Here is a 113050-nt window from a genome sequence, read left to right on the forward strand (position 1 = left end):
GATGTCATTCAGGGTGTGCACTAGGTTTGACTAGATCATTGCTTACATGTGTTTTTCTGTTGGTTGGGAAGGTACTTCACCTTGAGTCAATCTTATGTATAACTTTGAACAATTGTTTAAGAGTTAGATGTACCGATTGCAGAAGATAAAACAGTACTTCCAACCCCAGTTTTGTTTTTTAGGTCTTGAAATTGATTCAATTCTAATGCAAATTCGCATTCCGCAAAAAATATTGAGTTCCTTCAGGGAGATTTGCCCTGGTGTGCAAGCAACAGTCTACCGAAGGAACTCCGGAAGGTTGATTAATACAAGGCCTTTCACAGAATGTTGAACACAATGGTAGTCAGCTGTGCTCCGGTGTTCATAAATGTTCCTGCTCTCAGTACTATTTTATGCACCGCCTGTGAACAGGCTATTTTTATTTTTAAAAAGTTCTATATAATAGTGCTTACTGCTGATAATGTGTGCATTGTTTTTACCTCTGTATTCTTGTGTATGATGTTACAATAGAAAACTACCCGCAAGGGAGCTAAGTCTCTGTAATATACAAAGACGGAATTGCAGTTAGGGTTAGAACGTGAACTTTAGGGAATCAATAACATGTATGATAAACAGCCACAATAAGGTATCACGTGTATATAGTTCGCTTTCACATCATGTTATAGTATCATCCTAATGGAACTAACGTTAGTTTTGTATCAGTAACATACGCCAGGAAAAAATATTTCATTATCAGTTTTTATCCCCAAAGAATTAAACTTACGTTGATATAAAATAGAATATATACAGGCCATTGACCGTTTGTGGTCCAAATACACACACATTCATTACAACACACATTTTATTGCAAATAAGATACAAATGTTAGCCATCTCCAAACAAATCCGATATGGTACAATTATCAACAAAATATTTTAACATCTAATAATACATCTTGAATGGATAGTTTGGTAGTGTATCTCGCAACCTCTCGCTGTAGAAAAAATCCTATTTTTTGTCAAACGTTTATCAAAGTTTTCATCACAATAGTCACAGCCACGTAATAAGGTTTTTATGTTAAAATGCGAATGAGGAATATTAGGATTGCGTACTATGGTTCTGAGTATTAATCTTGAAGTGTTCAGCTTCTTTCATCACCAAGGCCACAAAGTGTTTAAACAACAAAGCAAAGAGACATATAAAACTTAAGTTTTTATTCCATTAAATTCATTTCAACAACAAAACAACAATTTAATATCAAATAGAATGGTTTCATTTTTTTTATTTCATCAATGTCCTTGGCGTACGCTTCACACTGAGATTTATTCTAAGATAGTATTTTTAACATTTTAATTTTTGTTTCAAAAACACTTTCTTACTACATATAAACGATATTTAATCAGATCCTGATAAGGTAATATTTACATCTACAAGTTGTAAACCATGGATACAATGGAATGTCTTTATAAAATTTGCCCCTATTATTCTTAACTTCTGATAATAAAATCGATACACAGTGCAAGTAACCCCGTTTACTCTTGTCTCAAGTGAATTGTAAATAGTCCGATTCGATACGACTGGCTCCAAGAAGATACGATTTGAAGAGAATATCAGATGATTTCAACCTTCCGAGATAGCCTTCCGTATCCAGTCATAGTATGACGTCACTCGTGTAAGAACGCTGGGGTATCCCTTCCGGTTGCACTCATCTGATCCCCAGGAAACCACACCGACCAAATAGAAGTGTCCATTGTATTTACATGACATTGGACTACCGGAATCGCCCTGAAATAATTACAAGCAAAAGAAAATTATTGTCATTCTCGGCTGTTATCAATGTGTTGGAAATAGTAACATCATAATAATATCAGGGAAATGCAAGTGTATTTTGAAATCATAACGTTATAATTAAATACAATATTGATAAAAAAAAGGTAAAATAAAAAAAAAAATAACATAATAAATAATTAACAAAATATAACAGGTCAATAGCAATATAACAGGTCAATGAAATATAACAGGTCAATGATGATATAAAGTCAATGAAATAACAGGTCAAGAATATAACAGTCATGGAATAACAGTCAATGAAATATAACAGGTCAATAAATATAACAGTCAATGAATATAACAGGTCAATGAGAATATAAATCAAGAATAAAAAAAATATAACAGGTAATAAATATAACAGGTCAATGAAAATATAACAGGTCAATGAGATATAACAGTCATGAGAAATATAACAGGTCAATGAAAATATAACAGGTCAATGAAAATATAACAGGTCAATGAAAATATAACAGGTCAATGAAAATATAACAGGTCAATGAGGATATAACAGGTCAATGAAAATATAACAGGTCAATGAGGAATATAACAGGTCAATGAGAATATAACAGGTCAATGAAAATATAACAGGTCAATGAAAATATAACAGGTCAATGAAAATATAACAGGTCAATGAAAATATAACAGGTCAATGAAAATATAACAGGTCAATGAAAATATAACAGGTCAATGTAAATATAACAGGTCAATGAAAATATAACAGGTCAATGAAAATATAACAGGTCAATGTAAATATAACAGGTCAATGAAAATATAACAGGTCAATGAAAATATAACAGGTCAATGACAAAATAAAAGGTCAATGTAGGTCAATGAAAATATAACAGGTTAATGTAAATATAACAGGTCAATGAAAATATAACAGGTCAATGTAAATGTAACAGAACGAATTACATTAACACTATAATCAATCGGTTTGCAATGACATTCATAATAGACAATAACTATTCATCACTCAAGAAATAGTTTTAAGATGAAAACTTTAGGCTTGTGAATATCCATGCAACATAAAACAAGATGATGAGTCGACGCATTACAAAGGAACTTAATATACAGTAGTTACAGTGACATACACTAACTCAAGGTAATTGTCGACACACAGCGTGTTCCTAAATTGACAAAAGATTAAAAAACACATGTCAAAGCAAAAAAGAAAGTAAAAAAGAAAGAAATAATCTAATTGAAATAGAAAGAACGGAAAGTAGTTATTTAGACATATATATACATGTAATAAAAGAAAGACCGACAAGGAGACAAAAAAAAGAAAGAAAGAAAGAAAAGAGAAGGAAATAGAAAAAAGACAGTAAAAGAAAGAGAAATAAATAAATAAAGAAAGAAAGACAGAAACGTGTGATGAATGAAATTCCCCTATGAGGGGACATATCTTTATATTTAGAAAGCTGACCCGAAGTCTCCAACCTTGACATTAAATTACATACCAGACAAGGTCCCTTTGTTCCGTCACCAAAACAAAGCATGGCGTCATCAATGTCTCGTTTCCAGTATTTGCTACACTGCTCTGCACTGCTTACTTGACCATGGACTTGCTGAAGCTTTGTGACCTCTCCAAGACCTGAAATCAAAACCATATACATCAAATTAGAAATTATGTAAGCAACGGTGGTATACGTGTAGTTCGATGGTGAGATATAGATAATATTAAGATGTACTTAATTGGATAGAATGCGTGTCTTCTCATTTATATCCTAATTATGACAAAACTCATCCGCGATACATTCCGTAACATATACGCAAACACATTTTTTTTTCAAGAATCATAATATCTTATTAATCATTGACATAGGAAATGAATGTAAGGAATGGCGAGTAAGAACTCAGAATCATTTCTGTCATGTATCACTTTTAGGCGAAAAAAAATGCAAATAATCCGAGACATTTTTTTTCGAAAATTATAGAGGATCGACTTGCAGCTTAAATACAATTTTGTGTAGCATAATTAAATGAACATATTTATGTTGGTCTACATAATAATATCGTACTACGTTGTCTCAACTAATACACAGATTGTCGCATACAGAGCGTTTAGTGTTGTACTTTTGTGCAATTACATAATTAAGGCAGTAACAGTAGCCCAATGATGAACATTCTGTCTTTGCATATTACAGAGTTAGCTCCCTTGTCGGTAGGTATCCATTGTCAGTTATTATCTTCAATTCACGTCGTTTTATCTGAAAAGTATGACGTTACGTTCCAAAACAAATGACGTCACAATCAATTCCTCCTACCCGTAAGGGCAGATAACTATGCAATATGCAAATACAGAATATATACATTTCGACGTACCCTTTGTTTCTCCCCATCCTGTGACGTAACACTCTCCGTAACGTTCAATATCGTAAAGGCTGATATGGTTGTCATCGCTTTCCATTGGAGCGTCTCTCCGGAACCTCCATAGGTATTCAGTTAAATCCTGGTATCCTTCCCTAGCGGCCTCCTCCCTCATCAGTTCCTCTTCTGTCTGTTCCAGTTCCTGCTCCTCCCTGCGTTTGTTGATAGCGTTCACTGAGGGGAACCTTGGATCGCCGTGAGTGGGGAGGCATATCGGGCGAGTGTAAGGTGAATTCATGTCTACAGCTTCTGAAAGTTCGACTAGAGCGATATCGTGACGGTAATGGTGATGCGAGGGAATGGTTTTGTTGGGTGTAGAACCTTCAGAATCCTTCCTGTAGTATGGATGCTGAAACAGAACATACATGATTATATGCTAGCATACATGTATGTTCAATGAGTAACCTTATAGTAGACAAAGAATTACATTATCTGAGCTAACATTTCCCACATATACTTTAAAGCTTTCATATAGAAAGATAGCATTGTTATGATATCCATTCTGAATCGAAAGTTAAACTAAAGTGTTACTTAGTGTGTCAAGTAACCCGTTGCATTGGAATTATATTTTATGTATACTGTGTACAGTTGACAGCAAACACTAGTAGTTACTACTATCGTAACAGAATCCAGTAGTAACTATCCCCTTTACAGGTGATACCATCTCCTTTACAGGTGATACCATCTCCTTTACAGGTGATACCATCTCCTTTCACAGAGATAGTGAATAATGCTCTGAAGCTGAAACATTATCATTGTTATACCACGGGAAAAACAATTGATTTTTTTTTTGTTTAGACGCAACAGAACACCCTTTCATTGGTTAGAATATGATATAATTCTGTTATGTACAGTAAATGATCTGTTGTCGCTGCCTTTATTCTTAACAAGGATGTCACTTTAAGTCACTGCCTATATATAACAGCGGAAGACTATTCTGTATTTGCAAATTGCAGAGTTATCTGCCCATGCGGGTAGGTATTTATTGTGACGTCACGTGTTTGCGAGCGGAACCTCATACTTTTCGGAGAAAATGACGTGTATTGCGCGCATGACAAAATGACGTCACCATGGATACCTACCCGCACGGGAGCTAACTCTGTAATATGCAAAGGCGGAAACTTACTCCTCAGTGAGATAATGGCGTATATATCTACCTTAATTATACGCTTGATTGCGATATCTCTCCTGTTGTGGTCTCTTCCTGCGATATCATGAACGCCAACACTAACTCTCCAATGGGAAACTTTGTTGAATTGTCTGTTAAAAATCAAATGGTAATAATAAAAAAAAGAAGTTCAGGGACATTACCAATAGTATATATTAAGTGATTTTATTCTTATATCATTTGTCATAATTTTAATTGAAAACACATTTTTTAAAGTAAATTATCCTGTCAAAGTAAAATTTTTTAGTGAATTTGCGACCCGAATTTTGGTCTTATTCGTGCCGGAAAATTTTGCTGAATATCTTTTCATTATGCATAATGAGTAGATATTCAGTACAATTTTCATTTGGAATAGGACCAAATTCGGGTCGCAAATCCACTCAAACAATTTTACTTCGACAGGATAATTTTAATATGAAAGATATAATGTGTTTGACATCAACAGTTTTTGTATATCTACATTTTGTCGATGATACCATATATATGTTACATAGTACATGGTATCTTTTCTTAATTATCATTATAAGTATCTAAAATAAATTACCGTTTAAAGCAATGCGCTGCTGTAACGATCCAGCGGTCGTTAATGATGGCGCCTCCACACAGGTAGGCACCACTCATATAGCGGAAGGCTACCTGCCAAGGCCACGCCCCTTGTTTCGATATACTTCCTCCAATTATTCTCTTCACACGTTGATTGAAAAACGGGATTCCGCACTCTGAGCCTGAATATGATATTAATAACACTTCTTTCATAGAGTTCATAGAGTCACATGAAATTATTAGAAATAGGAAATTATTAGTCTGATAAACCTGCCTATATTATTAGTTTTTCCCCCTATGTCTAATGGCGCCTAATGCCATGCCGAGACAACGTACACAAACGTTGTAGGTAAGGGGTAAACAAATTGCTAGCCACGTATATACCTGTAGTGGGCTACATGTGTAAGCAACGTAGATATCGCGAAAATGATGTGGTACCAGCGATGTTCGTGTTCAATTTGAGTGTTTGACAACATGACGTGTATGTCGACCATGATTCCAATATAACAACTAGCATTTTGATTACCTCTCAACTACACTGCTTCCCGTTGTTGCCTAGACGATGTATTAGAAATATGCCGCTAAAGTAGCGTAGGCAAAATCTGTCCTACGCTTTCACATTTTTTAAGTGGTACCACGAGCTGACTATATATTATCAAAATTAAAAAATTAAAAAAGACTTATAATATAGGCAGGTTTAGTGAACTAGGAAATTATTAGATCGATAAGTAATAAGATGTTGTTCTATTGTATACAAATATACGCACCTGGGTTGATAGAATTTGGCAGTTCATAATTAGGTTCTTGTGGTTGATCTCCTAAAGGGAGCTCGTCTTCAAACGGCAGCCCCTGGTCCGTGTGCTCTTCATTGTGAATCCGATCAAGTAAAACCGGTGTCTCCGTCGAAGTGATCACTACGTCTTCCAATGCTATCGTCGTCGTGCGTGGTGGTATGGTGGTTGTGGGTGGCGAAGGAGTGGTGGTAGTGGTGGTGGTGGGGATAGTCGTAGTCGTGGTGCTAGAAGTTGTTGTTGTTGGTACGGGTTCCGTTGTTGTTTCCTTTTTTGATTGTTTCATTTGTTCAACTGTAACGGAAATGAATTGCTTAACATTAGAGTTGATAACAATCTTTATCGCAAAATGTCTGAGTATGTCATTAAGTCAGTTGTGTCATAGCATTGGCAAACCAAAATATATGCAGTGAAGATCCAAAAGTTTCATTATAGATGCAAAATGTCCAAAGTTTTTATTTTCAATGGTGCTTTGCAATTTTATTATTGTAATATGAGTAAGCTTATTTGGTGATTAATTTTTCAAATGGTCTTGATAAATGTTATCGATATCCACATGCAATATTTCAAGTCATGATGTCATTATCATCATGTATTATGGACATATCATTCCTCGTTAAGTCGGTATGAATTTAAAAAAATGCTATTTTAATGTCTAAATCAAACATTTGTCCGAGTTAGTTGTCAAGTATTTATTAGGAATTTTGGCGTTGGCTATTAAAAATCTCAAAAATCCACATGCGAACAAATGGCTGATAAGAGTATATGCTTGTACGTGTAGCTAACTTGTTTAATGTATATTTCGGTAAACTGAATAATGTTAAGCCTTCCGGAGATGACACTTACAAGCTATGATGAAACTGTCAAAAACAAATGTTTTAGTAAATTGAAACATTTCACAAACCGCATGGTTCGATTTTGTTTTCGTGAAAAGTAATTGTTGTTATATCTGTAAAAGCATCTACATGCACTACTACTTAGAAGGCGTCGCCGTGAAATGATAGTAAAACCATAGCCGCATGGAAATTATTTTGACCAAAACATCTATGACAGCCACAGGAATATTCATCTTTATAAAGACATATATTTCCGGAGAGGAAATATTGTTCACAGTTTCATATTAATTTCCTGATAGTGACAGAGAGATTTTGTCACGAATCACCTCAAGAGAAGTGTATCAAGAACAGCTATTAACAAAGCCTACTCTTGCATCACGTGATCGTCTGTTTCTAAGATTTTGTTTAACCTATTTACATTATATGAAGCAAACTTATTTGCTTTCCATACCGACAGCGGATTTGCATTACTCAATCAGGCGCAGACATATAAAGGCCCTACGAAGCTATTCTGTATTTGCATATTACAGATTTATCTGTCCTCGTGGGTAAGCATTAATTTTGACGTCATGTGTTTGTGAGCTTAACGTCATGCTTTTCGGAGAAAACGTCGTGAATTGCGCTCACAAAGTAATGACGTCACAATGGATACCTGCCCACAAGGAAGATAACTCTGTGATATGCAAAGATGGTACACATGATTTCATGAAATATTTTAAATTCTGATGGATATCTCCTAGTAGGGAACATTTCAATTGCAGACATATACATGAACTAAAATTGTTGTATTTAACAACGTTGTAGGGTCTTTTCATTAACTGGTAAGAGGTAAGAGCAAAGAGCAAATATCTTACTAAACCATAAAGAAATAATACTATTAGAGACAATGAAGAAACTCACCCAAATAATCAGGGGCACAACAATGGTAACCTTCGGTGGCACATAATGGAATCCCCCACTTGTGAACAAATTTAAAGGCACACTCTTCATGACATTCGCCAGCCAAATATGGGCAAAGTTCCATAGGAAAGTCAACTGCATTTGCTGTTAAAAAGAAAGAAAACCGATGAAGACAAACGATTGAAATACATCATTTAATGATTTTTTTATGAAATATATAGAATAAGTTTGAAATCTACCTTTAGATGATATTTTTGTTTGCATGATGAAAACATGAAATTCAAGGTTAAAAATATCAATATTAATTTTCCTATGGTAGAAAATCCTAATAGAGCTGTCAAACCCCATGAAAGATGAACGTATTATTTGCAACTAAAGTGCTAATGTTTAATTGAATATATTTCAACTGAAAGCGTTACTCTTTAAGAAGCATGACTATTAAGATATGTTGTTAGATAAAAATATGTATATCATTTATCTGTAGCTGGTGAACTTGTTCAACAAAAAGAACAAATTAGTAGAGATCCAAGCCATCAAACAAATCTTTGGATTATTTTAGAAGCTGTTGTTTCCTTGATTCGCTCATTACCTATCGATACATATCTAGTTTATGAAATATAAAAAACTCGATACATTGGGAACATGATATCCTGTGGTATTTGTGGAAGAATTTAATTATGTTTATCGAAATAGAACTGAACGTTATAAACAGGAAGTATTTATCAGATAATATTCACAACTGACGCGATAGAAAAATAGATAACTGTACTACTTAAAAGTGCAAGGATGTTTGAGCGGTGCATTCGAATTGAGCTTACTAAATAAGAATGCGTTCGACCTTTAAGTTAATCATCGATACTAAAAATAGACGTACGGGCGCCATACACTGTTCTTAGCATTCAGGATCGTACTAGACTGATTATAGTAATTGTTAATTAGGTATGTGTTATAGGAAGAGCGCCAGAGTATCGTAAGCCTGTATTTCCCAGGCCTAATCGCATTTATGCAACAAATCAGGAAAATATCTACACAGCTTTGATTGTCGCCCGATAACTATGTTCTAAAATGAACACCACGTCTGTTTAATAATAAAAGTCGATAGGAAAGGTAGCACATGCTTTCAAAAGGTATCCGTTATTAGGAGAATTGAATCATTAAGATGATCTGTCAACTTGTGTTATTTGTCTTGCTTAAAAATATTAGATATATCCTCTTGGATTTTGCTTTTTCAAAACTGAACATATCTTATTTGGGTTTTTGGCACGTCGCTGGTAAAAAAGTTCATTAATTCAAAATGCTTATCAGTTGATATCTTATGCTTGTTAAACTTATTAAATATTTTAGATAACTTTGATTAAATTTGGGATGAAAATACCCATTATACGATCGTTGGTTCGTCGATGTATGCTAAAAATAAATGTTTCGGCTATTTATGTCGTTAACCACTAAGACGTTATCTCACCATATCAAGTCTACCTCGTGTATTTCTAGCATGCTTCCGTGGCGTTCACCACATGCTGAAAGCCAAAACATGCCATAACTGAATTCTTGAAGTATTGGCAGCTTCACGAACACTTTTGTCATATATATAGAGAAATAAAACTAAATATTCCTGTAAAATTCTGCTATTTCTCTTGGTACTGTTATCGCTAAAATTCATATTTTGATATCTGTTCACCATGAATGATTATCGTTTAGTCATGGTCTGATGAATTAAATGGAATGTTTTACAGATGTATGCTAGACATATACGGATCCACGTGTGGAACCCCTGGAATGGTACTTCTCTCTTGCTTGCCGCCTACAAATTGCCACCTAACGAACCACCTCGTTGGAATTCCATTCATAAAATTTCACGAGAATGATGGGGTGTAAACGAACCCTCAGATCAGTGACTTCATCAAAAGATTTCAAACTTTTTCCACATTTCCGAATTTGGCACATATAATCAGGTAAATCAGTTGCCAATAGCATTAGATGTAAAAAAAAATTGTTTAAGTTATAGATACCTTTGAGAATTGACATCGATAATTGGTGTAGAGGAATAATTAGGATTTCGCATAAATAATAAATATGCAAATGGGTGTTCAAAATTATATATAATATAATTTCTAGATGTAACTAAAGCGATAAGATGAAACTATAATGAAAGGGTTTATAAGTATCTTAATTTAGCAGCTGACTTGTTCTATGAGGTAAACTTCATATAAAGTCGGTTTAGAATTTCATTCCGATTTCACTACTACCGATTCTGCTATCACCAACACACACAAAAATCAACGTTAAGACCGTAGATTGAAGACGGCAGTAGGTTTTTTTTTTTAATTTCAACAGGCAAATTCCTGCAAACCATAGGAGTGGACGTTTAGAAACCTAGCGGAGTGGTGGTCTATTAAGTTGACGCTAAAAAAACGCAATATTCTGTGATCATGTTAGACATTCTGACTGGGACGTTTGACCGCTCATTTTTGATTCCAAAATTCCAACATAGTCAGGATTTAATCTTCAACGTTATGTCATGGTGAGATATTTAGTTCAGTACATTCAAGCATATGAATTTTTGTGTGTTTTGTTCAAACTCTTAACGAAGGTTTTCTTTAATCAAGCGCAGGACGTTTTCTCAGATTCATTTTTTTCACTTTGCATTTTAACGATTTTTGTATTTAATGATTATATTAAATGGACAAATCTATATTACACATAAAGTTGTCATTTAAGACAAAATGAAGAGGCTATCATAAACACTGTTTTCACTATTTTAAATGTGTTTCGAGTACATGTGTGGATATTTGTGTCGTATTTTTTAACATAATGTGTTGTCGTTTTATGAGATATGACCTTGTCGCAATATGTGATGCATACATCTTATAATTAATAACTTACAAAAATATGCGACATACTAAAATCACGTTATTGTGTTGCTGTAAGAAACGAGAGGAAATCGTATAACGGATATAGGAAGAAGCCAAAAGCTGAAAATATCCAAATGGAATAGTTTCTACATTATTAAAACAGTCTCGGCAGATGACTAAAATAGCACAGAAATGGCGGAGCGAGTGAACCAGTGACATACTTATTTATTTGTCTATTTCGGCATGTTTATGAGCTGAAATATGTTTAGAAATTGTTTATATCTATGATTATAAGTATTGAAACGATGTTTCTGGTTAGGATGGTTTACTATAGGTTTATTAAGAATGTATTTGTACTTGTTCTTCAGCATCGCCAATAAGCATTGCAGTGTTTCTATTCTGTGCCCGGGTCATACGTTAATCCTATGCGACTCATGTACGTCAGTTTCTCCATGTCATCAGGGTAATTAATGGAGAGAACAATTATCAATTATTATTCCTCTTGGGTCAACTGGCTACAAGGGGCGATCATTTAGAAGTATTGTCAGATTGCAAATGGACATCGATTCTGACAGTTGGTTTAGAATCATTGGGTATTGACATTGACTTAACAGCAGTTGGTCTTACGTTGACGAAGAGTATCGAACTAAGTATCAGTTCAAGGACCAATTATATAGTATATCAATACTTGGGGACTATTACAACAAGTCATCTGTATTAATACTCTTATTCTGATCTTCGTTTGACAATTACTCAATAAAGATATTTTTCTATCACTATGGATCTGTATATCTGTTACCTTTAGATTAGCAGACTAAAATCGATTGTGAATACACAGACATACATGTCTGCGTGAAATGACGTAATAACTATATATGTTATGCATTTGGTCAGCGCAAATCATATAACAAGCTTTATGAAATACGTCATAACCATCTATTGGTTTGAATACGAAAACAAATGAAATGACGTTCACGGCAATTTACTGTGATATTTATGAATAAGTAAGTAAATAATTCAATTTATCACTCATCTGCATACATTTCATTAACAATATCGTCCAAACTAAACATTATTAATATGCGATCATTAACGTCACCATATGGAAATTCTTATGCTGTAATATGTGTGTTAGTCAGATTAGCATTGCATTATTTTATATAATAAATAAATATATATAAACATTTAAAACGCAAAGACAAATCGATGTGTAGTGTTTGAACTAAATCTATCGAATTAACCACACAAAACAATAACCTTATAAGTTGGTATTGTTTTATCAAAAATTTCGTAAAAAGTGATCAAATTGTTAATCCATAAATTATTTTATACTATTTTATGTCTCAGTATGTTTTTTTTCTGTCTATCTATCTATTCAGGTTTAATATAATTTGTAATCATAGAAAAAATACACATTTCAGAAAGTTACAAGCTAATACCTTCCACACTGCTAATATCGGATTATTTTTTTAGTATACATCACTGTCATTTTATAGTGATCTCGATACCAATACCAAGTGTGAAACGTAAATTGAATGTTAAAGTTGTCCACTTACAGAACAATAATTCAATAAGTTTTTTTTTAATTTGTGACAGTAATTCTAATGCATATAATGTATATATCCCTTTACAATATTGAAATTATTTTATACTTTTTTTGTATTTTACATGACATATCTTTACGATCATATTTGTTTTCGTATGACTACGCGATTTGTCACTGATAGAAACAGTTGTCATCAGAAGTGTTTTGTTTAGTCAACATCTTGGGGATTATCGCGATGGCGATATGTTACGTGATATATTAAGATTCATTTTTCATATTTGTCAATAAATCGAGGTCTCGTGCCTTTATGCTAATTGCAGCAAACATGCAAACTGATAATTAATACGGCTTTAAATTATCATCATGTTACTATTTGATATGACAAATTAGTTTATGTAGCAATGAGATCCGTTCAAGGACAAATATGCGAGTCAAACAATGGAAATCTTGCGGAAGAAATGAGCTATCTCTTTATAGCAAGACAAATTTATCCTGGATTAACATTTCTGTATTAATGTATTTCTGAAAATATATCACTGTTAAAATAATCCACTGACTGTTAATTAGAGAAAACTAATTGCTTGCAACTTTTGAGGGGAACTAATGAAAGAAATAGTGACAAAAGCTGAAATATTGATTTCACAAAATTCCTTCTTTTGCACAGACATGTTGGCCAATTCTTCAAAATCAAATCATTAATTATCTTCTTTCCATTTCGAGATAACCCGTGCATTCGAAAGATGACATACATTTATTAATCATATATATTAAAAGATTAAAAAAATATAAATAAAACTTACCTGATAAAGAAGGCAGCCAGAAAAGTATAATCAGAAACATCGACGACATGTTGAGAAGCTTGTAAAACTGCTGCTGTGAAACTGTATAGTAGATATATTATAGGTATGGAAAATCAGTATCTGGTGTTATTCTGGCACTGGTGTTGAGAGGTGATGTACACGCGAGACGAGTGAAGATTTGTACACACTAATCGGTTTTTATAGGCGATGGATTTTAATATTTGTGACGTGCGGATCGAACTATCCTCTCCTGGGTATGCGTGACTGGTGGATCGCGTCACCGGAAGTAGCCCCAAATTTGGTAATTCAATTTGAGGAATCCGAAATTCCTGCTACAGGAACTGAAAAAATCAACAACACATATTTTAACGTTTAGAAATTTTGAGATACTTTGCCTAACCATGCAACGTCAAAAAGCGTGTTAAGATAATCAATTATGTTTGTTCATAAAGTATATGGAAAAGATTTTTATAATACTGTTTTGATTAGAAAAAATAATGAAACAGATACCATTAGCAAATAAAATAACAGAAACACAGTTTTAGAAATTATGTAAAAATGCATACACCCATGCCATGCAACATCCATTAACCATTTGAAACACAGACTGCTTATTTACACAAATGATAACAAAAGCTTGTATTTGTTGTAAATCGGATAATCATCCATGTTATATCAATGGTATATTGTTTGATATTTTCATCCTGAGGATATTCTAGTGAATTTAGGTTTTACAGTTTTATTTTACATAGACACATTATTGGATTTATTTAAAAGCTTCTCTTTTGCATTTAAGTTCAGCATCTTCTGATACGAGTTATATGGGAAAGGAATACTTAATAGCAAATAGGAAATCGTCATGAAGGTATTTAATCAATCAGTTTCCTGTTAGTTAAGTAGCTGATAGTCCCTACTGTATCTATATTTAAAAATGGAAATGGGCTTTTATTATTGTATGGGCGTCAGTTATCACCGCAATATGACACATCTTTGTGGAGGTGTTGCTGTTATGTTGGTTAACCTCACTCAAAGATAAGATAAACATCTGAAGTATCGTAAGATTGCTTTTTACTACAGTAATAAGGATATAATTATACCAGAGGTACATTCCATAAGCAGTTCTAATCGATATCAGCAATACGAATATTGCTCTACTACATATGTAACAGTCACCAGATTTACATTATCAGCAAATGAATCAAACCGATAGAACAAGAAATGTATGACTACATGTAGTGGATCAATCAGCGAAGGATTTTGCTTGAGATTTTTAACATTAATTACAATTTCGGCAAGGACCAAGAAATTGTTTACTGAGATTCTTTAAAAATTGTCGATTGTATTTTAGAAAGTTTGCTTAAGTTAATAATCTAATCAGTATTAAAAATTGGTAGATAATATCGAAGTTCATTCATCGAGAAAGACATATTAAGCTTTTTTTGTATACCATATTAAAAGTATATGTTCATTTCATGCTTTAAGTCAATCTCGATTCATTACGCATTACAGGTTGTCTTAATTTATGTTTATAATATTCAAATATGACTTCACAGTTTAACCCGAAAAAACTGATATATATGTACTGAAGATTGATGTCCAGAAAAGGGGCCAAATAATGTGTTTAAATTATTGTAAGAGAACTGAATTAATTAATTACGCTTGTAATTCGTAAAATGTATATGTGCCGTAACTAAGCGAAAATTTTGACTTGACAATTTTTTCTTCAGTAGTTATCTATTAAAACCATCTGGTTTAATTAATTTATAAATCATTCAAATGGTCAGACTAACACATATGGTGCCATATAAACGTTATGTAGTTACAACACAAACTTTGTGCAATGTCGAATTCTTATTTTTATGCCTTCTGTATATTTAGATGGATAAATGCCTGTAAAAATCACTTTACAGTTCAAATAACAATAAACAATATAAAATGAAATTGTAGACCATAATTTGGCTGCATTGTCTGACCATATGTACTCACTTCACTGTACTGTTAATTTAAATGTAATGATTACTGCCAAAAATCCTTTTCAGCTGTTATTTTTAACTTTAAAAATCAAAACCCATGCATTGAAAGTAATTGATTTGTAAGTATGAAAAATACGGCACATATTAATTTAATATAATTATTGCAAATAATAATTGATTTAATGATGGATTGGAAATACAATTGCTTAAAAGAAAGACTTTTTAAAATAGAAATTAAGTGATAAGTATGTGTACCTACCTTGGCTGAGAGGATCACCAGCGCTGACCACACACAGCTGCTGGTCAGTTGGTAGTCCCTGCGATCACCACTACTTATAGATGTGATCGGGTGATAACTATAGCATTCAGCCAAAGCTAACCTGATGATAAATGTGGATAAGGCTGCCGCGCACCACTGACGCCGCGACCGCCAACAGTATTGAACATTGTTCTAACACCAACAGCATGAGAAGCTTAGATTGAAGATCTTAATTCTTAATACGGTGATCTCAAACACATTTAAATGGTTGAATGTAGAACAAGGTTTTAGGAACTTCTTTTTTATTTAAAATTTGAATGGATAGAAAATTCGTTAGATATATCAGCAATTCAAAGTGTTCGATGGCCTAAAACCGAATATAATTAATAATAGAGAAAATCGGAATGATACTCATACAGCACAGCAGCGATCAGAGTTTGTAGCATGTGGTCAGGATGACCAGGAAAAGATGGCCGTCTCACAATATTGATGAGCTAATTAAAACTTAATCACCACGATATCAAGACATACTCGATCATAGAAATTGTGTGAAAAGGGGTTATAGATTTTACGTGAATCTTGCTAATTTAAGAAAAGGGAAGACGTCATCAGACTTGCTGGTATCTCGCTACTAATGGTATAATATACTATACATGGTCACTTTAACATATTGTGAAGTTGTCACATATAAACGTTTACTTGTAGGGGTAAGTTCCCATGAACTAATGACATCATGCATATCAACATAACAGTGGAAATGACATTTGTGGTAGATAAATGAAAATAAAAAACCTATAAAATAAAACGAATAATAATTAAATATTATGAATTGATGATTATATCAATGTATGAAACAAAATCTTGAAATGTATACATAAAGTTCGTAATCGATTTATTATATAACAGGTATATCATATATATACAGGTTAATTCTAGTTAGCCTTACTACTCTGCTGTTATATGAATACCGCTTGTTAACACATTATCGATGTAGATTTGACCTTTTATTTGACCTTGATGATTTTAATCTTTCTTTCAGCACGTTTCATATGATACTCTATTCATTTTTGTTTTTGTTTTGGCCCGTTATAATTGAATATGACTTTTTTTTTATAAACTTTTGTTTTGCTACTGAAAATAATTTGTTTCATTTGGTAATTCACTTGACTAGGTTATTTTAACATTACAAATTATATTTCAAATTATATTTGAACAAGAAAATATCCTAGACCTACTTTAATAAAGCGTAATTTTCAACAAGATATATACTGATATGTTTTTTTAAATGTGTAAACAACAGGTAAATATTTCAATAATGTTAAGAATACAAGAGTTATTTTCATAAATTCTCATTTTGAAAGTTATTTAATTACTTTTTTATTATATGTTTTCAGGGACAGTGAACATATAGGTTCATTCTATATTTTCATTCTATATTTTTTTAATATTAAATGGTTAGGCTATTCTTTGCATATCGTTTTGGATCAGGTTATTCACTTTAACCGGTTTTCACTGACCCATGATTCGAGTCGACCAGCACTGCGGTACCGCAGAAGGGGAATGCAATAGATCATGTCCTTGTGTTAAAAACAACCTCAGAACGTCTTCGTTAGAACTTACAAGCAGATGTTGAAGCCGAAGCAATGAATAGGAAATATTATATAACATTCAATGGATGATGATTTACCATTAACTTTTTGCTTTAGCGACGATTTCTAAATCATTTGTATTATGAATGTTTTATGTTTCATATGGACCACACTGATAATTTGTATCTTCTACATTAATGTAGGACAGGTTTTAATATTTGTCCTATTTATGATAATTAGTTGTATACTTATGGCGGACTATTTTTGTGTTTTATTTTTAGAGAATAATATTTTTTAAAGCACTATGAAAAAATGTAATACATCTTAAAGTTATATGTGCCGTAACTGGGCGATAATTTTGACATGCTATTTTTTCATCATTAATTTATTAAAAACCATCAGGTTTGATGAATAAAGCTGTAAAAATCATTCAAATGGCTTCAGATGACTTATAAACGTTAGTTATAACACAGAAATTTTGTACTGTAAAATTGTTGTTTTTATTACTTAAAATATGTTTAAATGAAAACACACCTGCAGAAGTCACTTTACAATTACTAAAAACATTGTAAAAATGTGTAATGAAATTGTAGACCACAATTTGGCTTCATGGTCTCACCGTATGTACTCATTTCACTTCACTATTGATGTAAATAAATGATTTTTGGCAGTACTGCCAAAAATCATTTTCAGCTCTTATTTGTACATGTAAAATTAAAACCTATGCATTGAAAGCACTGTAATTTTCAAAAAGTTGGTAATTTTTGGTGCTGAATAACATATTAAAAGCTCATCTTGATTCGTGAGTATGAAAAATACGGCACATATAACTTTAACTGTATTATAAGGGTTGGATTTTGCGTTTAGTTGGTTTCATGGGGTGATGATTTGAGTTGTTTCACAGTTCATTCAACTTGTTTCAAAAACAACGTAAAAAATCACTCCATACAATCTACCAAAGCTAGATTCAATCCTTATTTGTTTAAAAAAAATCCCATTATTTCACAGGTATGTAAAACATGTATTTCTCTAAATAAGATAGTATAAGTAGATTCATGAAATAATTGCATTCATTAAATTGGGATACATGAACTGTATGTAATTATCAAAAATAATTTCCAATAACATTTTTCAATTTCATTTTATTTTTAATATATATCCATATAAGAAAATAAAACCCAGGACACAAATTGTGATGAAAACAATCGATCTTAATTCAACGCATTCACATTTTTACTGTTGATTTGTTTTGGTAATAGCCACTATGACTAGTGATATGAATATATATCACTTCCTAAGTGTATTCAAACATAATTCAGTAGATGTGTTTGCCTCGGACCAAATCTTAGATATTACTCTTTACTTGTAGATTGTTGTGATGCTTGTAAATATGGTGAAAACTACATTTCCACAAATCTGTATCCTTTTTCCCCAAGTACAGTGGTTGAACCTTTTTTTCTCAAAACAAGTCTTCATTTCAAGTTTAGTGTTTCTTAAAGTTATATGTGGCGAAAATGAACAAAAATTTTGATATGCCATTTTTTGCTTCAGTAATCTATTAAAACCATCAGGTTTAATTGATTAAGCTTTGGAAGTCTTTCCAATGGTCAAATAAAATACTTACGAACTTATAAACGTTAGTTACAACACAGATGTATGACTTGCCGTGGACTTGCTAAACTGATATGTTTTTTTTTTTTTAATATTTTGCCAAACGAATGAATAGTATTACTTAAGATTAGGCCCTATGGATACTTTGTTTATGTTCACCAATCCCATTTGCATGCAGATCTCTCCAAACACATATCAACCAATGTTCGGTAGAGACAGGCGGAGTTACGGGGTTGTAACGCAAATTGACTGATAGCCTTGGAAATGTTTACAGCGCACAGGGACGGCATCTTCATCAGCCTAAAAAGTTCATATACATTTAGTCAGTCCAATGGAATTTCAAGGTTGGACACATGCATGTGTTTGTCTGATAAAATGCTGCCATTTCCGCTCTCTGATAAGTCTGTTGTAATTCGTTTAAGATTGTATCGGCATACATTACAGGCACATGGTGTAGATGAAATTCACATATTTTGAGTGAATTCTTAACAAAATAATTGCAATATCTTCTTAGTGATTTTAATAATTTTGTAATTTTAGTTTTAGTTGTATTCGGCTTTAATCATTAATGTTTTTTAGTGTTGACAAAAACACCGATTTCTAATTTTATATTCATTTTCATTTTATAATAATGCATAAGTTTTTTTCTTATTTCATTTTCCCTAATTCCAAACAAGAAAAAAGAATTACACAGTATCGTTATTCTTACTTTTCCATGGAAATAAATGACAATCTCGATACAGTATTGTTATTCCTATATTTCAACTGACATTTTAGAACGAATATAACTTTCGGCCGGGTACGAAGTAGTGCCTATGTGCCTAGTGAACCACTGCCTCAGAAAACCATTCGGACATATTTGTTGTTTTTTACGTTTTTGCAGGTTTCTATTTATTTTTATGCGTATGTACATGCATTTGTATATTATTTTTGTCCAAAGCAAACGTAACTGTCATTCTTATGATATCTACCTTACAGATCACATGACGTCAAGCTCACAATTTGCAGACTTACCATGTAGTTTTCAAAAAGACCTTCATATTTATATTAGAAAACATAATATCTCGCTGTAAATTTGTTATTTCATATGGATCAGTTTTATTGCTAAGTAGGTAAGCAACATAAAACAAGTAAAATAATATACAAATAAACGGTTGGCATAATCATCATTACTTTGTAGGTATAAAATAGACACAAATTGTAGCTCTAAAGATGACACTATTATCTGTCTAACAGTATTGGTATTTTTTGTTTTCATGGAAATTAATGACAATCTCGAATAGTATTTGGCAAAGTTAAGTACTCAATGGATAGTTTTTTGGAGAAGGACAAACAAGGTCGTATGATGACAGATGTCAAGGACACAAAGACAAACAAGGTCGTGAAATGACAGATGTCAAGGACACAAGAACAGACAAGGTCGTATGATGACAGATGTCAAGGACACACGGACAGACAAGGTCGTATGATGACATATGTCAAGGACACACGGAAAGACAAGGTCGTATGATGACATATGTCAAGGACACACGGAAAGACAAGGTCGTATGATGATAGACGTCAAAGATACAAGCACAAACAAGGTCGTGTTATGACAGATGTCAATGACAAAAGCACAGACAATGCCATAAGAGGACTCGGCCGATTAAAGTTGGGGTTATAAGAGTGTTGATATCAAATGAACATTTATGGTCATATGAGGCAGTCTCCCGATAACGCACATAGCTGTAATAGTCTATAATATAATCAAATGAACATTTATGGTCATATGAGGCAGTCTCCCGATAACGCACATAGCTGTAATAGTCTATAATATAATCAAATAGTTAAAACAAGTTTATTGCATTACGGATTCACTTACTGTCAGGTTATGTCATTTACACCTACAGTTTGACGTAAATAATTAGAATATTATGTATAAAAATACTATATCTAATTATTTTCATTCCAAATATTGTTCTATCGTTTATTTCATTCTTACATAAGCATATGCATGGATAGCAATCACATGGATAATATTTTTGGTCATTTAGTTGTTACGAAATGTATTGATATGCCAACAAGGATAATTCAACCTACATTTTTCCATATGTGGATATGAAGAAGAGGGATATTTTATCCGCTCCACCGCCGACGAATGTTATTTTTTCTCTAGAAAAACAGAAGCAGACGATTTAGTATTTTTCTTCATTTACAAAATTTACTTACTTTACACAATTACCATCATTGCAAAGATTGAGCTTCTTATCTTAATTCAAGATAGAAATATCAATTGCGTCCCGAAAAAAAATCCATTGCACTATATCCTATATGGAATGTAGTACTGGTTGTGTATGCACCAAAAGCAAATCAAAGTATTATATATGTATATTTTGTGTTGATTACACACATTAACACGGTTACATATTATTGTTCCATTGCTGAGTATCGTTTATGCTCTGTGGAGCATCTTTGACCCATTAAAATCATTACACGTACGCAATTAATTTAAATTGGTAAGCATCTCTATTTTCAAACATTTTTTGATACGACTCTGAATATAAAAGGACCCTCAACATATTTTAAAGCATTTCAGTGTTACTATGGGTACATTGATATGATTTTCTTTGCATAATTAATATTCTCATTTTGTAAATATAGAAGATGAAATCAAAGACACCAAAGGGAAATAAGTCTTCAATATGCATCAATAAGCCCAATGTATGCTTATGGATGACTTCTCCTTATTCAATGCGTGTGATGTTAGCTTGTGTCTCATTGAAGCTATGGAAACTTGCTAATTAGTCCCCGAGAAACTTGTTTGTGGGTGATATTGTTATAGGCTCCGTCCGTCCTTCCGTCTGTCCGAGATCCTTTTCGGGGCTGTACTTCAAATACCATTCAACACAGCTCATTGACACTATTTGTATATATCAGACAAGTGCCCTAGTTGTGCCTTTTGCTATTGCGGACCTTCCATTTGTGGAATTGCTACCGTTACCATGGACACTTAGTCAAAAGTACCAAATTACTGTTTCCTTTTGTTTCTGGACTGTAACTCCAAAACCGTTTAACGCAGTTCCATGAAACTTCTTGAATATATCAGACAAGTGCCCTAGTTGTGCCTTTTGTTTTGCTATTTCGAACCTTCCATTTTGGGATTTTTTCCAGAAACATTGTCAAAAATACCAAATTACTGTTGTTTCCGTACTATAACTCCAAAATAATTCAACGCAGCTCCATGAAACTTTCTGCATATCATACAAGTGATCTAGTTGTGTCTTTTGCTGTTGCTGACCTTCAAGTTTTGGATTTTTTTCTCTTACCATCGAAACTCAGTCACACATACCAAATTACAGTTTCTTTTTGCTACCTGCTCTTATTTTTTCAGTTAATAATCGCTTACATTTCAAATTTTACTTGAATAATTGTTACTTTGAACTTGATGTATTTGGGTTTTATTCCAGCTGCGGGGCGCGGGGGATAATGCCAAGCTTTGCGGTTCCTTGTTTATTATAGCTTTGACGTATACTGCTTAAGACACAGAACAAAGCATTCCACCTGATTATCTGATACAAGTACCAAAAGCGGGCAACTCCAACCGGTCGTTCTATCCCCTCTAGCCTGAACAGTGAGAAGAAATTACCTGTTTTATAAGGTTATATTGTTCACAGGACAAGATCTAAATACCTTCTCCTCGGAGCAAAAGATTTACTAAAACGTGATAGCATACATAAACATTTTACACATTAAATCGATATTCCTGATTAACTTAACTTCGTATAGGCGCATTATGTGATTCTATATCCCCGGATTATCACAAGTTGATTAATCTATCTATAGTGAGACCTATAAAACAGGTTCTGATTTATTAGATACATTGCAATGTTTATCTCTCTGAACACAGGTTCTGTTTTTCTAAAAACTGATATACTACGTTTAGCAGAGCTAGGTATTGCATCCTGACGACTTGAACCACGCACGTTTAGGCAAAAAACAAATATCCCCCGAAAAAGGTTCCTCCTGAAATGGGCGCGTATACTAACTGTAATCTTTGTAGTGTACATTGCAGCTCGTTATCATCAACTTGTTTTAGTAAGTTATAAAGTATTTAATGATTTTGAGTGGTTTTGATGTCGGTATGGATTTTTCTCGATATTTCGCCGTATTTCCTGTCTTAATTGCATGCTGAGACGTATTTTATGTCAACTGGTATCGTCATTGGTTTCCAAAATCTATCCTTTGACAGAATGTGGTATTTTTACAATATAAAGTAATACAAAAAACACAAGTATTAACGTTGATTGAAGAATGTCGATTTAAACCTTAATGCTGTCGCCTTTTACTGTCATAGGATGAAGGCAAGGATAATCCACTAGCCTTAACAACAGGACAGGGGATGCTTTGTAATCGATATCACGCTTTGGAATTACAGCATAGCCCGGCTAAAGCATAGCTATTGTGACGTCATTACTCCGTTTTTGATATGAGATGTTAACTTAACATGACATTAATCCGGATGAACATATCATAACAATGCCCTTGGTTTCTGCTGTCGTGTTTGGATATCTTACTGCTTTTTGTAGATGTTTTTCTCCGTTTGTTATCAGTTTAACTCTTATAAATACCAATTTACTTTAAGGAAAATTGTGTTAGCGATGATATCCACATGTTTAGGTCGTTATGTAGTCAAATATTGTAACTCGAAAGACTAGGACATGATAGCATGTTGAATTATCTAAGATATCATAATTGTAATCTGAAAAAATATATCCGGTCCGGAACCTAAAAACAATGCAGAGTAAACCGGCCTTGGAGTTATACAAGTTCGAATTAACAACTGTTCATTTTCATTGTCACTCATTGGAGAATATACCTAAACCTATACCTTATTTAATTACCCAATCTGTTGTTCTCGATGGTTTGCACAGGAAAGAGTGGTATTCCTCAGTACAACTGTATTTCCCTTGCATTTATATTTAAACGTTAGTATTTCTATCGGTAGGACATGATATAGTAAGGATATATTAGGAAAAAACTCAGTCTTTTTGTCATTATCCTTTGTTATTGCTATGGTGGCTGTCACTCGTTGATCAACAGCCCATTACCGTATATCTGTATCAATGTCACTAATCGGATAAGTAATCCATCATTTTCACACTCAACAGCCAATATAGCTGGTCACCCCATGATATCGGTGTATTGTTACAGAAGATGGATTTACTTAATACAGATAAATAGTGACACGCAAGTCTACCACCCCTTACTCGAAATTAGAAATATTATACAAATAAATATGTGTATTTAGATTTCCCTCTCCTTTTAAGGATCTATTCTGGTGAGGTTTCAGTCTCGTTGAAGTCTCGTTTCAACATTAATAAGAGAGTTTTTGTGATTGTAATTTATAGCACGTTACCATACTAGAATGTTTTGTAAATTAGACTTCAATTTTTTTTTTTTAAATTTTATACACAAATTTTAAGAAATGGCCAATTTAGCGACCGTTTTGAAAAGGCGCATTTCTTACACTTTGCAGAGAGGTGAAATTTTACACTCTTTTACTTCAATATTTTTACTTTACTCGCCGTTTTTAGCTATATCAAGTTAATTTTAGCTGTAAATCTTTTTTAGGTTCACCGAGATGATAGCCATAAGCATTTAAGGTTGGAATCAAAACTTATTTGGTTTAATGTTTTGTTTACATTTAAGTGATTATGAAGTGATTTGAAATTTTAGCAAAAAATGCTGACAAATATATAATAAAAAAAAGTTTTCGGGACAAAAAAAATCAAGCATACTGACCCCAATTTTTTGATGGTTTTAGAAACAGCCACTTGCATTCAATTGAACTGCAAAATTGTAGAAAAAGTTAGTCATCAGAATTTTTTCTGTGATGCTTTGAGTGTGCCAAAAATTGTAAAAAGGAGGTATTTTCATTTTCAAAATATAGGGGGTAGGGGTATTATACATAGCTATTCTTAGCAAAAATAATGGGTTGATTATGTGGTAGTATTATTTTCTTAAAGAAAACAAAACATTGGCTTTGTCAATTTTGCGAATAATCATACTTATCAGACAACTAATTTGCAAAATATTGTTGTTTTTCTCGTGTGCATGCCCAAAACAGTGACATTCCGGTAAAATTTACAATTTACATCAAATAGCTATTTTTGATTCATAATAGCTCAAAATCAACCACACCACCATATTACTTTTATTACATTTTTTTTACTTTGGTAAGAATTCATGCATAAAATTTCAACAAGCAATAGAAGTCATTGTTTTTGATATTTTTTTATATGCGAACGTGCTATAAATTGAAACGATCAGTTTTTGAAAATCACAAAAGCTCTCTGATTAATGTTGAAACGAGACTGAAATTTTACCAGAGTAGATCATTCAGGGACAGACTCAAAAGTTTAAGCGCATTTGTCCTTGGAAGATGGCATCAATAATATATTGTTGATTTTTTCTGTCGATGTTGACGGCGTTCAAGACAATAAACAAAACAAAATTTAGTTACGGTGTCCTAACAATGAATATTAGACCGATAGATCAGTGTTTATTGTTAATAGTTTATTGTGGGCTATTTTTACCATGGTATCAGTCAAGAAAAAAAAAATCCTCATCCCTGTGGAAATAACATTCCGTACCACGTCGATCTTCACCAAATGGATATCGTTTCCATTTAAAGAGCACCTGTACTTTAAATGAGCCTAAACAAAACATCAATCGCTATAAGAAGTAAAGCCTCTGAATGCTATAACATCTTAACTGGCGCTTGCCGCCCCGCATGAGAGAGAAAGTGGAAAGTACTGAGATAGGCCAGCCATATATAGCTCACAGAGTGCTACCAGATGTGGTTTATCGAGTCTGATGAATACTTGGTATGTCCATTTGTTCGTCCTTGAAAGTGTCAGACATTATCGGGCTAATTGTAATCAAAATAATTGTAATTCTTGACAAGTTCTAAAGGCACCCAGCATAGCGGACTAAACGATTCTACCACGTGTTGATAGCTCCTTTACGCTTTTTAGACTAACGATACACATGCAGCCCTTTTGGTAATAAATACTTTTTGCAACATTTTACGCAGTAGTTTGCCCTATTAGAGTTAACTTATTTTTTAACATTCTGCAGCTTTATCTGAACTTAGCAGATGAAGCCTGTTTGGCCCATTATAACATATGGTTTTATCTTTACTTAAAATGATATATGTTATTTAGAACTCAATATAACTTTTATACATTTTCTGTATATGTATCTGTTTTAAAATACATGTATACTACAAAATGTCGATTCTTTTAATAAACCTTCTTAGCGTTAATATAAATTACAAACTATAAACAAATTCATGTAAACCAAATTTCTTTCGCGGCTACTTAATTTCGCGATTTCAATTTCATAACAAGTTCACAAAGATTAACTTACGCGAATTTGAAAATTAAATGCATATATATATCCATATAAGCAAAGTTCACATGCTTTCGCGCAGATAAACATTCGGGGAGATAAACATTTGCGGAGATAAACATTAGCAGAGAAACATTCGCGGAGATCAACATTCGCGAATTTACTGTGATTGCGAAATTCGCGAAAGTTAATCGCACGCGAAAAAAATAGTTTACAATTATTATTACTGTTGCATTATATTAAATTTCACAAATTTGGAAGGAATCGGAATTCGAGAAAATTCGAGACAGTGCCACAGATTAAACATGTTTAACGACGAGAATAAGCGTTTTCATCAATTATTTGTCAGCTAAATATAAATAGCTACTAAAATGAGCTGCTAATATTGATAAAGAGTTATGCCCCTTTACACGGACCAGTTTCCATGTCAAAATCATAACCAGAAAAAAACCCTTTAACTAGCAAGGTAGATAAAACAGATATTAAAATGGTGATTATTTTCATCGCTGTATTTCATGACTTATGAAAGTTTCTTGAAATCTTGGATACGATATGACAAACCATGATAAATTTCATATCCTCACATTTATAACAATGAGGTTAATCAATAAATGTATTGACTCTTAGTCCTCGTTATCAGTGTTGACGGCTGAAATAGATTACATTGTCCTACGTGTGACTGGTAGTTTGTTTATTCCTGTATTAAGATATTCTATTACAGTAAATACTCGACGGGAAACACTATTTAGAACAGAATTATAGATAAGGTTTGTCCAAAATGTTAGATTTAATATAGATTTGATATCTGAGGATAGATAGCGTAAATAAAATCAAATGAAACTTAGGAATAACAATAATTGACAAATCAATTTATCGATTATTACTCAGTAAAACCAATGCATGTGTTACAAGTGTTTTATTGAAGCGCCATTGACGTAATAATACCTTTTTAATTTTAGAAATTATAATCATAACTTTATAGTTTTCTAGTCAAAAAATGTATTAGCATACATATTTATAATTTTACACTAAGCATTGCTTCCTAAACAAGTATAAACAAAAATGTTATATTTTAATTTCCGTAGCGCGAGTCACTTAGTGCTACCGCGCAGTAATTGACTTTTCAAAAAGTTGTCATTAAAAATTTTATTTTTATTTTTTTTTTCTTGAGAACAGTCTTTAAATACCTATCGTACAGCCAGTTAGTTTTGAGGACCAAAATTTTTGCGATTTGATCTAAAAACAAGAAAATCATATATTAGCTATTTTAAATTTTCGCGATATCGATTTTAAGGGTAGATATCATTTAATTATTTCTCATTATTTCGCGAATCAAATATTCGCGAATCTAGCAATGTGCCGCGAAATCGCTTAATTACCATATCCCCGCGAAAATAACCGGCTATACGGTATGTTCTTTTCTAATAGTTATTTAAGAATTAACTTGAATAGATTTTTTATGTTATGGAGATATAACAAAAAAATCGGAGTGTACTCTAAATAAACCGCGAAGCGGTTTATGATGAGAGTACATTCAGATTTTGTGTTATATTCCCATAACATAAAAATCTATTCAAATTAATCCTTATGATTAAATTTACTATAGATAATCTCTTCAATATTCAAAATTTATTTTGGGACTCTTTTGTCTATGGAATCATTACGCCGTCAAATATATATTCCCATAACATAAAAATCTATTCAAATTAATCCTTATGATTAAATTTACTATAGATAATCTCTTCAATATTCAAAATTTATTTTGGGACTCTTTTGTCTATGGAATCATTACGCCGTCATCACAGCCAATCAGAAGCAACATTACAAACGGCGACGCCATTTTTTCCTTTATGGGCTGGGAAAGTATTTTTTTTAAGATATTGAAAATGCTCGTAACAAGCAAAATTGAATTATATATTCATATCTATACTGATGATATATATAGCATTGTTAATATCTTCATATTTTTATATTAAAGCCACAAACATCTTTTGAGGATAAACATTCTTTAAATGTCATACTACATTTTTTTATATTTCAAATTTTGTCCATCAAGGTAATTTTATATACAACAATTTATTGAAGGATATTTCATCCGATTCAAATCTTTCCTTGTAGAACATACTTGATAAGTGTTCGCGACAGGTGTGATATTAATTCCTAGTCTATTGGTATGTGTTTATGAAATTATTTGGCTACCCTCTTCAGATGTTAGATTTGAATAAATCCTTTACCCTCTCACGACCTTACACCGTGAATTGGGTAATGTTGAACCTGTTTTAACTAATAATATTTAAATCTAGACCATATTCTGTCAATAAGTTAAAATTTCGGATATAAATACTTTCAAGAGTATACATATTGACTGAGTAAACTTGGCGCTGAATCGTCTCAATTAAAACGAAAATACGACAGCATTGATGCCTATTTGTAAAGTGAATTTCCTTTCGATATTTACCGAGATGTACGATATCAGTAGACGAATTCTGGTGGAGGCATGTTCCAGGTGAAATCGACACCACTAATTAAGTAGCATGTCAACATACCGGGACTGTAAACACATGTTTGAAGAGGTCCGTGTATAAATTGACCGAATACGACCCCGTATAAAAGGTCATTATGGAAACGACATTACCTTTAATAGTGGGTAAGTAAACACATCTTTTTTGAAAACCATGCTCTAAATAACTGACCAGTTCTCTAGGTTGTCTTCTTAAATTCCATGTACTAGTTTTAAAAGTCATCATTTCATTTTGAACTTGTAACGTCATTTCGACTCATTCTCGATTGTTGCTGACAAACAAATACATTTATATTTTGTTTAGCGCCAACTAAACTAACTAAATGTGTGGACCAACAGGGTGTCAATAAGTACAAAAGTTATTGGATTTAAGAAGAGGTATAACTCGGTGTGAAGGGCTTTTAACTGATTATCTGACATTCATGTTTTGGAGGAAAACGTAAATCAATTGCATTCAGTAAGAAGGAAATTAGAAAAGAAAAAAATAACAGGTATGTTATATATATATATATATATATTAATATGCATGTATTACAATTTAAGTATAGAAGCTGGATTGCATACGATATAAACCATTCTCATTGTTTGATTGACATGATGACCTTTGAGATATTAATGTGTTACGTTAGATTGGATCTTCAGAAGAAAGATTCCGCTTTATCCTTTAACTATCGATTAACTTTACAGGGCCAAATGTAATGGCTATATACAAATGTAGATTGACTTTTTCATGAGTGTATGAATGCGCTAATTATTTTTATATCTTTTTAATTTATTTTCATAATGTAAAGCATTCAATGAACTTTAAGGAATACTTTAAACCATATAAATGCACATAATCACGACTACTGTTCCGTCACGACTACTGGTGGGGTCCCAGTACATAACGAAAATGTTACATTGTACGTTAACAGAAACAAAAGTTTACTCTCAACTAATAAAGTAGTTTATTTAATTCAGTTAATATGCTGTTACGCATCTTCTGTCAAAGTTTGAAAAATTGCCGAAATATTTTTTTTGAAAATTTTGAGAACGACTTCTTGTGACGTTCTGGAAGGCCTAGATACATACTATTAAGCCTGTAGCATGCCGGTAAAACAGGTTATCCTCACTCATGGTCATTGGGGTCAAAACACCCAAAACCTTCTTCTTAGGTTCTAAAATGCTTAGATACCTAATTATACGTTTGTAATCTGCTGGTATCAAAGGCTACTAAGTTTTAATATGAATGAACTTGACCTATATTCAAGAAAGCAGGGGTCACAATATTTAAACTTTTTAAACGACTTCTTTTAAAGTTCATATCTTTAATATATTCACAGACTCTGGCGTTGAGACGGTGAATACTATATGCGTATAAGAAAGTTTTGAAAACCATTCATAATAGCAAGTACTAAACTTTGAACGAAAACAAACGGAAATACAATGAACAAAAGGGATCCCTTGCCAAATTGTAACATGACACTTCCCACCGCTTACAATTCGCGTGAAATGAACAAAAGGGATCCCTTGCCAAATTGTAACATGACACTTCCCACCGCTTACAATTCGCGTGAAACAATAATGGTCATTAAACAAAAATATACTCGGTAGGTCAGCCTAACTGACGATCCATTGTACGAGAAGTAGGAAAGCCCCTTGTTGGTGTTAAAAAAAGAGGTCATTGTTGAAATCTAGCTTTAATTTCATATCATTTCATATCTTACGATTTTACAGAATGGCATAAAAACACAGGTCATCGGTAAAAGTGAGCTATGAAGCCATATGCATGTCATTACATTCGTTTTCCATTTTTACGAAACTCAATATATGATTATAAATAGTTTGGGTACAGGATAATTTTTATTGCAAACAAATCAGACAGCGGGATGAGACGTGTGTTGTAACCTTTCATACTTTGGGATATTCTTCAAGATTGCTTTTCTGACAGCTAGCTAATTAATTGTTTGTAATAAAATGGACGCGATGAACTATTCGGCAGCAAAAGACAGTCGGAGACAGTCATCTCTCGTCAATGGAGTAGACGATACTGGCGATGTCTTTATTGATGGTAAGTGATTTGGAAAATGTTTAACAGGTTTTTGACAGATATATAATACATATAGCAAATGGTGAATAACATTTAAGATATTAGTCAACTTAAGCCTTCATTATCTGCTCAATCAACCGATGAATAAGTTAAAGTTTCAAAAATAATTTCATATTGTGACAAATCTTAAGATATACATTTATCATAGCTTGGTATGAATTTAAGGCGAAAAATGAAACATATACGAATTGAAATAGATAACTTCCCTAAAAAAACAACCTAACTATGCATTGACAGACGTTATTTGACCAGAAATGTATCATTCTATTGTACCATGCAAATTATATATAAGTGTACATAATTATACGTTACATATGTGTCAAGCTGACGGTGAACTATAAATGAATAAGGTTGAGCGCTTGACGTTTATTAGTTTTATATATATTTCTGTGATGTGTATATTTAAGATTCCGATAGAGTTAATTTGATTCTGAAAGGTTTTGACTATCATAATAGTTTGTTCATGTCAAAGTACGCCCTCTTTGGATATGAACATGTTTTTTTTCTTCTAAATTATCGATTACGTTTTTAGATATATTTATAAAAGGTGCTACAGTCCCGTATGCAAACAGTATTGCAACTGCTTTTGAAACGTAACCGCGACATGCACTTTTAATGCGCATTTATAACTTGAAGCAACTAAAGTAAGCCGTTGATACAAATATGCCTACATATGATTTTTCGAACTTGGGCTTCGTACCATATTATCAGGAGCACGATCAAAGGGAACACAATCGCTTTATGCAATACTGTTGTACATCCTTAAGTGCAGACGGCAAGCAATCGTTCAGAGTCGGAAATTTAAGATTACTCAGTTACGGTAGGTAGCGCTGCAAGATTCACTTTAACAAGTATTTTCTACAGCTGTTCTCCAAAAATACAAAGTTATCGCATGAGGGTAAAATCATTAAATAATTTTGGTCTGAAGATACTTGCTGTCGATATACATTGCACACATTGTGATTCTCACAATGTTGGTGTTCAGTGAAATATAAAAGATATTCAACAAGACGTATATCAATATAAATATTTTCCCCATACTTAATCTGGCTTTCTGATTGACAGATCCTTGTTCTTCATACTACTATGAAAAAATCCGAAAATGGCGCGAAAATCCGACGTTATCGTGATGTCACAATATAAACAATGATGTTGTGTATTAATTTGGAAGAATAATCTCCTCGAAAGCCAATGAAATTTTACGTATAAACGTATTTTATTTTACCAAGTAGCCTGGAAAATAAATTATAAGCATTGGTGTTTCGAAATTTGTTTGCAAGCTGTGTGAATCCTCCGGATCTCACAAAGGATTGCAAACAAAATGCATTTCATACCCGGATGAAATAAAAGCATTATGACATAAATGAACATGTTTCGGGAGTTCCTCTGATCTCGTTGTTCTTGTCTCCTCGTGTAAAAACCTGGGGTATGGGTTTGTTATCTCAAAAGGATTCATAACTGGAGTCTACTAGACCATTGTTGAAAATATATCTTTGAATCTTTATTTTATGATTACTTTTTAACTTATTTTTGTAATTACCGGATTATTGTTAATCATTTTAATCATTAGTTTCTGAGATTTTCGATCAGGAATGTTTCGGCTAGGAACACCTTCATTTAGACCGTTGACAGACGACGTAAATTACGAGCTACGGAATATAATGCAAATACATGATCAATGTTTCTCTAAGAAAAATATCCTCTTTTTTATTCTCTATGTTAACGAAAAATAAATCCTTTATTATCATGTCTCTTTTTATTTATTTTTTCTTCGATAATGACGTCAGTACATGTTGTAGTTGAGCTGAAGATGTCGGGTCATTTGCTCACTTAATAATTTATCGCTTGAACTGATGCCTTTCCCCGTGTATTTTTTAAAAAGCTTTGATTATTAAATTCACAGGTCGTTACAGTTTCTGGTTCTGTGGTAACAATGGGTCAAAAGAACAAAGTGGGTATCGTTTATCGTGTGTTCTGGACATCTATGAGCATATGTTGACCTAGGTCGTGTGTGAAATACCCCTCATAACACAGTCAACAAAGCTGTAATTGTGTAAAATAAACAGTCACCAGCTGGTCTACTGGTGGTTTGTCCGTGACACATTTAAATGGACCATTAAACACCTCCCAGAAGTCAGTGTATTTATATCTTAGGTATGGTTCATAAGTAGCACGTGTGGATATAGATCGGTGAAATATAATGAAATTAACATGTGAAATACAATCCCACGAGATTAGCACGCACGTTTGCGGGCGATCGAATCACATTTGTTCAATCATAGTTTTTTTCACACCTCATTGAGACCAACTTTAGATTAAAACACGTTGAAAAGAAAAAAAAACTCAAAGAGCGAACTGCCGGCGAAATCATCAACGATGTTTAGAAAAAATTGGTTGGGTATCACGACAAAAACAAATTCAAAAAATAACATCTTTCGTTAGAATCCGGAAAATGTTAATTATTTCATATATATAAAATACATAAATATATCATAAAATTAGTGAAAAGCACATATTTCCAGATTTAGATACCTTTTTATTCAGTACAACTAGGACTTCTGGTGTATGGTTTTTAAATTAGGTTTGAAACCATCCATTTATACAATTAATTGTACTTTTATAAGTAAATATGGGGGGGGGGGGGGGGGGTAGAAATCGATCTTTGGTTTATTTATGTACGACGACCTTATTTTCCATTTAAAGATAGTACAGATACAATCAAATCGAGACCGATGAATTTTCTTTAAGTGCCTTGAATCGCTACCTGTAATGGATAAAGGTTCCAGTTTCATTATATAAAAGTACTCAAATAAATTCAATATCTGTTAATGTTCGTTTGATGGTATTTTGATTTGATTTAATGGCAATGAGACCACAACGAAATGTAGGATAGTTTGGATTTTAGATTCGAAGGAAAAAACTCTATCACTTGTAAGTACATTTATTTTACACAATTTCTAATAACATATTACAAAATTTTGTAATGTAATTCTATCTTCGTTGCTGGAGGTTGTCATCTTATTAAACAAATATCTTTTCCATCTGATCTATATACGATAAAAACGATCACATTCAAAGTGATAAAACTTTTCAATGTCGCATGTTGAACTACACCAATGATACTCTAGGGGTTACTATCACTATCGTTATACCCAACCCTGGACTATGCCACAGCAGCAAAAACGAAGGTTACAGAACAAACAGATAATGTGGCCCTTTGTCGAATAACAGTACACTATGGTTTACTCTATAGCTTTGACGTTGCGAGTCGCTCTCTCTGTAATCTTCAAAGCAAGTTTCTGTATGACTGTAGATTGGTCAGTAATTTGTTCCCGAAGATGAAATTGAACTGCCTCCTGTTTTACTATGTGATAGCCCCAGGGTGGATATAACATCAATGATAGTAACCCCTGGTAATATATATTGACAGTAATCAATATATCTGTATTTGGTAATATCTATTTGCAGTAATTAATATATGTGTAGCACCGATTTCGCAAAAAAAAAAAAAAAAAAAAAATCCCCTGCGCAGATTTCTTTCGTCCATTACCCGTGAGCAGTGAAGTTTAGGCGAGTTCCGGTAAAAGCTTTGCTTGGTTTTTTTGTGAGGCCTGTTTGTTATTATCGCGAAAATAGCAATAAATCGAAATCTAGATGCAAACTATTGTCATAAATTGCACATATTATAACCTACTATCCATTTATCGAAATTGAGTCAGATTCGAATATCGCCAGTCGCCGAAAGAATGTAAACTAACTTAAATTTCGTCCTCTAAAGTGTTAATATATGTATTGGCTATAACAAACAACGTATATTTCATACCTACATGTTGAATTAATGGCACCATCTTTGAGTACGGTTCATTATATATATTAAAATCTGTTCATATTCTAGTTGACTACCTAAACTGCCATATCATTTATGTATATTGCCATAGGGATGTTTATAAAAAGTACGAACAACATAACGATACTTACATTGCATGATAAAACTAAACTACAGAGGAATAACTAAAGTATTCATACTTACACAGGTATCGATAGATCTAAATTAAGGAGGAATCACTTTAATATATTCACAAAATGACATGTATATAGACATAGGAGACATCACATAAAACGTACACCAAATTATAGATAAATATTGGTAGAAATAAATAACAGAAAATACTGATGTACAATTAATTTAGCAATTTTGTGTCGCTGGTACTATGGGGATATTTCTTGTCTGGAAATAATCTTCAAAATAACTTATTGTCAACTCCGAATCGTTTTAGATTTCCAATGTAAATATCATATGTTCTTTTGCCTTTACATCTGATTCAATGCCAGTGTTATATTCATTCATGTGATCAGTACTTATTTACACGAAAATGTTATCCAAATAATGGCTTGAAGTGTTTTACAAATATTACACCTAATGTGCCAAAATTTGTCAGAACTCCTTATCCATACATGTACAATGTATAACATTGTAAATGACTAAAGTTCGCAGCAGCACATCATATAATTACACAGAGTTATACTTACTGTAGTAGAAGATTGACGATAATAATGCTTGTTAAATATGTTTAACATTGAAGATGTAATACCAATAATCAACGAAATCAAAGTGTTATTTACAATTATGTTTGTTAGGTTGTAATGTCATAAATCAACAAAAACAAAAAGACAATTGATTGTTTTATTTAGGCGGACAATGAATTTACATTTGTATAACCGTGGACGGACAAGGGATGGGTACCCGTGGCGGTCAACATATAGTGTTACCCGTAGGTACATATAGACAATATCTTGTTACCAAATAAGTGGTCTGGGACGCTCATTACTTTTTGACATACAGCTAATCATACAATGTAAATAGCGTCGTCATATTCCGGACGAAATGTGTAAGCTCTACCTAAACGATACTTTTGTCTTGGTTTAGGTGGTAAATCGATAATGTACGAGACTTCACAGACATGTTACACGGAATAGAGCGGTAAATTCAGCAGTATTGATCTTTGTTAATACCAACTTGGTATGGTAATGTGGATTTCAAATCTTAGCATGCATATTAGGAACGAATTATAGCGAATGACCGAGCATCCCGGTTTACATTCATATAATATAAAATTGACTCTTGGCTCGGAATTATCAAAGGAAAAATTCCAAAATAGAATTGAATTCAGAACATCTTCATTATCAGTGGTTCCAGAATCGACCTGGCAATAATTTTCAAAGAGCTAAGCTTCATTTCTTGAAAGTTCCTACAAAATCATAATAAGATCGATCGATGGTGACGGAAAATAAAACACTCCAAAATTAAACATTTTAACAGGATCAGTGTTCTGTAAAGTACAACTAACTAAAATGTTACAAGAAAGACCTTTTTCTGATCCAACGTCCATGAAAAACTGAATACAACGTGTTACAAAGATTTGAATATTAGCAATAATAGACAGTAACTGTCTATTATTGCTAATATCCAAATCTCAATTTACTACAATTTACTACAATTAACTTAATTACGATACAATTTAGTAGCATCCAATACAATACACTTCAATTGACTACAGTAAAATGCAATACAAAACTAACATATAATTGATTACAGTAAAATACAATAGATACAATTTACTTTTATAAAATATAATTTGCTACAGTAAGATACAATAAAATACAATTTACTATAATACAATGCAATAAAATACAATAGAATTGACTTCAATAAAATGCAATGCAATACCATATAACTTACTGCAATACAATAAGATTCAAGTTATAACAATCAAATACAATTTACTAGAATGCAAGAGCATAAAATATAATTTACTACAATAAAATATAAATTACTAAAATAAATTACAGTTTATTATATAATTTCCTACAATAAAATTTACTATATAATTTACTACAATAATATACAATTTACTACAATAAAATACAATTTACAACAATAAAATACAATTTACTACAATAAAATACAATTTACTACAATGAAATACAATTTACTACAATAAAATACAATTTACTACAATAAAATACAATTTACTACAATAAAATACAATTTACTACAATGAAATACAATTTACTACAATAAAATACAATTTACTACAATAATATACAATTTACTACAATAAAATACAATTTACTACAATAATATACAATTTACTACAATAAAATACAATTTACAACAATAAAATACAATTTACTACAATAAATTACAATTTACAATATAATTTACTACAATAAAATACAATTAACTACAATAAAATACAATTTACTTCAATAAAATACAATTTACTTCAATAAAATACAATTTACTATAACACAATGCATTACTGGTGTTGATAAAGCTGATAATGTACACATCGTACTAGTCATCAAAAAGTTACAAATAGATATTCCCTAGTTGAGTAACATTATCATTACATAAAGCATTTTTCCAACCTTAAGAAACTGTTAAAACAGTTACGTAGTTTGAACCCTAACAATAGTGTTGTATTACAGAACCACATAGCATGGCCGGTCAGTGTGCTGGGCTATTGTCCAGTGACATTGATAACAACATTCCTTATTTATTTCTCTCGGACATCAGCAGACACCATGCATGTGTCTATTCGTGGATATGATGGATAGATTGTCATCTAAAATGATTACTTAATTATACGACTTAATTAGAAATTGAGATTTTAGATTGAGAAGGTAATAAACTCTTCGCTTATAAATACGTGGGGTTTTTTCTAATTAAAGATGGTATCTATATTCTTGGTACATTTATATGCTCTAAATATAGAAATAGAACTATGTGGATCTTAATTAAAGATTATGAAAAGAATATGTGTTCACACTGTACACGTATAACATTTTAGAAAAATGTGTATCATGACACCTCATACACGCACATTTGAAAAGACAAATGCATACCATTACACTTTGTCGTTTACTTTTGAAATGTTTTTTAATGTTATTGACTACCAGAATCAGTTTTCAGAAAACAATCAAAACCGTATTAAGACCAATGCATTACCAGGTCTATTCTTTAATCGAAGCATGTGTAATACTGTTAATATTATAGAAATTGGAATTGGAATATGTTTCAATTGACCTTTTCAAACGACACCTGTTATATCAAAACTGTAGACATTTAAATTATTAAATGTTGTCCTATCCAAAAAGAAAGTAAAGTTATACCTACTTGCTTGAGTATACATAGTCTATAGACGGATACAGTCAACTATGAAAACACACCAGTGTTTTCGTCTCGTTGCTTATTTAACTCACTTTAAACCTTTTATGAACCATTTGCTCTCTCTACCATTGTTGTGGTTTGAATATATCTGTTACTTACTTTGTTCAATTCCTTATTAGATCGTCCAATATGAAATATCTGGATATTTAAAATGACCATGGCTGTTATTTCTACTATTTAACTTGTGTATCTATGTTCAATATGAACTTATCTGTACAGATTTGCCTGGGTCTAGTGATAGACTGGCCTTGTCACGAAGAGGGCAGTATCGGAGGTGTCTTACAGGCAAGCTGTACAGTAAAATATTGTGACACCAAGCTAGATATCTATTGTCATTGCGATGTCTTGATTGCACGTGTTTCCCATATTGATTGACATGTTTTTCTTTTATAGAAGTCTTTTGCTAAGTTATTACATACAATTTCAAAAGACAACAAAAACTCATTATTTTTCAATATTTTTTCAGTTTGTCATTAATAATCTGGACGTGTAATAGATATTCTTATGATTTAATAGCTAAAGATTTAGCTACAGTGTTGATTTTCGCTAAATAGCGTAGTCAGAGCGATGCTCGCTAAAAATGGTTTAAGTCAGAGCGATGCTCGCTAAAGGGCTTACGTCAGAGTCAAACGTCAGTTACGTGTAACTACAAAGTCATTGTGCAACTTACAATAATAATGAGGTAAAAACAGTATAAAGCTAGTATATTAATAATCCTAAATAAAAGGCCAAAATGAATTCAAAGTAAATAAAAATCATGACAATTTACAACCCAGTTTTAGAGATTTTATCATTTTCAAAGATGAATACTTCAGTAATTAATTTTTCATCCGTAATTCGGGCACACTCTTTATGATACTGAGATAAAATGGTATCTGACAATAACTTATTTTCACAATATATTATCAAATAATTTCAGAAAAATCGTTATGAAACTCTTCGATTGCAAGCAGAATTAATTAAACGATTCTATTTTGTAAATATCTGTTGTAGATGTCTTTGAAAATTATAATTTTATAAACGACATCAAATAATATGTAATAGAAGGTCGTTTTAAAAGCTACATATCAAAATAAATTACCATGGCACCGAACGTGATACGGCTTACGGGACCATATGAAGCCTACGTGTACGTCAATTTTCCCCTTGAAACAATATGGATTGGCAGTTTGAAATTTTTCATATATGACAAAAAATTACTGTAAAAATAATTAGGAGTACAAATTGATTTTATTATGAAAAAAATCCGATGACACAGATATGTCAACAAATACTTAAATTACATTATGGGATATTTGACTGAGTACAGATCACAACGAGCTATATATCATTTAAATTAATGTGACAACTAGTTTTAAACTCTCCAACTGATCAAATAATCTTCAGTATAAATTATGATATTTTTTCATGTTTTAAAACGCGAAATGTGGTGTCACTGTTAGAGAGTTTGTCCCTCAAAAAGTTAGTCTACTTAAACCTGATATTTTATCTGAATGAGCCAGAGTGTGTAAAAACTAAAAATAATAATGAGCAATAAGCGATAGGAAATTATAACGAAAGTAGTCAACTCAGTACAAACAAATATTTTGTGATCTGGTTGCAAGTATATTTATGTAACAAACTGCCTTCAAACAGCGTCTGCTTCCTATTTTCGCGATATTGTTATATTGAATGAAGATATAATTAATCAATTCGATCAATGAAATGTTTTATGTATGTGTCAAGCATGTTTCATCGTATAACACATTTCATGAAAATAACATTACTCATTACTTACGGCTTACATTGGAATGAGCCAAAGAGTGAGTATCAGAATTAACCGGTGATTTTCTAAAATCCTGATACTCGCTTTTTGGTTTATCATGTGAATATCGGAGCGATACTCGCAAAAACAGACAGTCCACTTTACTTGGAAACAAATTAAAGTGACCTTAGACTGAAGGCCTAGAGGTGGATATATTGTCGTAGGGTATCGCATACATTCACAACTCAGATACTGGAAGTAGGAAAGGGTTGATATAGCCATTGCCTTTTACCCGATCCCATTGTGTATTTATATGCAATAAAACATTTTGAATAGCGTAATCGACAATAGATATCAATAAAACATGGGTTAAAATATTAATGCAGCGTTATTTATATCAGCTGATTACCACAATGTCTAGCTTTAGGCGCGTACAAGACACCAATTCAAAGACAAAGCATTGTACTTTAACAGGGAAGACTGTACACTTAGGAATTCAGTCAATGACAGAACCGCGTGGACTGATAACGGGTACCAATGTAGTACAGGCCTGGACGTTATATATACACAGATTGTAATAAAGGATTTATACAAATTATGACATTGTCATTTCCTTTCTCATTTTAGTTTACTGAAGCCATTTAAACGTGTCCCCCGGGGTCTATGTTAATTAAACACGTACTGACCATAGTGGTAACTCACGTTCCCGTTATAACAGTTGAGTATTACTTGTATTATGACAATATATTTAGAAATATACAAGCGCTTATAGCGAAGGAAACCTATTCGGACTAACAACATGTTCGTTAAGATTGTGTTACAGGAATTCGACACACAATTTAAAATTACGCTAATAAAACCAAGTAGCAATTAAGGCTACTTCTACCTGTTCCATTGCCATTTAAACAATTCAATGTGATACATGTATGATATAAAGCATATATTTCGTCTGATAAATGAAGAAAACATATGAGATTTATTAAACTTCCTAAAGATATTTTCCTTTGTGAAAGAAGGATGACTGCACTTCGTCAAGGGACACATAAATACTAATTCAAATTCTACAAATGCTGTATATAAAGCGCTACCGCTTGTAACTGTAGACATTTTTCATGTACCAAGTTCGTGATATATAAACATAAAATTGAGAAATAAATTGCTTGTTAACAAAGAATTATCTTAGATTTTACACGATACAGTTAATGCTTCGTAGAATCCCTCTGTTACCTCTTACATATGAAATTCAGGTGAAAATACCTATAAATACACTGTAATTTGTTAAATAACATTACCATCTTATTTCTAGTATTGATCACAATCGTCAATGTTACCACCTGTACAATTGTATTTGTAATATATTTATATGTTCCAAATAATGTTGAATCACAACGTGGTTTTAAGATGATTGAAAAACCGATGTCTACATAAGTCGTCACACACTGGATGGGAACTCTATTTATGGTCGATGTACACATGTAGATAAAACTCAATCACATGGGATTTAATAAAATAATGACAAATTCACTCGAGCAAATGTTTCAAGCCTCGGTGAAGACCTCCGAGCTATTTCTGTACAAGGTATGATTAGCCTTACTTTAAAAGTCTGAAATCTTTGTAGATACAAATACTTAAGTCAAAGCACATTGAACTGTTTCAGAAGTGTTTCGAAGTTTGATAATATATTGACGCATTTTATCGTTGACGTAAACCCGTTATCCATAACTTTATGAAGACGATCAACTATGTTTATAAGATTTGGACCTGACGCGTGTTTCTGAATGTTACCTGTATACATAGTCTTGTCTCCAGTATTTGATAAAGACAAACTACTTACACTGTTTTAAATACGCCAATACTGTTCCGTCAGTGTTGACACAAACTGACCTCTGACCCCGGATTTCTACTGATTGAAGATCAACAAGCTATTGAAGAATGTTTGCGCACTGCGCTTAATTAAACGTCTTCAGACAGACAATTGTGATGGTGACTATAGCAACATGTGTCTTGTACGATACATTGACGGAGTACATTAACGGAGTTCATTAAGATAATTTATCAATTTATTTCACTTGAATGTCTCAAAAGAGCTGTTTTAAAAGACACGTCTGGAGTTAAAGGGTCATGTTCAATCCAATGTCGAAGTGTCAATGAGATGAAGTTCTATGTTACTGAAATAGTTTCTGTTACAAGCATGGTTCCGTCGTGTCCAAATTGGATGTGATTACTTGGAATTACTGTGAAAGTGTGTTAAATGTCACTAGTAAATCGACATCTGGATACTGGGACTTACTGTGAAAATGTGTTAAATATTACTAGCAAATCGAAATCTGGATACTGGCAATTACTGTGAAAATGTTTTAATTATTACTAGTAAATCGAAATCTAGATACTGGGAAGTTTCTGTATGTATATTTGTCAATACAGCCTAAAACAATACCGATCTGATTCCGGCGACAATGTAGACGTTAAAAATTGATGTCAACATCTAAAATAATTTTGCAATTGTCTTACTGATAACATTCAACACAAGGTTTAAATGTCTGATTTTAAAGCATACATATTGTGGGTTAATTTCAAAGAAGACAATTATTGATTATTTGATTGATACTGACATATTTTCCCGTCTTTTTGTGTAGAGATGATTTCCGTATGTGCTAAATGAGATTTATCGCGTTTGACAAGTGATCGACAACACGTAAGATGTAACAAGGCTATACATCACTATCTATACATGTTAAACATCTTGACCTTGTGAACATTGGTTTCAGGTGAGAGTTTCACCCGCCAATCAATTTTCTCAGTCCGGTCTGAGAGCTAATACATCCTGTGTGTTGGTAAATAAGTACACTAACGCCATATGTAATCTTCGAAGGAGATATTGTTTTTTATTACTTCTTACTTTTGAAGCCTCAGTCATCCCCTTGGCTTGTTTTACTTGTAAGCCTAGGGTTACGTTACTGTATTGATCTGAATTACCTTTGGTGCTATAACGTGTCGAAGACTCACAGATATTAAAACATATCGGTGCTGTAGCGGAGATTCATTTCAATTGGGATATCTTTGAAGACGGATAAATCCGTCAAGATTAAAATTCTGACGGAATATTGCTTTTTTGGATTTAGGTATACAATTTGTCATGAACTTAAATGCAAAATGTCATAAAAACCTTTGCAGACACCAAGACGACTGCTCAGAAGCAAAATGGAAGACTTGTATTAACAGTTTTGAATTGAATTAAACTGACAATGAATCTCCTTTCAGTTGAAGGGAATCATAACCTGCGGATCCCTCGCAATGGGCGGTCAATGGGAGATGTTTTTGACATTAAAAGACGGTCTTCAATAACTGGAACTGGGAAAGGTGCTAATCTACAGAGAAGGAATTCTCAAAAATTTAGTACAATTGTAAGGTTTGCCCAGCTCGGAACTAAACATAGACTTATTCGATCTACTGGTGATGATGCCAGCAATGACGTCATGATTCCTAGTGAACGATATAGACGAGGGACGGTCCATGGCACGTCCATGGCTCTCTCAAACGGAAGTAGAGCTGGAGGCAAGCGCAGAAGTGATCCTAGTGCAACATCTACTTCCGGTATACAGGATCCGAAACTTTACCTCCTTATGCATATGTCTGCATTGGAAAGAAAACAATCAGCAAGGAAGTCGGTATGTATATAAACGAACAATAAATTTACACTTTTAGGGAGTGGATGGGTGGTTAACCGTTACTAACCATCCTCAGGCTGTCGATCGCATTTGGGACGTACTTTTATATTTTTATATCATTTAATGATCTCCTTTGAATTATACGTTGATTTTATATTTATTGACTATTAAGACCGAATGTTTATTTTTCTTACTATTTGTTTGTTTGTTTAAATAATTAACGTCCTATTAACAGCTAGGGTCATCTAAGGACGGCCTCCGATGTATGCAGTATGTAGGGTGTATGAAGTTCATGGTGCGTGTTTTGGAAGACTGCGGTATATTCATGTTATGTCTTCTTGTATGGTGGAAGTCTTGCCCTTTTTACATTGCTATATCACTGAAGCTTGCCGCCGAAGACACCAAGCAACACACCCTACCCGGTCACATTATACTGATAACGGGCGTATGCCTTTCAGAAAGACTATTCGAATGTTGATCACATAGCAGGATTGGGACTACGGGTACAATTCCTTCATTTAGGACCTGCAAGTAGACATTTACAAGTAGAACTGAGTTTTATGCTAAATTTAGTTGGATTTAAAGGGTTACTTTTACACGGTATTTTCTTCTACTTCTTTTCCAGAGAACAGTTCACAAGTTTCGAATGTGGGCATACATTTGCACAGTACTTCACAGAAAGCACAAACGATTGATAAAGCGATGGTAAGTAACTACTAAATTCGGTTATAAAAATAGCACTTAATTGGAAACACTTTAAATATAATGATCCAGGGTAAGACAAAGGCTGATGTTCGTCGGACAGGTTGTTATCATAGAACAATATGAACAGTTTTTATTATAAATAATGTTGGAAAAAATGTAAATAATTTACAAGATACTAACTGGCAATACTGGCCTACGACAATAATATATTTTAGGTTTAAGGTTTAAGACCCTATTTTAACCAGTGATTTTTTGTTTGCCTATACATCACTTCTTAGAACATGACTTAGTTGATATAAAGTGTCTATGCACACAACTAACCATAGATATTACTTTTGACTCGTAGATTTTTGTGTTGCTTGTTAATTTTTAAAATACGTAAAAAATATATATTTCAGTTTTGACCGGATTCGACTTTATTATAGTGATAATATTATAACATAATAGAGACAATAATTTTACGAAAATCACAAAACTTCTATCAATGTTGAAATAGAACTTAATTGAGACTGAAACCGCACCAGAGAAGAACATACAGTTCTGAGAAGTTATAATAATTACGTTAATGACTTGACCAGACATGCCATTCTTCTGATATTATTGACACTTTTATCCTGGTATTGAAACCGGTTTATTTGATTACCAGATCGCGACGACTCAGACGTTGTGGGTTCCGTATATTTTAGCATGGACACACATAATTGGTTCTATATTCGAAATTTTGAGAGACTGTTATTGAGACGATTTTTATTACTATAATAAAGAAAAGTTGATTCCGTGCATTGTCATTTCGATTTGTATCAAATGGTAATTTGAAGGATCGGTATTGGGAACTAGTTAACGAAATATAAATCCTATGTTTATCATAGTAAATATGAAAGATTGGCTAAGTCCTGTTGATGTTAAGATTAAATCTGAAGTCGTATTATCCAACTATTATTCACGTGGAACATATATTTAATGAAGCGTTTAACCACATTATATATGCGTGACCCGTGTATTACTATTTTATTAATAAAACAAGATAACTTTGATGTTATATTTGAAGAAAACCCGCTTTATGAACACAATCGCCTGTAATCGACTTCACAATAAACAACTTAATTACATAAATAAATATTGAGACTGCTGATTGCTAGCTGTTACCAAACACACGTATCACAGATTGTTTACATTGAGCCTAAGCCCTGACCGAGTCACTTAACAATATTACATAAGCACAATAGCGTATCGATTTTACTGGAATCATTTAAATGGCTATACATGAAGAGTACTCGGGATTTTCAGTCAGTGCCTTAAAAGCTCCTGTCTACTTCTTAACTCATGCTAGGTGTCAGTATACCTTGTTCTGTTATTGGATTGCAACATGTCAACAACAGTAATCTTATTCTCTTTTGTAAATATGCTCACGGCTCCATTAACAGTGTTTGATCTATTTTCGATACTTGTTCCCGATTTAATCCTGCCGAAAACTATGGATCAATGGTTTAAAGGGATAAAGAAAAAACAATTGAAAAACCAGACAAAGAATTATATCACAAATAACTTAAGCAAAACCATGTCTTGAACTTAATTGTCTGCTATTACTATCTATTTTACAAACCTCTCGTTTATTTTAGTGGCTTCTTCTACATGTATAAATGTTAATTTAATGTGTTCGTGTTAATGTCTATATATAATGTTGCAGACTGCCTTGAGTATTCGACAATCCGTTTTGTCTAGACAGTTGGACTTACTGCATTGCTCCATATCTAGCGACAATAAAACTAAATACCCCCTTTCATTCACATACGATTTATTTTAACGAATTTCGCTATCAAGGTAAATTCACGAATGAATATCTCCGTGAACTGATATCTTAGACCATTTTTGCACAGTTAGATTTAAAAAAGTATCTCAGTTCAATTTTAAATGCGCGCGCGGTTTCTCACAAAAGTTTGCAAACAATTTTTTTTAATACCCCGATAAAATTAAAAAATAGTGACATCAATGCTTAAAAAACCGAAGTAGATTGTCTCTTATAAAAATAGATGATAATTAAGGATGTATTCTTCTGAGGTTTCAGTCCCGTTGAAGTCTCGTTTCGACAAAGATCAAAGAAGTTATGAGATTTTAAAATACAATTTATCAATACCGGTAGCAAGTTGCCAGTTGCAAATTTTGTCAAAAAATTACAGTTCTAACTTTAGCAGATTTTTTTATACGAGGATTTTAAGAAATGGCCCATTTGGCGGCCATTTTGAAATTGTGTCTGTTTTCGCTTTGAGTAGAGCCAAAGTTATACCATTTTTTACTGAAATTGTTTTTACTTAAATCATCACTGCACCAGCACTTTTAGCTGTATCGAGCTAATTTTTGCTGTAAATCTTTACTTGATTCGTGGTAATTAACAGATAGAGCATTAATGTGTGAAATGATTCACTTTCTTCACTTTATTTTTACATTTAATGGTAATTTGATCACGTTTATTTTTCACTCTAAAATACTGAAAAATAACAAATATCCAAGTGGGGCAAAAAAGGTAAGCACACGGACCCCCAATTTTTCTGCCTGATTATGAAAGAACAACCCTTTCCCTATTAATATGCAAAATATAAACAAAAGTTTAATACCAGAACTTTTTCTATAAAGGGTTAGATTTGGCAAAAATGTCTCAAAATTAAGGAGTAGGGGTAGCATATGTTGTTATTCTGAGAAAAAATATTAGTCTTAATAATCAAAACTTGTATATTTTAAAAGAAGACTACTGAAAAATAAATTCCACAAACATTAATACATATCAAAAACCTTATTAGGAAATTATGGCTTTAATCTATTGTGTATATGGTCAAAATGGCAAAATTCCCATAAAATCCAATATTTTGTCAACTAGGTATCTTTGAGTGACAGTAGCTCAAAAACGAGCACACGGACATATGTTTTTTCTTTCATTTTCTATCATGGTATAAACTCCTCTTTCCAAAAATCTATATGAGAAAAAAAGTTTAATACAAGAAAATTTTGACTTCTCAGAGGAGTACATCGTTAAGTGACATGTACGAACATGTGTCACAGATGTACTGATCGTGGTTAGGATAACTGTAATGCTCTGAGTGATGAAGTCGCGTTTATAGAATCATTATCATGATGATAACGGTAACAATTTTTTTCTTTCTTTACTAAAAGATGTACATATACAAACAATATTTTCCTTAGATATTAGCGACTTCCGTTAATGTCAAGTTAATGTTGGTAACAAAATAGCGGTAGGCCAGGTAAACAGATAACTGTACGTGTAATTAAAACTTTTCAACGTGTATGGTCTATACCTAATATGTAAGTGCTGTACTGGCCTCCATTTTGATAGGAATTCCTCAGCTAAATAATAATACTTTCTTATTTCCACTAGTTTGAAGTTAAAGTCAAAGATGCAGCAGGCCTAAAATATCAAGTCAGATTTTAGTGCTGCTTATGATGTTTTAAAGATTAGTGCCAAAAGTATTGAAAATTATATTGACATGAATGTGTATCAAAAGGCTGTCCCTAGCAGTGTTACTAAGTCATTTATATAGTTTGTAAAATGAGGGAGCTGGTCTTGAATGAACCACCATTGAGTCTCGTGTAAAGAAACAAGATCATTTGAAGATTTCTTCCACACTCACAAAGAAGTGAGATATTGATAATACATTCAGACTTTTTATGTGTTCCTTATGTATGTTCTTACACCATCTTTATAGAAGCATTTGAAGAGGTCTTCTCCAGACGGGTTTATAATTTTGATTACTATTAACAGGAATGAAGATACCGCTTACCACTCCCAGATGGAGGATATTGATCAGTGTCTAGAAGCGGCGGAACACACTGGAGTCATCAGTAACAAACGACTAAACACAGACTACTTCAAGGCCGACAAACAGGTAGACAGACATTTACACTCTGTAATTAGGTTCTATGATACAATTGGTTATCGTTAAAGATGTCCTGACATAGTACTATATAGTTGCTAATATTCGCGGGGGTTTTATTTTCGCTAAATTCTTGGATTCATCTAAAATCGTGAAATTTAATACCTCTTGAAATTTAACAAAGTCATGATTTCACGAATTATAGCCTTTACGAATGAGGCTTTAAAAGACTAGAAAGATAATTCGCGATAATGAACCTCCGCGAATAAATCTAAAACAGTAAATCGCAAGATTGTAGACTCGCGAACTTAACAACTTTACAGTACGACAAGCCCTTTACCTCTTGGTTCCGAGTTCGAACCTCATGTGGGGCTGTTGCCAGGTACTGACCGCTGGTCGGTGGTTTTTTCTCTCCGGGTACTCCGACTTCCCTCCACAAATAAACCTGCCACGTCCCTTTAAATGACCCTAGCTGTCAATAGGACGTTAAACTTAAACTAACAAAAAATAGCTTTAATTAATAGGTTGGTGGCGGTATATCGCGTTAAAATACAAACATAACATTTATTTGTTATTATTTAATCCACTGCTTTGTTAAAATGTTCAGTATGATTATGTACGTCTAGTTTATTCCTGAAACATAATTTTGATAAAGGTCAATTCTCCCTATATAAGTAGCATATATATATATATACACTTTTATATATGTTTTCTCGACGCATGGCGTCACGGAATATTTGTATACATTAGCAGTTCAGTATTCGAAGAAGATATAATTGAAAACGGACGAAATTCACCCCAGATGCAATCGAAATAATGCTGGACTAATATATCGACAACGTCTTTATCAATTCATGCAAAAACAACATTCGAATTCGAATTAAACCAGGATTTGCTTCCCTTCTCAACGTTACTCCGTTTGATAATAATTTATTGTCAACGACATCATTAAACAGGGGCAATTTTCAAGTCGTCCCACTCCCTGTATGCTGAGCGCTAAGCAAGAGCAGAAACTATAACTTTTATAGACTTTAGTGTGTCTTTAGTAAGGTGGTGTCACGAGAGATGTAAGTTAGGGGGACCGAAACTATCCTAAATCTAGTCGTCATTAGCGATCATACAATTGGGGAATCAGGTAATTATAACGCCTTACCTGATGTGGTTTTGCCAATAATAATAAACTAAGTCGTGATAATCAACAGGATAACTTTCACAAATAACTCTTCCGAAACAATTACTTGGAATTAGTCTTTTTATGATTTTAACACCAAGACAACCACCCCATCAAGCCGACCATCACACAGAGATCCTCTCTATTGAGCAGAATACATTGTTAATACGGAATTGGCAGATATATTGTTAGTTATGCAATTAAGATAAATATTTGAAGATTACATTGGTAATATTAGCATTTTCCCCTATTTATTAGGATCACTATTTTGATATATCTGAATCGATTAGACTATCTTAACAGATAATGGTCACCCAAGGATACTGAACACTTGTGTTACATGTAGTTGTTAATGATTTGATATTTCAGCAAGTTAAATATTATAGTTTGACGCTAACAATTTTTGATATAAATTGATATGAATAAACGTTTGTGTGTGTTTAGATGCGCATGTCACAGGAAGGACGCCGGACTTTAACGAAACCTTCCGACGAGCGAACTCAAGCCGAAATCCACCATGTAAGTAAACTAATTTCCTTAAAAATACTACAACTTTAATCAATATCAATTTATTTTATACATAATAAAAATAAAGAATATGTGAGAACATGTTCGTTGACAAACATTATATGACAAATGCCCATTTAAATGGCACAAATTGATATTTAAAATTGATTAACAAATCAAATATCGATATGTATATGTGTATTTTTCCTTGCCAAAGAGATGTACATTAAGTTGGTCTCCTCTGAATCTAGCGACATCAAGCCACATGCGTAGCAAGACTATCAATGTTACATGTAACTTCATTAATGTAAAAGGATTTAATAAAAAAAACGATTCAAGGTTCAACGGGATTTATCGTAATTCTTAATTAAATTAATTGTATCAGCATATATCAATGTCTATGGAGTGATGTTAAATGGCGTTTACCTTAATGTTATGCTTGTATAAGATGCATTCTGTGTAGATTTGAATCGTCTCAGACATAAGCATACGAAGCATAACAAAACACAAATCATCACAGTTGATAATGAAAATAAGACAAAACGCATTTGTGAATAACGGAGAGAATCAGATTTCAAGAATCAGTAACTAGGTGGCCTTCAATAACCAGACCATTAGTTAAAAAAAAAAAAAAACAAAAAAAAAACACATTAACCGAAATTACATGAGTATCGTAAACTATTTGAAAGAAAGCTATTTGTTTTAATTTGCGTTGTCATTTACAATATTATTTTTATTTCAGTCGACTCTGGCACTCCGGAATGTAAAAATAATAGGGGATTATTCATTAAAGATTCAGCAGGCATTTGCTAAAGTGGGATTTTTTGAAAGGTAATTAACCTTGAACATATAATGTTGCATAAGAAAAAAATATCAACAGCGCTTTAAACAATTACATCCCATTCTTTTTTCTTTGATTAGTGTTTCTTTGATTGACATGGAACTTATGCATTTTGCTTCATCAATTTGCTCGTAAAACAGCATTTTTCATAATAATACATTTTCAACGCTCACTTCTGATAGAATAGAATGATATTCATATACCTGGTAGCTGATATGTCAATATACTGAATACGTGTTTCATTTGTGTACAGTTATGAGGCCAAACGTTTCATCGTGAAGGAAGGAGGCAAGCCTGAAAATTACTATGTCATCATATACGGCCAAAGTAAGCTTACATATCTAACTTTACATAATAATATCAGTTCTTTATCGCTTATCTTAGAATATTTCTTAATTTTTCATGATGCGTAATGACACTCATTTATCTAGTATTTATTTGTTCTTATTTACTTTACGACAATTTCTAAAGTTTGACATTTGTCCCCTTTTAACTATGATTTGTGATATAACTTATGGAACACTTTATTAACATTTTTCTTTTGTTATTCTCTCTCCAAAAGTCCTTATAGTGAAACTCGATGAACACAAGTCTACGGCGAAAACTCTAGTCAAGTTAAAACGAGGGGAGGATTTTGGGGTACGTAGTTGCACACTCATTATTATATACCATACAAACCACCCGTTGTAGTGTTTTCCAGGTGACCCTGTGTTATTCTAAATATATAACATGTTTATTTTGTTCGAGGTGTTTAGATGTAATATAAACAATAATACATAAAACAGAAATTAAATCACTGAAATTTATTTTTGTTGCAACACAACGTTTCCTTTATACTTTCGATAATAAGTCGGTGTGAGTTATCAATGATGTTGAAGTATTGATTGTAAAATTGTTGTCAATGATATTGAAGTATTGATTGTAAGAAGGTTAGCAGGTAGGTTTATCACTAGTCTGACATATAATATATCTATTCTGAGACCAAAGCAATTCTATGTAATCTCAAGATTGCAATTAAAATTTACGCTTCTTTTTATTATCCTCAGATTCCTCACAGTGTACATCTAGTTGATATTTGTATCTCTCAATATCAATAGACATTTCACAGCTTTGAAACACCTGTACGATTATTAGGAATCATGATTCAATTATATAAACATATCTGATAGAATCAAAGTAATTAAACAAAACAAAGAAGGCCTAAAATCAAAGTACATAAATGTAATTAGAGAAACAACATAGAAAACCAAAAATCAAAATGATCAAAAACAACACAAAAAGCCTAGAATCAAAGTACTTTGACTCATTAAAGACAGCCTAAAATCAAAGTAAAACATTTATTGAGATAATATGTAGAGCCCATTCAAGCACACAATGAGATTTTCCAGCAAGCTGTACAGGCCGAGTGGCGGAAATTCTCTTCGGTTTTTATCATGCTTTGTGTATGTCATTTCATCACGTTCACTATCGTGGTATTGACAATAATAAATTGATTAAACCAAAAACAGCAAACACGTCGTCCTGAGTTCCACAATGAAAGTTTAATTCGTGTGAAATCAGTGTTTACAACATTAAGAGAGCGATTCATTCATAAAGCGCCAGTATAAATGAAATAGGATGATACATTTTGGAATATGTGGGCAAAATCGGTCATAATGAACACCTACTGTAGATGATTTGGCTGAACGTGTGTGTTTTGTTTGGTTTTGAGGGTTTTTTTATTGTACAATAAATCAGTACTGTCAATATTGTATATTGTTTTTGTAATTGAATCCGTCAATATGACATCAAATTGCACTTTTTTAATCCTGACGTGTGTTATTTTACATATTTCTGAGCATGTTTTTGTATTTTGTTAAGTGTTTTTTTATACTTTAAATCCACAGGAGCTCGGAATTTACCATGGCAAACCTAGGCAAGGTTCAATTATCACAGAGACTTATACAGAGCTGCTCCGAGTATCTGCTGAGGTAAATACTTTAATTCCTCTCTGAGAGGCTTGTTTCCGCTCTTTCATAGGCTCATACAGAACTTCTTATATCATTGGCTTGTTCCCTCCGTTATATACTAAGAATGACGATATGTTTCATAAACTATCTAAAATGGAATAGTAGCAAATAATTGTTTTTTCTTTGTTATTTTGATGTAAAGTATGCAATAACGAATACATAACTATTTATGTCTCAGGATTTCAAAACGATTGTGATGGGAGGAAACAGACTAGATCCCGAAGTGGACCCTTTCCTATTGTAAGTTTTATTCACACCACTTTAATTTGTAATGTGGTCCTGGGTGCTTGGTTAAGATGTCATGACATATTACCACTATGACAAGACCTACACCTCGGGTTCACTCATTTGAAACCTGTGCGAGGTAGTTGCCAGGTACTGGTCAGAGATCGGTGGTTGGTTTTTTTCTATAGGTACCTCAACAATCATTGGTTTTCTAAACCTGTGACGTCCGTAAATTATCTTAAACGTTAACGAGTTAATCTAATCAATAGAGACGATTGCTTTTATCGTATTTAATGGAATTACAGTAGTAGGGGGAATAACTCTTACTTTCCACAATATTTCAGAAGTCAGAGTTTCCTTCAGGGCTGGCCTCTTCATATACTAAAGGAACACCCGAAACAATTCATGACCAGTTACGTTCAGTAAGTGATTAAAAATGATGAGATCATCTGTAAAGGAAATCATTTTATACAACCTGTTAAAATTCATTGTTTTTCGCAATTGCATCGTTACACTTTTTTGTTTTTGTGATAACTTATTAAGCGCACATTATAGAATCCTGAATATTGAATACTGATTAAAAAAATGATTTTTTTCTTACAGGCATATACAAAGTTTTTTTTACACTTATATTTGTAATTAAAATACATAACAAAATGTTACAGTTTCACAATTATTTTTGTTGTATATCCGTATGGTACCATTTAAGACTTTCAAGTTTTGTATCTAAACTACCAAAACAATTTCTATATTTGTGCAAAACACTTTTTCTAACAGACGTAACACTGTCATGGAGTTCGATAGCAGACGATCGGACTGGCTGTATATCGTTAAATCGGCAAGTATTTCTTATTGTATGTGATTGATGTGTTTCTAAATCTGCAAAATTATTATAATATTCTATACTTCTATTGGATCTGCAAAAACATTTGGATTGACGTCACACTATAAATGTATGAACTTTAGGATTTGCTCTAATAGAACTACATTTATTACAAAAAGAAAGAAAGATAATACCAAAACATTGTATACAAAGGGTAGAGGTTGGGGTTGAGTGCGCTCACTCACCATACCGCTTACATACATTGTAATATGGCTCATCACATCCATCCCATATTATTGACATTTATCACAAAAACAAAAACCATCACTTTAACTAAATCTTTAATAGTCTGTTTAACGGGTAGAAAAACGAATTGAATTTTTGCAACTGTAATATAAAAATCAGCATATAAATGTAGTAAAACATCCGTTGATAAGTGTTATTAGAAATATTGATATAACAATGAAAGAGGAATAATCGCACGTAGAAAGAAACCTGGTATCCTCAATAAATTCTGAGCGATGCCTTTGCATGTTTTTTCCAGGGTTCAATCAGGGTGCTAAAGAAGCTTGTAAAAACGTTACCAACAGTGAGCGAGAAGACTGGTCGACACCTACAGAAGGCACATACAGACGGCTATCAAGCGTTTCTAGTACGAGACACTGACTACAACCGGCACGCCCGCTACAATGGTAAGTTCACACTAATGCATTGAGTTTAAGTATATAATGACTACCCTCCCCCCTCACACATACACGTCACATTTAAATGTCTCCAACAGAATGCAGAATGACCTTTTGTGCCACTGAAACCAATAGTAGCTGTTAGGTTATGGGATGTTATATAACGCATACTTACTCAAATAAAGCAACATTATAAAGCTCATTCTGCCATGTTTGATCTCTAAATGATGAAATAGATAAAAAAAATATATAAATTAACTCATTTTAACTTGTCAACTTGCAGCCACTATCAAAATACAGATGTATATGTACATATATATTGACTGCAACTGCAAACATCCATTTTAAGGAGAATAAAATATGTGTACATAACTACTCTTACGAAAACAAAATCCGTGAAAAAATCCGTAAATCTTGCCTTTGTGTAAAACTGGTGAAGAACAGAATTCTATGATTTATTCTGATGTCTCTTTTATTAGGTCTGTATATACCTCGAGCCTTGTCCATGGAAAGTGATGATGATGACTATGAGGACGGCACACTCTCGGCCAGGAGTAACCTAAGCTCTGATATTAAATCGGCACCACTACTGGAAAGACTGGACCAAGTACTTCGACCATCCACTGCCTTCCATATGTCAACACCTGCTTCCAGGCGGCGGGAGAGAAATGCTAAATCGGCAATAAACCGACACCAGAAGGTACTTCTTCTGATTATCGATGCGTCCAAGCAAATTTATTTTTCATTGCGATATAACTGTTTTAACCTCACGTTTGTCAGTATAAAACTACATATAATTACGTGCGATGTTTTCCGAGTTGTTCCCCTTGAATCACTAAATGAATATTTGTCATTTATATTTCAGGCAAACTCGAGAGCCCTGAATACGACTGCCGACTTAGAGAAAAGCGAAAAAGAAAAAGGTCTGTTTTTACATTGATCAAAATAGCGAAAGTTTCATACCGTTAAAAATTCAATATTGTTTTTAATTTGTTATTTAATTTAACAATCAAGCATAACATGTATTTTTGTACATTCAGTGTGTGTTACATTATTCATATGATCATAGAAAACACAGAAGCTCGAGATGTTAATGGTAACCCGGACCCTGACAAACGAGAGGGTAGGAGAACTATATTCGACGACTGGGACGCTCAATATCGGCAAGCAGTAAGTATTCAGGTCATTACACTAAATGAAAAAAAATACACATGTATATCGGGTCATGTAGTCAAATATATTTTACGCCTTTTAATGACACTCTTTTAGACTGATAATGATACAAGCTGCATGGTGAACTCGACACCGACATTCACACTATATATAATAATATATGTATATACTGGTATGGACTTTTGTTTTTTATTATCTTTATATACACCCATTCCCCTGTATAATAAATAGGAAGGAAGTTGCGTTCAAATTAACTTAATCGCAATGACGTTCGCGCTTCGGTAAGATTTTGCGTCATATGATAATCTAAATAAACTTTTATTACTTGGTAAACATTTTTAACAGTTGACAAAAATTCGGTTGCTCAACGGTCATATACCACCTTATACATGTAGCCTATATTTCAGTTAATTCCCTCGGCTGAAAATCAAATATGGTGCTACATTGAATATGTCTGTATGCAATTGCATTTATACCACCTTTAACGCAATCAAAACATTGTTCAATTCCAATGTAATTTAAATATATAAATACAACATATCATAATTATGTTGGAACTTCAATGATGAATGTTGCAAGGCTTGCAATATACAATGTAAACGTAACTGTTTCTTCTAACATATGTGTCTGCCTCCTCCAGTACTGAATAAGTACGTATCTACAGTTGTAGCCTACGCTGGACTATCAAAAATTTTTACCATCAGGAGCTACACCCAATTTCTTTCTGTAATTTTCTAATATACCAGAATTGTTCGTTGTTGTCAATTTACATAGTATTGGTGTGTATTGTAGGTTTGTCGATAAATTATGGAACGCATTCTCTTACAGATTACTCCTAATATCTTGTCATATTTTTGGAAGTCTTCAAGTTGGCAACGTATTTTCGTTGGGGTTTCATTACTATGATTTTCACATGTCAGTGACCCTTATTCTGATTTATTATATCGTGGTTTTGTTAAGCGACGGAGCTTCTCGATCGATGAAATTTAAAAAGCACTCTTCCTCTTTCAGTAAATCCAGATTTTCCACCACCAGAACTTGTTCTAACATGGTCAGGAAATTGTCGGATAATCTTATCAAACAAGTCTACATTATCTGAATCATTTCCGCTAGGTGCGTTATACACTCTGGTATATTTTTTGGATACTCGTCTCTGTAAGTGCTACACAAACTAATAACGGAGACGTCATAGATGAGACCAATATATACATCGATAAATATTTACCTCTTCCTCTTTCTACGTGTCTGTCAACCTCCCATATATATCTTTTTTATATACACAACAATAACACTTGTACTACTAAACATAAGGCACCCGCTAATGTAAAGATGTTACTCTCACCAAGCAGGACAAAGCTAGAAATATACAATAACAACATTTAGTTACTGTCGTCTTAGGAAACGTCATTTAGGAGATTTTATCCGCACCCTGAGTAATTAGAAAGCTCTGTAATGTGACAGTTTGTCTACATTCTGTATTAGTACTATTTACAATCAATTCAAAACGCAGACTGCATGTTTTCTCCGCAATTTCAGGGATCGGGGAACCACCGAAACAGTCCAAATTGCTAGAATGCGTACCTAATATGTGCCGCAATCGTGCTAGGACATAGTATATATATATATGTGTGTGTGTGTGTACCAGGTATTGGTACCGATGCTGGAAATGCTTTTCTACGTCATCCCAACATTGCGATTATTTCACTTTACTTTCCCAATCGGAGTTAGTTTCTATCGATTTTTAAACTTGGGAACAAGCTGTTGATTAAATTTCTCTATCCTCTATGCTTGTATGCAATAACAAACATATAAGTCGGAGATAAAATTTACAGAACGCTCTATTCTAGAATGTGAAAACAGAACTGTATAACTAATAACGGACAATGAATAAAGCATCACCTAGAAATGACTATTTTTAAATAGACACATTTTATGCATATTTCCATATTTATTAGCAATAAAACTAAGTGATGAAAGATCAAATTAAAAGTAATTCGTCATTAATATTGCGTAACTCGTTCGTTGAAGTTGAGCTATAGTTTTGTTGCTTTTATGTCTACAAGATTATTTTATGCTTGCTAGATTATTTTATGTCTGCTAGATAGTTTTATGTCCGCTAGATTGTTTTATGTCGACTAGATTGTTTTATGTCTACTAGTAGATTGTTTTATGTCTGGTATGTTATTGTATGTCTGCTAGATTGTTTTCCTGATTTCAAGGGCATTTGTTTATACGGGAAATATATAACATAACGTATTGCGTCATACAAACCGACAGGGTAACACAAAACAAAACTATACGTATCTAATGCCTGCTTTCTAGAATTTTCTAGAATAGAACTACCGTCGGACTCTTGTCGGCTACATTATTACCGACGTTCAACTAAGTTGTGGCTCTCCATTATGATCTACCGTCCGAGATCTCGTGTAACACTTCATACATGTACTATACATGGGCTCTTCCATCCCCGATACTCCAGGGGTTGCTATTGTAAACGTCATATCCACTCCATGAGTATTGAGGATGGAAGAGCCCATGTATAGAACATGTTTGAAGTAACCTCTGGGGTATAGAGAATTTGACTCTTCATTCCATGCTCTGATGAGGTCGAGTCGGTATTTTGAGGACAATTGCTTTCATATACCGTTGGCATAACACAAACTTCAAGCGGTATTAAATTTTGCGAATTTTGGTGAATCTGCGAATTTACCGCAATACTAAAACATCGCGAATATCAACAGCTTTACTGTAGACTGACCATTAAAACTTATGCACCACAGTGTTGTAATCTACTAATTCATTTAATATTATTTGATAACTGTTGATCAATAATTCTATCTTTGTCAGGAACACGAAGAAACAGAAGCAGACAGGAATCCGATATTTGTCACCGTACAAACGCTAAAGAAAGGCGAGGTTTTTGTAAGTGTTTACATTCTATGATTCTACATTCATTGCAAGTAATAATTAGGTTTTTGTTCGCAAACTTTCTCTACGCTATTTTTCATTATCTTTGTAAATGCTTTTTTAGCATTGTTCTCATCTGCAAAAAATAAAGATTGAAGTTCATGTTGTAATATGTTAGCAAATTATAATAATGAAGTACATTGTGTTTCTTTCTTTACTTTTTAACATTTATCTGGTCCCTAGATTGTATGATACAGTAAAACTGTTTTGATAACGAATCTACAGAACTTGCTATAGAGTTTCTGAAACTATTAGTTAATTAAGTCATAGGCCGACGGCACTCCGAGTAAACGTATTTACCATGCTAACTCATAAATTTCAATGTCGTCAACGATAGATTTTGCATTATCAACAATTAGTTGTACACTTGCAATTGTTTAATCGTATTTGATGTTATATCAATAGATTCCCTTTTAGGCCCCAAGTTTTACGTTTAAACAAGGCTACAATCAATATTTTCTGGAAAATAATGTTATAGAGTAAATATATTTACTTGACGGGATCACGAAATTACTTCGTATCAAACAATAATTCGTTATAAACAAATTCGTAATACGTAAATAAAGAGGAACCAAAAACGGGGATTTGAATTTACTTCGTAATATGGAGAAAATCGCATCAGGCAGATTCTTTAGAAAGTTTTACTGTACATGTAGTTTGTTTATTAACAGGGGTTACAGTACATAGTGTTTGACGATCAGCCACAACCTAGTTTGATAGTTGTCAGTAACGGAGCAGATTGTGTACGTATTAGCCGTAGACTTTTCAAACAGCACCTCCAAAAGGATCCAAGGATGGTCGATCGACTGACTAATCAGGTAAGTTTGTGTTAAATTCTGACCAATCAGATATTTGGATGGCATCTTATCTAACCAATCAAGCATGTTACGTCAATTTCTGACCAATCAGACATAAGGAGTGTTTATACAGTAACCAATAAGGTAAAGTAACTTTAATAATCAGTTTTTCTATCAATCTGATTGGTGTTCCATATCCAACCTACCAAGGGAAACATACCTACTTCTTCTTCGAGCCGGAAAAAGTTAATTGGCCTTGGTATAAAAAGATCTTTTATTTCAAATATTCTGTATTTACATACTTCAGAGTTATCTGCCCGACGTGAATTGCGCTCACAAAATAATGGCATAACAATAGATGCCTACACGCAAGGGAGCTAACTCTGTAATATGCCAAGACGGAATACTTACCAATGTACGTACATGTATTTATACTCCTATCACAATGGAATTGCACTACAACCTGTCTTTCAAAAGCTACGGATATAAGTCCATTATAGACGCTCAATAAAACTATTGTTTACGAGAAATCAGAAACATTTTTATGTGAAAAGTACGACCAGATCAATGAATTCTTCGGATGACTACAGTATTTCCGCCTACAACAATGTACCTTTTGTCATTGATGTGACCTTGCTCCACCCGATAAAGTCGCGATATATTGTGTTACTGTTTTCCGACTCATAACGAACCGCTTTAACGAAGTACGGTACAATATCATTGAAACTTGAATACACATAAACACAAACTTTAGTGTGCTAGACATGAATGCTCGGACTAATAAAAACGTTAAGTATGCTACAAGTCACTCTTTGAAGCCGTAAAACATGTATCAATAGTTAAACAAGTAGAATAGTTTAGGGCTTCACCTATCTAACCCTACTGATTCATTCAATTGAACATACAAACTTTTTTCAATATTTGAATATCGTGTCTAGACTATCATTCTACGCAGAAGTCTATTGTATCTCTTTAACATACCATTTACTGCCTCAAAGTATCACAACTGCTGCAATGCATACATTTATTATTCTAGGCCGGGATCTAGGGTCTAGGGGGGTCTACGTGCACCCCTCCCCCACAACTTAACGAACCAATGTTTTTCTGAAGCCTTATGACCCACTGATAACAAAATCGAGAGGTAATATTGTATAAACTGGGATGAACTTCCGGTCATGACGTCATCAATATGGCCGCCATCTCGAATTTCACTAAAGATTGAAAAATAGTCATAACATTGACATTTTTCAACCGAAGAAGACAAATGAGGCATCAAAATGACCACAATAGAACATCAAATACATATCAGGACCATATAATCCAATATATGTAGTTATTTCCACGCAGGAAATGAAAAAAATCGGATTTTGAGCTCAAAAATGGTAATTTTTAAGCAAATTTTTCATATTTGGCTTGACGCAGCAAAAATGTTTGCCAACAGCAAACTATTATTTCTAATCAGTTATTTGACCTCTTATCAATCAGTAAAAACAACACCAACAAAAAAAAACCCCAATGTTAACATTATATAAGCTCCGGTTATGACGTCATCAAGATGGCCGCTATCTCAAATTTCACGGAAAAGTTAAAAAATAGTCATAGACATTTTTCAACCGAAGTAGACAAATGAGGTATCAAAATTACCACAATCGAACAACAAATACATAAAAGGACCAGATAATCCTATATAAATAGTGATGTGTACGCAGGAAATGAAAAAAAATAAGATTTTAAGCTCAAAAATGGTAATATTTTAGCAAATTTTTCATATTTGGCTTGACGCAGCTATAATTGTTTCCCAACAAGAAACTATTATTCGTAATCAGTTATTTGACCTCTTATCAATTAGTAAAAACAACAACAACAAAAATATATAGAAATGCAAAAGAGAATTATTGTTACACCATCATTTGGTTTACAAAACATCACCGGGTGCGTATACAGGGTATATGATTGCTGTTTTTTCCAAACCGCTGACACTACAGTTTCCGGATGTCTTAGAATTTCCTGAAGATAACATTGGCAATTGACGATTCATATCTTAACACATTTGAATTTTAAGTTGGCTTAATATCTAAGTGGGACTTGACAATTTCCTAACATAATCCATTTTCATGTTCGAAAGTTTGTAGACTAGTAGCGTCTCAAAATGATTTTTTACAGCACAACGCCAACTAATAGGGTATCAAATTAAAACTGAAGAAAGCATTTGTTTCCGTTAATACCACGACACTTTCCGAAATTTGTTTCTTTTATAAATAGCGCATCCACTGCTAACTTTATTTTTCTGTGTATAACGTAAGGAAATGTCAGATGGTTACTGCAGTATCACATATTTCTTTCAATAGTTCTTAATGATAAGCATTTTCGTTGTGCGTGCTTTCTCGCCAGAGTGTCGATGAGCTGATGAGCTGATGTGACATTACATTACCGGTTTACCATCGTGGTTCTAACTTGTCAACCGTCCATGGCCAGAGGTAACATCAAGAACATCGGGTTCGCGGATGTGGGAGCTCATCCTGTTTTCAACCTAGTGACTCACATATCGTATATGATGTTCCAGACTTCTCCGGTATGACACCAGAGCCACATCCTGCGAAGGGTTGAGTTGCTTCTCCTTAATTCATATGAAGCACAATTCCTCATTCTTGTGAACCCTCAGTGACCATAGATGGCACAGGTGAATTCTTTGAGGTCATAAATGAGGTCTACGGTGAAGTTCCTCTCTTTGCCAAGTCTGGAGAGCACTGCAGAAAACTTTTTTTCTGGAGAGTCTTCAATGGTGTATCCACGCATACAACAGATGCGATCAACCAGTACCTTCAAGGGACTATGGAAAGTCTGACCAATGAAAAACATTTAACATTTATGACCTCATTAAAGACCTCGAGGATATCACCTGTGCCATCTATAATCGCACGAGTGTCCACAAGGTTGATGAATGGTGCTTGAATCATTCCACCATTCGAAGAATCTGGATCTGGTGTAATTTCCTGAGAAGTCTGCAAACAGCATATACGATATGTTAGAATCTGAAGGAGATCCCACATCCCTGAACCTGTTGTTCCTGATATAAACTCTGGCCATGGATGGGTCATGAAAGATGACAGGCTAGAACACCACTGGTAATGTAGTGTCACATCAGCTCATCGACATCGAAGACGACGCTCTGGCTTCAGACGATTTGGATACTGATATCTCGACTACTCTGATTCGGACTGCATGTACCAGCTAGCAGACATGCCGAGTCACGTCTGAGGAAAGTGCAGTGAGGCGGAAAAGCACGCACAATGATAATGGTTGAGAACCAGTGAAATAAATATGTGACATTGTGGTAACCATCTGACATTTTGCTTATACTATGTATAGGAAAAAACCGAAACTGTGACTTGTCCTACCTAGATATTCTGTCAACTTTACATTCATGTTTCCTACTTATATATCGCCAATAGTCAAACTTATTTAAGGAACTTATAATACACCAGAAAACTGTAGTGTCAGCGGTTTGGAGTAAGAAAAATAGCATATACCTAGTATACGCACCCGGTGATGTTTTGTAAACTTAATGATGGTATAACAATAATTCTTTTTTGTATCTCTATAAATTTTATTGCTTTACTGAGTGATTAGAAGTCAAATAACTGTTTACGAATAATTGTTGGTAATAATTTTTGCTGCGTCAAGCCAAATATGAAAAATTTGCTAAAAAATTATCATTTGAGCTTAAAATCCGACTTTTTCATTTCCTACCTATAAATCACTACATATATTGAATTATGTGGCCCCGATATGAATTTGTTGTTCTATTATGATCATTTTGATACCTCATTTGTCTACTTCGGTTGAAAAATGTTAATGTTATGACTATATTTAAAATATTAGTGAAATTCGAGATGGCGGCCATCTTGATGACGTCATAACCGGAGCTTATACAATGTTAACATTGTTTTTTTTTTGTTGATGTTGTTTTTACTGATTGATAAGAGGTCAAATAACTTATTAGTAATATTTGTTTGCTGTTGGCAAACACTTTTGCTGCGTCAAGCCAAATATGAAAACTTTGTTTAAAAATTACCACTTTTGAGCTCAAAATCCGATTTTTTCATTTCCTGCGTAGAAAAAACTACATATATTGGATTATATGGTCCTGATATGTATGTTTTGTTCTATTGTGGTCATTTTGATGCCTCGTTTGTCTTCTTCGGTTGAAAAATGTCAATGTTATGACTATTTTTCAATTTTTAGTGAAATTTGAGATGGCAGCCATCTTGATGACGTCATAACCGGAAGTTCATCCCAGTTTATACAATGTTACCTCTCGATTTCGTTATCAGTGAGTCATAAGGCTTCAGAAAAACATTGGTTCGTTAAGTTGTGGGGGGTGCACGTGAACTCCCCTAGATCCCGGCCTACTCCTGATGTAAAATGGAATACCAGAGAGCCGGTTACTTTCGCGGGGATGATATTTTCGCGATATCGCGGCTCATTTCTGATCGCAAAAATTGACCCATGAAATATTGAGAAAAGGTTAAATGATATCTACCTTCAAAATCCATATCATGAAAATTTTAAATCGCTAACATATGGTTTTCTCGTTTTTAGATCAAGTTGCGAACATTTTGATCTACGAAAACATATTGCAACAATTCATGTGACTTTATATGTATACCTCTTAACATGCATTTTTGTACATAGAATACGGTATTGTTGGTAATTGTTTATATCCAGGGAGTGGCCCAAGTCAACAAGACAAGGAACAGTCTATTATGTAGAGACTAAAACATGAATTCTCGGTGGGGAAATCCAATCAAAGTGAATAATCACTAGGGATAGTGTGTGTTATCTGCATTTAAGTTAAGCGCTTGTTTGATTTGTTTTTTACTAAACACGTCTTGACTCGGACAATGAAGCTTCCATTAACAGTATAAGTCTGTGTTATGTAAGTAGAATAGACATTACGGGTTTGCGTGTGCGGTCCTGTTACATATGCATTTAACGATAGCGGGCCTTCGACACGAGAGGCTAACTCGTGGAAATATTGACAACTCGTACGAGACGAGTCCACGTGCATGACACGGTACAGTTATATTTAGTTGTTTCGTAGCAATTTGCATTCCGATGTAGTGAACGAGATGTCTTTTTCATAAATTGAGCCTGTTCAAACAGATTGTACCTATTAGGCAGTGCATTACTCCTAATTATTTCTTGGGATTGGTAATGGAATTCAATTGTCGGTCCGACGTTTCCTGATAAGAGCGAATAAAATCAATCAAAACCGATCGGGATTGGAATGACAAAATGGATAGCAGGTACACGCATATTCGCCGACCATGCTTCAGGACCCTGACAAGGAATTTTAAGTGTTTGTAAAGTACAACAGAAAATGTCACTAAGCAGACATTGTAGAAATTCTACAAATCATTAATAGATAACGCATATAGCTTCCAAACTGCAATAAAACAATCTTTGCGATTATCAGTATTTCCCTTAGATAGACCTTCGTGCACACAGGGACACAAAACCGAAGTGAATATCTGCAAGGAAAACAATCATGTGTCTGATGATATTTATATTCAATAAATATTGTCTCATCGTTTCTTTATCGCCACATGGAAATAATTTTCAAGGACATCAGCAATCAATGTTATTTTACAGCACCACGATAGTAGCAGAGTGAAATTGAAATAAAACAAACTTTGCATCCGTCTTCTCCTTTCTGCATTTTAATGTTATTTCATATATAGAAAAGTATGAAATTACAGAACCCCTATGGAAATATAAATAATATAAATGCATGCACAGTCAATTTGTATGTAAATTGTATATGAACTATAAAATGCGTCATAATTCTAAATGACATAAGTTTTTTCACCACAGAAAAAATACCAACACCTGTGCATAGGATTCCAGTCGATTAATAGAGCCAATTCGGAGTAGCTGACAACAATGTCAGATGTTTTCTTTACAAGCGTTTGGAGGGCGTTGATATCATGTCACGTGGTGCAAAAATGAGAATCTTAATACATTTATCTCAATATTTCTCTCTAGCTCTTAGCAGAACGAATCGATAGCTGCATAGTCCATACGTAGATTCATATGAATGCAGAGCATCTATCAGCGTGCCGAGAAAAAACGTTGGAAGCAAATTGCTCCGTGTTGAGAAAGTGAAACTTTTGACATTGATGTTTCTGTAGTTGTGAAAAGGGTGGTTAAAGATTGTCATTGAATCATGGCAGTTGATAAGATTTTTGTCTGGTGTTGCATTAAGTCGCAACGGCTGCTGTCAACTGCCGTGCCATTTCGCTGTAAACTTCTTTCTTGATACTTGTAAACCTAGACAAAACTGATTCACTGGGTTATGTGTGTATACATGTATTCTTCCGTAGTTTTGTTTACCATGTGGTTTGTACTACTCAATTGTTTTAAATTCATATTTTGTGCTGAACCCTACATTGTTCAGTAGTGTTTACCTGATTTACCTGATCTTCGGTCTATATAGGCAACAATACCTCTTGACCTCCTCAATTTAGACTTGAGTCACTTGATTTTCATTTGTTGCGCATACATCGTCGAGTCACAATCATAGATGCCCACATACTCAATTTTTGTCCATGATGGTTATAATGTCTGATTTGACGAAGACACATTACATTGAATTTACTCTATTTTAGTCATTTCTACCGTGAGAACACTCTACAAATCGTTATACGTTTTGAATATATACAGTTTCATTATTTCATTAGCATTTGTCCTCACCATTGATACCTGCGTATGAGTTAAGTAAAAGTAATATTTTCTTTCAAGTTTTACTACAAATATAAATGCCCTTTATAAAAACCGATTTGGTTAATGTGGGTCTTAACTTTTGAAAATAGCGCCAATTCGCAAAACACTACATGTACACAGGAAGCTATGGAGATTTTTCGAATTCCAGTGAAAATTACCTACATAAATGATATTATAGATATTATTAAGTAAATCAATGAAAATTACACGATACTCTGAGGTTTTGGTTTTCGTATCGTAAATAGACATGGATTTTCAAACGCCAGAAGATACCTTGGTCGCAAAAAATGATAAAATGGGACTTATCTGGACCGAAATTCTCTAAAAACATATCAATTGATACGAAATGGTGTTTTTGCGGCTTGTATTTAAAAAGATAGTCAAATATACCATCCAATGAAATGGAGGTAGGGTTATGAGTTACAAACCTCAAGGTAGCAAATATACCTATATCACATAACCTACAACAACCTTCATTTCGACTAATCTTACGTTATTTTCCTGACGTCAATTTATTGTTATCGTAATGACGTCACAATGAATTTCCTGCCAGGCATAGCAAATGAAAATCCTTCCAGGTCATATTATACTAGTGACAAAATATTACACGGGTGAAACTATTGGTTACTAGGCTAATGTATGATGATAACTGTATAATACCTCGCCATGTTTAGGTATGATGATAGATGCTGGCGTGTAGTTGTGGTGCTTATAAGGTTTCATTTTCTATACATTACAGGTGTCCCCTTATCCTACTGATGAACGACTGCAGGAACAGCTCACCACGCGGGTCAACTGGGAATCGTACAAGGAGATTAGCATTAACAAGAACATGGCTAGGATAAGAACGCAGTGTAGCAGACATAATGAAAAGCAACGACCATTTCAATTTTAGAAAATATTTTTGTTTTTAAAATCACTCACGGTAAAGCCGTGATGTTCACTATATCACTGCTTATACTGTTTATGACGGGAAGACAATGCAAACGAGCAATTAATTCGAAGATAGGGAGTTAATAAGTCGTTTGTTCCATAAATATGCGTAGACGGACGAAGATTGTGATACCCTTGGTAGATAAGTACTTGTATCCACACTCGGTTACTACATATCATGAGTTTGGGATTCAATTCCGTAAAATAACTAACCAAATAAGCTCCACTACTTTTTTTGGGCCGATTTTATTTCGCACTTCGTCTTCGCTCTCAAACTACGCAGAATTCATTAGGACGCGAAAAATTACTTGATTCATAGTAGGCTACAAGGTATTGTAACTGAAAATGTTGCACAGTTTGTCACGAATATAGACAAATGCACAGTTTGAGAAATACAATACAAACTCTAACGTAAATCTTGTTCATTTTAGACGGGTTCCTACATATTTATGCTCATTTGTTTTATTATCCAGAAACATAATTCTTCTTTGTTTCTCCAGTGGAACAAATGATGTGTTTTGCGTAAATATATATTGTACTAATTTTACCAAATTGGTCAAGCAACCGGAGACAGAAGTTAGATATTTTCACAAAATTACATACACTGTACATTTCAAGTTTGGTATTGATATATTTATTAAAAGTTTACACGACCCACAGAAATAATAATAGTAAAAATATGTTTGCGAATAATAACTAGTAAACCCTACACTGCATAACCATTTATATAAAAAAATATGTTGAGTGGTCACAGATCCACCTTTTTAGAAGTTACTAAGAAATATTACGTATCAAAGGACCTATAACAGCTACTATTAGGTTCTTCCAACGAACCAATTTAACAAAACCTAAGAGACTTTTGTAATACTATAACAGAGAACCTGTAAGATACCTTTAAAAAATTCAAAAGGTCTGAGGGGCCTTTGCTATTTAGGATTTAATGATGCCCTCCCAAGGTTTACGCCAGGGTTCCCTCTTAGCAGTTATAACGATTACAGTTTTCTATTATAGTACTATAAAACACATGTGTGTTGTTCAATTAGTTCGTGGGCAATTTAATGGTTGCTGCAATAGGTCCTTACTATATTTGATTTTCAAATTTACTGAGGTTTGCATTTAATCGGATACTGTGATTGTTATTTAATATTTGTGACACAGATACTGGTAAAAATAAACAGTGATGTGTTATCAGATACTGTTTTTGTATTTGTTAATTGCGATAGAGATGATGAAGAAAAATAAACAAAATGATGTCAATTATCAATTACAGTGTTTTGGTATTTGATATTTGCTTTCACTTTCTATATTGATGATCACATCGACAATTTCGTTAGACAAAGGACAGCATTTGAGGACTTTGTATGAGGAACACATATAATGAAATATGGGTAACGTGTTTGCAGTAGAATTGCTTGTCTACTTAACATCCTTGATTTGAAATTCACCAATAAGGTATAATGATCTGTAAAATACTTGACTATGTCATTAACCTCGCATCACCATAAAGATCAAATCACATCAAAAGAGAAAAAAAAACATAACCAAAGGGTGAGAGTATTTAAAAAAATTAATGTGCATGATTAAATCCTCTTAGTGTAGCCTTATAAGACTCGTCAGGGATGCGTGAAGTACCATACAACTGCTTCGGCATACTGTAAAATCATTATATTTCCTGATAGTGTAAGCTTCGTTGCGTTCGTTTGTTGATAAAATTCAATCAATTTACGTCCGAACAAAAAATAAGTATGCAACCAAACTTTTGCTTCGTCTGAGTTTTTCGGCTGTAAAGATCCTCTCCACTAACTGAAAACGAAATAGTAAACTAGTACAATCTACGAAAATTAGGTCCAACGAAAATAAACGATTTCACAGTAGTTCGTCATTGAACTTAGAGATATTGTGTTGCTAGTAGACTAACTGCTGAAATCATGCATGGAAAGATGTATCAATAAAATGAATAACAACATGTACCAAACTTTACAAAATCATATTCAATTAGAAGCTTTATATATTTTAAATCAATTTTGAAACAAGTTATATCACTTATACAAATCACTTTCGGCAGGTCAGTTGTAAGCGCAAGACAGAATGACCGGACAGATGACCCCTGACCTTTTCATGCCCGTGGGGAATCAGTACGTCAATAATTTCACCTATGACAATAAAACGTGGTTACTGACTTAAAAAAGGATTTACAAATAAAAGTGTCACTGGTGTTTATGTGAATATGATATACAATATAATTAGCGAGGAAAAAGGATTGTGATTATGTGTGCATATTAAACTACCTGGTCACAGATGATCAACCCAGTCGGTTCCGCTAAAAATACACAATTATAAAATCATTGAACCTTTAAAGTTCGAATTACTGTGCATCGTTTTATCTTCGGTTAAAAATCGATCAATAAAGCAATAAATGTCAAAACCATTAATAAAATAATTTTATTACGGCTTTATCTCGTTTTAAATGGGAATAAGTTATGAAATTTTATATAAGTTCTATGCAAACTAATAATATACTAGACAAGACACTGGAAACAGATAGAACAGCGATTCAGACGGAAAAGCTATTGCTCCAAGATGAAACTGCTGGCTATTACGCTTGTATTGTTCTTGTGTGTTGCAATGTATACCCACACAGACGCTAGACAGGTAAGATATACGGATGAAGGATTTGTATAGGTTTTGTGCGATTCATTTGGTAATACTTATTATTTTATTATCTATAATATATTTATGTTTATAATCCAATATTATATAATCAATAAATTTATTTTTAACATATTAATATAAAAAAATTGAATCATGCGGATATGATATAAAGATGCAGTTATTTGTACAGTGTTGTACGTTTTTCAAAATTTTAAAACATACAAAGTAACCTACACATTGTATATTTGTATATTTCATCGTGATCTTTTACTTTTTAACGTAGTGACATCTCCCACAAAACAAATGTTGAAGTTAGAATGAAATAACGTTATGAAATACATGTATTGATATAAGGTCAACTTTTCCAAGAGGTCTCGTTGGTACTATTCAATTAACATCTTTACAGATTGATTTCAACGTGAGACATGTCAAGAATGATAGTCCTTTCAGCGGCCAAGGTAAGTGAATTTTCTCAATTATGCTTCTGTTTCTTTGTATTCTCTACAGTTAATGTTTCAAGCCAATAGTTTTAGTCTGTGAAAAACGGTAACAATAGATACTCCTCATTAGATTTCTACTTTGTATCCCATTTCAAAATTATGTAATATGGAATAAGGAGTACCTTACTATGGCACATATACATACTTTAATAAGTTGCATTATGTTTCCAGGGAAGTTCTTCTCTCGCAGAACTATTGCAGGTAAGTTTTGTCCTTATACCACCAAACACAAACCAAACCAACGCTTTAGGACATAAACTTATGTAAATACCTAATAAAAGAGTTTATCTATTAACACGCATATATTTAAATGTATCTCTTACTGCATATAAACATTATCTTTATATTTTCAATGAAACTTTATTGATGGCACAGGTTTAAAAAAAAACGTTCCTTCCACAATACGTCGGGCTATTCCAATCTCAGGCCATTGTATAAATCTGCTGGGTATTGGATACATATATTGATATTCTACTAGTGGAATAACACATTTCGGTCTTTTGATTGGTTGAGATTTTTAACATTAACTCGAACTTCGTTTTCTCACAAATTGTTAACGTCATCACTCACGGAATGACGTCATATTGCCGTATTCCGACCGCTGTTGAAACGGATGTGCGACGACGTCGGAATCTTTAACGTTTTCTCATTTGTAGCATAAACTATCATTCGTAGCATAAACTATCAACTCAAAATTCATAATTGTCTTATATTTAATGGTACTTTAATGCTGTACAAGGACCCTTTGTTACAATGGTTTGATGATTAATTGGCGGGAAGTAGATATACTTTGCCGTAAACATGTCCTAATGTAGTTCGACAATGATTAATATATTGCTCAAGTACCTATATATTAAAATAGACGTCCGGTGAGTAAGAATGCATGAAACAGTTGTTCATAATTAAAATTATTAGTTACAAATACATTTTTAAGCAATTAAGATGTTTTTGATATTAATGAGTGCCTGTTTGCTTATAACGATATCAATACATATTTTTTGCATATGTCGGCATTTAATGACAAACTTTTAAAAGTACCTCACTCGTGTGAAATAATTTCCATATTCAACAACCACTCGTTGTGTAACTTGTAGATATATCACATTTAGGAAAAAAAAAGTTTAAGTGATAATTGAACAAAACATTTTCTTTATGATTTTCTTTATGAAAAGAAAAAAAATGCATGAAAACTTTATTTACACATGTGTAAAAATGCCAGTACTGATTAAATGATTATGTGGTTTGATTATCTTTTTTCCAGGTGGCAGAGGGGATGATGGTGGTCGAGGAAATAGCGGTAGGTCTAAAAGACATATTAGCATAGCACAGTGATTACTTGTAATCTGTATTATTCACTTTACATTTTACCTTTATTAAAAGTTGTTCTGTTAAATTACTTTGATTTTGCTGTACATTCAATAGTTTTGTTATGATTTGTTATAAGTAATTCATTCCTGTGACCATTTTAAAAAAAAAAAACCTTCAAGGCCATCTCTTTTTCCGAAATACACAAGAACGAAAGTTACAATTTGGGTGATGCATTTAATCATGCGCTTTGTTTGTTTCCATACAATCAATGTAACAGTATAACATTATATTTTCGTTTTTTTTTGTAGGGAAAGACCAAGGTGAAAGGTGATCTCCTTATACCTGAAGCTGGCGATATACACCTACAAATGCTTTATTGAAATTTTAATTAGACTAATTTATTCGACATCCGATGAGCAACATGACTAACATCATAAAAACTATGAAATTTAAACATATAATTTAAATTCTTTATGGCTTAATTGAATAAAAAAAATCTATATAGATTGCCTATGTACTTCTTATTAATCCGCATTTATGCATAGTACCTAAAATGTATTTTGTCTCGTTTGAAAAAAATGCATATTTCCCCATTGCATTATCAACTGCTGGACATACAACCCTTTCATGGATTTTTTCTTTTTAACTGATTTGCTGTAATTTACACTAGCGTTGGATATGTCTATAAAATTTGTTTTCACAATATAACGTCTTAACAGTTTTGAGTGACATTATGCTGTTGCTATTATTTTTAACTATTGAATAATCAAAATCTTAGCGCCTATTGTCTGATCTAACTATCGGAGAATCAAACTCTGAGCGCTCATTGTCTGATCTAACTGTCGGAAATTCAAACTCTGAGCGCTCATTGTCTGATCAAACTATCGAAAAATCCAACTTTGAACGCCTATTGTCTGATCTAACTATCGGCAAATCAAACTCTGAGCGCTCAATGTTTGATCCAACTATCGGAAAAGCAAACTGCCAACGCTTATTGCCTGATAAGCTATCAATTAATCCAGCTCCTGAATCACATATTACAGTCAAACCTCTATCACAAACTCACAAACATTGACTGGCTGTTTAGATTGATTGTTGCCAAATATTATGACTATTAGAGATGCAAGTATCTCCATATATAGAGTCAAATTCACTTAAATATGGAATGTATATGTATGTGATACCAAGACAATAGATAATATTTAGCATTTGCCAATAAGATACACGTACAATATGTAACCACGCAGTAGTTTCAATCAGTATCATAAACAATTGCATGATTGCTGCAAAAAAAGTATAACTTCTAGACAAAATGGCAAATGTCCGCTGTTTTCAGATAATGATCGGGATAGAGGCCTTGTAGTCCCTCTGAGACAGGTGACCGCTTAAATAGTGTTTCCGATCGCGAGGATCATAAAATGGCAGTTTATTTACATGTATTCGATTCTCATCACCGCCATTGTTTTAACCAAAGTCAATGTATATTATAGTGATACGCTTTGGAATGAATACTCAAGCAATAAATGTGACAGAGAACACATCGTTCACATGGATCATAGTTTCAAATTGTTCGCTATGTGGGAACCATCCCACTGTGCGACTATTTTTTGACATGTCAAGATTTGCGTTTGTTGATATGTCCGCATGTGGATAATTTGGTGAGATTGGATGAAGGTCAGAATAAAACCGATATCGACGGTAGGTAAATAGCTACTTGATATTCTAAAGTTTTTAGAGATAATCAATATAACGTAGTTGTCGATAAACAAAAGACACAACTCCCAGTCACAGATCAAGAGAGGAAACACATACTCAAAACTATTAACTTTTACTGCGCAATAATATCATCGGATATAGTTCGTCAATGCAACCAACACAAAAAACTTTATAAGCGTTATAAGAACTTTCTTTTGTAGTAACCTTCCTAACATTTGATTTCAATAATCGATCAGTAGCATGAATTACGTAAAATTTAAATAAACATACATAATCCAAAATCCACCGAAAGTCTGCCGCGGAGGAAGACAGCGAAGAAGGCGGTGTTCGTGATTTTCGGGAGACTACTATCTCGGAGTAATACCAATATCAGTCCCAACTGAACACTTAAAACACTCTGTCCATGGTGTATATGTATGAACAAATTCAATGTCTGTGGTTTTGAATATTGGGGTTTTATTTTTTATACCATCAAGTATTACGTGAAATGAACAGAACAACTTTTAATTTTCATCGCAGAGTGGTTTCATTGTTTTGATGTGCACAGGCTCGCCGAGCGTACCTAAAAAAAGCTGTTTCATAACATCACCAAAAACTTATAAAATATATAGATGGGATCATTGCATATTTCTTTGTCTTAAAAAAACCAGGCCCAAAGTTTTTGATCCAACAGTTCTTAACCGCATATCTTATTTGAAAATATTATAAATACATGTATATGGTTGAAAAAATTTCTATACAGCCTGATAATTCAACGAAATAATTATAAAAAACTTTCATTTTTATTGTGTGTTTTTTTCGTACAAGTATCTGTCTTGAATGATTTCTAATGTGTGTGTTTAACCTTTGCATAAATCTAGAAGGGAATTCGTTGCATAGAGACGTGCATTCAGGTCTTTGATATTCATGTGCTATCAACCCCTTCAAAATTACCATTTAATGGCGTTTCGAATCGATCTTTGATTATTATAGCTGTCTCTTGGGTGTTCAGTGCAGCGTTTATATTACGTAACTAAAACTGAATCTTGGGTAGAGATGAGGGTCAAACTGGCAGCTACAATTTCTCTTCATATCCCATAGTATCTTGTCATGTGGTTTCATTTTTAGATATTGAGTTAATCATTCGAGGTATTTATAAACTTTGACAAAAATTGACATTTCATAGTCCATTTTATAAATTTATGGTGGGATCTTCACTTATATTTGAGAGAATAAGGAAAAGTATATGACAGTTTTCTGTGCGTTTTGTGATAAGCTACGTGCATTTATAACGGAGACAAGAAATAGTTTAAAATATTTCAGCTGAGTCAATGAAAGCTAAAACATTGAAAAGGCAAGATATACTGAGCCAAAATCCCAATTTCCACCACAATTCCATATCGAACCTTTCATTATTTAAGACAACGATTTATATGCAGTTCTAAATCCAACGTAACTCAAGAACATTAATCAAAGCTTAATTTATTTATGATACATGCAGTTAATACAGAAATGATATAGTTCCATTGGGAAACGATGAAAGGAACAATGAGCTGACTTCAGAATCCATTATGAATATATATGTACTCTTAATATTGATCAAACTTCGTCGAAACGGCAATACATCAAGATATTGTTCTATTTTGTAGCACGCGGAATTACAAGGCTAATATATATTAGCTCGTTGGTAATCGACGAGGGAATGCATTTTACACGACCATTTCTTGTTGATTTGCAGTATGCTTAATCCTCATAGACCTCTCCTAAGTCTTTTTCTTTATACATATATATTATTAAAATCAAAGGAATTAAGAATAAGCTTCTAATCCAAAGGGATACTCGTGTTAATATAGAATTTCATTAATGATTTTTATTATCTCTATTTAAAAGTGAAAAAAAATATAAATGAACAGATTTTATGAGAACATCATAAGATATTTTTATTCGGAGCCTTTAATGGGTAGAAGCGATAATAGATGTGAAAGGGTTTAGGACTTTATCAATTGAATGATATTTCGTATTTCTCGAAATATCGTATAACACACCTTCATCTTGAGAAGACGCAATATTTGGGCTACCTATACTATAATGTAAAAACCAAATTACATGGTTACTCACAGTACACGTCCAATGTCTCTATTTGTAAATATACGACACGAAATGAAGGCTGATATATTCAGAAAACAAATTAGATTTCAAGATTCAATAATATGTAAGAAAATAACAATTATCTTTAGAAAGAACATCATTTTTTGAGGACAATATCTTTTAAGTCGAGTGTGAGGACACCGTTTTTAAATCAAGTTTTTCGACGAAGTTTTAAAGTCAAGTTTGAGTACAACGGTTTTTTTCAGTCGAGTGTGAGGACAACGGTTTTTAAGTCAAGTTTGAGGACAACGTGTTTTAAGTCGAGTGTGAGAATACCAAATTTAAATAAATTTTGAGGACAAGGTTATTTTAAGTCGAGTGCGAGGACAAGGTTGAGTTGTAAATAGATGATTGCCGTAGGTAGGCATTGTTTCGCATCAACACAATCAAAGTCGAATGTGAGGACAACATTCTTCAAGTCGAATGTGAGGACAACGTTTTTTAGTCAAGTGTGAGGACAACGTTTTTTAGTCAAGTGTGAGGACAACGTTTTTTAGTCAAGTGTGAGGACAACGTTTTTTAGTCAAGTGTAAGGACAAGGTATTTAGGTCAAGTTTGAGGACAAGGTTTTTTTTAAGTCGAGTAAGAGGACAAGGTTGAGTTGTAAATAGATGATCGCCGTAGGTAGGCATTGTTTCGCATCAACACAATCAAAGCCTGATACGTCCTTAAATGGCCATAGCTGTGACAGGGAGGCATATACCAAACCAATTGTCTTAGCCATGGACAGAGAAACACCAAAAATACGCACAAAGCCACAGAACAGCAAACATCGACCACAGATTCTAATGAATAATTAGGATTATAAGAATAACAAGACGTCCCTGGTCAGCTAACATGGTAATTTAGTCGTGTAGGGAGAGGGCGTAACTTTCTTAGCCACAACTGATGTGAACGTCATTAAAAAGACTTGTTAGCTTTAATAGTAACTTAATATTTCCATCGTACTGTCTTTTATACTATAGAATATATCAAATGTTTATTGATGACTTTTTACACCAAAAATAACTAATTGATTTTCCCATCAAATTACTTCTTAATTTCTTAAACTTAATACAAAGTTATAAATGCAACAACTTTTGAGAAGATGACCATGTTTTAGTATTCCTAACGTTAATAAGAGTTAAGGTAACATTAGTCCTGATCGCCTTTCCTGTACAATTTGTAGCTTGGCATTTCGTGGATTTCATTTTTAACAATTAATGCTGAATACATCTGTTCTACATAATAGGTACTTGATGGAAAAAAATAAGACATAATGAAAAGTTTTGTAGGTTTTCCCTCAAAAGGCCTAAAACCCGATGGAACCATTCTGAAAAAAGTGGATTATGCTTCTTATAGCATGTCTATTGTAAACGATTGAAATATATGGGAAATACAATATATTCACTGCTTAAACCACAGAGTAGATTTGCCGAGAACAAAAACATATTGAGAAAAACACGGTATAGAGCTAGTATATTAATAATAAAAAAGGCAAAAATAAGTTATGAAAAAAAATTAAACAATCATTTCGAGAACAGAAAGCTTGTGGTCTTCACAGAAAGCTTTATTTATTTTAAATTCGCAAGATAATGTTTGAAATATTGGTCATGTCGCTAAAAAATATAGAAGTCATGATGCTAATATTGTTCATGCTTGATGTATTTCTACAGCATATATAGGATCTTTCATGAGTGTTCATTTCATAGGAAATTTCTTGAAAAGAGTCTAAGAAGTTTTTATTTTTGCGAGCCTTGGCGAGCAAAAATTAAAACTTCGAGACGAGTTTCATAAAATCTCATACGAAATGAACACAAATTTAAGATACGTTTATCACATATTCACAAATACCTACATAACAAAGAATGTCACGTCAAAATGTACGTATTCCGAAAATCCAGCAGAGGCCGCCATTTAATCCCACTGTCCTCGAAATCCTGACGTCACGTCATTTTTCCTGACGCCATTTTATTGTTTCTGTCTGACGTCACAATGAATTTCAAGCCAATGAAAATCGCTCCAGATCATTTTATACTAGTGACAAATGCTAAAATATTAAACGGGCGAAATCACTGGGTATCAGGCGGATTATGTATTGAAAGAGTATATTGAGTGTTGAACATTAATATCAATTCACTCTTCGTTTTAATACTAAACAATTATAGATTAATATGTAGATCGGGTCGGGTGTGTTTCAATTCCGCGTACTGTAAACCAACTTCTTTTCACGTGCGACTGGATTTCGCGTATTTTGCGGGCGGAAAGATATCGCGATAAAATATCGCGAGAAAGAGTTTCAAATATCGGTAAATTACAACAAAACATATCTCGATCGCAAAATTAAATTGTCGCAAAAACGTTTTAAATATCGGTTAATAAGAACAAAATATCTGTCGATCGCAAAATTAAATCGTCGCGAAAATGTTTCAATATCGGTAAATAAGAACAAAATATCTGTCGATCACAAATAAATCGTCGCGAAAAAGTCGCTAAGCGTGAAAACGCGAAAATTAGTCGCCACGAAAATCAGTTGCTTTACAGTATAAGTTGTTGGAGGAAAACATCACTGAACAGCAGTGTTATGGTTCTGTAGGCTTCTGTACTATAGCTCTAATGCAGTTAAATAAACAAGTGTCTTTTCTTTCCAAACTCTATTTACTCAGATACCACCGACGTGGTGGTAGCATTAGATCATTGAATTCTCTAATTAAAAGGTCTATCTTAAATTGAACAAACGTTTAGTTACGCATTTATTAACATATTTTAATTAAACATATCAACAACCTTGTCGATATATTTAGAGCAATCCGAGCCCAGTTGTTCAAAAAATGTGATTAGGCTAATCATAGTTTAGCGGCAATTTTCAAATCAAGATAAAATAATAATTGGTAAAACAAATTTGCCACAATTTTACAAGAATCTTAAGAGCTGTATTCTCTTCTTATTTTCTGAGTTTAGTGAAGATATAATCGCAAATTTCGCAGTAAACGAGTAATGAAATTTTCACTAATTATGTGATTAAGCTAATCATGCCTTGAACAACCGGCCAGAGATGAGCTGATCGAGGTACAACAATCACATTTGTAGTTACCTGTATAGTCAGCACACATTCACATTGTACAGGCTTATGGAATAAAATCCTCATTTGAAATAACTGTTCGACACGGAATCTTTATACACGATAACGAAAACCATGAAAAATATTACAGGTATCAGATCTAGAAACAAACAAGGATATATGAATATTTTATTTTACGTCTTTGGTACAAACAAAACATTGCAACATGCAAAAAAGAATCGATAATAATTCAGTAATAAAGAGTAATTACTTGGAATCTTAACTATCAACTATGAAAATTTATTTCAGAAAACCTTATATCACAATCTGGATAATTTTAACTTTCATAAAACTTTTGTAATACTGATATCAATATGGTCTTCGACGTCACTCAGTGAAGAAAATTCTTCATCAAACGTTCATAGAGTCATAGATTCATTCGCCGTTTCAAATTACCCCTGTTACTTCATAAAAAATTATGATAAATATGACAATGTCAACAGCATAAGGATAAACTTCAATATCCATTAAATGCGTATTGATCATTTAGAACAATTATTCATATCAAGTTGAAATAAGACAAATAAAGAAATCCGTTTAGTTAAATGTTGTTTTAATTAAAACAAACCAATTATCATTATCCACCAAAGCGTTTCGAATAACTATAAATTTTAGCTTTAAAAACTGAATGCCTAAATTTGCGCTGTCGTTGCTGCATAATTTTTACAAAGACCATGGCAAATATGGAAACACTGTTTCAATGCTAGTGTTGAAGTTAATTAATTTGGCAATCAGTTGGTAGCAAATAATACTGATCTTTACTCAGTCAGTGTGGATTACGCCGGGTGACGATGCATTCTGTATTTTCCGCTTTGCTCTAATTAATCATCAACCCCCGTTCCCTGCCTAACATTGGACTCAGGTGGCCTTACCATTAGCTCAGCGGTTACAAGCACAGAATTAATTTAGTCGGCTAATAATTGACTCTCTTCATGTCAAATTAGTTTAATTTTAGGCAAGGAAAATCACAAAGCAATACTAAATATAACAAGCAAGCCAACAATATGCCTCCACAAGGATATCCTCTTTCCAGGACTCCAGCGGAAATTAAACTCCGTTTTTGAACGTCGTATAGGATTTATAAATCAAGAGATTATTAAGATTTATTCTGATTGCTATTTAACAAAATAGACAGTGTAAATGAAATCTGAAGGCAACATTCTTATAAAAATAATAAATACGTTTATTAATAGTAACATCGAAACCAATAAATTTGTTGATGTTACAAATTGTTTATTTCCAGCTTGAAATATTTAAATATATAATTGTGACAAAGCAATACATAAACATTTTGATCAGCAAAGGTTTGGACGCGCCTTGGGACGGAACTGACGACACTTTTTGATTGTATTTAAACACTGGCTGTATAAAAGTTTACAAAATCATCACTAAGTAACGTAATTCATGAGCACATTTTCGAGTAAAACGCAATTAATTATTGATGTTTATGCTGTGAATGTTATCTAGGTCTGACCACAGTGGACTTTCAGGGGTCTTAAGTATAATCTAGCACGATTTCTTGTGATAGAAGCTAGCACTCACGGTGGATTTCATTTTCACTAACTACGATCATTGCCATACCGAAATCCAACAAATTACTTGAGACCGAAACAGGTTTATTACATGATCATTTCATCGAAATCATAATGTTAATCATATGTTAAAATCGCTAACGCAGGATTGCTTTTAGATCAAATTTCGAAAATTTTGGTCCGCGAAAATAACCGGCTTTACGGTATCATAGTTCTTCCAATGTGTATTGATTAGGGACTTGAATTTGTTAACTGACTCGCCATTTACGATTTCTGAAGTTAGGGAGATCCAGTCGTTGATAACTCTTATTGCGAATGAATGTTTCCTAAATGTTAAGTCTCGTATGTTTTAGTAAATTTTAATTGTATCCCGTTGTTCTGTATGTGACCATTATTCTCGATCACTGGTTGGGTCAGTTCTTTTAGTTATCCTAAATACTTATAGAACATCAGTTATATTGCGTATGTCTCAGTTATTTTGCGTATGTGCTCTAGAGATTGTACCCAAGTTGACTCATCGGTTGGAATAAGTCGAAAAGACACACTTAACTACCTTTTTTTTTTTTTTTTTTTTTTTTTTTTGAAAGATTTAATTTTAATTACAAATAATTTACAATGATATTATGAACAGTTATAATTCAACCAAAATTTACAATGATATTATGAACAGTTGTAATACAACCAAAATTTACTTGAAACTTATTCCCAAAGATAATTTTTCAAAATTCGAGAAAATAATATATCTTAATTAATTCTTATAATAATAATCATATTTTGAAAGGAAAGGAAATGGACTATATAAATAACACAGTTGGCAGTTAACATGTGTGTGGAAGATTAGAACAATACATATAACGGGGGGGGGGGGTGTTTACTAGAACAGCATGTCATTGTTAACTAACAGGTGAGGGGCACCATTTAATGGAACAGCATGTCCTTACTAATTACCAAGGGAGGGCACTATTTAATGGAACAACATGCCGTTACTAATTTCCAAGGGAGGGCACTATTTAATGGAACAACATGCCGTTACTAATTACCAAGGGAGGGCACTATTTAATGGAACAACATGCCGTTACTAATTACCAAGGGAGGGCACTATTTAATGGAACAGCATGCCGTTACTAATTTCCAAGGGAGGGCACTATTTAATGGAACAACATGCCGTTACTAATTACCAAGGGAGGGCACTATTTAATGGAACAACATGCCGTTACTAATTTCCAAGGGAAGGCACTATTTAATGGAACAGCATGCCGTTACTAATTACCAAGGGAGGGCACTATTTAATGGAACAACATGCCGTTACTAATTACCAAGGGAGGGCACTATTTAATGGAACAACATGCCGTTACTAATTACCAAGGGAGGGCACTATTTAATGGAACAACATGCCGTTACTAATTTCCAAGGGAGGGCACTATTTAATGGAACAACATGCCGTTACTAATTTCCAAGGGAGGGCACTATTTAATGGAACAACATGCCGTTACTAATTACCAAGGGAAGGCACTATTTAATGGAACAACATGCCGTTACTAATTTCCAAGGGAGGGCACTATTTAATGGAACAACATGCCGTTACTAATTTTTAAGGGAAGGCACTATTTAATGGAACAACATGCCGTTACTAATTACCAAGGGAGGGCACTATTTAATGGAACAACATGCCGTTACTAATTACCAAGGGAGGGCACTATTTAATAAAACAACATGCCGTTACTAATTTCCAAGGGAGGGCACTATTTAATAAAACAACATGCCGATACTAATTACCAAGGGAGGGCACTATTTAATAAAACAACATGCCGTTACTAATTTCCAAGGGAAGGCACTATTTAATGGAACAACATGCCGATACTAATTACCAAGGGAGGGCACTATTTAATGGAACAACATGCCGTTACTAATTTCCAAGGGAAGGCACTATTTAATGGAACAACATGCCGTTACTAATTTCCAAGGGAGGGCATTATTTAATGGAACAACATGCCGTTACTAATTTCCAAGGGAGGGCATTATTTAATGGAACAACATGCCGTTACTAATTTCCAAGGGAGGGCACTATTTTATGGAACAACATGCCGTTACTAATTTCCAAGGGAGGGCATTATTTAATGGAACAACATGCCGTTACTAATTTCCAAGGGAGGGCACTATTTAATAAAACAACATGCCGTTACTAATTTCCAAGGGAAGGCACTATTTAATGGAACAACATGCCGTTACTAATTACCAAGGGAGGGCACTATTTAATGAAACAACATGCCGTTACTAATTTCCAAGGGAAGGCACTATTTAATGGAACAACATGCCGTTACTAATTTCCAAGGGAGGGCACTATTTAATGGAACAGCATGTCGTTACTAAGTATCAAGGAGGGCACTATTTAATGAAACAACATGCCGTTACTAATTTCCAAGGGAGGGCACTATTTAATGGAACAACATGCCGTTACTAATTACCAAGGGAGGGCACTATTTAATGGAACAACATGCCGTTACTAATTTCCAAGGGAGGGCACTATTTAATGGAACAACATGCCGTTACTAATTACCAAGGGAGGCACTATTTTATGGAACAACATGCCGTTACTAATTTCCAAGGGAGGGCACTATTTAATGGAACAACATGCCGTTACTAATTTCCAAGGGAGGGCACTATTTAATTGAACAACATGCCGTTACTAATTACCAAGGGAGGGCACTATTTAATGGAACAACATGCCGTTACTAATTTCCAAGGGAGGGCACTATTTAATGGAACAACATGCCGTTACTAATTACCAAGGGAGGGCACTATTTAATGGAACAACATGCCGTTACTAATTTCCAAGGGAAGGCACTATTTAATGGAACAACATGCCGTTACTAATTTCCAAGGGAGGGCACTATTTAATGGAACAACATGCCGTTACTAATTTCCAAGGGAGGGCACTATTTAATGGAACAACATGCCGTTACTAATTACCAAGGGAGGGCATTATTTAATGGAACAACATGCCGTTACTAATTTCCAAGGGAAGGCACTATTTAATGGAACAACATGCCGTTACTAATTACCAAGGGAAGGCACTATTTAATGGAACAACATGTCGTTACTAATTTCCAAGGGAGGGCACTATTTAATGGAACAACATGCCGTTACTAATTACCAAGGGAGGGCATTATTTAATGGAACAACATGCCGTTACTAATTTCCAAGGGAAGGCACTATTTAATGGAACAACATGCCGTTACTAATTTCCAAGGGAGGGCACTATTTTATGAACAACATGCCGTTACTAATTTCCAAGGGAGGGCACTATTTAATGGAACAACATGCCGTTACTAATTACCAAGGGAGGGCACTATTTAATGGAACAACATGCCGTTACCAATTTCCAAGGGAGGGCACTATTTAATGGAACAACATGCCGTTACCAATTTCCAAGGGAGGGCACTATTTAATGGAACAGCATGTCCTTACTAATTACCAAGGGAGGGCACTATTTAATGGAACAACATGCCGTTACCAATTTCCAAGGGAGGGCACTATTTAATGGAACAACATGCCGTTACCAATTTCCAAGGGAGGGCACTATTTAATGGAACAGCATGTCGTTACTAAGTATCAAGGAGGGTGCTATTTACTAGAACAGTATGCCATTGTCAAAGGGGCGTTGTTTACCAGAACGGCAGGACATTACTAATTTTCAGGGTTTCTTAGAACAGTATTGTATTGCTCATTATCAAAGATAATCAAATTAATTACCAAACATTCATTTCACCGAACTATATCATTGCTTTCATTCAACATCTATTTTACATGACTATTTCATTGCTTTTGGATATTTTTCCATGATAATGTGATTTGCATACTTTTACAATCGACTCAATGTGATATTATGTCTGTTTACATTGAACATACCATTTTGGCAATGGAGATATCAATAATCAAGCGCTCGTTGTCTACAGAAATCGATATTACATTCTAATGTTAAATCCGTCGACGAATCATCGTAAACGTACTGTCATCAAAGAAAAAATCATCAGTATTGCCTAACGATGCCCAATACCCAAAACTCGCAATATTGTCTACTGGTGGGTATTTCATCCATGGTCAATTGTCGTGGTAAAAACTTACTAGAGATTGTTAAGTACTAAAAAGGACAATGGAAGAAAAGGATTTGCAACGGAGGAAAGTGGAAGGAGTTTATCTGGAGAATTTGTACGTAAAGGTGACAGTATATCTCACGTGACATATACGACATGCATCAATATTCCAGATAATCTGTTCGAGCCAAATATAGCATTTCAATTATTCTTTGAGATAGAATACATAAACACATATGTGTCCTATTTACAAGATGTTTGCGATACATTGGTTCGTTCAAACACGACCCTTTGCTACCACTGGTCATTGGGGACATATATACGAACTACACATAAGTGCATTATGGTGCATCTTAATCAAAAGCATGACTTTGACATCGCCTGTTGAACAATTAACATTCTTTCGTACAGTGTGTACCGGACCTGAAGGCTGTTGTATCCATCCGTCTTTTTTACATGCCGGCTTGTAAATCATGTTTTGTAAGACCAGCAACTAATCTAACGTACCCATTTAACGAGGTACTTGACTATTTGTGTCAGGGGGAAACCCACGTGATCGGTCAGGTAACCCTTGATCTCTTCACGTCCGTGCCGTGGATCGCACCTCGGCCGGCTTGGTAAAAGACGATTGCCTAATCCATACACTACACAACTCGATCACCCTCTTATACCTTGCAATGCGTGGACATAAGAAATCTCACTCTTTAAATTTCAAAGCATTTTTACATGTGACTGTATCATATCTTGTCAGTATATCTGCAGTTCGATGTAGAACTGAAATTCGGGATAATACTATCGTTCGTTTTTTGTTTATATTGACTTAAGAAACATCAAGAACTCTACATCATATTTGTAGAAAGTACTACAAATTAGCCACACCGCTTACTAGTACATGTCTCTATGAAAGCGAAACGTGCTCTTTCTTCGGGCTTGGCCTACCCATGTCCATCCCATGGCTCAAGAAACAAGAAAAAATTTCAAACAGTATCATACCTTTTATCTTACTGAACATTTACAAGTATATGTGCATGTATAAACAGATGATAGAGTGAGTAATTCTGAAGGCATTTTCTCAACATTTCAAACATAAGATTCTTTTCTTCATTTCCAATGAAAAGTTTTCTGTCTACTATCTCAAACTCAAATCTCTCCCACAAAAGCCAAACGTCATTTGTCTGAAGGCTGTCAAGTTTGGGTCTTGGGATCAGCCTTTAAAAATATCAACAGTGTCCCCACACAGGAGGGCTATCACTTATCATACTACGTACACAAGACTCATCTCATTTATGTAATACTGTAAACATTTATTACATAGACAATGACACCACTTTCACTCAATCGTTCATACAGTCTATTTCTAATTGGAGAGAAAACTGAAACCATACAGCTATAATAATAGGAGCATAAAATGTAGTTAATTGGTTTGTGATGATACCATGTACCATATATAATATTATAAGACTATGTCATATGTGGATATGAAGGAAAATGATATTCTACCCAAGAGTAAAAAAATGTTTAAAAATCTGAGGGTTGCCGAGAATTTTGCAACACTTTATGATCTCGAGGGAAGAGTTTCCCTAGCCTTCTTATCCACTCATGAAATAGTATTTTTCTCTCTTACCTTAACGTTTTATTGAAATTTTACTTCTATGATTTTCCATCATTTTGAAATAAATTCGAAAAAAATCGATAGTGCAAGTCAATTCTCCATACATGTAAAATGCGTGATGTTTTCAACGCATATCCCGTTGTTTGTATCTTTTACAGTAAATCCGGCTAGTTTCAGGGTAGCCCTGCAATACAACCTCAGGAGACATGAGTGTATTGTCCTAGACCAGCCAGTATTATAGTGTAGGTATGAGAGAATAATGTGTATAGTATAGCATAACATAGTAATAATATAGTAAACATATTGGGAGTCCGTAATTTATATTTCATACAGAATTAGTATCACATATCATATCAAAACATAGTAAAGGTAATTGATATATAAATATATCTTTATTGTATAAGCAAATATCAAAGAAACACAATTTAACAAAGCATGACAATGTATTGACTCGTGCACTATCCGGGCCTCGAACTCACGATCTACGGTTCCCAATCGCCTAGCCAAACATACCTGCGCCTTCTACCACTGCTCCACATCCAAAATAAATAAATTGTCATGCTTTGTTAAATTGTGTGTTCTTTGATATTTATAAGTAATACATTTATTTATTTATGTTTATATTGCATATATTATTAGCACAGCATACATGCAGCAAACCACAGTAAAAGATATTGGATGTCTATGTCTATATTGTAGAAGACACTTAGACATGATCCACCGATGGCAAATAGTAGTTTTATCAATAAGAACAGTAGCAGGCAATTTACCATTTTCTTCAGTTACAAAATTTACTTACTTTACAGCATTTTCACTATTAAAAAGTTTGAGCTTCTAATATTACTTCAAGAGAAAAATATAAAAAATAAATAGTGGATAGCGTGTTTTTTGTCCTATAAATGAAAATAGAATGAAGTACTAATTGCGCATACACCAAAAGCAAAACAATTCTTTTTATATTCTTGCTGTGTTAATTAGACATATATATAATTTAATAACAATTATTGTTCAAATGTTAAGTATAATTTATGATCTGTCGTATTAGTATAAGTATAGCATAGTACAGTATCCTAAGACGATCAAATGTCTTATATATTGTAAAACCACACAATTATAACAGTGACTGAGCTACAATCGTTTTATTAATTCTTTGTTACAGTAGTTTGATAGTCAATCGAAAATCGTGAAAGCTCGAATGAGTACAAAAGTTATAATTAGAAAATCTAATCCATGCAAAAATAAAACAATTGGATATTATGAAAATAGCGAATTGTCGATGTTTTGCTACTTTTAATCAATGTTCCAAATGTTTTACTGTGTAGTTGAGCAGAATGTTTATTTTTCATTATGGTAGAAACCACTTTTTTCAGTACTATTATTTAAGTAGTATTAACAGTTTGTTACTCTGACCTTAAGGGGTCGCGGTGGCCGAGTGGTCAGGATGTCTAAACATATGATCAGAAGCCCTCCAACTGTGTTTCGCGAGTTCGAATCCAAAGTAGGGCAGTTGCAAGGTACTGACCGCTGGTCGTAGGTTTTTTTCCGGGTACTCCGGCTTTCCTCCACCATCAAACCTGGCACCTACTAACATGACCCTGACTGTTAATATGACATTAAACTAATAAAACAAAAACCAAAACTCTAACCTTGGTATCCAAATATTTGACAAAAACTTTTGTGTACTTTTCATTAAGGGGGTACATCGATATCATGTACATGGGCATAAATACGACAAGTAAATCATCAAAATCAAGATCTAATGAAACAAAGCACATTGCTTTAAACATTCTTATGCCTTACACAGATACGGGTGTGTGCCATCCTCGATCCTCCAAAGGTTATGATTACAGAGATCATAAGTGATCGGAACCCCTGGAGTATCGAGGATAAGTGTATGTATGCTTTAAATGAATAATTTGTACAACAAGACAAGATGAGGTAATTGTAAAGTTATATGAGCCATAACTGGGCAAACATTTCTAATTGGTTTTTTTTTCACAATTGAAAACCATAAAGTTTGATTAATTAAGCTGAGGAAATCACTCAAAGACACAAGAATCATTATTCATTATTAACATTAGAATTTAACACAATAATTTTACAGTGTAAAAGTTCTTGATTTTTATGCTTTATGTATGTTTAAATGAAAACATATATGCATAATACACTTTACTATTTAGCTAAAAACACTGTGAGAATGTGAAAATGAAATTTTAGGCCAGAAATTATAATGATTTTTGGCAGTACTACCATAATCCTTTTTGAGTTCAATAAAAATTAAATACTTCAATTTTGCTTGTTACGAGAATTTTCATTGGCTTAAAAATTTACTTTATCAGTCCATAAAGGAAAACATAGCGTCGTCGTTTGTGACGTTGCTTTTGATTGGCTGAGATGACGGCGTAATGATTCCATAGACAAAAAAGTTCCAAAGTGAATTTTGAGTATTGAAGAGATTATGTTTAGTAAATTGAATTATAAGGATTAATTTGAATTCGCGGTTTATTAAGAGTACATTCAGATTCTTGTATTATATCTCCATAACATAAAAAATCTATTCAGGTTAATCCTTAAATAAATTGTAAGTATTGTAATTCTCAAAATATTGGTAACTTTTGGTATTGAATATCATATGAAAAGCTTTTCTTAGTTCGAGAAAATGAAAATATAGCACATATAACTTTGATCGTAAATGTTTGTTATGTAAGTATAAGCCTACATTATTCAAATGATACCTATGCTTGTTTCATATATAACGACTTTATAATTTTCAGTTTAACATTATAATTCCAATTGTAACCAAATACCGGTAGGTAAATGCTCTTTCCGTGAATCCTCGATACATGACGTTTGTATATGATACTTAACGTGTTCACGCAGTAAACAGTCACATAATAAAACTACGTGACGACAGGAGAACCTAAGAAAATATCCTCATTGGAATCTTAAGGCATTCAACAATATAATTCATTTGATAAAATTGACAAACATTACAGGGAGATCGTCGGGGCTGCATTTAAAACTATAACAATGCTTTATTAGTTTGTTTGATTTAGTTTTAGATTTCCTCTTATTACTCATACCCACTGGCTGTTTGTTAAACGACTTTAATATATTAATTACACAAAATTGTATCCGATTCGAAACTGCGGGAATTCGCTAATGAGCATGATGTATTACTTGTTGCCCTTGGAATAAAAGAGAAATTTACAAACGTTTTTTTTATTTCCATAATTTGCAATCTTTTGCTGAAAATCTTCTAATTTGCAAGATATTTTACAAAGGAGGAACATAGAAATCAACGTCTATCAAAATAATGAAGGGCCAGTTAATAAAACAGTGGCAAAAAAAGACCCAATACGCGATCTCACAGAGCATATCAATCACTCTTTACCGTAGGATGTGGTATTTTCCCCTTCGTTACATGATCAGAATCTCATCTAAAACAAAAATATTTGGCCCGAGCTTTTTAACAATGACAGAACATGCTGTTAATATTTTAATTCTGCTTTTATGCAACGTGATTTTATAAATGAGAGTATCCTTGGTGGTCACAGTAATTTGTTTATGACCCTTGGTTTTATAACGTTAGCTCCGGGAATATTAAACACTATGAAGACCCCTAATCAGGATCTAAAGAACGCTTGTGGCTCTTGATCCTAGTGTAGGAAGAAATTACAAGACTTCAACACGGAATTTCCTTTAGATTCACGCAAACCCAGAGCGTGAGAAATTGTAATAAAGGTACAAAGGATTCTAGTTAATAATGTTGTTTTTAGAAGTTCTACATCTCGACAACCTGCCTTTTCGGGACAATCAATCTTAAAAAAAATCTAAAAAAATATATGGGCGGAAGAAACAAACACATATTGAAAATGTATACAATATAATGCGATTGTCACTATCATCAAATTTCTCAGTACTTTTAACGATTTTAATTAAAACATTTTAGAAATTCTGGTTACTTATGTAAGCTACACCTAATCTAGATTCCCGCACACAGATAAATCACCTGTCAGCTCCCGGAGCCACAAAAGGACTGATGAACGTCTGAAGGCAAGGGCTCTAAGTGTAAGTATTAATGTTTTCGGATTAGGCTAATAGCAATGCGTTATCCCTCTAGATTAAGATCATCTCTCGTTGACTTCCTAGGTTTGCTCACAAAAAGAACAAGTAGAACTTGTTTTTTTACCAAAACAGCTGGTATTGTCTCGATAAGTTGGTAGTGTCTTCCTTGCAGCCAATAATATAGTTATTTTCTCATTTTCATTCATTAAGCGACTCGATACAATTTGGAATACTATTCTCGCAAGAATGCATAAGGCTTATCCTTGTCATTTCCATGGTATCATGGCTTTAGGCTGACCAGCGATCTGGCATACAAACAGCTATCAAATGGGCAATGGTCAGTTTATGAAGCGCTATCTTTGACCATTACCCAGGCAATTCATTTCCTTCGTCAGCTAAACAGCCTAGCCAGCAATAGCTTCAAGGTAAATTGTAAGTCGTAAAGCTCCAACAGGAATTACTCTGTGTAATGTTGTTCCGTCTGTTCAGACGAAGAAAGTTTATTGTTTATAAAGGTCAAACGTGTTCTCTTTACTTGTCCTTCACTTGTCGTCATCTCCAAAAGAGTGTAAGCAGAGCTACAAATTGAACTAAATAAATTCACCGTTTAATGAATTATTGATATACAACGTCAAATCATAAATTTATCAACTAAAAATACCGTATGTTAAAATGAACACATATAAAGAAAATTAAAAAAATCATCCTCAAAATAAAGAATAACAATTATATGTGCTTGATTGTTACAGTGAGTTATTACTATTTAGATATTCAACTTAACAAGTGTATTAATGTGAATATTTACAGTGAGTTTAAATTCATTATTTATACCTCCGGTGAATTAAAAATCACAATTGATTAGTTGTGTTATCGTTAATTCATAGTCTTATTACATTACTCTGATCTGAAAATGCACTGGACAAATATTACACAGTTTGTGAATATATCTTTATACTTTCCTGATAGGATTATATTTAATTACTATTCAAGAAGAGCATCACTGTACATTCTTAATTATATCATTCATAGTTATCAGATGTAAGAAAATATGTATAATTAAGTAAACACATATAAACTTACGTTTGTTTAATAGGGGGAGTCATGCATTGACTAATAAATTCTCCTTCCATTGCGACTGAGCGTTCGTGACCGTTCGCGATAAAATCCGTCTCAATGTTTGACCATGAATTGTCTGAGAATGAAGAAGCTATGGTGTAATGGGATATACACTCGCTAAGTTTCTAGCTTTATCGTACTGTTATGAAGATTAAAAGCATTTTAGCCAAAAACCTATTATTACATAGAGTGACAGTCTACCGCTTTGTCTGTGAGAATATCTCATGGGACCCCAATGTTTTAAATGACCCGACTTTCTATCAGCCCAACATAAAGCATACATGTATTGTGTTGTATTTTATGGGGAGATAGTAAGAAAATTTATCCGTCAAAGCTAAATACAACAAGCCGGTAAAATTTTCGGCCATGTGACTAAGGAAATTGCAAGTATATCACTCTGAACATTTGAATGCATCTGATTTACATCTTATATTGTTTAAAGGCAGTCGCCGACAAAGTTAAGATGTTCCGACATGTTACCAAAAGCCCTCCACATATGGGTCGCGATGGCTAAGTGGTAAAGATGTCCCAACATGATGGCACAAGCCCAACACCTTTGGGTGGCGGTGGCCTTATAAGTTAAGTACATATTAGTAGTTAAATAGAATGTCCCGATAAATTACCACAAGACCCCCACATATATGCCGCGGTGGCTGAGTGGTTAAATGTCTCAACATATTACACAAAGTCCTAAACCTTTGAGTTGAGAGATGGAAGCTCAGCATGGCTTCGCCTCCTAAACTTGGCACACAGTTAAATCACACGGCTGTTAATAGGACGTTTAACCAAATAAGCCAACACGAACCATTGAATTCATGCCAGATCGTGATATCTAATGTTTCTGTTACAATGTCCCGTGGTCCATGGTGTGTTACTTAGAACGTCGGACCAATGTTATATACTAATATACATGTAGATAGACGGTATCAAGATGAAATTCCAGATAAAATGAGAAATTACTACAAACTTTATTTTTATAAGTTATCACACAATGCAGTCCCCTGCGAGACGTTGATGAATAATTCATGAATATTCATGAATATTTCATGAATTTTTCATGAATAAAATTCATGAATATTCCTCAATTATTTATGAATATTTTCATGCAATTCACGAACTTAAAACTTCATGAATAATTTAGGAATCTCTTTTATTGATGAAATCATGAACATTTATGAACAACCCATTCAACGAACTTAAAACCATCATGAATGATCATGAATGTTTATTCATAACAATTCATGAGTTATTCATGAACTACAACTCGCAGCAGTATGCACAAACAATTCATGAATATTCATGAAACTTCATGAACTGAAACAATTCATGAATAATTCATGAACTTGAGTCGTGTTCTTGAAGTTTAATGAACGCAAGTTGGAGTAAGCGGAATCTGAATTTTATTAACTCTACTGGGGGTTTAGAACTGAAATTTTCTATCAAACCAATGACAATTGTATTGGGATCAATTCAATATTTGATGAAACAAATTCTCATGATAATAGATATAATATAGATTAATATCTAATATCAGAAGAGTTTAACATGAATGTTCATTATATTTTCATACTGCCACAGAAAAGTACTAGCAAAATCTGTTTTCAGTGATTCAATTTCATAATACATTCGAAGTTAATTAGTATATGTCCAAAATAAACCTATAGTTGTAAAGCATGATAGTTTATAAAGGCAATATAGTTCAATAACATTTGAAAAAAAATCACAAACTAATATCTATGCATAATTACTATAGCAATATCACTGTGCAACAATTTCATGTTAAAAAAGGCCTGCAGTTAATCAAAGCTTACTGAAAAGTGTTCATCTGTGCTTAAAGAAATCCAGGAATGGAACAATATCCGTTCATTAATATGTCAAAACTTCCATTTTAAGATGGATAATGTTTCCCCTTCCACACGCCAGCAGATACAGCAGCCATTTTGGATTGTAATTGTTTTGGCGGGAAATGTATATAGAAGTCATATTACTAAGTGGTCATGTGACAAGTCATGTGACTTCCATGGATATTCATTAAAATTCATCAAAATGAATGAAATGGCATGTCAAGAATCATTCTTAAAAATAAATGAAAGATTTTCATTCTTTTTGAGCAATTTTAATGAATATCAGTCATGCATAAAACTCCATGGATAATTCTTGACACATTGATCATGAGCAATCATGAATGTTTCATGGATTTGTAAAACGTTATGAAGAGTTCATGAGAGTCATTTGATGAATATACATGAGTTTTTTTCATGAACCACAATCTACTAATATTCTTGAAAGTTCTTGAATCATTCATGAATATCCATGATATCATGAATAGCATCTCACAGGGGAAACATCTTATAATTAACTGAGCAAGCCTAAATACAAGTATACTTTCACACTCTAGCACATTTTGTCAAATGTATTACTGTGATACCTGACATTCGAGCATTTCCATAAAGTAATAAAAGTCAGACGAAACACATAAGTACACATCACACGTTTTTATATACAGATACAGAAGAGTTAGATACGATATAAATTGGGAACATTTTTCCAAGCTCAAGTCGGAGCGATTTTCAGTGTGGCATTATGACAGGAACAATAAAATGACATATAGAGGTTCCTCAACAAGTGACTGTTGTTTCTCATCTTTATCAAACTCGAGTTAGTGAATTTTCAAATTTGGAAAAGACACGAGCTTTAGCGAGTGTCTTTTAAAAATTTGAAAATTAACTAACGAGAATTTAGATAAACATGATAAACAACAGTCACGCGTTGGGGAACTTATTTATCCCATAACTTTAACTCTATATTTTTACTGTGGTGACCATTTCTTCGTCTTCATTCAGGGAAACTTACCACCATACAATATGTAGTGATATCTTGCCGCCATAAAATATAGTGCCTAAATAGAGAGCCAATATTATATTGTTTAATACTTTATATAAGCAACTATCCTGTTTAGCAATAAATACAATGATATTTAAAAGAAAGTGCGCTGTGAAAAGTAGCCCGAAGTTGAGAGCCAATTAGAATCCAGAAATCTTGAAGTTGACCAATCAGAGGCGCCGTAGCAGTTGGTTATCGTTTATGTTTACACACTCCAGTGTGTAAATGTTGACCAATCCAGTGTGTAAACATAAACGATAACCAACTGCTATGGAAATTATCACATGGGTTTTCCATCGTGAAACATGCATAGTTATGGGATAAATGTTATTATCGGCTAAGGCGAGACAAAATCGCGGCCTTCGCTAGATTTTCGAGATTCTTTGAAATCGTACAATGTTTTATCATTAAAAAATTATATCAAATGTTCAATGAAGATATTTTCATTTCAAATATTGAAGATGAATGGAATTAAGGTAATTCACTGATTTTTTATTAATAAAAAATGAACACAAACTTCAAATTACCACGAACAATCAACACAGTTCCTCTTTCATTATATCACTGAGGTAAGCTATGTTGAATAGAGAGAGGGGTTACCATGGGAGGGTGCGCAGTTTGAACGAGAATAACATTCACGCGCGTACTCCTGGCTAACCAATCGACAGCCAAAAATATATACGTATTTACTTTCCTTTCTAAAATCAGATGCACTGGAAAAAACTGCTATATGAAATTGAAATGAAATTCGAACACAGGAAACAAGGAAACGGAAGTAAATATACTGCATGAATTATTTTCTTATTCAAATGGAAACACATGTCTTTACTCATGCATACATTGCAGGTTTTATTGAAAGTGGTCGCCGAGTACGTTGTCTAAAATCAGATCCGGATGTCCGCTATCAGCGGGAAAACACCTGGTGCTGCTTTTGGTTTTCTTAAAGTATGATGTAGGGATTAGTAATATTGTCTGTACTGAAGCAAAGAAATCTCAAACAGAAGTTCTACACTCTACAACACTTCACAAAATATACGGAATATAAAATCTAAACTCTAAACAAATTATACCAAATGGAAAATCTAAACTATGAATATAGATACATTGCACATTATGACAAATTGAAGTTTAATGCTTTTGAGATGATGTCGATATGACGTAAGACAAAGCATTTTAAGCGCGTTTGTAATCTATATTTCGATAGATTATACAAATGTATGTTTCCACATGTGAGAGAAATATTAAAGAATTTCACACCTCTATTCTCCATTTATCATTTGTACAGTTGTATTGATTGATCCGCCTCTAAATGAGTGTACATATACGCATAAGTTTAAGTCCCGAAAAAAAACTTCATTTAGCATTTTATACTGATTTAGGACCGGGAAATGATTTAAAATCAGTGTTTACAGCAGATGCTGCACGACAACGACAGATATAATATTTAAACTGATCCAGAGGTGTCATATCTCCGCCAATGTTTATTCTACTAACACAGCGATTTCACACGGACAAGGCCTTGGAGACAATCGGTTCACGTTTGTTGCAATTGACTGCACGGAAGCAGAAATCGGATAATACAGTAGTTTTGAGATAAATAAGTTGCATTACAATCGATTTGTTTTATTTTTATGACAATTAGATAACAATGATGTTAATTTGTTTATCATGTTAAGGATAAACAGGGCACATTACTTTTTTAAGTAGAAATCACTTACACTTGCACAAAGAGGCATTACTCTAAAATGAAATGATTGACTATAGTTTTTTATCATTATTATGTTTTCCTTTATAACAGTTTTAATGCGGAACTTATCGAAGTGAATTGGATATCAACAGCATTCTTTAATAGTAAAACAAGACAAGAACTACACGTAAGTATTTGCCTCATCTATCACACTTTGCATACACAATATCACACAAAAATGCTATTTTCCCTCCATAATATTGTGACGGTCAAGTGGTCAGGACTCTGTATCCTGAACCGACTTGAAAATAACCAGTGGTAGCGCGGCTACCGCCACATAAGTATTTGAGAGATAGAAGACGCTTGCCTAACTACCCTAACCATTGACGACTTAGTTACATCATGGATTCACCTGAATAGTTCTAAAATCCTATAAGAAACAACCAGGATTCCAAAATACAGGTACAAACTTAGACATTTATTAATAAGACACATAAAATAAAGGTTCACAATATCAGCAATATTTCACCATCTCCAAACATACTCAAGATTCCATTCCAACTATCTATTGACATCTTCATTATAATCTAGACTTCACATCAATAAATAAATATAATCCAATAACAGCTGAACCTAACGTAACAGTAACAGATGCATCTTTACAAAGTATTTCCAGCTTCTCAGTACCAAATAAATTCCTAAAATTAACATGAATAATCCCATAAATCCATCCCCACACATATAAACTACATGTAACATGATACACAAACATTACAAGCTCAGGAACTGAGGAAATCACCTCTCTGTCCATCGCTACACACTAACAACAACAAACACAACCGACCTCGGACACAGACAGACGCAGACTGACTGGTTTCAAAGATCACGTCATCTATGGAACATTAGCACGTGAAGCGATTGCTGGATTCCCTGGAAATTGCTGGATCACTCGCTGGATAATCTCTAACCAACATCAATAATCATACAAAACAATGTTTATCTTCTATAAACATTAATACACGTAATATAACTATAATAACTCACTTTTCTTTTACACCACACATTCAAAACATCGTCTGCAACAACCGGAAGCACTAGTTATACAAAATACGAAACTAGCTATCGGCTAGCTCCGCAGCTGTCATAACAATAATGGCTGCGCACAGTTGCAGAAACATGTGCTTCAATACATCGATTACTTGACATCTTTACACAATAAACAGACCTCGTAAGTAATCAGTTATCAGTAGTAGCATCTATCTATCTATCAACAGTAAGTGATACATCCTTATCATAAATAGATTTAACTGCATACACTGACAAAACATCGTGTTGTCACAATATTTGTTCCTTGTACATATAGGTTATAATAAAAACTCCACCAAGTATCGTTAAGATCAGTAGATAAGATATTTATTCTCACTCTAATTGTCCTAGAATTCCACAATCATTGTCAGAATGCAAACTCTATCTTGTCTAAATACCCACGTTATCGAAATCGGTGAACACTAGTTCTTTAAGAATACACTAAAATCAAGAAACCGACACTGGTTTAAATAATTTTGTAACCTAGGCTCCGTCCATATATGCTGACGGATGCAAAGATTATCATAAAAAGTCAATCAATTTTTGATCTTATCAACGCAAATGTTGACGCCGCCGGCGGCGAAAAAGGAGTGCCTCAGACTCGTCTTCCTCAACTATTGTCCAAGACGAGGTAAATACTCGGATAAGGTTTTACAATCATGTATTTCAGAAACTCTGTCTTATTCGACAGATTGAATAATAAAAACAAAGTTTGACAAATCAAAAGGATAGCCAGCATTCTCCTCGTGTGCGATTTGAATATTTATATCATTGGAATGTTAATTGTAAGATGATAAAAGTACATATCTTTCTAGTTTCAAAAAACTGTTAATTTAAATGTCAGCATTAATTTATATGATAAATAAACACGAAAAATGCACTTACATATAATGACGTTTTAAGCTGGCAAAGCCTGAACAATAATGTATATTGACAGTTTGAGGAGTATTTGTTACTTGAGACCACTGTTAAATCTAGTCCTGAATCTTTGTAGTACTCTTGACTTCTAGCTGCTGCCATAAACTAATACAGTGGAGAACGCTAGGTTCGACTTGAAAAAATATTTTCCAACAAATCACACTGATGTCATGTGACTGAACTCCCCTGATGTATCAAAACTGTTAATAAAAATCACGTCACGGAAATTCAGCTAAAATAGAGCTTTGATATGACCTTTTTGATTTCCCTGTTGTTGACAAAGTGCAAAATTATTTATCAGGAAGTTTGCAGTTAACCAGTGAAGCAGTCAGAGGCCAAACTCATTCCAGATATATCATCGAGACTGTTTCATTATGCATTCTCCGTTTCCATGAAAATTCTAATCATCTTTACTCCTACTACTAACAACTTTCCTTTCGTGGACAGTCTTAACCGCTTATTCATTAAACATTGCACTGCGAAGGCTATATCTAAATGTTTGATGCGGATGTATGCCCTTTCTCACACAATTAATATTGTTGTACCAATATAAAACTTAAGGGTGACGTTTCTTCAAATCAAAAAGCCTAAATTTTGATTCGAATATCACGACAGCAAGATTACAAAATTAAAACTGCAGAGAAACCACTAAATTACAAGCTCTATGAAAATTCTTCCAAAACTGCTAGTTATACGTTTATCTGTGCAGTGTCTTATCGTTAAATGTGTAACTAATATTATTCATCAAGTAACACAAGTTGCATTAAGGTAAAATGTTTAATTGTAATATGCAAATTCCGCCATGATTAAGATAAACAGAACGCTATAAATCATATACATTGCATATTGATTAAAGAAAAAATGGCAAGATTTTTTTTTATTTCATCTTTTCTCTATGTCTTCCTGGGGCGACTTAAAAGCACTTCAAACTATGTTATATACCTATAAGAGCTGAGTGGCTATGGTCAATTAGTGAATATATCACATCGCCATGCATATGAATTTACACTTTCTGATCGACTGAGAGATGGAGAATGGAGAGACCGGCCGAGGTATTACTCGTTTCAAATAGCCCATGATAAATGGTAGAGTAGATCATCGTGAAGGGAAGGGAGTGGGTAACCTCTACAGCATACAGTCCCCGTTATTTTGTGTATATTTATCTCGTGTTATCCATGTCATGTACTACTGTATGCCTTGCCATCCATGTACTGACAATACTACTGGTTAATAGTTGAATTAGGTCAGAAAAGGTCTGATCATCATCTTAAATATCGTTTTTCATTTCACTCGTCGTCATTTTCTTACACGTGCTTTCGTTCTCTTAATTTCAGATTCCTCTACCATTTGCCAGCAAGTGTTAACGTTGATGTTTTGTGGATGAAGGACATTTTCTATTTAAATAGATACACAAGAGGTCTTCTGAAGAGTAATGTGAACAAAGTATGGTTTTACTTGTAGCGTCCTTGGTCTGTCATTTATAATCATCTTAAGGGATAATCTAAAACAGTCACCTGTTGTAAATTAGCAAAGGCAATTAGCACATTTGAGGTATTACATCTTGATTATAATATAACGATTTTCTGACAGGGTACTAACAACTGGTACAAAAATAAACAGAAAGGTTTCAGAAAAGAAGATTTAATTAGGGGAAATGATACATTGTATTGTGTATCACGTGTTGTATTGTGTATCACGTGTTGTATTGTGTATCACGTGTTGTATTGTGTATCACGTGTTGTATTGTGTATCACGTATTGTATTGTATATCACGTGTTGTGTTGCGTATCACGTGTTGTGTTGTGTATCAGATATTGTATTTTGCATCACGTATTGTATTTTGTATCACATGTTGTGTTGTGTATCACGTGTTGTATTTTGTATCACGTGTTGTGTTGTGTATCACGTGTTGTATTTTGTATCACGTGTTGTGTTGTGTATCACGTGTTGTATTTTGTATCACGTGTTGTGTTGTGTATCACGTGTTGTATTTTGTATCACGTGTTGTGTTGTGTATCACGTGTTGTATTTTGTATCACGTGTTGTGTTGTGTATCACGTGTTGTATTTTGTATCACGTGTGTTGTGTTGTGTATCACGTATTGTATTTTGTATCACGTGTTGTGTTGTGTATTACGTATTGTATTTTGTATCACGTGTTGTGTTGTGTATCACGTATTGTATTTTGTATCACGTGTTGTGTTGTGTATCACGTGTTGTATTTTGTATCACGTGTTGTGTTGTGTATCACGTATTGTATTTTGTATCACGTGTTGTGTTGTGTATCACATGTTGTCACGTGTTGTGTTGATTTTGTATCACTTGTTGTGTTGTGTATCAAGTGTTGTATTTTGTATCACGTGTTGTGTTGTGTATCACGTATTGTATTTTGTATAACGTTTTGTGTTGTGTATCACGTGTTGTATTTTGTATCACGTGTTGTGTTGTGTATCACGTATTGTATTTTGTAACACGTGTTGTGTTGTGTATCACGTGTTGTGCTCTGTATCACGTGTTTTGTTGTGTATCACGTATTGTATTGTGTATCACGTGTTGTATTTTGTATCACGTGTTGTGTTGCGTATCACGTGTTGTGTATCACGTGTTGTATTTTGTATCACGTGTTGTGTTGTGTATCACGTATTGTATTTTGTATCACGTGTTGTGTTGTGTATCACGTGTTGTATTGTGTATCACGTGTTGTATTGTGTATCAAGAGTTGTATTTTGTATCAAGCGTTGTGTTGTGTACCACGTATTGTATTTTGTATCACGTGTTGTGTATCATATGTTACTCTAACAATTACGTCCCTATTTGAAAAGAGCAACAATAGAAATGCTACACAGGCAATGTTTCTTCACATGAATTCACAAATTTCACAAATTCTCATGAAAGTTTTCAAGTGAAATTAGCGTGAAGAAATATTGCCTGTGTAAACCAAACGAATATGACTACAATTTGACATATATTTTTGTGGAATACAGCAGCTAGTGAAGTAGACAATACATATCATCTGATGTAGACAATATGTATGGTTATATTGTACGCATGCATAAATGTTTCCCCTCCAACGCCTCTCGTGGTCAATATAATCTCTGGATAGATGGATCTCAATGAAAATATACTCACAAAACGTTTACTCAAATACCATTTAAAGACATATATTCTCGTGTGTTTCTATGGAAACCATATTTAAGGAAATGGCTGGAAAACATAGCAATTGAATTTTGTTTCAAATTTTAAATCCGATAAGTCGTAAGAATACTTTAATGGTGTTGTATATCATTAATAGTGATATCAAATATATATTTCACCGAATATAGAAGGAATCAAGAAAATAAAAAATCCAACAGGAATTACAGTGGTATTTATATAAATAAAGCCATATTTATAACTTAGCTAGTTTTTACATAACAGGGTGTTGTACGGGTTTCAAATATTTTGTTCTTAATTTTAAAACAACATTTAACGATAAATGTTGTCAAAATATTTGTACAAAGTTGTTTTCACTTACATATTATCTTTCTTTCTCAGAAAAAAATGTGATATGGCAATAAAATATGTCTTAACTAAAATATGTCTTTCGGTGCAAATTATCGGCTTGAACTCATTTAGAAGGAAGACTTTTTCGCCGGGATACATGTCTAAAGTGCATGATGTTAGGTTACATATATCTATATATACCTTGTTATGCTCCATCAAGGAACACTTCTACCTCAATCAATACCTAGAAAGTCCATCTGTTCCCTAGTCCTATAATTTTCTCAATGAAAGCGAATTCTATGAACTATTGATTTGTATAATTTGTATGGTATTGTAACTGACTTAATGGGTGGATAGTTCATTAACTCATTGACTGTATCAGCTGCCAGATCAATCAACAAGCTATCAACATATCCATAAAGGAATAACCACATCTCTAGTTTATCTTATTTCATATGTTGAGTAATACCTGATTGCGAATTGAAGACCAGCGTTTGGAAATTGTCATATTAGTGTTTGGAAATCCTAAGGGATACTTTTCAAAATACAATAACAGCAAACGTTTAACAAAGAATGCTCTACAGCAAAAGGAAAATAATACAAAAAATGTATATTGAGGATATCAAGAAAACGAGAATATAAAAGTGTGCTTAAACATTCGCTAAATGATACATTGTACAGCATGAATGTAACCGGATATATTTTCAATAATGTTTGCTATATTGATGCATCGCACATCATCTAGTACATGTATTATCTAACCGAATGTATCGTCTAATATGATCGCTCTATTGATACATCGTTGACCACGGTAGCCTGGGGCATATCGTGGAGCATCGTAGCTGAACAAATATATGTTGTGACTCAAACAAACTAAACTCATTATTTACGATAAAAATTGCACCTCAAATTGTTGTGTTATTTGATTTATATTTATTAGCAAATTAATTTTGAATTTCTGAAAATTATATCAAAGTCGATATGATTTTGTTTTAGTTTCTTTTTTTTTATCTTTTGAGGCAGCACTTTAAGATAAATTCTGAAAAACAGAAAGTAGCGGATGCCCGGAACCGAGGTTTGCCAACGCACGCCGCATGTGTCATCACTTTATCTAAAACAAACATAGGCTACGGTACAGATTACCAAGAAGTTGTGTATTTGGTGTCAATTAAAGTTTTAATGGGGGTTTTTTCAAATATTTTTTATGTCATTTATTTATCGTGAAAATACAGCTGAAATAATTTATAGTATCTTTCGCGGGTGTTTTTACTAAATAATTTCGAATACCAGTAACCGTTTTTATATAATAACATCAGCATAATCATCTGTATTACTTAGGAATTACTAGTTAAGCAGGTGATTTTGAAGTTGAACTTGTTTATTAAAATTCAAAACTCGTCAATGAAATCGCTAAACAAACTGTTGACTAACGAAATTCATTCACTTACTCCAATATTACATGGAAATTCTTTGAACCCCCAGAAAACGTCTTTAAGATATACGCCAACAGTTAACGAATGACTGTAAGCAATTCAAAGACGGCTGATCGTGTACACTGATGGTCATATAAATCCACCAGTATATGGCCCCATCTTTGTATAAAAGGGTTCTTATTATGTTATTACATATATATGTCAACAGATAACCTTTACACTTTTGTACTAAAAGTAAAGTTGAATTTTATGTCGTCATTTATAACTCAAATAAATGACATTATTCACTTTCAATCATGGTTTCTGTTGTTATTAACCCTATTTAACAAACTGAACACATCCTTTCTGAGTCATTGATGTATAGCTAAATGGTATTAGTGATATTCATTTCACTCCTGGTATAATTCGACAACGGGGTCGTAAAATAGGGCGTCCATATTGTACCTACTCTTATTTGATCAAAGTTACATGTAGTAAAATTTGAGTTGGAGAAATACCACTCAAGGTTATTTCGATAACGATTTATTTTCGCGAATTTCGCGATCCAAATAAACTCGTGAAAGTTTATCTCCGCGAATTAACATCTACATCTGATAGGAATTTCCAATCATTGATTTTAAAATCCATGAATTTCAATCTTCGCGAACTTGTTTTGAGTTGTAAATCGCGAAGTAGAGTAGCGGCGAAAGATAGTTGGTTAACTTTACAGTTTTTGTATCTTTAGTAGCATACTACAGTGGGGTAGCTTTATACATGTACATATCGTATTAGATTAACTTTACTACAAACAAACGCAGCACGAACATACCGTAGTCTCCCAAAACACACATGAAATAACCACACACAGTGCATTCTGGAGAAGAATCAAATGGTGGTTGTTTATTAAAATCTAGAATCAAATGGTGGTTGTTTATTAAAATCTAGAATTACACACAACCACTCCCACTCCATGGCTAATACACATGTACCTGATAGAAGCAATTAGATCTTTTCTACATTTCACATATGCGTGTACTGCCCAGTTTATTAATTAAACTTCTGCAAGCTCTCTTGAAGTTTCTTCCCATATTATTATCTGATTAGCAGACTACAATATTTCCAATAAAACTTTTAGTTTAGCAGAAATTACCTGTTTGCTGTGCGACACGTTTTCTACTATATTCTGAAGTCTTTTCAAACGTACCATGGCGTCATAGTCAGAGTTGTGTTCTCCTTACAGTGAACTATACATGCAATATTATCGTTTCTATTCTGAACATGGATATAGATATAGACATGGTCTGTAAGGTACATCAAGGCAATTTTGCGACGCCTTAATTTTGCGTTATCGTGTCTAAAACTCATTTTCACGGAGATTTGATTTCACAACAAACTGACATCAGATGTTGTGATTTTGGGATTTCAAGTTACTGATGATATGTCAGTTCTTCTCATTACAGCTCCATTGTCATTCGAATGGTCCATTTGGAAAGGTAGAAATGATAGTAAGTGTAACAAAGAAGAAACTGTTGTAGATCATATGTATAGTAAAGGCCCAATACCTATTTCGAAGTAATTTGGAAAGGTTTATAAAGTCGAAAAAAGAAAATGTTTAGAACATTCTAGATAAACTAAATATTTAATGAATGAGCTACAGAATGAGAGGATGAATTCAGAATGTAAGAAACCGTAATAAATGAGTACAGTATGAATGAATCACAGAATAAATGAATATCATCAAGAATGAGGAAAAAAGAGAATGATTGGAAAGTTAGAGAGTATATATGAAAATGAATGTCCAATGAAAGCCCTCTTGCAAGAGGAAAATTATGTACGGATGCTGAATCCAGGGTCCAAACCCTGGCAGTCATCTATATTTATCATGTCTGGGGAATTTTTTTTTTTCTCGTTAAAAATCTCAACAAAGTCGTGTATTTGGTTACAAAACATAGGTTTGAGACATCTTCACAGTGATTAATATTTACGATTTCTAACCATCCGAAAAATACGCAAAGTTCGATCACACGCGAAAAAAAGTTGGGTTTCAGTAATACATCGTATCTACCGTCCCATTTACATCCGACTGTTTTCGAGAGTGATGCTGACGCTGATGAAACCATATACACATCATTTAATTTAAAGGTCGACACTTTTCATTTTGTACAATACTCTATAGCTATTGATTTTTCAAACTTTCCAATTTCCTTAACTAGGAATTAGGCACAATTGTTTATTGCTAGTAATTAAAATGTAAATTTTAACCTAAAAATAAGATGGCTAATGCTTATCGACCAGTCTTTGATGGTTCCGTATAAATCCTCGTCTCTCTCCAATCACTTATCACGGAGTACATTGCTCTAAAGTATTATAAAACACGTCCAATACCTTATCTAAGGGCCCAGCATCGTGTAGACATGTGCTAAAATGGCGTTAACATTAATATCAAGTGTTCAACATGACTTTATATTTGGATATCAGTCAAAAATGAAGTGATGAGTCAATTCATATCAGCTCGAAGTTTTTTCCAGTCGAAAACTTTTAAACATGTTACTTATTACCAATGGAAATAAAATAGCGTTTAAACTGAAATATACAAAAACATGAATTCCTTTGCTTTTGTAAGCATTCTAATATTGTGATGTCTTCTTTGTTACTTCATTTATGGGAAGAAAAAGTCTCGATTGTCTCGTTGATACCCATTATCCGGATGTGGATTTACTATTGACAATTGGCAGTCAACATGCTGGTATGATGAAATTGTTACTTGTTGTAATATTCATATGCTATACAACGGCGGCGTATTAGGGCCACTATATATAATTTAATTTATCTTGTACGTACAAGTTAGTATCTTGTACGTACAAGTTATTATCTTGTACGTACAACATAGTATCTTGTACATACAAGATAGTATCTTGTACGTACAAGTTATTATCTTGTACGTACAACTTAGTATATTGTACGTACAAGATAGTATCTTGTACGTACAAGTTACTATCTTGTACGAAAAAGTTACTATCTTGTACGTACAAGTTACTATCTTGTACGTACAACTTAAGGGGCCGCGGTGGCCGAGTGGTTAAGATGTCCCGACATATTACCACAAGCCCTCCACCTTTGGGATGCGGGTTCGAATCCCATGTTGGGTAGTTGCCAGGTATTGACCGCTGACCGGTGGTTTTTCTCCGGTACTCCGGCTTTCCTCCACCAACAAACCTGGCACGTCCTTACATGACCCTGGCTGTTAATAGGACGTAAAAACTAAACAAACGTACAACTTATAGTATCTTGTACGTACCAGATAGTATCTTGTACGTACAACTTAGTATCTTGTACATACAAGTTGAGTTGAACTGCTGTTCATTACCGCAGAATAGAGTCACCCGCCTCATTTTTTTCGAAATTAAAGATAGTCTGTCTACTTTGCATTGCTTCAAGCACAATCACAGGTTTATTAACTTATTTGACAATATTAAAAATATAAATATATATTAATGAGGACAATATCTTTTTCACAATCGTAGTTTGAAATTGCCGGATTATGAGTTGAAACTGTATAGTCACTTGCATTATTTTGAAACTGACATTGTATAGTTCCTTTTGAGGAAACTGTATAGTCGCTTGTTTTATAGATAAGATATATTTAGTGATAAAATGGATCTGATACATCTCCGATGAATGATAAGTTTTATCTATTAAAAAGAGAAGAAAACAAATTCGTAATTTTCTTCAGTAATTAAAGTTAAATACTTCACACTGGTGCCATTATTGGAAATGTTGGAGCATTTATTTTAACTCAGAATAGTAGTATTGAAAATAATTAACTGCATCCGAAAAAAAATCCTAAGCATTATGCCCTAATTCGAACGAGTTACTGATTGCACTGACAACAAAAGCAAACAAATTATTTCATATGTGTTTTTGTGTTTATTAGACATACACACATCAATTATTGTCCAAATGATGATCATAGTTAATATTCCGTTATAAACATTTAAATTATATGTTCAGAAACTTATCACAGCATCATAACTCCACAAAATGCCGCAAGGTATTCTTTTTTTTCCCCATTTGGTTAAACAAAGGGTACGTAATATACGTATAGCTTCACGCGATGCCATTGTGACAGTAAACCAGTCACAGCCTTTAATACCGAGAGTTTCAACATTATACTATCTTGTACGTACAAGATACTAAGTTGTACGTACAAATAACTATCTTGTACGTACAAGATACTAAGTTGTACGTACAAGATACTAACTTGTACGTACAAGATACTAACTTGTACGTACAAGATAATAACTTGTACGTAGATGATAAATAAAATTTTGTAGTAGTGGCCCCAATACGCTGCCGTACTATACACTGTGATATCGTTGATAATTTTAGTACAAGGTAAGCTTACACGTGTATTATTGTACACTTTATTTTTTAAGTCCCTGTAAGTGGAAAAAACTGCTCGACAATATCAACATAAATGTTGGAAGATGTATAGATGATATCGGAAGTGAAGTATTTACAGTCAGGATTTAGGTAACACATGTATGAACACATGTTATTAGAAAAATATATAAGTGTAATATTACATTTTTGTTCCTTTCCTTCACGTAGGCATGGTACTGAATTACTGAATGGCTGACTATAGCTACTGCACAGCTTTAGGAACAATCTATCCATTGTGAGCAACAATTTTAGGAATGACAAATTCAAGATTTATGGAACAAGTTATAAATGATGCCGAGAGTATAAATGATACCAAGAGTATAAATGATACCGACAGATAAATGATACCGAGAGAATATAAAATGATACCGACAGCATAAATGATGCCGAGAGTATAAATGATACCGACAGCATAAATGATGCCGAGAGTATAAATGATACCGACAGCATAAATGATACCGACAGCATAAATGATACCGAGAGTATAAATGATACCGACAGCATAAATGATACCGAGAGTATAAATGATACCGACAGCATAAATGATGCCGAGAGTATAAATGATACCGACAGCATAAATGATGCCGAGAGTATAAATGATACCGAGAGTATAAATGATACCGACAGCATAAATGATGCCGAGAGTATAAATGATACCGAGAGTATAAATGATACCGACAGCATAAATGATGCCGAGAGTATAAATGATACCGAGAGCATAAATGATACCGAGAGTATAAATGATACCGAGAGTATAAATGATACCGAGAGTATAAATGATACCGACAGCATAAATGATACCGAGAGTATAAATGATACCGAGAGTATAATGATGATACCGAGAGTATAAATGATACCGAGAGCATAAATGATACCGAGAGTATAAATGATACCGACAGCATAAATGATACCGAGAGTATAAATGATACCGACAGCATAAATGATGCCGAGAGTATAAATGATACCGACAGCATAAATGATACCGAGAGTATAAATGATACCGAGAGTATAAATGATACCGAGAGTATAAATGATACCGAGAGTATAAATGATACCGAGAGTATAAATGATACCGACAGCATAAATGATACCGAGAGTATAAATGATGCCGAGAGTATAAATGATACCGAGAGTATAAATGATACCGAGAGTATAAATGATACCGACAGCATAAATGATACCGACAGCATAAATGATGCCGAGAGTATAAATGATACCGAGAGTATAAATGATACCGACAGCATAAATGATGCCGAGAGTATAAATGATACCGAGAGTATAAATGATACCGAGAGTATAAATGATACCGACAGCATAAATGATGCCGAGAGTATAAATGATACCGACAGCATAAATGATACCGAGAGTATAAATGATACCGACAGCATAAATGATACCGAGAGTATAAATGATACCGACAGCATAAATGATACCGAGAGTATAAATGATACCGACAGCATAAATGATACGAGAGTATAATGATACATAATGATACCGAGAGTATAAATGATACCGACAGCATAAATGATGCCGAGAGTATAAATGATACCGACAGCATAAATGATGCCGAGAGTATAAATGATACCGACAGCATAAATGATGACGAGAGTATAAATGATACTGAGAGTATAAATGATACCGAGAGTATAAATGATACCGAGAGTATAAATGATACCGAGAGTACTACAAATGGTACCGAGAGTATAATGGTACCGAGAGTGTACATGATACCGAGAGGAAACCGAGAGAATTAATGATACAGAGAGTATAAATGATACCGAGGGTATAAATGATACCGAGGGTATAAATGGTACTGGAAGCATAAATGGTACCGAGAGTATACATGATACCGAGAGGATACCGAGAGAATTAATGATACAGAGCGTATAAATGATACTGAGAGTATAAATGATACCGAGGGTATAAATGGTACCGAGAGTATACATGATACCGAGAGGATACCGAGAGAATTAATGATACTGAGAGTATACATGATACCGAGAGTATAAATGATACCGACAGCATAAATGATACCGAGAGTATAAATGATACCGACAGCATAAATGATGCCGAGAGTATAAATGATACCGACAGCATAGATGATACAAGAGTATAAATGATACCGAGAGTATAAATGATGACGAGAGTATAAATGATACTGAGAGTATAAATGATACCGAGAGTATAAATGATACCGAGAGTACTACAAATGGTACCGAGAGTATAATGGTACCGAGAGTGTACATGATACCGAGAGGAAACCGAGAGAATTAATGATACAGAGAGTATAAATGATACCGAGGGTATAAATGATACCGAGGGTATAAATGGTACTGGAAGCATAAATGGTACCGAGAGTATACATGATACCGAGAGGATACCGAGAGAATTAATGATACTAAGAGTATACATGATACCGAGAGTATAAATGATACCGAGGGTATTAATGATACTGGGAGCATAAATGGTACCGAGAGTATACATGATACCGAGATTATAAATGATACCGAGAGAATTAATGATACTGAGAGTATACATGATACCGAGAGTATAAATGATACCGAGGGTATAAATGATACTAGGAGCATAAATGGTACCGAGAGTATAAATGATACCGAGAGGATACCGAGAGAATTAATGATACAGAGCGTATAAATGATACTGAGAGTATAAATGATACCGAGGGTATAAATGGTACCGAGAGTATACATGATACCGAGAGGATACCGAGAGAATTAATGATACTGAGAGTATACATGATACCGAGAGTATAAATGATACCGAGGGTAAAAATGATACTGGGAGCATAAATGGTACGAGAGTATACATGATACCGAGATTATAAATGATACCGAGGGGGTATAAATGATACTAGGAGCATAAATGGTACCGAGAGTATACATGATACCGAGAGGATACCGAAAGAATTAATGATACTGAGAGTATAAATGATACTGAGAGCATGAATGGTACCGTGACTATAAATGACGCCGAGAGAATTAATGATACTGAGAGTATAAATGACGCCGAGAGTATAAATGATACTGAGAGTATAAATGATTGATACTGAGAGTATAAATGATACCTAGAGTATAAATGATACCGAGAGTATAAATGACGCCGAGAGAATTAATGATACTGAGAGTATAAATGACGCCGAGAGTATAAATGATACTGAGAGTATAAATGATACTGAGAGTACACAGGAAAAAGTGCATACACGTTTTACGTAGTTATAAAACGCATGTAAAATGCATGTTGAGGACCACGCATATAAAACGTACGTACGAAACGTATGTAATACGTGTGTTAAACATGCGTAATACGCATGGTAAACAGACGTAAAACGTAAACGCATGTAAAACGGACGTATCAAAACATGTGTTATACATACGTTTGATCCTATTACAAAATCCACCTTTTTAAATGTTTTATGTACATTTTGCATGGTCTTTGAAGTTGCACCATATATTTGTCATTTTCAAAAGTAAAGTTTAATTTCATTTTATTTGTATTATCGGTTCCTGTCCAATGACATACATGGTATGTTGTATTTACAAACGAGTGACTACATTGATAAATTTCATAATCTTAGACTGATTTTATATTTTTTCTACATCAATTTGTCCTTAACGTCACTTCATCACTTACATTTTAAATAAAGGCTTAAATCTTTACTAAAGTCGTGCCCAGTGTTCAATAGTTTTCAAATTCTGGCTCAGTGAGTCCAGAAATCAATTTATGTTGTTTGCACATTGTAACATGTAAATACATTTTTTCCTTCGCATATGCATAATGAATAATGTATAATCCTTAGCTACATTTATAATGATAATTCTAGGACATATACTCATTATCTCGTAGATCAAAAAGCATCCTCGATACTCCAGGGGTTTCGATTACTTACGAGCTCTACATAGATCGTAAGTGACCGGAACCCCTGGAGTATCGAGGATGATCAAACTACAGTTGTAAACCTACTACATTGTACATCATGAAGCGCTGGTCAGCTGATATTGATCATATGTATTCAGAAAATTAGTCTTCAAAAGTGTTAAAATTTAAATATAAAAAGACGGAATCCACATTAGCGGTTTTGCTTCTGTTCACAATCAGTAGATACACATATATAATTGTAGACCTACATGTATCATCATACGATATTGAAGCTGCTTTATTCTATCAGGAGGCTTGCATGAGGTTCACTATAAGTTGGTAGAAGACATATATAGATAACATGAAACCAAAACATAGAGGCTATTAAACATGTATTTGCATATGGGAATATCATTTTTGAAAAAAACCCACTGCAAGTCTTCAATAACAATGATAAAACTAATGTTTTACATGTAATTAGTACTGTTAATTTAACAGAAGTCCGTTTTACATGTGGCGGAAAACAAACGTACGTAAAACATATGTTAAGCATACGTTTAACACATGTTTTGTTCAAAGGTACGTTTTACACATGGTGGCCAAAACGTACGTAAAACGCATGTTTTTTCAAATGTATGTAAAACATGCGTTGCACTTTTTGCTGTGTATACGTATCTGTGTGGTGTATCACAGTTGAAGGAGATAAGAGTAGAGTTTGTAATAGTGGGAACAGGAAAGATATAGTTGGATAAAACTTGAAGGCGTTGTTTCGTGCATTCTTATCACCTTATTCTTATCAAAAGCGCATATTGAATTTCTCTTCACATGGCCCCAAATTAGAATTCCAAATTATACAGTTGTACAGATTTTGCAATGTGATATAAATAAATAATTATTCAGCGATTAACAAAAACATACTGTGTCCATCAAGTGACTAAACAACTCGGTATTTAAGACGAGTAACAGAGTCTTAGCGCCTTCTGTTGTTATTTTTTTTGTCGTTGTATGGTATGTCGCTTACGTCAATGAAAATATAAAATGTGGTACGAAGCTCATCAAACAATTGTCTGCGTCTCAAAGAAACAAGAATCCAAACATTCATTTGCACATTAAGTGATATTTGTTGACAAATAAATTGTAGTATGCCTACCAAAAAAACCCAGTAATGATAATTTGTAGATAAGTAGTTTAAAATTTTAATGACTTAAAACATGTAGATACCACATGTGTTTTTGCTTTATATTGTTCATGTTAGTGACCAACAATGTCGATCTATGCATCGTGTTTGTCTGTCTATATTGTTCTCTTTAAAAAATAATTGCGATAACTTTACTTAATATTAAAATGAATCTGTTATTAAAGTATTCATATTTACGGTCCTTATCATTTACCAAAACAACGACATATTGACATCAAACCGAAACCTGATAGCTAACATTATCATAAAATCGGGCCCCACTATTGTGAACTAATGACACTCATAATTTTGTAAACAATTAGAATTCGTGGAATTTGTTAATTCTGTTCGTAAAATGACTCCTTGCAGATCCTAAAATGATGAATCACTCCTTTCTTTTATCCGTAATAGTTAGGGTTTCTAACTTGCCGAACTTTAGGTAAGACCTTCACCGCTGGTTTTACTGTCCCTATTGTCTCTTTGTAGTATCTCCCAGACTTGTGTACAGAAAGGTGGATTAAACGAAAAACAGATATCCCCTCTCTTCATCTAAATCGTGTAACATGCTCACAAACGTCGTGACCTTATGATAACAGATTTTTTGGAGAACACAATATTAAGTTAAAGAGTGTCAGGCAGCCCTGAACGCCAAGGATATACGAGGATAGGGGTGTAACAGAAGACGCCTGACTCATCTGGCTACAGGTGCAAATCACAAAAGTGATCCACTCAAGGGCTCTGTTGTGACAACTGTTACATTTTCATTGGCATTTTTCAGAAAAAAAAGCAATTAAACATCCGGAAACCTTGCCGCTCATTGCCCAGTTTCTGTTTTACAATGTCTGCCCTTTATACTAGATGAATGCTGTTCATGTTGATGATCTCAGGGATTCCAGCTGGCTCCTGATCAAAATGTCTTACATACCATTAGCCAATTTTAATGTAGAGTCATTTGTCTACATTTCCATCATTTTGAAATCGAAAGTATATCAGAAATGCTAAGACTTTGCTTATCAAAACTCTCAATACAAGTTGTTTTTTGTTGTTTGTTTTTTCAAAGACTAC

At 33.5% G+C, this 113050-nt stretch overlaps 2 protein-coding genes across 2 annotated transcripts; one reads left to right on the plus strand and one right to left on the minus strand.

Annotated features, from left to right (window-relative positions):
* Window positions 1-1178: 1178 nt before the first annotated feature.
* Window positions 1179-15947, minus strand: LOC138336473 (chymotrypsin A-like). The gene is made up of 9 exons (XM_069285973.1): window positions 15845-15947; window positions 13613-13953; window positions 8415-8558; window positions 6655-6972; window positions 5889-6069; window positions 5334-5436; window positions 4132-4525; window positions 3267-3400; window positions 1179-1764 (listed from the first exon to the last, which is right to left on the minus strand). The coding sequence occupies exons 2-9, from the start codon at window positions 13659-13661 to the stop codon at window positions 1600-1602; spliced, it is 1488 nt and encodes a 495-aa protein (XP_069142074.1). The 5' UTR covers window positions 13662-13953; window positions 15845-15947; the 3' UTR covers window positions 1179-1599.
* Window positions 15948-30913: 14966 nt separating this feature from the next.
* Window positions 30914-68460, plus strand: LOC138304960 (cyclic nucleotide-binding domain-containing protein 2-like). Its single transcript, XM_069245378.1, is given in 19 exon segments — window positions 30914-31007; window positions 43199-43692; window positions 44318-44397; window positions 48170-48293; window positions 49897-49971; window positions 50702-50790; window positions 51054-51127; window positions 51363-51439; window positions 52687-52770; window positions 52988-53049; window positions 53379-53456; window positions 53812-53872; window positions 54402-54549; window positions 55020-55240; window positions 55406-55463; window positions 55610-55710; window positions 58561-58635; window positions 59352-59498; window positions 67003-68460. Coding segments are annotated over 19 exon segments (2298 nt in total). The 3' UTR covers window positions 67159-68460.
* Window positions 68461-113050: the final 44590 nt, after the last annotated feature.

The sequence above is a fragment of the Argopecten irradians genome, chromosome 12, assembly GCF_041381155.1.
Source record: "Argopecten irradians isolate NY chromosome 12, Ai_NY, whole genome shotgun sequence".
Lineage (NCBI taxonomy): Eukaryota > Metazoa > Mollusca > Bivalvia > Pectinida > Pectinidae > Argopecten > Argopecten irradians.

Coding starts and splice junctions, on each gene's coding strand:
- LOC138336473 (XM_069285973.1), bottom strand. CDS start 13,661: ATGTCGTCGATGTTTCTGATTATACTTTTCTGGCTGCCTTCTTTATCA. Junction 6,973..8,414: donor TTGTGCCCCTGATTATTTGG/GTGAGTTTCTTC, acceptor TTTCCGTTACAG/TTGAACAAATGAAACAATCA. Junction 6,070..6,654: donor GCCAAATTCTATCAACCCAG/GTGCGTATATTT, acceptor TATCATATTCAG/GCTCAGAGTGCGGAATCCCG.